Source organism: Microcaecilia unicolor, chromosome 1 (assembly GCF_901765095.1).
Source record: "Microcaecilia unicolor chromosome 1, aMicUni1.1, whole genome shotgun sequence".
NCBI lineage: Eukaryota > Metazoa > Chordata > Amphibia > Gymnophiona > Siphonopidae > Microcaecilia > Microcaecilia unicolor.
In genome coordinates this window covers 100,432,999-100,577,177 of record NC_044031.1, presented here as the reverse complement: position 1 = coordinate 100,577,177, position 144,179 = coordinate 100,432,999, and the positions used below count along the sequence as shown (strand labels likewise).

Here is a 144,179-nt window from a genome sequence, read left to right as displayed (position 1 = left end):
ACACACAATGCATTGCTCATATATCTTTGCAGTGAATAACTGCAGCAGTGAAAATCCTTAGAATTGAGAATAACAGTAAAGGCATTAAACCCATTTTAGGTCTACACTATAAAACTAGTATAAGGCTGCTGGGGGCAGAACAGCTGCCCAGTCTTAAAGTGGCCTAGTGGTTAGGGCAATGGATTAAGAAACAAGGAAACTAAGGTTCAGATCCTACTTCCTCCACTGACAGTCTCTCATATGAGGAACTTTGTCAAAATCTAGATACACTACTTCAACCTTTATCCACATGGTTATTCATGCCTTCAAAGAAATGAAGCAAATTGATGAGGCAAAATATTCCTTGGCTGACCATATGTTGACTCTATCCCATTAAAACATGTTTGTCTATGTTCAGTAATTTTATTCTTTATAATAGTTTCCACTATTTTGCCCAGCACTGAAATCAGGCTTACCAGTCTGTAGTTCCCCAGATCACTGCTGGATCCCTTTTTAAAAATCGGCATTACATTGGCCACTCTCCAATCTTCAGGTACTACGGATGATTTTAATGACAGGTCACAAATCTACTATTTACTTGCACATTTTTCCAATGTCTAAAATCTTCCTGCATGTCTCACAGTACTACAGTAATATAAGGCCTGACGTCTCTTGGAATCTAATTACACCTGTGACTGACCTTTAGACCTGTCAACATTGCAAATTTCCTTTACTAGTTCTTGGCTGAGCTCCTGTACAAAAAATTAAGAATCCAAAACTTTCCTCTTTGACCAATGTTTTTTTTTTAATGCAAGGGAAGTGTCCCAAATGCAGCATGGTCCATGGCCGTATTCACACCCCAGAGCCTCCACAGATTATTTATTTCTTCTCCGTCCATCCCCCACTTTGCTTTCTGTACACATACTCTTCTCCAAGGAAGCTGGCTTTTCCTGGGAGATAGGGTTTCCCTTCATTGCCCTGGTGTAGAAGTTCTACCAAAGATAACTCAGAAACAGATGTGGGGTGCCCCAACTCCTTTACTAATCTTAAGTGCAAAACAGTACAGTTCTGAGGTATACTTGTGAAGCAGGCAGTTGTACAATGTTGAACAAATATTATAAAGCTCCAATCTTCTCCTCTATCTGTGTCAGTGATCCCCTTTGTACAGTATAATCATTGATTTGGATAACAGGCATCCCAAGTTCAACACACACCATCTTTTCTTCCTGTATACAGACTCAAGAAGAATCATCATCTCCTATACTGTACATCCTCTGATGTCTCACTCATGAGTGGGGCTTCTTCATCCTTGGTCCTGTTGGATTGAGGGACAAGCAACTGCTCAGCTCCTCTATCGAATAGTAGGCAGAGGGGTGGGTATAAACCTCTGTTCCTTAGTGCCAGCAGCAGATGAATCCAGAAACTTGTGGGCTGTGACCATCTACCAGCAGGTGGAGATACTGCACTGTCTTATAGGATGGAATGCTCCTTGATGAGTTACTATTATCTATCTCCAGCAGGAGGATGGATGGTCTCTCACAAGCTCCTGGTCTCATCTGATGTTGGCTCCTGTTCTGGGTCTCTCAGTTCAGTAGAGCTTTGGGGTGTGTCGCTGAGTGATGTCGGCCTTAGGGGCTACACCTGGTGATACCAGGTCCCTCCCCCACCCTTCTCCCCTCTCCAGCCCTTCCTCCATTCTCCTTCCTCACTGAAAAAAAAATTTGGGTCATAATTCTTTAAAGCCTACAGGCTTGGGCCAGTATTAAGGGCTTAGTGATGAAGAGGATGCGAGTGTGCTTCCAGCAGCACAGACAGGACTCCCAATGGGTGGCTCTTTCACCTGTGGGTCAGTTGTAGTTTTACTTTTGTTTTCTTTGCAATAGCTGCTGAAGTTGTTAAAAGCTGCTTCCACTATGGGACAGTGTCCGGGTGGCTGTGCAGGGTCTCCTCTGGCAGAGGGGGCTGTGTTCGGGGAGGCCTCGTTAGTTTCCCACGTGGGAGAGATGCGAGCTCATTTTCCTCATGGGGATGAAAGTGATCCAGTAGCTTTTTTAAGTCACATTTCGCCAGCTACCTTTTAGAGGTAAACTTTTGTTTGGAGAAGATCTAGAGAAGTTGAGTAAAGACCTAGAGGATTCCAAGTCTCAGAGCTTGCCAGAGGACAAGTCTAAAGATTATTTTAAATCCTCTCTATCTCGTCTTAGGTTTCTTGAGGCCAGATGCTACAGGCCAGGAAAATCTAACTTTCAGGGTTCCCACGTCAACAAAGACAAGCCACCTTTCATGCTGACAGAAAGAACTTGGCTTCAAACTCCAGGTCTACCAATGCCTTCTGCATCTTCCAATGATGGGGTCTTGATTCACTCTTCTGGTTTTATAATAGCAGGTTCCAAGATGAGTGGACCAAAATTACCTCAGAACAATGTGTCTTGGAAATACTAAAGCAGGATTACAAACTGGAGTTCTTCCGCTCCATTGCAGATTTTTTTCTTGGAATCTCCATGCAAGTTCCAGCCCAAATATCAAGCAGTTCTAACCACCTTTTGAACACTACTTCATTTAGGTACAGTCGATGCAGGGCAGATGCAGGACATGTCCCCTGCATTTACCACACTGGCTTTGCACTTAGTGCACATTAATCTTTGCTGTTAATATGTGGTAAGTGCAAAACGTACTGCATTTTAACAAAAGAGCCCCTGAGTCATCTTCATTAACTCACTGTTAGTAGTGTATTAATGTACACATTTTGAGACCAATACAGAAATTTCAAACAGGAAAGTATCAGAGAGTCAAATAGTGGAACTGCAAAAAAAAAAAAAAAAAAAAAATAGGCGTGTGCTCTAGCTTCTGAATCACAAAATGCAACCAAAACTGGAAATCCCCCACTAAAGAAGGAGACTCTGGAAGATTCACATTAAGAGCTGAGATTATCTTGCTCACAGGATTAATCAAGTTTCAACCTTTCTTTCTGAGATGGATAGCATCCAAAAATCTTAAGATGCAGAAGCATGACAACAAATTTCAGAAATGGTAAATAGAGAGAGAGAGGCTGTGAAAGATGATATATCATTTTTTCTCGTTTTAATTTTTGCTCAGAAATTGGATGGCTCACAGTAAATTGGCCTAATTTAGAAACAGTAAATTTAGTAATTTAGTAAACACAAAGAAATCAATTTTCAAAATAATTTACTTGGGTAAAGCATGATATGCACACGTTAAATGATTACCTAAAATCTGCTCTCTCTCAATGCAGCTAAAGTTTGTGTGTTTGCTCCACATGAGATGCTTTCTCAGGAATATGTACACAGTAACATAGTAAATGACGGCAGATAAAGACCTGTACAGTCCATCCAGTCTGCACAACAAGATAAACTCATGTTGCATGGTACGTAATACTTTATATTGTGAGCACTCTGCAGTGCTGGGGTGAGAACAGGGAGGTAGCTGTTCCTTTAAACGTCAGCATCCCTTCTAGGCAAACTCCGGTGACGTCTCTAGTTCAGGGAAAGAACTACTCTCCCCAGAAGCCACTGTGGTTTCAGCAGGACTCTCAGGAAGGGGAGGGAGGGGTGAATGATTGGGAGATGAGTTCTGATCCAAGAGATGAGCAGCAGCTGGAAGAACTCAGGGAGGAGGAGGAGGACATGGAATACAATAAAGAGGAAGTGGAGGGTGGAGGGAGGAGAGAAGGAGGAGTGTATGGAGGTGGCTGGTTTTGCTCAAACTCCAGGGGAGAAGGTAAAAGCTTTTGTGGCCTCTGTATTCCCTAAACTGTGAATGGTGGGTGAGGCAAAAGTGAGCCAGTGGGGAAGAAATTGGTGGAGGCAACTAACCCAGAAATTGTCTGCTCATTGATGATAATGCTGAGGAGAGTTATGATAATATTGTAAGCAGGATTACAAGTGCTGATTAGAAATAGGACTGAACTAGGTGGAAACAGTGAATGTTAATGCTAAAATTGATCCTTCCTGTTGAAAAAGAGGGATCAAATGATGGCTAATGCCATGTTAGAAGTGCTTGAGCAATAAAGCCTTGTGGTTTTCTAAGAACTTTGAGTTGGCTGGAATCCTTGAAGTCGTGTGGGAAAGAGCAGGATGGGCTCTAACGGAGGGAGAGACCAGGTGGGAAAGAGCAGGTCTTGGCAGAGAGGTGAACTGATTTACACAGCCTGCAAGAGTTGATGAAAGCTAAGCAGGGACAGCCTCGGTCCCACCTGGAAGGGTGACCTGGTTACAATATGTATATCAGAGTTTGATTTGTCCCTGCCTTTCTCAGGGCACAGACCGTAGAAGTCTGCCCTGCACCAGTTTTATTCTCCAAATACCGGCGTCACCACCCAATGTCCGCTAAGATTCCATAGATCCATTCCTTCTAAACAGGATTCCTTTGTGTTTATCCCACGCATGTTGGAATTCCATTACCGTTTTCATCTCCCGCGGGAGGGCATTCTACGTATCCACCACCCTCTCCGTGAAAAAATACTTCCTGACATTACTTCTGAGTCTGCCCCCCTGCAACCTCAATTTATGTCCTCTAGTTCTTACACCTTCCCATCTCTGGAAAAGGTTCATATGCGGATTAATACCTTTCAAATAGTTGAACGTCTGTATCATGTCACCCCTGTTTGTCCTTTCCTCCAAGGTATACAAGTTCAGGTCAGCAAGTCTCTCCTCGTACGGTTTGCAACGCAAATCCCATACCATTTTCGTAGGTTTTCTTTGCACCGCTTCCAGTCTTTTTATATCTTTAGCCAGTTATGGCCTCCAAAACTGAACACAATACTCCAAGTGGGGCCTCACCAACGACTTGTAGAGGGGCATCAACACCTCCTTTCTTCTGCTGGTTATACCCCTCTCTATGCAGCCTAGCATCCTTCTGGTCATGGCCGTCACCTTGTCACATTGTTTCTTCACCTTCATATCGTGCGATACCAACACCCCAAGGTCTCTCTCCTGAGTCGAGCTTCCTTATCTCTCCCCTCCTATTTGGTATCTCTCTTTTGGGTTTCTACACCCCAAATGCATCACTCTGCATTTCTTGGCATTAAATTTTAACTTGAAACTCACAACACAGCCTCTCACCTGCTGCGTAGAAAAACAATGAATATTACAGCTGTAACCCCAGGCTTAACAAAACCATGCACTCAATAGTGGAGAAAAAGTTACCTGCTTGGTTTTGGATACAGAAGACGAGACACAGGATTGTAATCCTAGATGGAGCGTTGCAACCCCTGATGCAGCGGAAGCGAAACGGGGATTCCCTGTTGGGCTGAAGCCGGTGATACTTTGGACAGCGAAAAAACACTGCAGCAATTGGATTGAAGCTAAGTGATTTGAGGCTGTATCACCAGGACAGAAAAGTAGCAGTATTGATTTGATATTGAACTGATGTAAACTGCATGAATAGAACTGAAAATAATTGATTCTATTTACATTCAGTACTCTATGAAGTATGCATACACACTTGTCACCTTATTAGTAGTATTGAGAAAAGGGTTGCAATATATACCTTGAGACACTAAGGAATTGTGGAGTTTTTTTTGAGCCAGATGATGGTGCGCCGGGCCCACGCCTTATAGTCTGTAATTTCGGGCTGGCTGGGTGGTGTTACTGAGGCTTTTTTCTCCACTATTGAGTGCATGGTTATGTTAAGCTTGGGGTGACAGCTGTAATAGTCATTGTTTTTCTACGTTGCAGGTGTGAGGCTGTGTAGTGAGTTTCGGGATATTTTCAAAGCTTGAATCAGTTGGCATTAAATTTTAACTGATATACTGTTACAGAAACCAAAGTAAAGATATATTGATATCACAAAAGAAAAAAAATGTGTAAAATATATATAATATTAGTTTGTGCTCAGTTTTTTTGGTGTATTAACAGTGACCTGGAGGTTCAAAATGTGTATAAACACCGCACTTACATTGTTGCACACCTTGCCCCTCATTATAGAAAATGTAATAGTGAAACAGCACAACCCCCCCCCCCCCCCCCCCCCCACAGGCAAGGCTGTAACATAGTAACATAGTAGATGACGGCAGAAAAAGACCTGCATGGTTCATCCAGTCTGCCGAACAACATAAACTCACATGTGCTACTTTTGAGTATCTTACCTTGATTTGTACCTGTCCTTTTCAGGGCACAGACCGTATAAGTCTGCCCAGCACTATCCCCCCCCCCCCCCTCCCAACCACCAGCCCCGCTTCCCAGCACCGGTTCTGGCACAGACCGTATAACGTCTGCCCAGCACTATCCCCACCGGCTCTGCCACCCAATCTCGGCTAAGCTCCTTAGGATCCATTCCTTCTGAACAGGATTCCTTTATGCTTATCCCACGTGTGCTTGAATTCTGTTACCGTTTTCTCGAGTCTGCCCCCCTTCAATCTCATTTCATGTCCTCTCGTTCTACCTCCTTCGCATCTCCGGAAAAGGTTCGTTTGCAGATTAATACTTTTCAAATATTTTAACGTCTGTATCATATCACCCCTGTTTCTCCTTTCTTCCAGAGTATACATGTTCAGGTCATCAAGTCTCTCCTCATATGTCTTGTAACGCAAATCCCTTACCATTCTCGTAGCTTTTCTTTGCACCGCTTCAATTCTTTTTACATCCTTCGCAAGGTACGGCCTCCAAAACTGTAGGTGGAGGAGTCGAACATAGCTCAGAGGCAGTGGCGTAGGAAGGGTGGGGCGGTCCGCCCCGGGTGCACGCTCTGGGAGGGGGGGGGGGGTGTCGGCTCACTGGTTCTCTGCTCTTTCTGCCCCGGGGCAGAGAAAGCAGGGAAGCAGCAGAGCCGAAGCAGCTCCCAGTGACGTGCACTGGGGGCGGATCGGCCCTCCCACCTGCCCCCCGCTTCAAGGTAGGGTGCGCTCCGGAGGGGGTGGCGCAGCGGCGACCCGCCCCGGGTGTCAGGCACCCTCGCTACGGCACTGCTCAGAGGGACAGTTAATCTACCAGGTAAATCAGTTGTTAGGTGAGAAGAAGATCACTGTCAAACCTTTGGTGCTGTTTTTCTTAGTCTGTGTCCCTTCCATGAGTGTGTTTAAAACTTGCATGGCCAGACTTCCCTTGCATCACAAGATCAGCAAACAGGAAGTCTGTCTTCAGACAAGTACTGTATTAAATGTTTGTGGGAGGGACATATAGACAGGAAGCAGACAGCAGTGATCTTATATGTATAATGGTTCCCAGAGTCCATGGCTCAGTATGGAGCTCCTCCTTTCTCAACTGCCTCAGTTGCACTAGCCAAAGGCTGCCTGGAAATGGAAACACAGTACACAGAGTTGATTTCCCAAATCCCATTCAGCAAAGAATAGCTCTCTGCTTCCTGTTCCAGCCTGTCCAATACTAGGCAGTGTTCAAGAGACAGGAGGGAAGGCACAAGGCTGGAGCAGTGAAAACTTGGAATAGCTATTATGCTCCCTTTCCTGTTCTTTCAGGGGAGGGGTGAAGCTGAAAAACAGATCTAAGCAGAGAAAAGCTACACTGCTATCTAATCCAGCCCCTCCTCTGCTCTCATTTCCCAAAAGCTGATGCACAATTAATAAGATGCTGGTACCTAGTACTAGACTTTATCATATCATCAGATCTAAGTGGCTGTGTAGATCTTGCATGTATTGTTTTCTTAATTAGTCCTCATTTTTTTTAGTACTGTTTATTTTATGTGCACCATGAGCTATTACTACTACTTAACATTTCTAAAGTGCTACTAGGGTTACGCAGCACTGTACAGTTTAACAAAGAAGGGCAGTCCCTGCTCAAAGGAGCTTACAATCTCATGGACAAAATGTGCAGACAATCAAATTGGGGCAGTCTAGATTTCCTGAATAGAGGTATAATGGTTAGGTGCCGAAGGCGACATTGAAGAGGTGGGCTTTGAGCAACGATTTGAAGATGGGCAGGGAGGGGGCTTGGCGTATGGGCTCAGGAAGTTTATTCCACGCATAGGGAGAGGCGAGGCAGAAAGGGCTCATACCTCTATAGATACTGCAATCCCGCTTCCCTCGGTAGGTTAGTTTTATCCATGCCGAGAGGAGGAGGTGGTTATCATCTGGGAAAAACACAAGTCCTGGAAGAGTCATCTGCCCTGACACCCTCACTGGCTGACTGGTCCAATTCAAAACTCTTCATAAACTCTTACAACACTTAAGCATTTTCTTATAACACACAGGAACTGAAAAGGGTGGTCACAACAAATACAGCATCAGAAAGTTAAAAAAAAAAAAGGCACTACTCCTCAAACATCAGAGTTCCCTTAAGCAGGACCTTTTTGCCCCTCCCTGGGTTATTTTACTAGTTCTCTTTCCAGTCTAGGGCAGATTAGTTCACTAGCACCACACTTCCTGACCTTTTTATTTAGAACACAGACTCTTGGCTGTGATTCACTGCAAGGCACCAAGCCTCCAGTTTCGCCTGAAAGACACAACCTGATACTCTGAAACATTTTATTACATGGATATTTATGTTTATCAAATGCTCAAGTTTAAGGACATGGTTGAATACAGTAACCATTTATTTTTTCCATTCCGTGTGAGAAACTTGAATACTTAACAGCAATGTGGGGGAAGAATCTTTGGTATTAAAAGACAATTACGTAATTTTTCACATTCACATATATATTATTGAGACATGATTATAACCAAAGTAACTATAGTCTGGTTGTCCTCACTTATACAGTTATCTGTGAGCCACAGTCCCTTTGACAGTATGTGTTCCATGAATGTTTTTTTTTCACTTTCTCTCATTTGGATACTGTTTGGTTTGTGGAACTGGTCTTGTGCTTATGACTGGTTAACTGGACTCAGACAGGCAAGCACTCTGTGCAAGGCATTCAACAACAGAATAAAATGCAAGTGGTACTACAGTGAACAGATCGAAGCAGACAACAACATACTGAAATATTACTGGTTTTTATTATTCAACTGATTCAATAACGTAGTATATGCTACCTATGATATTCAGCAATGTCAGACTCTGGAAACAGCACTCTTAAACAAATGCTTTAACAGGCTTTTAAGGTACAAGCATACACAGTATGTCTCCTATGATACACAGCATATCAATGTAATATGCCATGTCTGTAGAGAAATGCTCAAAAGAACACGCGGTCCCAGGCATTCTCGCATTTTCTAGAATTTCACACACTCATCCCATGGGATGTACAAAACTGTGTACTTTACAGTCTCACGTCTGTGCCATTCCGAACACTACGCTTTTCACCTGCAAAAGGTGTAGCACACATGGCAGGAGTTACATTTCCATGGGAACTTTTTGGGATTTATGACATGTCAAGACTCACTAGGGTTCAGGGGCCTTGGGTTCATTGTGCAGCTGCCCTTGGGTCACACAAATTGTGTCCTAGTGATAGTGAACAACACAGCTAAGCTACTATAGCTTGATATTTGCAGAATCTCCTAAATCAGGAACATTCAAGGTAAATTTAAAAGATATTAGATACCATTAAAATGATTGCACAAAACTCCTGGTATATACAGAAATTGCGGAGTGGATAGATGAAGTCTAACATGACGAGAGATGTGCTCGTTTCTGCTTTTCCGTTCTCCTCCTTTTCCCCCAACTTCAACATGATGCAATGATTACTAATAATCATCTACTTTTAATTGCAAAATATTTGCATAGAATCCTCAGCACACACAGTGCTGCACAAGATAATGTATGAGTTCATCTCTGTTCACGAGAAAACACACTAACAGAAACATGAAGAAACGTGCTCAGAGCACCAGAGTAACTGGTGTACTGGAGCCTCCGAGTTCTCACAGCTTTGTGTTCTGCTAAGAGTTAAGCACTGGAAAAATACATTCTCCAAGTTAGCAGCACTTTCCATCATACGGTCTACACGTGCAACCTTCCATTCAGAGTTCAGATCTCGGACATGCTGTTGTTTCAGGGCTTGCTCTGCAGTCAGTTATACTGAACGGTGGGGGGTCCCTTCACAATGTTGAAATAACCAGCCAAAGCTCCGAGGTCCAGAGACAGTGAACGCTGTCTTCGCAACATCTCCGAGTCCTCACTCACCCACACAGAGGAGTCTGCAAGGAAAATGCATCACAGGGTTAAACCCTCTGGATTTCAGGAAAATGAACACATTCTGCTTATAACAGCATTGTTATAAAAAAAATGAGGCATTATTTATTTTTTTTAATACATTAGCTGGCAGTGCCAACAAACATAACCACTAATTTACCCTTTGAGATAAAATTGCTGTTTTAAGTTTCTGAATGCCCCCAGGTACATAACAAATTCCACCTCCCTACCTCACTGCTATTTTACATTGAAACACTTGATCAGTCTTCCTATTAAGAAAACTGGGTCTTCGGTCTTACTAAAACGGTCAGGAGTCTTCATCATTAAGCATATGGGGATTGACTTAATATCCAAATATGTATACTTTGAAAGAAAGGCAGAAGAGGGGAGGTATGAGAGACATTTAAATATTCCCACAAAATAAAAGCACAGGGGACAGGTTTCTCAATTGAAAGGAAGCTAAGGAAGGAGGGTCATAGGAGCAGGGTGAAACAGAATACATTCAGGAGTAATCTAAAGAAATATTTCTTTATGGAAAGAGTGCTGGATGTTTGGAACAGCCTCTCGGTGGAGAGGGTGACCAGGACAGTACCTGAATGCACAAAAGTATAGAGCACATAGACAGTATAGGAGGTGAAGTACTTGTGTCTTCTCTTAATGGAACATAGGCCCAGATAAAAGCACATTTCCCTTTGGTCTCAGAATAAAGTAAAATGCATTTCTAAACCAAGTATTTTAAAAACAACCTAATATTGTACCAATGATGTTCTCTGGAAGTTCCACTTCCTTTGTTTGCAGCTTCTTCTTCTCAAATAGGGCAGTGTCCAGGCTCTGGCAGCGTGGTTGCTCCTCTGGAGGGGGATGGAGAGCTTCGTGTCTCAGTAACTCTGCAGCAGACAGTCTGTTATTTGGGTTCCTTTCTAACGATGCCTCAATCAGTTCTCGCATAGCTGGGCTGCAGTCTTCAGCAATGTCTTCCAATGGTGGTGCCTGCTTGTGGATCTGTCAAAAACACACAACTGCTCTTAGCAGTGGGCCTGAAAATCATTTCTTCCTAATAAAAAGGCTGATTTCTGAATTGAGAAGATCACCTACCAGCCAGGTAACTCAACTGGAGTACTGCTGTTCTTAGTGTCCGTGTGTGGTGGGGTGGGGGGGGGGGGGGGAAGAGGGGTTATTTATTTTATTTTTTACAGCCATCAAGCCTGGATTGGTACTCTTCTAAGATTCTGGTAAAAGAAGGTTTCTCAACTAAAATTTTGGACCATAAAATACCAACACCCAGGACCCCAATTCAAAGATACCTAGTTTGAACAAATGATACACCTCTACTTCTAAGATCATTTGTACAGAAAAACTCTTCACAGTACAAATAAATACAAGAAATAAGTCTTGTGGTAGGCCAAGGACCCATCAGATAGGGCATCAACTTTTTGAAGATAAAGCTGTGCTTGTTCAGAACAGAACTTCAAGTCTGGGGGCAAACAAGTCCAACCTCTGAAGGTGAGAATAGCAAACAGAGGTTTATAGATGAGACTTAGAAGGACATAGCAGAGAAGTCCCACCTCTGGTTTGACAACCTCTGAAAGAGCAAAGGTCACCTGTAAGGACAGCATCACCTTGGTGTGGCAGAAAGTGATCCTGTGATGCAATATCCTCTCACACCAAGGAGATGTCTCAGGGATGTGTGCCCAGGACAGAAGGGTTACGGCTGCCATTGTAGTTGGCAATTTAATCATTATGAATATAGGTAGCCAGATGGCTGGTAGGCATGAGGATCAACTGATAACCTTCCTATCAGATGCAAAGGTGGCAGACCTCATGCATTGTAATACATGTGGATGACACAGGAAAGTGCAAGAGTGAAGTTATAGAAGCCAAATTTAGGCTTTAAGGTAGAAAGCTAAACTCCAGAAACCTCAGGGCCGCATTCTCAGACATGTTCCCTGTTCTGCACAAAGGACCTCAGGAGGCAGGCAGAGCTCCAGATTCTCAATGCATGGATGAGAGAATAGTGCAGAGAGGAGGAACTTAGATCTGTTAGGAACTGGGCAACATTTTGTGGGAGGTGGACCATATTCTGAAAGGAGATCTTGGGAGAACCTGGTAGAAGGAGCAAGATCAATAGGATACGATACCAGGTTACAAATTATGTCAAAATGGCAGGGTGAATCAAATTGGTGAAGGAGTGTTGGCACTATATGTTAAGGTGGCGTAGAGTCAAACAGGATGAGGCTAGAATCATCCAGTACTAACAGAACCAACTTTTCTAGATTAATCAGAAGTGCTTCTACCAGAACATCAGCGGACAAGCTAACAAAACTGTGAACAGCCTGACAAAGAAAAAACTTCAATTTTGGAAGAGCCAATGGGACAACAAGAAAGGTTACAGAAAGCTGCATGGTTAAAAGACGTGGAATCTGAAGTGATTGGAAAACCTATGCAAGAGCAAGTAATAACATCTGGACCACTTAAAAAAAAAAGTAACAAAAAGGTCAAGAACTAGATAGCTCCTGGACAAAAACTGAATGGTTTACAGCCTAAATTTCTGACCAGTTTACATCCAAAAATAGCTGAACAGTTCAACAGCACACTGCAAGGAGGCCAGATTGAAAACTGGGAAGAACTACCTCACATTAATACCACAAATAAAATTTAAACAGTTTACATAAAATAATAATTCAATAAAAAGTAGGAGAAATGAAGCATGAGGTGACCTAATCTCTAATAATAAAACATTAGGGAAGGAGATGTGATAAGAAGTAGACAAACTGGCGTGAAATGAAATCTTGCTGTGGAGGGAACACGGTAGGGAAGTGACCATAATTGATGTTATTGAGGTTTAGAGGGGAATGCTTTGAACATAGGATCTGAAATCATGCTAAAGGTCTACCCATTATACTCATTTTCTCCCATTGGTTCAGAAGACTGGCATGATTAACAAGGTCAAAAGCAGCTCTTAGATCTAGTGAAAGGTGGAGGACATCTGTGCCACCATCCAAAGTATAATGGACATAATCAGAAAGAGTTAAAGTACGTTCAATAGAAAACCATTAACAAAATCCTGTCTTCAACAACTAAGCTATTTATCTTCTCAAGAAAAGAAGTTCATTGTTGGGCAAAAACGAGAGCTGAGAAATAAGACATAATTCAATGGATCAGTAGAAATATAGTAGCAAGCTTTCATTTAGGGGAGAAGAAACTTATGGAAAGACTAGTAACAATCATGGCGTGCTAATAAGAGATGCAGGAGTCACAAATCTGCTGCAAAATGTAAATAGGGACAGATGAACTCAAACAGGAGATGACTTTGGAGTGGAGGAGTGGCCTAGTGGTTAGGGTGGTGGACTTTGGTCCTGGGGAACTGAGGAACTGAGTTTGATTCCCACTTCAGGCACAGGCAGCTCCGTGTGACTCTGGGCAAGTCACTTAACCCTCCATTGCCCCATGTAAGCCGCATTGAGCCTGCCGTGAGAGGGAAAGCGCGGGGTACAAATGTAACAAAAAAAAACATCAAGATGAGAAGGCATTTCAAATGCAAAGCTGCAGGAGACAGCATCACCTGGTTGTGAGAACACAGATGAATGTATAGGAGGAAGGCCAATAAAAACCTTAACATCTGAGATTTTCTTATGAAAAGAAAACACAAGATCGTTCATAGTCAGTGAGGAGGAAAGAGATTGATTCTGGGAAGAATTTGTAACTTGTCGAAGGATGTTGAAAAGGCGTGAAGGGTTTGGATCTCTTTGAAGGAGATGAAAAATAGTCTCTTTTGGGTGAAGCAGCCAATTTCCTATAGTGGAATGCTGCGTGTTTAAGCACTGATAAGTGTAAAGGGAGTCAAGATTTAAAGTGGTGTAATTTTACCATAAGAGTAAAGGCAACCATATCCAAAGCTGTTGATGTGATGGATTTCCAAGTCAAATCTTGATTGTCCAAGAGAAGTGATACAAAATGTTAAGGGATGTATTACAGTTAGAAATAAACCGGTCTAAAGTGAGGTGTCCTAATTTTCTAATCTGTTGATAGGGAGGTTGGTCATTCCAGGAGTTAGATGTTAACAAGGGATATACAAATGTGAGAAGGTGACAATCGGACCATGTAACTGGGAAATCAGAAATATTCAAAATTGTAGAAATGGAAGAGGTGATGAGATGATCTAGTGTACGTCCAGTTGAGCGAGTGAAGTTACATATTGTGTTCAATTAGAATCAGAGATAAGTCTGAAAATCAGAAGCAACTGGGTCATTCGGTTCAAAAAGGTGAATGTTGCCTAGCATAACTAGTGCAAAAAGACCCAGCAAAAGGGACGATCCCAAACTACAGGTAAATGCACTGAAAAAGTAAAAGTTATGTCTGTTTGTTTTAATGTACATTTAGCACATGCGCACTCTTATGTAGTTTTTGAAGGTGTCCTACTAGAGTACTACCTGTGTAGCTTCTGAAGTCGGAAACCAATATGATACTATCTGACATGACAATGTCAAAAAAGTGTATCCCTACGTCTCAGATTCCTCAAAGTTAATAATAGCAGGACCTCATGCAGAGACAAATTTGTACAGTTTAATGCTCTTCACACAGTTACAAAATACTATTCAGCCAGCCTATGGAATAATGTACTTGCCCTAAAGGATTTACACTTTAAATCTGAGCAGATAGATGGAGGTTCAGTCACCTACTGAAGACATTTAGGATAGCAGGACTATGGTGCTAGATTAACTGGTGTGATATGCTGTCTGTGTTGTTATACTTACTATGTAGAGGTAGGATGGATAAGAAGTGCGTGGGTACCGTTTCACCCAGGGAGGGCTCCCACTTTGCATGTGAATTATAGTAGCTCCAAGACTGTAGATGTCAGCTTTGGTTGAGTGACCTCTACAAAGAATCACCTCTGGACTCATATAGAGCTGTAAAGAATGTCAGAAAACACATTAGAGCAAGCAGTCAAAGGAACAGAAGGTGCAGGTCATGTTTACTGCTATGATCTCTGTGGCCTGAACTGAAGTAAAAATTTAAAACATTGTGCTAATTATTTCTAATTAGATATTAACAGCTAAGAATTGAGGTAGAGGCCAACTGAAACTGGGATTGGAAACTAAACCAGCAACTGAAATTAACCCCCTTCCCACCCCTCCGCATCCCACACCCCTTGTGATCACTCTTGGTGCTCCCCTCCATCTCTCCCACCACCCAAAGATCCTCCCAGGGCATAGGAACATAGTAACACAGTAGATAATGGCAGATAAAGACTTGTACAGTTCATCCAGTCATTGATGGAGGACCCACAAGGTGATACAACATATGTATACCTGAACTTGATTTGTCTATGCTATTTTCAGGGCAAAGTCTGTAGCAGTCTGCCTGGCACGGTCCTGGTTCAAAAACTTTTGAAGTTGTTATTGAAGCCCTTGATAAGCTCCATTCCAGCCCATCCAAATCTATCCAGCCACAATCAAGGCACAGATCGCAGAAGTCTGCCTAGTACTGGCTTTGCTTCCCAATTACCAATGTTGCCACCTAGTCTCTGCTAAGCTTCTTTGGATCAATTCCTTCTAAATAGGATTCCTACATGTTTAGCCCGAGCATTTTTTAATTCCATTATGGTTGTAGGGCATTCCAAGTATCCACCACCCTCTCGGTGAAAAAAATACTTCCTGACATTATTCCTGAGTCTTCCTCCCTTCAACCATAATTCATATCCTTTAGTTCTACCACCTTCCCATTTCTGGAAAAGTTTTGTTTGCGGATTAACTGCCGCCAATATTTGAATGTCTGTATCACATCACCCCTGGTTCTCCTTTCCTCCAGGGTATACACGTTTAGGTCATCAAGCTATGCAAAACGCATACCATTTTCATCACTTTTCTTTGAACCGCTTCCAGTCTTTTTACATCCTTAGCAAGATACGGCCTCCAAAACTGAACACAATACTCCAAGTAGGGCCTCACCAACGGCTTGTACAGGGGCATCAATGCCTCCTTTCTTCTATTGGTTATAGCCCTCTCTATGCAACCTAGCATCGTTCTGGCCATGGCATTGTTTTGTTGCCTTGAGATCCTCAGACACCATCATTCCAAGGTCCGTCTCCTGAATCGAGCTTATCAATCTCTCGCCTCCTATCTGTTACATCTCTTTTAGATTTTTGCACCCTAAGTATATCACTCTGCACTTCTTCGCATTAAATTTTAACTGCCAGACCCTTGACCATTCTTCCAGTGTTTGGAGATCCCTCCTCCTGTTTCTACACCCTGCAAAGTATCCACTCTATTGGCTATCTTCGTGTCACCCCCCACCCCCCAAAAGCAAATGTTTCCTTCTAATCCTCCAGCAACGTTTCTCACAAACATATTAAACAGAATCAGCCCCAGCACCAACCCCTGAGGCACTCCACTGCTCACTTTACTTTCCTCCAAGCGGGTTCCATTTACCACCACCCTTGTCACCCGTTGATCAACCAGTTTCCAATCCATTTTACTACTTTGGGCCTAAGTTCAGCCCTCTCAGCTTATTCACGAGCCTTCTGTAAGGGACCGTATCAAAGGCTTTGTTGAAATGGCTGAAATTTGCTGAAAGTGCCTACCTTTAAACCTCCTGGTGGTCTAGTGGGTTTTCAGAGCAAAAGCAATTCCCAGTTGCCTGTGGGTGAGTGGGTGGGGGAGGAGCAGAACGGATCACGGGAGGGGGTTCAGTTTCAGCAAAAAAATGCACTTGCATTTTTGGCCAAAACCCGAACCTGGACTTTGGGTCAGTTTCAGTGCAGAAACTGAAATTTGGTCAGGGTCTAAATAGAGGCACAAAAGTGATTCTGAAAGTCACCTCAGGGAATACTGCGACATTAACACAAAAGAACAAACTCTAGACAGCGGTAACTCCAGAGGATAATATAGTATATGGCTCATTAGGATCAACATAAAACATATCTAAAAGTCGCATTATAAGTGTCCAAAGCTCTTCCTCACAAGCCTGATATCAGAAGGGACCCGTGGAGCTCTCGAAAGCTCATATAGAATATCTCTGCCTAATACTTATAAATGGCCCAGCAACAGGTCCCTACACAAATACAGAAAAAATAATAATGGCATATGCATGCCTTTAAAATCCAGGAGAATCTAGTGGTAGGTATTCAGTCAGCAGTTTTGCTGACTGCCTATGGTTTTATGCCCAGATATTCAATGTGTGCCATTGAATATACCCATTAGCCCCAACAAGCGATTTAAATGGCCAGCAGCCATTTATCGGCTCCCTAGTGTCAGTAGGGGACATCCAGGCAAATGAATAGGTTTCCTTCCTGTACACACACCATGTTAGATCAGTACTGCTCTACACTTGAACTCACCGAGGTGAGGTTAGTATCTCAGACCACAAAACTCCTGGCTGCACCAGAGGATTTAATGACCGTACACATGTACAAAATGATATAAAAGGGGAAATAATACACATTCTATCATTATCATAATAAGCTGCAAGATTTCTAAGTCTAGCTAAACCCCTTGTTTACTAAGCTGCGCTAGAGGCTGCCACACAGCAATGCCGACACAGCCCATTGAAAGTGAATGGGCTGTGTCGGCATTAATGCACCGGCAGCTGCTAGCATGGCTTAGTAAATGGGGGAGGGGGAAGGGTAAATATTTTAAAAACTAAGGGCCCCTTTTACTAAGCCATGTAGGCACCTACGTGTGCCCAACGTGTGTCAAAACGGACTTACTGCCCAACTACCACGTAGCTCTTCATTTAAGCTCGTGTCCGATACGCACATCTGAAAAATATTTTTTTATTTACTGGCACACGTAGCGGATGCGCATTAAGTGGCATCTGATGCGCATAGGTCATTACCGCCCAAATTCTTTACCACTAGGTCTATGGCTGGTGGTAAAGTCTGAGACCCAAAATGGGCGCGCAGCAATTTTGATTTTGCCACACGTCCATTTACAGGGGAAAAAAGGCCTTTTTTACAGGTGCACTGAGAAACGATTCTGCGCATGCCCAAAACCCGCGCCTACACTACCGCAGGTCATTTTTCAGCGCACCTTTGTAAAAGGACCCCTAAATTTTAAAGGGAAAAATGTATTCATTTTATTTCCAATGTCTATTGGTTTTTAGTCTGTAAGAAAAGCCTTATACATATATCAAAAGGATAATTTCCCCATGAAGAAAATGGAATATTTTAAACAGAGAAGGTAGGCTAATTTTTAAACATTACTTCAGTAATTAGAGTTGTTTGAAAAAATTAAAAATAAGTTAAAATAAAAAGTTTGCTACTTGGTTCACAACAGATGTTATCATTGGAATTAAAATTACTAGGGACATATAAAAGAAAAAAATTTGGAGTTTGTTTTCAGTTCATATAGGGATTTTCCCTATTTTTCTACTTTTTTCAGTTGGTTTCACATATTAATTTTTTAAATGCATGTTAGAAAATTTTAGCCCACACTAATTGACAATGCACACTAATTCATAGTTAAATGTGTATTACACTGATTTAGCTTGCACTAATGAATGTACATCCCTAACAAAGTTGGTATCAATTATTACTTGAATCTAAGTTTATAATTTGCATTTTCTATACCACCTTTACTGACTGGCAGGTCAAAGCAGTTTACAATTCAAATAAAAACATCGGAAAATGAACTCCACCATAAAATGGAAAAGAAAACAAACTACATCATACACACACAAGAATAATACAGATCAAAAGACACACGTGTCATCTCGAACAGCCAGGTTTTGAGATGACACAGAAATGCTGTCCAATTAAGACAACCTCATGTGGGTGACTTCAATTTGATCCTCGGATCCAGCTTCTGACTTAGTCCAGCAGGGATTGGGGATGCTATGACAATAGCATTCATGTCTTTCAGGATTCCGGGCAGTTGTGTTAATTGCTCAATGATGACACCTAGTGGCTACTCCTAAATACCCTTGTATTAAGCTTTGGGGAGAAGGCAGAGTCTATTCAGTCTGAGAACCCTCACTGCAATTGGTTGAGGTAGATGAGGGGCACAAAACAGAATGAAAGCGCACACACACACAAAACCCTGAGGTGTGGTGACTGAAGTCTCAGGGTGCCAGCAACCTTAGTAGGGTAGATTCTAATTAGGCTGGAAGCATAATTGTCTATTAAGGAAGCTGTCAGCATAACAAACCACCATCACCACCTTCTTACAACAGATTTTTCTCATTTGTGAGATGCTACTAATTTATGGGTATATTTTTGAACACTGCACTATTATAAAGAGAAATATAGGTGGTTATTTTAGAAGCCCTATTCACAATTTGGATGTTTATATTGCATACACATTTAAATCCCAATTTTAGAAAGCCAGAATATACGCATTCAAATCATGAATACATGCATACGGCAAGAGATGTTCTCAGGGTTGGGGTTGGGCAGAACTGGGATGCAGCCAAAAATACATTTGATATTCACCATTTCAGAAGGGGAATATATATCTCTGAAACAGAGATCAATGCCACGATGTACACCTGCTTCACAGGATGTCTTAAGTTTCATAACGTGCTGGTTTCTGGCTGTCTTTCACAGGAGGGATTAGGGGAGATTGACCCCTTATACCCCCAAGTTTTTTTGGTCCTCCAATATAATTTGTCCCAAATGTTTGTAGGATCTGTCCTTAATTGGCAGTACATACATGTGTTATATTACCAAAATGGAATGCACAGATGTCTATATGTGTCAGAACATACATGTCTAAGTTCTGAAATAACCACATACATGTTAATGCCAACACACTGTTGTCTGTATTATCATTTCTGTGTTTTTTCCATTGGTGTTATCTATGTTCATCTTTGTAAAATGGATGCTCCTGTCACACAGCTTAGTAACACTTTTGAGAGGCATAAAACATGCTAATTGCAAAGGAATGAGCTGAAATGATCCATGCTACTCAACACAATCTAACACTTTAAAATGAATTTCTCTTTTAGATACCTAAAATATACATCTAACCATTAGAATCCAAGCCCAGGGCTGGTGATCTTTCAAAGTTTCTTTTATTTTTTTTCTTTAACGTTAGAAACATCACTTTGGTTTAGAGAGACACATTGCATACCATTGAACATTTCTGGGCTACTAAATTTTTAAGCTATTCCAAAACAAGCATGAGCTCAGAGATTCAGACATTACCTCTGTTCCCCGTAGTTCTTTGGGATAGTAGATGTCTTCGGTCATCTGAACACTTAATCCAAAATCCACCAAAACAGCTTTAGTAGACATGAACACGATATTGCTGGCTAAAAACAGACATAGGTTCCTTTTTAGCTCTATAAGAAGTATGCCTGCCATTCAGTATGCAGTGTGTATGCAAATGTATACAAAAAACAAGGTTCAATGACATGAAACAAAAAGGCAGAAGTAGCAATGAAAATGAAATGTCAAAAACTCTCTGTATGTGTCCGTGCATAGTTTAACTATCAGTAGACGTTTCTTAGTGTATAGTAAACATAATCCCATTTATGGAAGAGGTGATACTCAAAGTACTGACACAACTGAAAATAAACAGGTCCTGATGAGGAGCTTCACGGCTCTTATCAACAGCAATTGAAAATGGAAAGTTTGTTCAGAAACTGGAGAAGAGCAGACATACTACTGTTCCTCACATGTGGAGATAAGAAGTTTACATGAGTGGTGGCAAAGTAATCAAAGTCACAGGATCATTGACAACACAGTACACAGGGGAGACTTTGCCAAACTTGCTTTCTTTAACAGAGTGAGTAATGAAAGCAGAAGAAAAATATTTAAAAAGAAGATATATCACTTATGGAGTGAGCTGACGCTACAGCTGTAGCATATTCTACTCGGATAGCACCCAGCACTCCCGAGCTAAGTACCTGCTTATTGAACTTTTTTAGAACACTGAATTCAATCATTACTAACAGTGGTAGGTAGGGAGGGCATGCAGTGCTATGATGCAGGTAAAGGTGCCAATAGCTCAGCTCCTGCACCTAGTTCTGAGCACTGTTTAATCATTTAGCTATATTAGCTATATTGCTGATGTATAGTAGAAATGTTATTGTGATTAGTTAATATATCACATGGGGTTTCTGTTCTTCATTGGATTGTAAATAAATGAGGCCTATCTGGATTTCAGTGAAGACTTTGAGACTGTTCTACACAGAAGACTAGTGAGTAAGATAACCAGCCTGGGAGCAAAAAAAAATTATGAAGTGGGTAAGGAGTCAGTCAAACAAAAGGATTCAGTGCTAGTCAATGACGTCCATGCTGATGAATGGAAAATGGCCAACAGTGTCACTATCCTCTTCAATGTCTTCAGAACTGAAATTACCTAAGTGGATAAAGATGTGCTTGCTTGCAGACAATGTATAAAATGAACAACACAAACATGCCAGGGATGGCAGGTAAGATGACGAAAGCTTTAAAAACTTGGAACAAATGGTCAAAAGTATATATGCTTTACCCGTGCATTTGGGATGCAAAATTTGAAGGACCAATACCTTTCTGGATACAAAAAACAAGCAGTCACCAATTGAAAGATAGACCTCAGAGTCATCTCTGACGACCTCAAGGGAGCAAGCGGTGTGATAATAAGGTTGGGAAAGCTAAGAGTACACTTGAGTGAATAAAGGAGAGGCATCATTAGTTGAAAGAATGAAGTAATACTACCTCTCTCTATAAGTGCCCCGGGGGGGGGGGGGGGGGGTCCACCTTGATAGTTGTGTTGAGTTCTTAAGACTACATCTACATAAAGAAATTAAGCTGAGGGCAATCAAAATGGTGCATGGCCTGTACTAAAAGCCATACACAGACACACTGAAAGAAGAAAGAAGAGAAATGGGAGATACAATACAAGCATTCAAATAGCTGGGAGGCTTCAATAATCCACAAGACAGAATTTTTCATAGATTGACAAGCTCAAGGACAAGGAGTCGTCATACAAGGCTGAAGGAGCCCATATATCCAATAAAGCATGTGACAACCTAGTAGGCAGGTACAAATGGGCAGACTGGATAGACCAAGGGCGTTTTTCTTCAGTTATTTATTTATCTGTGGCATTTATACCCCGCTCTTTCCCGCTCAATAGCAGGTTCAGTGCGACTTACAAAGTATGGTACAAAGTATCACGGAGATAATACAAAGTATGGTACAAAGTATCACGGAGATAATACAAAGTATCATGGAGATAATACAGTTATAAAGAGTGGGACAAAAGTATGCAATGTGGGGAAAGGATAGAAGTGTGGGTATTGTTTGTAGTGTGGGTTAGGTTCGAGACATTGTAGGGTCGTTTGGGTAGGCTTGTTTGAATAGTTAAGTCTTCAGCAGCTTTCGGAAGGGTAGGTGTTCGCTGGTCTTTTGGATATGTCGAGGTATGGCGTTCCAGAGTTGGCTGCCTATAACAGAGTAGTTGGATGCGTAGTAGGTTTTGTATTTAAGGCCTTTACAGTTGGGAAGATGAAGATTAAGATATGTTCGAGAAGAGTTGGACCGGTTTATGGCTGGAAGATCGATCAGGTTGGACATGTAGCTTGGAGATTCGCCATTGAGAATCTTGTGGATCATAGTGTGGGCTTTGAAGTTTATTCGTTCCTTGATGGAGAGCCAATGTAGCTTTTCTCGAAGTGGTGTTGCGCTTTTGAAACGTGATTTGCCAAAAATGAGTCTTGCTGCTGTGTTTTGGGCAGTTTGGAGTTTTTTTCATGGTTTGGGCTTTGCAACCGATGAAGATGCTGTTGCAGTAGTCGGCATGGGTAAGTACTGTGGATTGTACTAGATTACGGAAAGTTTTCTGTGGGAGGAATGGTTTCACTCTTTTCAGTACCCACATCATGTTGAACATCTTCTTCATTGTGGCTTTTGCATGAGTGTCTAAAGTTAAGTGTTTGTCTAATGTTACTCCTAGGATTTTTAGATTGTCAGATACTGGGATTGTAACGTCTGGGGTGTTCAGGGTAGTTGGGAGCAGAGTAGAGTGTTGTGATGAAAGGATTAGACACTGAGTTTTTTCTTTGTTCATTTTCATCTTGAAAGCGTTGGCCCAGGATGTTAGGATGTTCATGGCAGTGGTTATTTTATCCGAGATTTCTGTGAGGTTGGATTGGAAGGGGATGAATATTGTGACGTCATCAGCGTAGATGAAGGGATTTAGGCCAGATTTAGATAGGGATTTGGCCAGAGGAATCATCATGAGGATGAAGAGGATTGGGGATAGGTGTGAGCCTTGGGGGACTCCACATTTTGATGGCCACGCAGGCGATATTGAAGATGTTGATTTGACCTGATAAGTTCTGGTGTGGATGAAACTTTTTATCCATTTAATGATGTTTCCGCCTATCTAGCTTGTCCAGTAGTTTTGTGAGAATTTCATGGCCTACCATGTCAAATGCCCTTGATAGGTCGAACTGCAGAAGAAGTATTTTGTTGCCAATTGAAATTTCTTGTTTGAACTTGGAAACCAGGGTAATACTGTTTCTGTGCAGGTCAAAATCCCGATTGTGATTCATGTAGTATGGAGAACTTTTGTATGAATTCGTTAAGTTGGGAGGTTACTCTATTTTCCATCAGTTTGGTTAGAAGAGGGATGGAGGCCACAGGTCGATAGTTGGTGATGTCATTCGCTGGTTTCTTGGGGTTTTTCGTTATTGGTGTGAGTAGAATATTGCCATATTCAGCAAGGAAGGAGCCTTGTAGGAGTAGGAGATTTAAGTGGGTGGTGAGTTCAGTAATGAATCGTTCTGGGGCCTTTCTCATAAGATAGTTTGGGCATGGATCCATATGGCAGTTAACATTTAACATTTTTCCTACCTATACAAGCACCTTTCTGACCTAATTTGCAACTTTCTTTAAACTAGTCCCTTATTTTTCTTAATCACGTTACTCTATTTTATCTATCTATATGTTCCATCTTTGGTTATACCCCATGCTGTCTATTAAAATATTTTATTGTTTATTGTATTAGCATTGTAATGTAGCATACTATGCCATACATTGTATTGTTGTTTGAATATTTTTACTGCTGTAATTGTCTATTGCTTATGTTTGAATTATTCTTGCTGTACACCACCTTGAGTGAATTCCTTCAAAAAGGTGGTAAATAAATCCTAGAAAATAAAAAAACAAAACACGGCAAGCAATCCACAAAATATAAAATGGTGATGTGAAAGAACTGATCACATGAGGAAAAGTGCAGTTTTGTCACTAGTTAATCTAGCTCCTGCCACAGCCCTTGCGTGGGCAAAACACGGCCAGTGTCGGGCTTATTTTAGTTTTAGACTTCACATGAATAAAGCATTTTTAAGGGGACTTTTCCTTTTGTAAAATATATTTAGGGCAAGCTTCCCAAACTGTAAGCTGCAGTCCCAAACGAGGCCACAAAACCTGGGCTTAAGGTTGACACCTCGGCAAGCTGTTCATAGAAATGTCATCAGTCCACACCTCTGTGGGGTCACATGGTTTCTGTGGCAATGATAATGAGATCACAGCCACAGAAAGTTTCAGACCGATTCATCTGTAAAGTAACAAAGTGTACTGGAACAGCTAACTGGAGATGTCAGAATCACCCTCACTCTTGCACATTACCCAACAATGGATAGGAGATGGAAATTTAACAAAACAAAACATGAACATACGTTTTATGTCATGATGGATCACTTGATTTGAGTGAAGGAAGTCGAGCCCTTTGAGGACATGTTTAGTCACCCAAATGATTTCAAACTCCCTCATAGGTCCACAGGTCTCCAGCTTCTCCATCACCGACCCGCCCTCTCCTGCTTCCATGAAGAGATGGATAGTCTCGTCCCACAGCAGTGCCCCATATAACTCGGCAATGTTCTCGTGGTGGAAGTGGACCTGGAATTCTACATCTGCGGGCTTAAACTGTTCCACAGGAATCTAGGAAATCATAGTGGAAAATGTCATTAATGAACCACATGGACTGCACTGCAAGTCTTACACTGAGAGGCTGAGGAATTTGAAGATACACACTCTGGAAGTAAGAAAAGAAAGAGAAGATACTTTTTTTTTTTTTTTTTTTTTTTTTTTTAATTTAGCTCACACTTTTTCAGTAGTAGCTCAAGGTGAGTTATATTCAGGTACGCTAGATATTTACCTGCCCTAAGAGGGCTTACAATTAAGGCCTAGAATTACTAACAGGCACTATCACATCTATATAAATAATTCTCACCGCCAACGTTCTGACCTCCAACGTTCTGAACCTCACTGTGTGGCAGGGAAACACTGAAGCCCTGTAGTCTTCTAGGCTGTCAGCACCACTCACTCTCACTCATAGACCCGCCCTCAGCCACGCCCCATCCACACATAATTCATAACCCCAACATTCTAAATGTAAATTTGTAGTTGCAAGATCCCATGAGTGTCTGCCCCGCCCTCGCGTCACAACGTGATGACGTGGAGGGCGGGGCTATGACACTCAGCCAATCGCCAGTTCCACCGCCCTCCGACGCTACCCCCCCCCCGACGCACTGCCAGAAACAATGGCCTACACAGGGCCTCCACCCCCCCGACGCACAGCGACAAACATCGAGCTACGCAGGGGGAGGAGTGCCGTCCGAACACCTGATCTGCCGAGACCCCGAAGCTGCCGCCCTCCAAAAAAAAAACACTTGCACCCTCCCGACGCTGCCTTCCTGCGCCCTCCCGATGCTGCCGCAGGTAAACCTTGCTAGCACCCGTTTCATTGCTCAGAGAAACGGGCCTTTTTTTACTAGTTACTCCATAAATAACAAGTTAACGTAAGTTATTTACTGCAGGTCCCATTTTATGCAACAGGCCCTGCCAATAAATGTGTGTTAATAGCAATGGTGTGCCCTAATACAATAGCGTTCTTTAGTAAATCCAAAAAATGTTCCAGTATCTACCTGCACTTACGAATCATGTTTTTTATACTTTGGACAGAAATGAATGCTTATTTTTTTAGAGCTTTCCTATGCATTTGATTTCTTTTTTTGGGGGTATATTCTGTCAAATATTTTTCATATTTGGGCTTAGGGAGAGTAATTCTTCAACGGCTTTGATCTTTTCTTAATTATCTAAGCTAGCTTTATGGTGTTGGTGAATCAGTTTATGAGTCCCTCAGGGTGCGTCACTTCCTTACTATTTAATATTTTATGGATATTAGAGAGGTTATTTTTTTTTATTTGTAGCTTATTGTTCCACAAATGATATATGAACATAGGTGTCGATGTCCCTCCAAAAAGCTGAATCAGCAGAACTGTCTGAGGGATTTTTTTGTTTGGTTTTGAACATTGACATTTAAATGCTACGTGGCATAAATGCATACAATATTAAATGGTGTGACACCTTGTAACTCCAAAATTCCACAATCGGGATCGTTTCTAATAAATCAACAAGGAACCTCAAACCTCCTCATAGGGAACACACTGCAACGTTAGCTTAGTCCACTATTTTAATGAAGGAGTAGAATACTATCACTGGTTCCAGTGAGGAGGAAGAAGAGAAAAAAAACAACCGCAAAAACTCATAACTAGTCAGTGAAGGAGAAGGAGAGTTTTTATGCCATCCGTTTTTCTCATGTAGTTATGAGTTTTTGCGGTTGGTTTTTTTCTCTTCTTCCTCCTCACTGGAACCAGTGATAGTATTCTACTCCTTCATTAAAATAGTGGACTAAGCTAATGTTGCAGTGTGTTCCCTATGAGGAGGTTTGAGGTTCCTTGTTGATTTATTAGAAACGATCCCGATTGTGGAATTTTGGAGTTACAAGGTGTCACACCATTTAATATTACTATTTCAAACTAATTTGGGTAATTAGAACTTAAATTAAGAAGGTTTGGAATTTCCCAGTTTTTTATATAGAGTAAATGCATACAAGACATTTCTTTCTTTTCATTTATTTTTTATTTTTAGAATTTCAACATAACATTTAAGCATACATTTGAAAAAGGAGACAAATCTCTTTCAATTTACAGTAAGCTCTGGTGAGGAGGCATAGGATGAAGGTGAAAGGGGATAGACTCAGAAGTAACCTGAGGAAATATTTCTTCATGAAAAGGGTGGTGAAATTGTGACACAGCTTCCCGGTGTATGTGGAGACGAAAACTGTATCTAATTGAAGAAAGCTTGGGACAAGTACATAGCAGGGGCGACCTGACCATTCGGGCAACTGGGCAGGGCCCAGGGGCCCAGAGGCTCTACCCGGATGCATGCTGCTCTCCCCACTCCCACACAATACCCTCCTACCATGGCCACCACTGCTGCTGCTGTTACAACAGGCAAAAACAGAAAAAGAAAATCATGGAGCTGCACTGTTCCTGCTCATGGCTGCCTGTCCCGCCTGCCTCTGACAATTTCCTGTTCCACGCCACAGCCAGTCAGCCACGAGCAGGAACAATGCAGCCTCGCCATCTTTTTTTTTCTATTTTTGTCACCACTGCTGAAGCAGCAGCAGGGCGGCAACAGTGCTGGCCGTGGCAGGGGGGTACTGGATGGGAATGGGCAGAGTCTGGTGCACCAGTGGTAGTGGGGGTGTCCGGTGGGGGGGGGGGGGGGGGTGTTAAAAAAAGACAACCACTGGATGGAGGGGGGAGAGGGACAGAAGCTGGATGGCGAATGGAGTGGGGAGGGGGAATAGATGCCAGATGGAAGGGAGAAGACCACTCTCAGTTTGCCCCTCGTACATAGGATCTCAAAGGAAAAAGAAGGGATAGAAGATGATATGTATGGGCAGATCAGATATCAGGCCATATTTTCAAAGCACTTAGCCTTCCAAAGTTCTATAGAAACCTATGGAACTTTGGAAGGCTAAGTGCTTTGAAAATGAGCCCACCCGGTCTTCATCTGCCTTCATTTTTCTATGTTTCTATGGAACATCAAAATGACTAAGTATTGGAGGTACAAATTAGCCTTCTTTGTGAAATGGATGATCCTTTTTTCCTCAGAACAACATAGCATGGGGATAAATATAGACTCTGATGATACTTTGGAATCACCTATTACTGTTTATTATGAATTGCAACTAGTACGTCAGTTAAAGCCTTTATGAGAGCCCTCAGCACTTCGTGTGCTTTTGCATTCTTTTGTAATCAGCAGTTTTAATTATGGAATTTACTGTGTATTGATCTTCCAGACAGGGTTTTAAGAGATTTACAATCACTACAGAATGCGACAGCATAGAAGCAGCTCACTGAGGGCCAGTGCACTTTCACTTTTAGTGTTACACATGAAATTCAAATTGCTGGTTTTGGCTTTTTGGATTTTTAGAACTGAAAGGCCATTGTTCTTAAATGGATAGGTTGTATTAGTACTACCCTATAAGAGAACTGCTGTGCTCTAGCCAGAGTCATCTGAGAGAAACTCCCACTGTTAAGGGTAATTTTATAAAGTCATGTGTATGTGATCATATACACATGTATAAAATATTGACCAGTGTATAAATATGCCCCATGACATTATGGCACATACTTTGCCAGTAGAAGTGTACAGGAGTAGGATGATGATGCGGAGAAACAAAGAAATCTAGGTGAATCTGAAAGATGTACACAGTCAAATCGACAATTTAAAGAGTAGTAAATCACCTTGACCGGATGGCAAGCACCCTAGAGTACTGAGAGAACTCAAACATGAAATTGCTGAACTGCTGTTAGTGACCTGTAACCTATCATTTATTCATCCATAGAACCTGAAGTTTGGAGGGTGGCCAATGTAACATCAATTTTTCAAAAGGATTCTGGGGAGATCCAGGAAATTACAGACTAGTAAAGCTTGACTTCAGAGCTGGGCAAAATAGTAGAAACTATTATAAAGAATATAATTACGCAACACATGGAGGCATATTTTCAACCACTTAGACTTACAAAGTTCCATAGGTTACTATGTAAGTCTAAGTGCTTTGAAAATGAGCCCCATAGACAAACATGGTTTAATGGGACAGAGTCAGCATGGATTCAGCCAAGGGAAGTCTTGCATCACCAACTTGCTTCATTTCTTTGAATGAATAAACATGTTGATAAAGATGAGCTGCTTGAAATAGTGTATTTACATTTTTTAGAAAGCGTCTGACAAAGTTCCTCATGAGAAACTCCCGAGAAAATTAAGACTCATGGGATAGGAGGCAATGTTCTTTTGTGGATTAGGAACTGGGTATTAGGCACAACACAGAGGGTAGGGTTACATGGCCATTTTTTTCAATGAAGGAAGGTGAATCGTGGAGTGCCGCAGGGATCTGTACTGGGACTGGTGCTATTTAACATCTGGAAATCGGAACTACAAGTGAAGTTATTAAATTTGCAGATGACACAAAACTATTCAAAACTGTTAAAACATATGTGGACTATAAAAAACTGCAAGAAGACCTTAGGAAACTGGAAAACTGAGCATCCAAAGGGCAGAAGAAATTTAATGTAGACAAATAAAAAGTGGTTTCCACTAGTCACCAAAAAAATCTCTTAAAATCCCACACTAGGCATGCTAATTATAGGCTGAGAGCACAAGATGAAATGCAAACGCTAGCTTAAGAGGTATTAACAGAATTTTGCCCGCCCCAAAGTGTTTGAACACCCCCAATATTGAGTAAACTCCTTGACTGTGTCTAGAGATTAAGTCATTTCCATTGGGTTTAGCACCCACAATCACTTTGAAAAGTTGGCTCCTATGGCCCTGATACAATACAAAATGCCATGTGGGATCAATTCTGCTCAGAGATCTGCTTTATTTTATGCTTTTTTTGTGTGTTTTTAGTATGTATTTTGTATTTTTATATATGTTCTAAATGCTCATAACTTTGATCAATTATTTTGTATATGCTGTATATAAAATTGTAAACAAACAAATATCTAACAGTCTTCAATGAAGCACAGGAAAGTAACTTTTTTTTTTTTTTTACTTATGGCCTGGAACAGACATCCATTTTATTAAACTTGATGATATAACGCCCAATCAAAAATGGCTGCATGGCTCATAATACCCAATAAAAATGGTGGTGGGGGGGAGGAGGCGTTCCAAGATGGCTGCTGCTCTGTTCCAATGCTGAGATCTGAGAAAATTCTCTCTTACTGATGGTAAAGAGGAAAAGGGAAGACGAGGGTCTTTTCCACAGAGTCCTCCACAACCTACCTTCCTCTTCAACGATGGACCGATATACCCAGCATTTGGTTACAGGAGAAGCCTTTTCCAGAGCAGTCTCCCTTATTATTTGCCATGGTTATGGAACGTTTGCCTCACGTGTGCGGGTAGACCCGGAAATCTCGGGAGCTCGAATAGCAGGTAGAACACATAAAATGGCCCTTTTCGAGGACGACGTCCTGTTGTTCGTGACTCACCCCTTGTCTAAGTTCCCATAGCTCATACGCATCATTGACAAGTACTCAGCAGTATCAGGGTTCAAAGTAAATATGACAAAGTCAGAGGCATTGAATGTAACGCTTTCTGTGGAAGTAGTGGAGTCTCAGAAGGCATCTTTCTCCTTCAGATGGGCCAATAAACAAATTGGACCCTATCGAAAGCTTTTCTGCGTCCAGACTAAGGAGACACAGAGGCCTCTGGTTTCTCTTCGCTAGATACATGAGGTCTAATGTACACCTTATACTGTCCATTGCCTTACGATGTGACAAAAAGCCCACTTGGTCAGGATGTATGACAGCCGGAAGCAAGGGTGCCAACCGGCTTACCAGGACCTTCGCCAGTATTTTAACATCTGCATTTAGGACAGAGATAGGCCTGTATGAGCTGCACTCAGTATGATCTTTATCTGGTTTGGGCAGCACCGCTATCCAAGCCTCCATCATTGATGGAGGCAGGGTCCCCCCAACCCCCACCTGATTAAACAAGTCCGCAAGAAGCGGCGCCAATTCAGGTGCAAACTTCTTATAGAACTCATTAGGAAACACATCCAGCCCAGGTGACTTATAAGAAGGCAAGCTTCGAATGGCCTCCTGTATTTCCAATGGGGTAACTGGTTTGTCTAACATTGCCTGTTGATAAGAAGTCAAAGAAAAGAGGTCACTCTCGGCCAGATATTTCTCAATAGAATCTAGAGAAGGGCTAATCTCCTGAGAATATAGTGCTTGGTAAAACTCTCCAAAGCATTTATGTATATGTGCTGAGTTACGTAACACTTCTACCCTGCCATCACGCACCTGTTTAACCATTCGGTCAACTTTTTGTCTATGCAACCGTATAGCAAGGAGGCGACCTGCCTTATGTGCAAACTCATAATTTCCCGCCCTATACCTCACCTACAATAGACTGAGCTGCTCCGAGTATATAGAATCTAGCAGCATTCTCTCCTTGCACAACTCTTGCCAGATCTGAGAGGACCTATTTACCTTATGCTGGTCCACCAGCAAGTGTATTCTCTCCAGACAGTTCACTATTTGTCCCTTACGTGTCCTTGATCGTTTACCGGCTAATTGCAAGAAATAACCCCTGGATACCGCATTCATAGCATCCCACACTGTATTTAGCGTGGGCCCCGAGTCAATATTAAACTCCAAATATTCTTTCAACATTTTTCTATAACATTAAACTAGCATTTAATGTCCATCTCTTTTCCTTTATTTCCGCCCTTATGTTTGGCAGGGAGACCCATAATGGGGCATGATCTGATATTGCCATACTGCCTATTCCCGCTTCAGGTCCCCTCTCTACCAAGGCAGTATCTAGAAAAATATAATCAATGCGTGAATAGGAGTCATGTACTGAGGAGTAGACGGTATAGTCCCTGTCCATCATATGTGTCAGTCTCCACAGGTCCAACGTGCCCAAGGAATAGGCCAAGGATTCCAGCGCTAATGCCTATTTTTTCCCTTCTGTTCTAGTGACCCCTGTTCGGTCCAGACCAGGATTCACCACAGCGTTAAAATCACCCCCCAATATTAGAGAACCCTGGACAAATGCTGCCAAGGAGTTCCTTAACCTCGCAAAGAACTCCACCTGACCACTATTGGGGGCATATATAGATGCAACCGTTAGGTCCACCTGGTCAATTTTAATGTGTAGGAATATGAAACGCCCTCTCGGGTCCCTCTTAACATTCACTACCTGTGCCGCCACCGAGGAATGTATCAATATCGCCACCCCACTTTTTCTTAAGGCCTCGGTAGAAGCAAAGTATGCCCCCGGGTAACCAGAATGAGAGAGAAATTTTTCATGCTTTCGGCGCAAGTGTGTCTCTTGCAAGAGGACCACGTGTGGTTGAAACTGCTGCAGTTCCTTACAGAACTTGTCTTTTCTGAGGCATATTCATGCCCTTAACGTTATAGGATAATATCTTTAAATCTGCACTCATTTCTTAGTACATGTACTACACGAAAAACCAATCATCCCATCTGTGAGTACCTCCTATCCTTAGTGTCAAGTCATTCCCCCAACCCCCTATCATACCCCGCTGTGACCCCCACTAACCCCGACAGTAACACCAATCAGAGGTCTCATTACCTCCAAGTGGAAAAAGAGGAAGTTACCCACCACACTCACAGCACCCAGCCCCACGCCCCCCCCCCCCCACCCCCCTCATTTTATCGCCAACATACTTCCATTCCTCCAGCCTTTGCTACATGCAAACTCTAGTCCCCCTTCTCAGGCCAATTCCCCATCTTTCCTTCGCTAAGTATGCCTATGCTCCTCTCCCCATTTCGCTTCCTCCATACAGTTCTCTTGCCCAACAAACCTTGAATCAAATGGTGAACCTTTCCCATTCAAACTCTTACCCCTGAAAACGAATTATGAAAGACTTCAACCAAGAGCGACTCCCCCATTAGCTCAGACCTTGTGCCCCCAGTCCAACTCTCTCCAGCCTTCTCATCTTTTCGGGTTATTTCACTTTGCAGTCCCGGGAACTAGCTGCCATCCTTGAAGCTTAGCCCTTGTTGTAGGCGCCACTGCCCCTGGTGGGACATTCGAGGTCACCAGCTCTGCTGTGTGTAAAGCTTCCCAAGCCTCCACTAATGACCTCACTCTGTATTTGCTGCCCTTCAAAGCAAAGTTCAGGGAGAACGGGAAGCCCCATCTATATTGCGTTTGGTTCTTAATTAAAATGTCCAGCGCTGGCTTCAGCTGGCACCTCTGTTGCAAGGTATACTGCGAAAGGTCCTGGTACACCAGAACCTTGACCCCTCCATACTCCAAGTTCTGTACCTTCCGCGCACAAGTCAGGATCTTTTCTTTAACTTCATACTTATGGAACCGCACTATGATGTCCCGCACCTGTTGCTCCTTCCGTGCGCCCAGTGCTCTGTGTGCTCTATCAAGCTCAAACGATACCTCTCCGGCCTCAGGGTCCATCAATGTAGCACACAAGGATTGCACTATCGCCAACACATCCTCAGTCTCTCCCCCTTCCGGGACCCCGCGGAACTGGAGTTTGTTACGTCGGCCCCTGTTTTCTAAGTCATCCAATTTGTATTCCAAGTCTGCATTCTTTCTTTCCAACTCCTGTAGCATTTTGGTTTGCTTGTTCAAAGTTTCTGCATGTTCGTCGAGCTTCAGTTCTGCCTCCTCCACCCTGCCCCCCAGCTCTCGGAGGTCCGAGCTCAGCGAATCCATTCGCTCCAAGATCTCTTCCTTTTGAGTGCTTTATCTCGTCCTAGATATTAGACAGGAATTTTTGGAGCTCACTGGAGATTCCTTTTTTTGAGGGTGGGAATCGTGTCTCAGCCAAAGAAAAGGCAGAGTCATAATCAGACGGCGAGGCCCGCTCTGGGGACTCGTGGCATTTAGCAGCCCTACCCGCCATGCTTCTCTCCGTCTTTCTTTCGGGCTGAGGCTTTGCTCATGGCAACTGCTGCTTGTGGGGATGTTCGGTCAGCCTTTACCACCTTCTTCCCCGCTAGCGATCTCTATTAAGCGCTAAAATCGGGTGCCGGGAGAAGGAGCTATGAAGCTAGGCTGCCATTTCGCCCGATGACATCACTTCCTCAGAGAATTTAATCTTAAAGCTAAGGTGGAAGCGCTGAAAAACATTGCAAGAAATTCTAATTTAAGAGTACTTAATTTTCCACGTTTAAGGTCGTCTTCTGCTAAAGAACTTTTTGTCAGATATCTCAAAGAAGTTTTGAATGCATCACCAGAGCTTTAATCGCTGATAGTAAAAATGTTATATTTTCCTGCTTTTAAATAAGCTGATGGCAGAACTCAGTTGGGACAGATTCAATCTATGGAATCTTTGAACATTTGTGCTTTGCTTGAGACTTCAGATACAAAGGTGGCCATTCTTTTAGTTACCTTTGCACTGGTTTTAAATAAAGATTGGGTTTTGCGTTTGTATTTTAAGAATCAGGATAAGAATTTCTTGAATTTTAAGATTCATATCTTTACAGACATTTCATGTAAAACGCAAAGGAAGAAGAAACAATTTCTGTTGAGACCTAAAGTTTTGCAGATGGGAGTGTTGTTTTTCCTTAAATTTCCATGCAAATGTGTGATCAAGCACAGATCACACAAATGTGTTTTTTTTGATTCTGTTCAACTCTCCACATTTATTTCCTCTAGAGGGATAATGGAGGGACCTGATAGGGTCTCTTCTCCCATATAAGAGGTAGAAGATCCACATTACGTTGAATTGTCTTCTGTATTTAGAGCTTGGTGTTAGTAGCTTTTTCCTTTTATTCTCTTTTGAGTTTTCTTATATTTTAAGAGCTTGAAGCGCTCCTCCCTTTATGGAGGACTAGAATTAATTGAAGGAGTGGAAGAGCAGCCTAGTGGTTAGTACAGCGGACTTTGATCCCGGGGAACTGAGTTCGATGCCCAATGCAGCTCCTTGTGACTCTGGGCAAGTCACTTAACCCTCCATTGCCCCAGGTACAAATAAGTACCTGTATATACTATGTAAACCGCTTTGCATGTTGTTGCAAAAACCACAGAAAGGCAGTATATCAAGTCCCATTCCCCTTCCCTTTCTACAAGGTTATAGTCTTTTGGAACTTTTCATTTTTCTATATGAGTGGATGCTTGGTTGATAAATTGTAAATTTCAATTAAAAAAAACATAATAAAAAGAAACACCGCAATTCCAAGAAAAGCAAAAACTATACTCCAAGAAACACACACACAGAAGTCCTCTCAGGGGTACGCTAGAAAGGAGCAACGTAGCTACAGTCCAAAAGCTTCCCCCACAAAAATAAATTTGATTTTAAAATTCCTACAAGAGTTCAAGAGCACATGGGAATAGACTTGAAAGGACCAATTCTCTGAAGTGCCAAAATTAAGGCACAAAATACATGTGTAAACAAGAATAGTTGCATATATGTGCATATGATCACACACAGGGGTCCTTTTAGAAAGGCACGGTAGTGATTTTAGTGAGTGCTAAAAATAAGCACGTGCTAAATATTAGACACACCCATATATTTCTATGGGCATCTCTAGCGTGCACTAAAACCGCTAGCGTGCCTTTGTAAAAAGGACCCCATATTTATTTATTTGGATTTTGCTCACACCTTTTTCAGTAGTAGCTCAAGGTAAGTTACATTCAGATACGCTGACAGAGAACTTGGTCTCAAGAGATGCTGAAAGTGGAGGAGTGGCCTAGAGGTTAGAGTACCCGTCTTAACATCCAGTGGTGCCTGGTTCAAATCCCGCTGCTCCTCCTTGTGATCTTAGGCAAGTCACTTAACCCTCCATTGCTTCAGGTACAAACTTAGATTGTGAGCCCTCCTTAAACAGGGAAAATACCCAGTGTACCTGAATGTAACTCACCTTGAGCTACTACTGAAAAAGGTGTGAGCAAAATCCAAAAATAAATAAAAATAAAGGGGCCAGAAGCAAGCATGCCAGCTCTCATTGAGCAATACATAGTGGAAAATAATACATTTTATTAAAACCATAGAGAGCAACAAAGCAGATATGTGCCACTATTAAATATGCTGAAACAGAAAAAAAAAGCAAACACTGGGCCTTCAGGATTGAGACAAATGTTATTCTTTTATTCTGAAAATGACCCAACACGGGCCACGTTTCAGCGTACAAACGCCTGTCTCAGGGGTCAGAAAGTTCCTATAGGTATGTTAATGGAAATATGAGATTAATCAAACAATCAGGATACATTTCCCAGAACGTGGCGATTGTCTGTATAAGCTGAGAAACGGCGTCAGTAAAAAAAAAAAAAAAACGCTTTTTTTTTTTTACTGACAGCGTTTCTCAGCTTGTACGGACAATCACCACATTCTGGGAAATATATCCTGATTGTTTGATTAATCTCATATTTCTGTAAACATACCTTTAGGAACTTTCCGACTCCGGAGGCAGGCGTTTGTATGCCGAAACACAGCCCGTGTCGGGTCATTTTCAGAATAAAAGGATAACATTTGTCTCAATCCTGAAGGCCCAGTGTTTGCTTTTTTTCTGTTTATATTTGTATGCTGTTTACCCTCTCTTCTGTGACACTATTAAATATGCTGTCTGCAGCTATTGCTATCACTGCTTAATGGCTTACAGTAAGTGATGGCAAATGCTTCATTCTCCGGTCCTTAGATGCTGTTACACCTAACTGCAACAAACAGCTGGATCTGTAAATCTAATCTGGGAAGTATTTTGAAATTTTTGAATACTGATTATTTAAACAATATGTGGATGAGAGCTCCTGCCACAGGTTAAGCATTTCATCAATATCTAGTTCACAAGCGTAGAGCAAAGGCACATGTTATATTTGCTTGTTCGCTTCATTTTTGAAGAAATTCACTCAAGACAGTATACAGTAAGTATAACCCAGATATAAGCAATAAACAATATGGGTCCTGTTTACTAAGCCGCGCTAGCGTTTTTAGCGCGATAAATGATAGAGTCGTCCATATGTTCCTATGGGCGACTTAGCATTTAGCACGTGCTAATCATAGCGCATGCTAAAAATGCTAACGCACCCTTAGTGCTGCTTATTAAACAGGGCCCTTTACATTTTTACACATTTATTTGTTACATTTGTATCCCACATTTTCCCACCCATTTGCAGGCTCAATGTGGCTTACATAGTACCTTAAAGGCGTTCGCCAATTCCGGTATAAACAGTTTCGCAGTGATGCTGTGGTAGAATGAGATTCATGTGGAACAGAGATATTAGGGAATCGTACAGAAGAAGAGTTACGTTACGTCCATTATGTTCTTTGGTTTCGAGGTGTCACAGGGTTCAGGCATTTAAGTTGGGTCAGTAGGATATGCCTTTTTGAACAGGTAAGTTTTTAGTGATTTCCGGAAGTTTAGGTGGTTATACGTTGTTTTTAGGGCTTTTGGTAGTGCGTTCCATAGTTGTGTGCTTATGTAGGAAAAGCTGGATGCATGTGTTGATTTGTATTTGAGTCCTTTGCAGTTTGGGTAGTGGAGGTTTAGATATGTTCGTGTCAAAACTCATTTCAGTGGCGAGCAACACTGGAAAGAAAATTGCATTAAGAGGCCCTTTTACTAAAGTGCGGTAAAAAGGGTCTGGCACTAGCAGCGGTGGCTGTTTTTGCCGCGCACCAGGGCCCCCTTTACCACAGCAGATAAAAAGGTAAAAAAAAAAAAGAAAATGGCCGTGTGGTCATTTCTGAGGGGAGCACTTACTGCCACCTACTGAGGTGACAGTAAGGGCTCCCCGTGCTAACCCGGTGGTAACTGAGGTAGTGTGCAGCACTGCCAGATTACTGCCAGGTAACCCCTGCGCTAGAAAATCAGGTCTGATTTTCTGTAGTGCCAGAATGGTGCACACTGAGGGTGGAACTGTCTCGCTGGGGATGGAACTGCGTGCTGGGGGTTGGGCATAGCAATCTGATAGCTTTCATAAATAGGAAACTATTCTCTGTATTCACTTATGCTACATCTTCCTGACATCTTTAAAATTTGCATTCTTTAGATTCTTGACAGTGTTTCAATAGTGCATTTGCCTACAAAAATGTGTTTTTGAAGACCTCATCGAAGAGACAGCTTTCACTGATTACATGGCAAAAAAACCCAAAAATGTACAAAGGCATTCCTTTGTGACCCTCATGTACAGCTCTGTAACGTTAACAGCAACCCCCAAGCACACCCAAATCTGCTGCAGGTTTCTCTTGTAACATGTTCTGAAAGCTTGTCTGTGAACTCATTTGGAAAGCTAAGCTCTCTCTTTCTCAACATACCAGTTTGCATGCCATTCGTTTTCTTGTTTCCTGGTCTTGTGCCAAATGTACTTTCCCAAAAGTTCCTCTGGGAATAAAATCTGAGCCAATATTCCTGTAAGTCAGCTTCCACGGAAATAAGAGTACGTCAGTGTCTATTTGATAGCGCCCGTGTTTCACAGCAATCACCTACAGAAGACAGACATTGGTAAACATTAAAGCAATCCGGAAACTGATAACACGAGAGCAATAAGGCACATATTTTACTAGGATCCTTGAGTATTCACTTCAACGGTAATAAGTGCAAACAAGGCTAAAAACAGGCAAATAGTACATGTTGCTGAAATCAGGCCAGCAGGCAGCTTTCACTAGGGTCTGTCAGATGTGCTTAGGGTTAAAATATGTCTGGTTTTACTTGAGCATGTCCTCTTTTTGAGGAAACTGTGGGACATTCGGGCAGGTTTTGCCAGCCTGCCCGTTTGTCTGGGTTTGTGGACGGGCCTCAGAGTGTTCTGTCCTCCCCTCCCCTCCCCTCCTGTACCTTATTGTTGTGCCCTGGTGGTCTAGTGGCCTCTTTGGGGCAGGAAAGAGACCCCTCTTTAATGTCCGGCGCAGCTGCAGACCTCTCACTCCTGGCACCGCTTCAAAATAGCTGCCAAGTGTTCAAACGGTGGCCTCGCAAGACTTCCGCAGAAGTCTTGCAAGGTCACTGCTAAAACTCTCAGCAGCCGTTTTGATGCAGCAACCGGGCAGGAAAGAGGGGACTCTTTCCTGCCCCAAAGAGGCCACTAGACCACCAGGGCACAACGATAAGGTACAGGAGGGGAGGCGATGTGAATAGAGTCATGTGGGTGAAGGGAGGGAGCTGTTAAAAAAAAAAAAAAAAAAAAAAAAAAAAAGATGGGTGGAAAATTCAGTAACGAGTATGAACTTGGAAGACCAGCGATGCAGCATAGGAATCATTACCAGCAGTTTTGCATGTGATATATCAAGATACATGCATATTCCCTGCTGTTGCTAAAAAAGATGAGTTAGTGACCACTGAAGTTGATGCTCCCGGTGTATCTAATTTACTTATTTCTGGTGCAATACTGCAAAGCCTACCTGATCTCAGGCTTCACTAGCGACACTGCTATAGGAATACAAGGGGTGGAAAAAGGCAGGCCAAATTCCTGGCTTCAGGTTGGGGTGGCCAGCTTAACAGAACTAATAGTGCTCTGTATTGCATGTTCCCCTGTCTGCAACAGGGCCTCTGAGTGAAAGCAGGACGTGTGCGGCTGCCTCTGCCATTCGTAATTGCTGGCCATTCTTTAAAACTTTTTACCTCATGGTCCACCGGCAACAATGAAGTCGAGCAGGCATGGAACGGCGCTTCAGACTACCTTCGCGTCTGTTTCAGCTGTGCCTCTGGTCCCGCCCTTCCGCAAACAGGAAATGAGGGCGGCACAAGAGGCACAGCTGAAACAGACGCGAAAGCGAAGGCAGTGTGAAGCGCCATGCCGTGCCTGCTCGACTTTGACTGTTGCTGGCGGACCAGGAGGGGTAAAAAGTTTTCAAGAACAGCCGGCACTCACGAAGCGGAGGGGCAGCCGCACACGTCCTGCTAGCACTCGGAGGCCACAGAAAGGGAGGGAGGCTCGGGGTGGTGGAACTCGGAGGAGAAGGAGGGGCATGGAACTTGGGGCGGTGGAACTCAGAGGACAGGGGGGCTGTGGAACTCGGACGCGAGTGGAAGGAAGGAGGGAGGGAGGGGTCATCAAACTGGGAGGGGCGATTCTGTACTCACCTCTGGTGGATGGCGCTGGGTTCCCTTCCCTCTCACTTCCCATTGGTCCGCCCTGTGATGTCATCCCCAGGGCGGACCAATGGGAACTGTGTTACGAACCCAGGCATCCAGACGGACGTGCAAATTATTATATAGGATATAATTATTATTTTATTACAGCAAAGGGCTCATTTTAGAAAAAATATATCCAACAAGTGGCACAAAGCAGCAGATGGACTGGTTTTTTTTTTCTTTGCCAAAACATTCTAACCCTATTTTCTTAACCCATTTTCAAGACAGTTTTCTATGCAGTTCATATGCAGTGCATCCAAATCACAAGCAGGAGTGCTGGGTGCAGGATTTGGGCATTCCCAAAACTTGGGACGTTTTTCTGCCATAATAGAACAAAGCAAAAACGTCCAGGGTTAAAAGTTAAACATTTTGGTCTAGACCTGTTTCAATGAAAACTAAGTCACAAAAAGGAGCCTTAAATGACCACTGGATGGATTAAAGGCATGAGCCCCCCCCCCCCCCCCCCTTACTCCTCCAGTGTTCACTGACCCCCTTCCATCCCCCAAAGATGTGAAAGAGGTTGGTAGGTACTGTTTCTATAACAGCTTAAGATGTTATGGTCAGTCCTATTAGAGCAGCAAGCAGGTCCCTGGAGTAGCCTAGTGACCGGTGCAGTGCAATGTAGAGAAGGGGACCCAGGCTCATATCCCATTCTAACTGATACACTTGTGGTGGAAAGTGTGAGCTGTTCAAAACCCACCAGAAACCTACTGTACCTACATATAGGTGACACCTGTAGGCATAAGGGCTATTGTAGTGCTGTACAATATGTTTTTAGTAGGCTTTGGGGGGCTCCCCATACAAGGTTAGGGGGTAACTGTGAGATGTGTACCTGGGACCTTTTATGTGAAGTCCACTGCAGTGCCCCCTAGGGTGCCCCACAGATATGCTGGGATGTGTGTGTGTGGCCAGTCTACTAAGAATGCTGGTCCCCGCACATCCCAGTGGCTTGTTTTTGTGCATTTTCCCCTTGAACCTTTTTCAAATATGGTCCAAAAAGACACACACACTGAGCACAAAACCATCTAGCAAATGGCCATTTTCACAATGAAAAAAGTTAGACTTTTTTTCTGGTTGAAAATGGCCATATTTGCTATTGGATTTTTGAACGTTTTCCGCAAAACGTCCAAAATCAGTTTTAGACATATCAAAATTGTCCCTCCACATATACTTGTTTTCATTTCTTATTGTTTTTACAATGAGGTCACAATGTTTTTAATGTGTTATATATATTATTATTCCTTATTTACTGTGATTTGTATGCTTTGTTCATGTGTAAGTATTACTTTATTAGAGTTATGTTGGTTACCGATATTTACATTGATGACAGTTTATATACTTAGTTTTATTTCTTTCTGTTCCTATGTTTTCAATGCAAATTCATATTTGGTTTAAAAGTTTTTTTTTATATTTACTTAAATATAGATATTTTTGTATTTTCTTGCTGTATTTATTATACTTGTGCATTTTGATTTCCTTATCTAGATTGCTTTGGACTGCTGATGCAGGCAAGAGTGCTGAAACACGGCCCGTGTCAAGTTCCGTATAAGAACTGTGGTTGGGCACTATTTTAAATAAAGGACCTTTAGCTAAAAAAAGAACCTTGGTTCCTCCACTATTTTAGTGATTGAAATGTTCATTTTGGGCATGTGCATATAGTCCAGTGGTGTCCTGGTAGATGTTTAACAATGGGTTCTAAAAAAAAAAAAAAAGGTGTTATATATGTACATGACTTTATTATACATTTTATTGGTACAAAAGTACAGTGTAGCAACCAATTTATAAATAATATTAAAAAATACAATTTTTTTTACTGTAAACTCCATATGGCCATGCAACCTCTCGAAACTCACCCCTGTGTGAGCAAATCTGCTCAAACTAGTTTGGTATTCTGAAATAAAATTGTATTAGAGTTGAAAAAGCACAAACCTTAGTTCTCCTGAACTCTGGAAGTTAATTATTTTAATAAAGGTCTCAGACAGAGCACAGTAAGGCACAAGTGCAGGACCAGCAGAAGCTCAACCCTTCCCAGTCGTCGGACATAACAGAGTTATGACGTGGATTTAGCGCTGTATACACCCAGAAGTGCTTTAGAAATAGTAAGTTGTAGTAGTAATAATTGTTGCCAGGATTCTCTAGAGCAGTGATTCTCAAACCTTTTTTCAGTCAGGACGTACCTGATGGATAATACTGCATATGTGACACACTACATACATGACCATCATGGCCCTTTGGTCCAATACAGTATGGCAGTTCTTATGAATTAAATATCAACATGCTCTGCATCCACAAATACCCTATCTCCCCCCAAACAATAGGTGCAGATCATAACTAGCACATTTTGGGCCATTTACTAAAGTGCGTTAGTGCTTTTAGTGCACCTACACCTACCGCGTGCTAACCATGCAGTCCCCATGTAGGGATACTGTAGGCATGTACATGGTTAATGTTCAATAAAAACGTTAACGTGCCTATAATGCTGATTAGTAAACAGGGCCACTTATCTATTAAAAAAATAAATTCTGATTCTTATGTCATCTGAGTAACAGTAATATAAATCTCTCCACTACCAGGCACACTGTGAAATAATACAAAACCTGGAAAAATAACACAACATGGATGCAGCAAACTGATTTAGCACTAATTCCTGTGACTCTTAACAACATAAACCCTACTTAAGAATAGGTACAGCTACAAATATTACACTCTAAAATACCAATACAACTACTACTACTACTAGTAAAACAGAATAGGTGGACTGCTACAAAGTTCTACACAGAAGCTACATGCAAACAGAATACCACACCTCGGTCACACACAAAGCAAAACCCTCACCAAATACAGAACAAGGGGATACAAATTATAAATATGAAGGCAAAAATTGAACTGGGAACCCCAAGAAGTCATACTAGGCAGGTAGGTACCACAACATGGGAGAAACTAAAACAGAAATGCATTTCCTCCTGTACTAAACAAAATACAAACACATCAGTGGTGCACATTTCCCAGTTAATAAATTCAAAATAAAACATTTTTCTACCTTTGTTTTATTTTTCCAAGCATGCTGGTCCCAGTTTCTCTCTTCTGCTGTCTTTCTAGTGTGTGCTGTTCATGGTCCTATCTCCTCACTACATTCATCTGTTGACACATTTCCGCTCTCTCTATTCTATCTGCCCACTCAAATTTTATCCTCTCACTCTTCAGTCCTCCACCTATATTTCACTTACTTATCAACGTTCCATCGCCTCCTCTCACTCCCTAGCTCTTTCTCACTCCTTCCCTGGCCTCTTTTATCCAACTCCCCATTACTCCTCTTGTACTCGCTATGCTCTTTTTATTCATCTCCTTGACAACACCCATGATCTCTCACACAAGATTCTTCTATGCCCAGTATCTCCTTTCCCCTCTCCCTTCTTACACCACTGTAGCCCAGTCTCTCCTTTCTTTTTCTCCACCCGCACATACGGCTCTACATCTCTCTCTCTCTTTCCTCTTCCCCTATGGTCCAGCAGTACCCTGCCCCCTCTCTCTCCCATTTTCCCCTTATGGTCCAACAGAACCATGTCCCTTCTTTCTCCTCTTTCCAGCAGCTTCTTGTCCCCCTTCTTTTTTCCTCCCCACTCCCCCTAAATAAACTGCAGCTTCAATGTTCAAGGCAGTGGCCCCAAGGGGAGAGAGTGGCTGCAGGAAACCCACCCCTTCAGCAAGAGAGGCTGCTACAGAAACTTTGATACAGTCTTCCTTCCATGTAGGCAGTAAACCCCACACTAGAAGAGAAAGCTTGCTAAATGTGGTTTACAGCCTACACAATTGAGAAAGGAGCACTTGTTTGGCTTTCTATAGTCACATCTCCTGTGGGCCCAGCATATCTCTTCCTCTCTTTCCTGCATCCCCAGCATATCTTTTTTTAATTATTCCTCCCCAACCCCCCCTGCCATAGTCTAGCATCTCCCGCTCTCTTCCTGGGTCTCTCACCTGCAGCAGGCCTTCGAGTACCTGCATGCGCTGAAGGCCAGCTTCATCTCACTTCTTCTTATAGGAACTTTGTATCAAAGGGGTGGGACTCAATGGAGGACTGAAGTGAACCCGACACATCACGTTTCCTGCTTGGGCCCAAGACGGAGGTAGAGTGGTGGTGACAGTGGCAGCAAGGGGAAAAAAAGGAGAGATACTGGACATGGTGGGGGGGGGGGGGGCAGGAAGGACAGATGCTGGACACAAAGTGGGGCATACATAGTTGGAGGTTTCCCTAGGGGGTTAGATACTCTTGTGCTAGCCCTGAAGCTCACGTGTAGAAGACTCATCCTTTAGCTCCAGACTGACTGGTCTGGAGCCACCACTGAAAGCTCTGGAGAAAGAGGATCACTTTGAGTGACAACCGATGAATGGTACGGAATGCCACAGTCCTATATCTGCTCAATCACAGGATGCTGCCGCTGCCATATCTGACCAAGTTTAAGATGGGATGTGGAAGGACAAAACAGGGAAAACGGCGCTAGAATCACAAGATAACAAAAAGGACCTCCTCAGCTGTCTATTCAAATACCATGGAACATACTTCAACTGTCACTCACTTCATCATTGGAGATGCGAGTTGGGTAGGAGACCTCACCTGGAGGCCAAAGGGAAGGATTCTGTGAATCAAGGATAAGAGAACAATATTCTGGAATACTCCATATAAAATGGACCACAATATACCTATTCAGTAGATAAATGGACTTCAGTTTCCAGTGCTGTTAATCCAGCACCACTGAAGACTTCATCATGCAGAATAAAAAAGTAAAATCTGGAAAAGATTCAGTGTACCTTGCTTAATATAATCCCGGATTCTTGCTGTAGGTATTTGTGCAAACTCTTTCCTGTGTTTGAGACCTGATTTGCAAAATTGAGTAAATCCTGGCAAGTCCCATATCTGACAGCTGACAGCAGCAAGGTCTCTTGGTCACCAAGCAAAAGGGACTCTGAACACTCCTCACTGATCATGCTGACATCATCAGTAACAGGCTTGCCATCAACGTATAGCTTCTCCATTATCTCCACCATGTCAGCCATGTTGAAATGTGCCAACATCAACTCAATCTCATCCTTGTTATCACTTGTGGTGCTCATATACTCCATTACGATCTATGTAGCTAAACTAGAAGTAGGAAAACAAACAAAACAAGATTGTGTCAGTTATAATTCCACTTAAAATACAGCTCACATCAAAATATTTGAAAGAAAAATGGTGCAACTATAAAAAAAAATCTACTTGAAACTAGATTAACTTGAATTGACTACTGTACATGCATACCTGCAGAAAGATGAATTGACTTTTCCATATAAAAAAGCAAAAGGAAGGATTAATATAAAATTAGAGAGCATTTTTTTCCAACAGGAGCAGCAAGAGACAGACCAGAGCAGAACTGTCTTCTTGTGGCAGCAAATGGCTCAATTGTGAGCACCTGCCCTCCCATCCTATTTTGCATGTAATTTGATTATATTAAATGTTGCCTTGAATTGGGTGGTTTGAAAGTCATATACATCATTGCGGATGCAGGGATGGTGAACCTGAACCAGTAGAGAACAGCAGGAAACAGGGAGGGGGAGGGCCAGAAGGAGGGCAAGAACATTGCTAGGCAGCTGGTGCTTGAGAAACACAAGTGCTGATAAAGAGTAAACAGCTTCCAGTCTAAAGGTGGTTTGTCACAGGAACCCTGCAGGGAAGTGGGGGGGGGGGGGGGGGGGGGGAGGAAGGGCTCCAGTTGAAAGCAAGGATGAGCACACTGGTAGAGGGGGGTAGCCAGTTACAGCCTGAGCTCTGGAAAGGGGACAGAGGCAAAAGTGTGGGGGGGGGGGGGGGGGGGGGGGGGGAGAAGGCATGAAATCTGATGGGTTTCATTTTGGAACTTGGCTTGGGTTTCATATAGCCACAAATAAAGCTGCGGTCTTATTTAACCCACAATGTTTGCTAAACATATTAGCAAGAGAGAAAGATGAGGAAGCATATAATTATGCCAAATTCATTCAGTTAGAGATATACTTGATGCTAAGGCTGGGTTTACTAAGCCAGTAGCGCAGCTGGCTGTGTGCTAGTGCTGACACAGACCATTCACTGTGAATGGGCTGTGTCGGCAATGAAGGGGTTAGTAAACAGACCCCCCCCTCCCAAGGCTCTGCGTGTTCTTGTGTATGCTGTATTTATATCTCATTTAGATTATTGCAATGCCTTATTTAGTATAGTTTATTAATTTATATTCTGCCTATTAACCTAAGGGTCTATGTAGGAAAGAATTTAGACGTCTACAACTTATGCAAAATATTGCCATCAAATTGATCAACGGCAGTACAACATTTGATCATGTAACCCCATTCCTGAAAGCACAGCACTAGCTACCCATTGAATTACATATAATGTATAAAACCTTGACATTAGTACATAAAATCCAGCACACTGGTCGGCCACTCCTTCTATCTCATTACCTAACTCCATATCCCAGCTCACTTCCTCTTTGTTCCTCAACCTTATGGTAGATCCATCATTTTGCCACATAAGAGCGTCGGGGTCCAATATTCAGCCCTTGGCAATCAGTGTTTTGCTGACCGCCACCGGTGTTAAACAGGGAATTTCAATGCCAGGCCATGTCCGAACACCAGCGTTGAATTTCCGGGTTTCCAGAGTCAGCTGACGCACAGCTGAATAAGTGCAATAACCAGCACTTAACTGGCTAGGGATTACCAAAGAAAGATAGGATTGATTTTTATGTGGTCCTATTTATGTGGTTAGCCTAGCCCCGTGATTCCCAAACTTTTTCGGTTCAAGGCACCCTTATTTTTTGTTGACCCCCCCCCCCCCCCCAGCCACACTGGTCTCCACCCCCCATCCCCAGATCATGTCCAATATTTCTCCCCCATGCACCATCTCTTCCTTCCTTCCACCCCTATGCCCAACATTTCTCCCTCTCTGGCCCCTCTTTCCTCTTCATGCAGCATCTCCCCCTCCCCTCATATACAAGATTTCACCCTTTTGCTGTATCTCTCCCTTCCTCCCCCTCCAACCCATGTCCAACACTTATGCCTCTCATTCCTCCTGCAGCATCTCTCCTTCCCTCCCCCACAATTCTCTCTCTGCTTGATTGGGTCCCAGCAGCGAGAGTGATTCCCACACGTTGACTGTCGCTAACCCAGAAGCCTCCCCCTTTGCTGTGTCCTGCCCCCAGATTAGCAGCAGGCAGCATGTGGGAATCGCTGCCTCGAGCCCACTGAAGCAGGAGCGGTGCTGTTAAGGGTGCAGTTGCCATACTTTTCTCAGCAGAAGCAGCGAGCAGGATTCACTACTCTTGCAGGGCCCAGGATTCATTGCGGCTTGTGCATGCCCTTATCCCATCTCCCTCCACGGCACCCCAGTGAGTTCGCCATGGTGCACAGTTTGGGAAATGCTTGCCTGACTGGTTAAATGAGTATAAGCACTTAACCGGCCAAGTGCCAACTCTGCCCCGTAACACCCCCCAAAGTAGCCAGTTTTCATTTCAGCAGTAACCAATTAAGTGCCACTGAAAATTAGCAGTTAGCCCTGGGTGATTTAACCAGCCAAGAACATTTCTGGCCAGTTAAATTGCTTTGAATATCGACTCCTCAGTATTTACTACCACTGGAACTACGCTTTCCAATGGCTTTCTATTGTTTCTGAGTGTGGAAATCTCACATGGGAGATTTAAAATTTCTAAAATCTATCTTAAAAAGTTGACCCAAAAAGTTCTTTCCCTCTCTCACTGGCTATCGTTTGGGGAGGGGGGAGCATATAGGGGCTGGGGGCTGATATGTCAGGGCCTGTGGATACAGCAGTGGAGTGTTCTCTCTCTCTCTTTTCTTATAGGTAGTCAACAGAAATAGGATAAAATAAAACATAGAAAAGAAAATAAGATGATACCTTTTTTATTGGACTAAATACATTTTTTGATTAGCTTTCGAAGGTAGCCCTTGTTCGTCAGATCAGAAATAAACTTATATAAATTAAATTGTAGTTCATTGATATTTCTACTTTCCTACTATATCTATTATAATTATTTTACTGTGAACTGCTTTGATAATCTATGAGGCGTGGATGAAACTTACAAGAAAGGGAGAGATTTTGAGCTATGAAGGAAGAGAAGGGGAAAGAAGGGATTTGGGAATACCAATGTTAATTGTGTGTAAAATGATTGTGACTGCATTCAGTATGTGATCAAACAGAAAACTCTTACCATGAACTCATTTGAAACAGAATGTGACTCAGTAATATAGCAAACAAGTTTCTACACAAAATCAAACTGATCTGTTTTCTTCAGAATTCCTAATCCTCATGACACAAACACAAGGAAATAATTAAGATGTGCCAACAGAGACAGACTGATCCAGCTTTTAGCATGCTTGGAATTAAAAAAAAAAAAAAGCACAATCAGTTCACATGCAAATAAATGACAAATACAGAATGATGGAAAAACAGGAAGGTTTTGTTAGGTAAGGGTGGACTACAGGTGCAAAACCAATTATGAGGCCAAAGATTTGTAAAAAACTAAACAGCTCATTTTGCAAAGGACAAATACTGCACTTGCTTTGTGAACATACAGGTCTGCAAAAGATTTATCAATGAAAAAACAAGGCTGTGGAGTCAGTACACCAAACCTTCAATACTGAATGATATTAGGCTTTAAATTATTTGTTCTGGATCTAAAGTACTGGTAAATATAAACTTTAGATCTAGGACAAAGCTATGTATATATAAGTATAAAATTATACATTTACCATATATTACAATGTTGTTGTTTTTTTTATTATTTTATTTTGAAATTGGAGGAGTGAAACTCCATAGCCTTGGACTCCCCCTCCCTCCAATATCCTGAAGACTAGTTAGAAGCCATTCAGCAGTATTGCCAGGGCTCCGGGTTTCCTGCCTGATTGGGCTCCTTTCCGCCACCCGCTGCGGCTTTTTTACACCGCGTGTGGGTTGCGGGATTTTGGGCGGCTTTTTTTGCCCTGCCGCGGTTTTTTCGCCGGCTGCAGTTTCTTCGCACGGCCGCAGGTTGCCTCATTTTCCCGCTGCCGCGGCCAATAGAAGCCCCACGGAGGTAGGCTTAATGATGCCATTTGTATGCAAATGGACTCATTAATATTTATTAAGTGGTTCTGAGGATTCCTGACCACAAGGACATACCAACAGCTAACTCGATTAGATCAGCCCCATGGACACCTGAACATGGAGTTCCCCAAGGATCCCCCCTCTCATCAACCCTCTTCAACCTAATGATGATACCCCTAGCTAAGTTATTAGCCAATCAAAACCTCAATCCATACATATATGCAATGTCACGATCTAAATCTCGTTTAAATATGATCTAAAGGAAATCACAAAGGAGATCATCCAAAGCTTCCAAATTATGCACACCTGGGCGGACGCATTTCAGCTAAAACAATGCAGAGAAAACACAATGTCTTATACTCATCTCACAACATAACACCAATAAGTTCACTACCATAACCACACCAAATGTTTCCCTCCCCGTCTCAAACACCTTGAAAATACTTGGAGTTACCATTGATCAAAATCTAACACTCGATTATCACGTGAAGAATACAAACGAAGAAGATGTTCCATTCCATGTGGAAGCTCAAAAGAGTAAAACCCTTCTTCCCAAGATTCATTTTTCGCAAACGGGTACAATCTATGGTACTATCAGGCATATTTTCAAAGCACTTAGCCTTCCAAAGTTCCATAGGTTTCTATGGCACTTTGGAAGGCTAAGTGCTTTGAAAATATGCCTCTTAAGACACCTAGACTATTGTAACGCACTCTATGCCGGCTGCAAAGAACAGACTGTCAAACTCCAAACAGCCCAGAATACCGCAGCCAGACTCATTTTTTGGAAAACAAAATATGAAAGTGCAAAACCCCTCAGAAAAAAACTACACTGGCTCCTACTTAAAGAATGTACCACGTTCAAGATCTGCACGATTGTTCATAAAATAATCTACGGAGATGCCCTGTCCTATATGCAAGACCTTGTAGACCTCCCTCCCAGAAACGCTAAAAAAGCAGCCCGCACATTTCTCAAACTACACTTCCCCAGCTACAAAGGAGTAACATACAATCTAACACATGCAACCAGCTTCTCCTACACGAGCACGCAGCTGTGGAATGCACTACCAACTAGCTTGAAAACAATTAACTAACAAACTTTCGCAAATCTCTGAAAACATACCTCTTCAACAAAGCCTGAGAATCCATATCGTAATTATAACCCGTCACCACTCCAACCATCCCTGAAACTCCTCTTTATATAATTGTTCGAGTAACTCTTTTTGTTATCCTTGATCCTCTGCAATACCAACTGTATCTGTGTTATCCTTGATTGTTGTAACACCAAATTTATTTATTGCATTTGTACCCCACATTTTCCCACCTATGTAAATGCTACCCTGGAACGGAAATGCCATAACAGGTTTACGTAAGCCATATTGAGCCTGCAAATAGGTGGGAAAATGTGGGATACAAGTGCAATAAATAATAAAAAATTAATGATGTAATTTGTATGCAAATGACTGTGCAGTTTTTGGGCTGGTTTTGGACGTGGGAAATTTTTTCCATCTGGCAACACTGGTATTCAGCTATGTGCAGAAATCATTGCTACTAACTGTTAAGAGTTCTCACAAATATCCTTCTGCATTTAGCTTCTATAAACACCTCAAATATAAAAGCAGAAGTGAAACAAAGCGCTCTGCTACTGCCTTCCCAGCTGATTTAATTTTAGTTTCTGCTCTCTGATGTACTTCCTCTGTTCCTCTACATCACCAGTAGGTAAGAACAGGGGTAATATCCACCAGACACACTTCAGCTCGTTACTGCGCTGGACTCACGTCTTCATGGTTTTTGCATTCATCTTTTCTGAGCCCCCTTTAGCACGTCCTACTTTCCAAAAACCCCAGTTCACTGAGTTGCCTTTCAGATAGTATACATTTCTCTGCCCCAGAGAGCTGATGGAAGGTGAAATAACTTGCTGAAGCTCTCAAAATACTGCCCAGGCAAGTGGGACTTTAGCTCTGCTTTCTCTGTGTAACCCGGGTCTCACCGCCAAAATCTCTCACTAGCTTAGTTCCAACACCTCTAGACCTGGGTCATAGGGAAACAGATTATTTTCTTTCTTTTTACTCTCCACGCCACACTCCACTCACTTCACATACTCCACTCAGCACCAGTGGCGTAGCCAGACAGTCAATTTTGGATGGGCCTGTGCCCAAAGTGGGTGGGCACAATATTTTCTATGCCCTGCCCTACTGCAAAATATAAATACATTAGCTAATAAGGATCCTCAAGCTCTGTCAGCTGAAGACTTTCTCTGAAGGTGGCCAGAACTCCCTTTTACCAAACTTGGCAGGCAGCAGCAACATCCGTAAGCCACTGATGCCACCACCCTATGCGTGCTTAGCTGTCGGTGACTCAAGCATGCTGTCACCGACTGCAGAGCTTGGTAGAAGGAAGTTCTGGCCGTCTTTGGAGGAAGTCCTCAGCTGGGGAGGCTTGGGATCCCTACCAGCTATACAGCAAGGTCAGAACTGGTGTTAGACATGCTAGGGCCTCCGCCCTGATCCCCTCTCCTCCCTCCCTTCCCTCTGATTTCCCAACCTGCCATTATGTCACACCAACAGACCCTCACCAAATACAGAACAATGGATCACGTATCAGAAATAAAAATATTTAGACAAAAATTGAACTCGGAACCCCAAAAAGTTAAACTTAGCATGTACTGCAACACTGGAGAAATAAAAATAGAAATGGATTTCCTCTCCTCAACACGATACAAACACATTTGCTACGTAGATTTCCCAAAGCCAACATATTCCATTTAAAACATTCAAAATACATTGTTTTTTTCTACCTTTGTGACCTGGACATTGTATTTTTCCATCATGTTGGTTGTAGTTTCTTTTCTGCTTCCTGTCTGTCGTCTTCTAATTCTCTTTCAAGTGGCTGCTGTCCATTTGTCTTCTATCTTCACTACACCTGCTTCTGACATATGACTGTTCTTATTTTTAGCTCTTTCCTCTCTTTTTTTCTTCTTTCTGCCTTGCTGTCAACTCAAATTTCACCCGCTCACTGTTCTCCTTTTTAGTTTACAGCTACCTATCAGATTTTCATCTTTTTCTCTCACCCACTAGCTTTTCCATTTCCCCATCTCACTCCTTCCTCAGCCCTCTATTCCCTTTCATTACCATATTTCTATCCTCTGTAATCACTTTTTATTTATTTATTTCTTTGCCACCCTCTTCCTCCTGGCCTCTCCCACATGGTTCCACCATCTTCCTTCCCTCCACCCTTCTAGCCTAGCATCTGCTCCCTCTTGCCCTCTCCCCCATGTTCCAACATTTCTCCCTCTCTCTTCCCTTATTCCCACTGTCCGGCATCTCTCCATCACCCTTCTGCTCCTGAATCCAACATCTCCTCCTTTCTCCCCGCTCCACCTCCTGTGTTTCTCTCTCCCTCTCATTCACCCCCAGGTCCAATATATCTCCCTCTCTCCCACTTTCTACCATTTCTCCCTCTCTTGTGCCATGGGTCCAACACTTCTCTTCCCCCCGTCCCCCCATGCAGCATTTTCTCTCTTCCTCCCTTCCACTGCCATGTCCAACATTTCTGCCTCTCCCCCTCCCTTGTGCCCCATCCAACATCTCTCGCTTCCCCCTACAACATCTCTTCCTGCCCTCCACCATCATGTCCAATTTTTCACCATCTATCTTCCCCTCCTCACCACCCCCTGTCCAACATTTACCATCTCTCCCTTCCCACTACCCCTATGTCCAACATTTCTCCCTCTCTTGTCCCTCTCCCCTCCCCATGCAAGATTTTTTTCCTTTCTTACCCCTCTCTACCCTATGTCCCACAATTCTCTCTCTCTTGCCCCTCTCCACCTCATGCCTCCCCATGCAGCATCTATCTTTTTGAAAGGAGACCTCCTCCCCAACTCTCCCTCTCTTCAATGGGGCACCACCCTTAACAGCCCCGGTATTGGAGGAAGCAGGCTGAGCTCTGATCCTGCATCTGCCTCCCTCTCTCTCTCACTGCGCTTCCCAGATGCTGCCTACCTACCGCCGCCACGATCCTGCATCTACCTCCCTTTGTCTCAGCAGCAGCGGACCAGCGGTAGCGATTCATGCTGCCTCCTGCTTCGTTCTAACCCGGAAGCGTCTCCTCTGCCACACGCCCGTGTCCTGCCCCAGCAAAAACAGGAAGTTGTAATAATGGGGGTGGGACGCGGCAGAGGAGACGCTTCCGGGTTAGAATGAAGCAGGAGGCAGCATGAATCGCTACCGCTGGTCCGCTGCTGCTGAGACAGAGGGAGGTAGATGCAGGATCATGGCGGCGGTAGGTAGGCAGCGTCTGGGAAGCGTTGCCGTGAGAGAGAGGGAGGCTGATGCAGGATCGGAGCTCAGCCTGCTCCCTCCGCTGCCGTTCTAATGAAGGTGCTCCACTGCTGGGTGGGCCTGAACCCAAAGGCCCACCCATGGCTACGCCCCTGCTTAGCACAGTCCATTCAGCTCGAGCTTGGGAGTGGGTCAAAGTCCGGAATAGAGGATCCAGGGATTGGGAAATTAAGTGAAAGCTTTGCAGTGTTACTTTACTAGTCCAGGGAGTAAGCATCCTCACTCCTGCTTCCAATAAATCACACAACACTCCAGTAGTGTCTTTTTGATGTAAACTCAACTTTACTAAACTTTCTGCAACCAGCAGGCAAACCAATATATTGTAACTCCATATTTACAATGCAACGCCTCCTGTCCATTCAAGACTCTATATTACAATCTCAGCCCTCTTTTCCAAACTTGACCTTCTTAGCAGTTTCAGTGTTTACACATTTACGCCACCTAGTGGCGTAGCTAAGTGGGGCCACGGGGGCGCCCCTTCAAATTTCCTGTGATGCTCAGTTTCACTAAAAGGAGCATGCAGGACGTGAGGGGAAGACTGAGCAGGGCAGGCATTGCTGCGGCGCAGCGTCAGAGACCGGCACTGGACAACACTTCAGCTGGCGGGGGTTGGGGACCCTCACCAGCCAAGGTATTTGCTGTGACTGTGGGTGGGAAGTGGCAGGGTGGCGGTGGCGACGGAGCAGCAGACCAATATGTGCTCTGGCCCCCTCCCACCGCGAAGTCTGGCTACGCCTGACATCACCTTCTGTCCTTTACCCATCTCTTTGGGGCAAACAATAATTCAAGGATGCTCCTGTATTTCTATGATCACAATCCACCTCTCTCAGGCACAGACCCTTTTGGCCATCCTCCTTTCAGCAATGCACTTCTTGAGCTGCACCTTGGCCTTTAACAGGCTTCCTCTGCTCTTGGACTAGGTTCCCTTTACCCACCCAGAGCACCATACTCCTTCACTGTTATCACAGTTGGGGCAGCAACTTCTCCTTAATTCAGCCCAGGTTTATTCTGCCATACCAGGACCCACCCTCTCCTCCAAGGATCAAGGTGGGGGTACTAAGGGCAACCAAAGACCACTTCTCCTCCCCAAACAGGAGCCTTCATTACATCCAGCTCCCCTGTCAATCAAACAAACCCACTTTCTTTCTGCAGTTTATTTCAAACACCATTCCCCTTGGGCTAAGCCATCCTCCCACCCAGGGACATCCCAGCTCACCCCCCCCCCCAGTGAACGTCCAGAACTGACACTACTCAGTCCCCAGAAGCAACTGCCCGCTATTTCCACCACGGTAAAAATTACAGAGGTGGAAATTGAAGGCGAGTCACGTTAAAAAAAAAAATCACATGCAAACAAGCAGCATGGACTTTACGAAGGGGAAGCGTCAGGGCATGTGCATAGCAGTCAATCATAAGCGTTGCCATGTGGCTCTGTACACGGATTACCACCGGGCAAGAAGGCTATATTAATAATGATGCTGGGAGCAGAGGTTATTGATCAGGAATCCCGGGCCGTTACACCTTTTTAAAAGACAAACACATTTATTGGAGCAGCACAAGAATGTCCTCCGATAAGTGAGGGCTGACACACAGAAGAATGCACTTCGAAAAGATTTGAAAGCTGTGTGTGTCCCGGGAAGGAAGCTAGCACTGCCTACAGAAAGGCACTTTCTTAATCTGCACCAGATCAGCAGAAGCAGAGCTCAAGGCAGGTCAGCTGGACCGGCACAGCCCTTCTTTCTTTCATGCCCCCTTGTCAATCATTTAACTAGCCTGACAGTGCCCCGGAGCTGAAAACCAGCAGCCGTTGCCTCTTTACCGGACATCAGCAGAGGACCTGGGCAAGAGGCATTTGTGTATGGAGGGTTTTTTCATTTATTTTGTACGTATATGAAAGCCGTGTGTAGCTTTTTTCCACATACATGCACAAAGTTACCCACCCCCCAGCCCTCGAGAAATGATGGAGCTGCGATGGAGGGTGAAGTGGACAGCAGCAGAGGCAAGAGAAGCTATTGTTATGCTACAGCTGCTCCAGACCTCCCGTAAAATTTAGATCGTAAAGGGTAGGTCCTTTCAATGCATCGCTCGCGAACAGCTGTGCATTCCTTGGAATGCTCATTTGAATAGTATTCAGCTCATTGTAATACATTAGCATATATGATTCCTGTTGGCTGCTACAGCGGATGGAAAACAGCCCGCAGAGCCCCTCTGTGCATTCATTGCTGGATTCCCTGCTCGCTAAACCGGTTTTAACCGGTCAGAAATGCACATTGCTGGCTCGGTAAGTTTTGTGCATTCATTGGGCCCTCAGTAATTCGCATATAATGGGGGGTTTCACCTGGTTTCTCAACCCCACTGCTCTAATCACTAGGCTACTGCTTTGAAAATGGCCTGTTTTAACTAAGCTTTCATAATACATGTCTGCACATAGAACCTGCACTCAGAAGATCATCCAATTTTGTGTGTACCATTTTCCATGCTCAAGTTGTTGTCCAGCAGGTGAAAGGGTCTACTGAAGGGATGATCCCAGACTGTGAAGAGAGCTTTCTTCTGGTAATTTAATTTGCATGCAACTAGGATAACAAGAGACTGTTTCAAGTTAAAGCCCTTCCCCCCCCCCCTCCCCCTCCCTTTAGAAAAGCACTGTACCACTATTCTGGGAATGTCCCAGCCCACTGCAGCTGGTTTGTTTGTGAACTGCAGAAGGAAACCTCTGGCCCTTTTCTGCTGAGGGAAGAGAGGTGAATCCCAATACCACTTCCATTGGCTAGTTTTCTCTTCAAAGTAGGGAAAGGGAATTCCCCTCCCTCTACAATACACATTAAAACAAATAGGGGTGGCAGTATGAGTTAATTACATCTCTTTCACATACATCAGAAGGGCAAGTCCACTGTGAACGTGACTAATAAAAAAAGTTACCCGCACTACTTTCTTCTGTCTTTTAATCAACGTATATTTTAATTATATTTTGACAATTAAAACAAGCAACATATTAACTCCCCCTGTTTATTTTTTTAAACGATATTTAAAAAGTTCCTCCTACATAAGCATTTACTCTCCTAAACCTAAGCCGGGATGTTCTTGGGCTGAACATTTGCAGAATCACGGGGGGGATACACACATAACAAAAGACCAAACTGATAAACAAACAACAGTATTCAAAGAGGAATAAATCCAGGAAACAAAGCATGAGCGCTATGAAATTGACACAAAACTGCGAGGCACCTCCTGCTGCTTTAAATGACATTTTTGCATTAACACTGTGTACAGAAGGCCTCTCTACATTATCCTGTCCCCTGCTGTACCTTAGCCAAGCAATGTTCTTAATATTTAATGCTGGAGCAACCGAACAGAACTTTCTAAACTCCTATCAGCTATGAATATATCGAGTACCTGCTCTACCGATTTACATACCTCAACCCCTAGGACCAACTCCTGGTTTTTAACTGATTTGGTATTAGTGCTTATATACTTAATGGTCAACTCTGCTTAGTTTAAAAAAAAAAAAAAAACATACAGTGCATTGGGATGATGACTACCATTACTAGACGTAGGCGGCGCAGTACACATTAAATGCAGGTACTTTATCTGCGTGCCTAGTGAGAGCTCACAATCTTTAAAGTTGTTGTTTGTACCTGGGGTAAATGAGGATTTAAGTCATTTGTCCAGAGTCACAAGGAGCTGCAGTGGGAATGGAACCCTCAGTTCGCTAGGATTCGAGCTCATCTTAGCCTAGGCTACTTCTCCACTGCAAACAAACACTCCTCCCTGATCGCGCAGCTTTCTACGGTGGATCTCACCTCTCCTTGGCCGACTTCTCCGTGCAGGTGCTGCTAGTCTGCAGTCAGTGGCTGTGCAGCCAAGTGCAGGGCAGAACGTGCCGCCGCTGATTCCCGGTACTCCAGGACATGCCCACGACCCGACCCCGCAGGCGACAGCTCACTAGTCGCTACTGCGGCGCATCCAAAGACCTCCAGCAGCCGAGGCAAAGCGCCGACCCCCCGGGAAAGCCCCGTCTGCCGCTCTGCCCTTTTGTGATTCTCTTCTTTCCGGGAAAGGAAACTGAACTCAGCGAGCAGGAGCAGAGCAACACAGCTGACCTCTGCCGCTGGCGTGAGAAGAACAGCATGTCCCACTTGCAAAAACTTTCGCCCCGCCCCCTGGAGCTAGAGACGCAGGGAAACTAGGGGAGGGGAACCAAGCACTTTATCCAGATTGCGGGGCCAGACGTGGAGATAAAGTTGCTTGGTTACGGTGTTAATCCTCTCCGAAACGAGTCGAAAGTACATATAAGGTGCTATCTTTTAACCTTTATTTCTGTATTTTCTTTTGCCTTTTTATGTAGTGAGTCCAGTTAAAAAAGCTGCATCTTTTAGTAAAGACGAGCAGGAAACGTAGAGCTTGTCTGGTGCTTTAACCTGAATATTTAAAGGGATACAGTCAAGAAAATTGCTAAAAGCCAGCACCAGTGCAGCTTGCAGAGAGGGCAGTAATTACGGTATACAGGATGAACCAGGAAAATTAGTAGGTCAACTGAAATTATCATGTATTGGTGCAACCACGAATTTCCAGAATCCACCTTTCATTTCTGTTTATTTTTTTACATAGCAGCTAGACTAGATTATATGTGCTTGAGAAACAAACAAGCAAAAAAAAAGTGCATTAGCAGATAGTACACTAAAATGCAGCTGATGCACACAAACTAAAGACATTTCTACCCTCTCCCTAGGTTTTAGCGATGCCACTAGAAAGCTAGTCATAAATGGGAGGGCCATTGTTGAGAAATCAGGGCCCCTAAGTGCTCTGGTCCAGTCCGTCTCCTTGGGTCCTGCTCAGCATTAAGGTAAGCCCCACCCACAGAACACAACTTGCTCTGTAGAGAGCCAGCGGCTTTCGTGCGTCATCAGGGGAGAAGCTCTTTTGCATTGGCGTAGCCACAGGTGGGCCGGGGCCCACTCACCTTGGACTCAGGCCCACCTAAAATTATGACACTCTTGCTGTGGCTGGTGGGGATCCCCAAATTTGCCGGCTGAAGATTTTCTGTCTTAGGCCAGTCCCCACTCTTCCAAATGTGAGCCAGCAGCACTTGCCTTGAACTGAGGCTGAGACTGGCCCTTCTGCACATGCTCAGTTTTCGCACATACAAAAGCAATGAGCATGCAAGGCCTGCCAGCAGCAGCATCAATTTGAAGCAAGTGCTGCTGGCTGCCATTTGGAAGAGTGCTGGCTGCAAGAGGAGGAGGAGGAAATCTTCAGCTGGCAGGGTTTGGGAACCCCTGCCAGCTCAAGTATTTCATATTTGGGGTTTGTGGGCAGGGAGGGGTGGAGAGAGGAGCAAACGGGGGGGGGGGGGGGAAGGGGATGAATTCCATGCCCACCCACAATTGAGATGGCTACGCCCCTGCTTCTGAGTGTCAGCCAGACTCTGCCCCATTGACCCCTGGAGCTGTACACGCCAGCTGTGAGGGCCGCTTGGCTCTTGGCTGTACAATCCAAATAAAACCATCATGGTACAATGGTACAACCAGTCTGAATAGTTGACGGCTGAGGTTGCCGTAACAGTAGTCCATACACATGCACAAAAGCATTGCAGGCTGAGCAAAATAAAGTCGAGCAGGAAACCTATTAGTCCACTGTAAAAGCAAACCAAAATTGGAAGGGATAACCCTTGTATTGGAGTATCTTACAGCTCTGATTGCTCTTCAGGAGTTGGACATTATGGGGCTCATTTTGAAAGCATTTAGACTTACAAAGTTATGTGGAGGCATATTTTCAAAGCACTTGGATTTCCATAGCAAAATGATTTCCCAGTGACGGGAAGAAAAATGTACAGAATTAGATCTGATATAAAAGTGTCTAGGGTAAGAGCAAAGCTGTCTTTAGACCCATTTGCAAATTTGAGGAGTTGGAGAGTGGAGGAAGTGCTACTTTGAGAGAACATTCAGATTTGCTGAGTACTGCGTTACTGCGTGTGTTTGCCCTAGTCTGAACCTTATCATCCTCACATTCCCTGACTTGCTTCCTCTATGTCTCAGCTCCTTGCCCCCCCCCCCCCCCCCACAACTGCCTCTGTAACTCCTCCCTCTTCCAATACACACTGCCTCCAAGCCTACACACCTCCCTTTATACCCCCTTACATGTTTGGCTTCTGTCTGTCCTTATTTCTCTGTTTGTCCTGTGTGCTGCTGCTGCTGCTGCTGCTGTGTGTGACTGCATTGTTTGTCAGTGGTGGGAGAGTGAGTGCTGGGTGGTATTTATTACTACACTAGTAAAAAAAGGCCCGTTTCTGGCAAGGGTTCCCCCCTCCCTTCGTTGCTGTCTCCCTCTCTCTCCTCCCACGCCCTCCTTTCCTCCCCTCTGAGTTCCAGGCCGTCCTCTCTCCCCTCTCTCACTCCCCTGTAACTCACAACTTTGTCCATAAGTGTCCTGGTGTTCTGCAGGGCCCTGCAGTCATCCACTGCCTACTTGTGGTGCTCCAGTGCCAAATGGCAGACGGAGATCCAGATTCACCATTGCAGAGTTTGTTTATGATGTTGGGTGTGTGTGTGAGTGAGTGAGAGACAGAGAGACTTTGTTTTTCCATGGTATAGTTTGTGTATTAAGGGGGGTGGGGGAGTGTGTGGGTGTGAGTGAGAGAGATGCTGTTTCTCCATGGAAGAGTGTGTGTATGATGGGGAAGGGAGTGTGTGGTTGTGAGTAAGAGATGCTGATTCACCATAGTAGAGCTTGTGTATTTATTTGGGGGGGGGGGGTTGTGATGTGTGAGGGAGTGGCGTGGTGCTTGGAGGGGGGTCTGCATAGATGGGTTGAGGTTGTGAAAGTGAGGAATCGTATATGTCATGTTTGTGTTGTCTCATTTGTTGTTGTGTTTTTGTTGTTGTGCTAGAGAGTGTGTGTGTGAATGTTTGTGGGGGGGGGGTGTGGATGTTGAAATGTGAGGGAGTGGCGAGGGGGTTTTGAAGGGGGGGGGGGTCTGCGTTCCTGTGGTGATGGGTTGAAAGTGAGGGATTCCTCTGGTCATGATTTTGGTGTGTGTTATTTTTTTTTTTTTGGTGCTACACAGTATGTGTTTGTGTGTGAATGTTTAGGGGGGGGGGGTGGCGGTTGTGGAAGTGTGAGGGAGTGGCTGCGGGCTTGGAGGGGTCCAAATGAAAGAGCTGTAGATGGACGAAGAATAAAGAACAGGTTTGGTTGCTTTATTTTGAGTGTGTAGAAATGACGGCTGGGCGGGATAGTGGAAACAGAGATCAACCAAATTGGCTTCCTTGCTTACAGGGAGCTAAATAGGCTCACGGTGTGTTGCAGCGGCGGTGAGGGCTTGGAGGGGGTTCTGGGGTTTTGAGGGGGGTCAGCGTTGGTTGGGGGGCGGGGCGGGCCCTCACAGCGCCTTTCACATGCGTGTGAAGGCGCTGCACCAGAGGTAACAGCTGATCGTTTCCTTTCGGGCCTCCCTCCTTCCCTCCATGTCCCACAGGGAGGGAAGGAGGGAGGGGCGAAGTGAAACGATCAGCTGTTGCGTGCTGCAGGGCCTTGACACGGAGGTCAGTGGCGTTGTGAGGAGCCGGCTGGCGTTCCGTTGGCAGATGGAAAGGGGTGAGTGGAGGGGGGGAGCGGCGTTGATGACGATGACCGCGATTGTGGCGGGGCCATTCGTCGAGGGGTGGTTGGAGGGTAGCTGGGCTGGAATCTTGGAATGTTGTAAGTCTGTGACGTCACTGTAGGGTTCGTAGGTTGAAGCCATCTCTCTCTGGCCATGTCTCTGCCCTCGACGTCATAACGTTTGACGCAAGGGCGGGCCAAGGAGACATGGGCAGAGAGAGATGGCTTCACCACCACGAACCCTTCAGGGAGTGACGTCAGATGTCTTCAGAACGTGTCTTCAGAACGTTGAGGGTGTGTTTTATTATAGTAGATAGGTAGGTAAAGGTGTACACAGTGGTATGTCTGGGGTTAGTGGGTTGTCTGGGGTTAGTGGGTTGGTGGGTTATGAATGCACTGAATGCAGTGGTGGCCTATGCCATGGTGGAGGGAGAGTTTGTAGGGAAGGCCTCGCAGGAGATACCCACATCCAGAGTTTTCAGGCCCTGTACCCTACTCCTCACTGGCTTCCCAATTTGCCACCTATCCCCCCTTCAGTCCATTCAAAACTCTGCTGCACGTCTTATCTTCCGCCTGAACCGGTACACTCATATCACCCCTCTCCTCAAGTCACTTCACTGGCTTCCGATCAGGTACCGCATACAGTTTAAGCTTCTCCTTTTAACCTACAAATGCACGCGATCTACAGCCCCTCCCTACCTCTCTACCCTCATCTCCCCTTACATTCCTACCCGTAACCTCCGTTCTCAACACAAATCCCTCCTGTCAGTACCCTTCTCCACCACCGCCAACTCCAGGCTCCGCCCTTTCTGCCTCGCCTCACCCCATGCCTGGAATAATCTCCGTGAGCCCATACGCCAGGCCCCCTCCCTGCCCATCTTCAAAGCCTTGCTCAAAACCCACCTCTTCAATGTTGCCTTTGGCACCTAACCATCATGGTAAAATTATGTATCATACCTGATAATTTTCTTTCCATTAATCATAGCTGATCAATCCATAGACTGGTGGGTTGTGTCCATCTACCAGCAGGTGGAGATAGAGAGCAATCCTTTTGCCTCCCTATATGTGGTCATGTGCTGCCGGAAACTCCTCAGTATGTCGATATCAAAGCTCCATCCGCAGGACTCAGCACTTAGAGAATTACACCCACAAAGGGACACTCTGCCCAGCTCACCACCGCCGAAACGGGGGAGGGGAATCAACCCAGCTCATCCCCACACAAGTGGGGGAGGGGAATCCATCCAGCTCATCCCCGCGGAGCGGGGGAGGGACACCACACCCGCCGATGCGGGGGGATCTGGCTTATCCTGCAACCGCAACTGCGGGAGGAGCTGACTGACCCCAATGCCGCCGAAGCGGGAGGGGTACAAAGCTGCCCTACAGCCGCACGAAGCGGGAGGGAGCGCCGGCAGAATTTAGGTCTCAATCCAGCCCCGTAAAACGGAGGGGAGAGGAATGCAGCAGCTCACTGTAACACAAAATCGTCTCAACTCCTGAAGAATTCAATCAAAAAAACTTGAACACGAAGATCCTCCTGATCAGGAACAGAGGACTAAACTTGAACCTGAAATGCAACCAGAATAAAAAACAGAACAGATATCTGGGAGGGGCTATGGATTGATCAGCTATGTTTAATGGAAAGAAAATTATCAGGTATGATACATAATTTTACCTAAAGCAAAAAACAAAAAGGAGGTAAAAACCCTCACGAAACCGTGAGATAGAAAGAAAAAAGTGAGGAGAGTGGATGAGGATACCAAAAAATATGTATTTATTCGCATAAAAAATCAAAATAAAAAATGAACAATGGTTGTATAAAATATAAACGGACCCGACACGGCCGTGTTTCGGCCCTAAGGCCTGCTTCAGGGGTCTTTGCAACCTCAGAAGGTGTATCTCAGGGTATGTACTCCAAGGCAAATATCTGAGCGGAAAATCTCTAAGATCTGTATACTCCTCTCTTCTAGAAAAACATGTATATAAAATGTGCTGAAAAGCACAACAATCGTGTGATGCTTCTCTCCAAAGAGATGTCTACGATTGTTGTGCTTTTCAGCACATTTTATATACATGTTTTTCTAGAAGAGAGGAGTATACAGATCTTAGAGATTTTCCGCTCAGATATTTGCCTTGGAGTACATACCCTGAGATACACCTTCTGAGGTTGCAAAGACCCCTGAAGCAGGCCTTAGGGCCGAAACACGGCCGTGTCGGGTCCGTTTATATTTTATACAACCATTGTTCATTTTTTATTTTGATTTTTTATGCGAATAAATACATATTTTTTGGTATCCTCATCCACTCTCCTCACTTTTTTCTTTCTATTCTTTCTAACATAATTTTACCTTCCATATCATCATGCTGATCAATCCATAGACTGGTGGGATGTACCGAAGCAGTACTCACCCAGGGCGGGACATAGAAATCCCTGACCGCAACACTGAAGCTCCAAACCGGGCCTCCGCCCGAGCAGCCACAGTCAAGCGGTAATGCCTGGAGAAGGTATGAGCCGATGCCCAAGTTGCCGCCTTACAAATCTCTTCCAAGGAGACGGACCCGGCCTCTGCCATCGAGGCCGCCTGTGCTCTAGTGGAGTGAGCCTTCAGCTGGATAGGCGGCATCTTTCCCGCGGCCACATAAGCCGCTGCAATGGTTTCCTTGACCCATCGTCTCATGCTGGGCCTCCCCCACAATGCAAACTGCATAGATCACTCCCACCAACATGCAGGATGTTTGTCCCAATAATTTATACAGTTTCTTCTCTGGAGGATTTTCAGATGTACGTTTCCTCCGTTATCTCACATATCTGGTAATGACCACATTTAAAATGGCCCACTCTCCCACCACTGGTCATCCACTGGATACCCTTCGGTGATTCATCAGTCCTATAAAAGGGCTCTCTATATAATCCTTGTGACTGTTTATTAGTGTACCAAAAGAAAGATGAGCAGTCTGATTTAATTGTTTGTGTTTTGCCACATACACAAAAAGCCTGACAATACACGAAAGTTGTTAAGAAGTACTGTCATGTTTTGAAAGTGCATCATTAATTTGAAAATGTGGAACTAATTACAGCTTTCTCTATAAATAGAAATGTTCAAGAAGTGTCCTACTAAAAAGATTTCTGTACCTACACCTAGGATTATCAGTAGTGGGGGTTGGGCCATTTTAAATATAGTCATTGCCAGATATGTGAGATAACGGAGGAAACATGTACATTTGAAAATCATCCAGAAAAGAAACTGTATAAATTATTGGAACAAACATCCTGCATGTTTGGTGCCTTTTCTTGGCGTTCCGCTCCATATCAGGAACTCTTTCCCCGATTTTGAGGGTGGACTTTCATTGTATGGAGTTATCTTTTGTGCAACAACTTGTGCACTAAATGTTGCTTGGATGTATTGACCCCTGAGGCAGGCGTTTGCATATGCCGAAACATTCCATGTCGGGTCACTGATAAAATGCAGTGATTCCATTCTTGATAGCCCTTTGTGCTTTTGTTTCTAACTGCTTTTGCTGTATACTCTGACCCCCTCTGTTGTACTTGTTCTCTATTGGACACACCCAGTTGTGGTCGCCTGCAAAAGGGGGGGGGGGGGGGGAGGCCCTGGGAATAGATCTGTGCACCATTTTCTCCCATGGACTCAGGGTCAAGGGATCCCCATCTGGTGGCTTTTCCCCAACTTTGCATCTCATGACTGTCCTCATTTGGCTCCATCTCTATTTCTTTGGTGACCCCCATTCCCAGGGTTCATGGGGGACCATTGTATATATTGATTGTCATTTCCAGAACAGTGAACTCACTCCTACAATCCTCCATATTCCTGCATATTTGAAAATTCTCTCTAGTCCTGCAACTCATATTCAGTAGGGCCAGATGTGGAGCCCCTCACCCTCGACAGGCCCTTCAGCATATTCTGAGGGGGAGGGCTTATTCAGTAACAGTTGTGTCTGTTCATCTGCTGCAGGCAGCTCTGGCCTGCTGCCTACACTATTCCCCTGGCCTGTGGCCTGCTGATCCCACAGTAAAGGCTAGTAGCTCCTATGGGCAAACTCCTTCTGTGTAGTACCTGACTGGTTGATATTGTGATAAAATTAACATGTGACAAATGGTTCCTTTGCCTCATCACTCATGTATATATTCCCCAAAGATGTTCATGGTCTATTTCCCTTTCTTCTTCACCAGTGTATACTATTGCTGTAAAAATGTAAAGGTATACATGCAAAACAGCTGTTGCCTGTGGGTAATGATGCATGCGGGACAGAGAGTACTATAGTCCCACCAGAAATTCTCCACAGAATTCAGAGAAAGAGTGCCCCAGCCTACACCCTCTCCCCCACAAGCATCTATCAACACAGCAATCCCCAAACTCATCTTGTCAACAGAAAACATCCTAGCCCAAATCATTGTATAGCACCATATGGCCCTCAAGAGATTGACATGCCCCTGAAATTCTGCAGGCCACAATTTGGTAATTGTTACATGTTCTTTGCTAAGGTTTCCATCAGAGCTCTTTCTTCAACAGCATTGAATTTCTGCAGTTTTGTGTTTCCCTTTCTGAAGTTTCTTGTTTTGAAATAGTGCAGTCTGTTAACAAGCTTCTCAAATAGAACTATCTCCATCACATGTATGATTATGATCTAGTAGGAAATCATGTGTTTTTGTTAAATAAAGCTGTGGCAGAAAAATATTTGCAAGTGCGATTTTATTATGCAGGCCAACAATACACTTACTACTACTACTACTACTTATCATTTCTATAGCGCTACAAGGCATATGCAGCGCTGTACACCATACACAAAAAAGATAGTCCCTGCTCAAAGAGCTTACAATCTAGATAAGACAGGTAAACAGACAGAACAATTAAGGGTAAGGGAATAAAAGGTGAGGTTAAAGGACAGGGCAAGTATGTACTACTACTCAGTGGTGTGCTGGAGCAGGCTCTCACAGGCTCGCAAGAGCCGGTTGTTAAGTTTTTAAGAATTTTGGGAGCCGGTTGTTAAAGTAGGGCCCTCCATGGCTACTTTAACAACTGGCTCCCAAAATTTGGGCTTGAGCCCCCTGCTGAATTATCTTTTACTTTGCTGGTGGGGATGCTGAGCCCTGCCAGCCAAGTAAATAGACTACTGCTGCTCCCCGCTCCTTGTTTCCAGCTCTGGGGAGCAGGCTGGGACTTCTTGAGCTTGTGAGAGAAGTTCCAGCATGCTGCTCAGAGCAAGACGTTGGAAGTGGTGGCAGTCCATTTATTGGCTGCCAGCAAAGGTATGCCTAGCGTGCCCGCACGAAGGGAGGGAGGAGAGAGAGGCAAGTGTTGCTCCCCACCCCACCCCCCCCCGGCCATCCCTGGCCCTTCCAACTGCAGAGCTGGCTACCTCCGGAGAAAGAGCCTGTTGTTAAAAATTTACCAGCACACCCCTGCTACTACTACTACAAATCATTTCTATAGTGCTACCAGTCGTACGCAGCGCTTCACAATTGAACATGAAGAAAAGACAGTCCCTGCTCAAAAGAGCTTACAATCTAAATCAGGACAGACAGGCAGGACAAACAAGTAGTGGTTAGGAGTCAAAAGCAGTGGTAAAGAGGTGGGCTTTAAGTTTGGACTTGAAAACGGCCAAAGACGGGGCTAGAGGCACAAGCTCGGGAAGTCTATTCCAGGCATGAGGTGCTGCAAGACAAAAGGAACGGAGTCTAGAATTAGCAGTAGAGGAGAAGGGGACGGATAAGAGAGGTTTATCCACAGAACGGAGTACCCGAGGGGGGGCGTAGGGAGAGACAAGAGTGGAGAGGTACTGGGGAGCGGCAGAGTGAATACACTTATAGGTCAATAAGAGAAGCTTGAACTGACTTTAGTAAAATGGGGGAATACCTGAGGAAGGAGCTGATGGGCTGGGAGGACATATAAGAAGTGGAAGGACAGTGGTCCAGGCTGAAAGAAGTAATAAATAGGGCCACAGACCTTTATGTAAGGAGAGTAAATAAAAGCAAGAGAAAAAGGAAACCGATATGGTTCTCCAAGAAAGTGGCTGAGAAAATAAAGGCTAAAGAGTTAGCGTTCCAGAAATATAGAAAATCTCAAGAAGAGGAACACGGGGATGAATACCGGGTGAAACTGAAAGAAGCCAAGAGAGAGATACGTCTGGCGAAGGCGCAAGCGGAAGAACAAATGGCTAGAAATGTAAGGAAGGGAGACAAAAATTTCTTCAGGTATATTAGTGAAAGGAGAATGATTAAAAAGGGAATTGTGAGACTAAAAGATACTGCGAAACGCTATGTAGATAATGATGAAGAAAAAGCCAATTTGCTAAATAGATACAGTGGGGGAAATAAGTATTTGATCCCTTGCTGATTTTGTAAGTTTGCCCACTGACAAAGACATGAGCAGCCCATAATTGAAGGGTAGGTTATTGGTAACAGTGAGAGATAGCACATCACAAATTAAATCCGGAAAATCACATTGTGGAAAGTATATGAATTTATTTGCATTCTGCAGAGGGAAATAAGTATTTGATCCCCCACCAACCAGTAAGAGATCTGGCCCCTACAGACCAGGTAGATGCTCCAAATCAACTCGTTACCTGCATGACAGACAGCTGTCGGCAATGGTCACCTGTATGAAAGACACCTGTCCACAGACTCAGTGAATCAGTCAGACTCTAACCTCTACAAAATGGCCAAGAGCAAGGAGCTGTCTAAGGATGTCAGGGACAAGATCATACACCTGCACAAGGCTGGAATGGGCTACAAAACCATCAGTAAGACGCTGGGCAAGAAGGAGACAACTGTTGGTGCCATAGTAAGAAAATGGAAGAAGTACAAAATGACTGTCAATCGACAAAGATCTGGGGCTCCACGCAAAATCTCACCTCGTGGGGTATCCTTGATCATGAGGAAGGTTAGAAATCAGCCTACAACTACAAGGGGGGAACTTGTCAATGATCTCAAGGCAGCTGGGACCACTGTCACCACGAAAACCATTGGTAACACATTACGACATAACGGATTGCAATCCTGCAGTGCCCGCAAGGTCCCCCTGCTCCGGAAGGCACATGTGATGGCCCGTCTGAAGTTTGCCAGTGAACACCTGGATGATGCCGAGAGTGATTGGGAGAAGGTGCTGTGGTCAGATGAGACAAAAATTGAGCTCTTTGGCATGAACTCAACTTGCCGTGTTTGGAGGAAGAGAAATGCTGCCTATGACCCAAAGAACACCGTCCCCACTGTCAAGCATGGAGGCGGAAATGTTATGTTTTGGGGGTGTTTCTCTGCTAAGGGCACAGGACTACTTCACCGCATCAATGGGAGAATGGATGGGGCCATGTACCGTACAATTCTGAGTGACAACCTCCTTCCCTCCGCCAGGGCCTTAAAAATGGGTCGTGGCTGGGTCTTCCAGCACGACAATGACCCAAAACATACAGCCAAGGCAACAAAGGAGTGGCTCAGGAAGAAGCACATTAGGGTCATGGAGTGGCCTAGCCAGTCACCAGACCTTAATCCCATTGAAAACTTATGGAGGGAGCTGAAGCTGCGAGTTGCCAAGCGACAGCCCAGAACTCTTAATGATTTAGAGATGATCTGCAAAGAGGAGTGGACCAAAATTCCTCCTGACATGTGTGCAAACCTCATCATCAACTACAGAAGACGTATGACCGCTGTGCTTGCCAACAAGGGTTTTGCCACCAAGTATTAGGTCTTGTTTGCCAGAGGGATCAAATACTTATTTCCCTCTGCAGAATGCAAATAAATTCATATACTTTCCACAATGTGATTTTCCGGATTTAATTTGTGATGTGCTATCTCTCACTGTTACCAATAACCTACCCTTCAATTATGGGCTGCTCATGTCTTTGTCAGTGGGCAAACTTACAAAATCAGCAAGGGATCAAATACTTATTTCCCCCACTGTACTTTTGTTCTGTTTTCACTGAAGAAAATCCTGGAGAAGGACCGAGAGGGACTGGCAAAAGTACACCTGAGAATGGAGTGGATAGAGCACCATTCACGGAAGAGAGTGTGTATCAACAACTTGGAAAGCTAAAGGTGGACAAAGGTGGACCGGACGGGATCCACCCCAGAATATTGAGGGAGCTCAGAGAGGTTCTGGCGGGTCCTCTTAAAGATTTGTTTAATAAATCCTTGGAGAAGGGAGAGGTTCCGAGGGATTGGAGAACGGTGGATGTGGTCCCTCTCCACAAAATTGGTGATAGGGAAGAAGCTGGAAACTACAGGCCGGTAAGCCTCACTTCGGTTATTGGAAAAGTAATGGAAGCCATGCTGAAGGAAAGGATAGTGAATTTCCTGGAAGCCAATAAGTTGCAAGATCCGAGACAACATGGTTTTACCAGAGGGAAATCGTGCCAAACGAATCTCATTGAATTCTTTGATTGGGTAACTGGAGAATTAAATCATCAACATGCTATAGACGTAATCTACTTAGATTTTAGCAAAGCTTTTGACACGGTTCCCCACAGGAGGCTCTTAAATAAACTCGATGGGCTGAAGATAGGTCCCGAAGTGGTGAACTGGATTAGGAACTGGTTGACGGACAGACGACAGAGGGTGGTGGTAAATGGAGTTTGCTCGGAGGAGGGAAAGGTGAGTAGTGGAGTGCCTCAGGGATCGGTGCTGGGGCCGATTCTGTTCAATATATTTGTGAGTGACATTGCCGTAGGGTTAGAAGGTAAAGTTTGCCTATTTGCGGATGATACTAAGATTTGCAACAGAGTGGACACCCGGGAGGGAGTGGAAAGCATGAAAAAGGATCTGAGGAAGCTAGAAGAATGGTCTAAGGTTTGGCAATTAAAATTCAATGCGAAGAAATGCAAAGTGATGCACTTAGGGAATAGAAACCAAAGAGAGACTTATATATTAGGCGGAGAGAGTCTGATAGGTACTGAGGGGGAGAGGGATCTTGGTGTGATAGTATCTGAGGATCTGAAGGCGACGAAACAGTGTGACAAGGCGGTGGCTGTAGCGAGAAGGTTGCTAGGCTGTATAGAGAGAGGTGTGATCAGCAGAAGAAAGGAAGTGTTGATGCCCCTGTACAAGTCATTGGTGAGGCCCCACCTGGAGTATTGTGTTCAGTTTTGGAGGCCGTACCTTGCGAAGGATGTTAAAAAAAAATGGAAGCGGTGCAAAGAAAAGCTACGAGAATGGTACGGGATTTGCGTTCCAAGACATATGAGGAGAGACTTGCTGACCTGAACATGTATACCCTGGAGGAAAGGAGGAACAGGGGTGATATGATACAGACGTTCAAATATTTGAAAGGTATTAATCCGCAAACAAATCTTTTCCGGAGATGGGAAGGCGGTAGAACGAGAGGACATGAAATGAAGTTGAAGGGAGGCAGCCTCAGGAAAGATGTGAGGAAGTATTTTTTCACAGAGAGGGTGGTGGATGCTTGGAATGCCCTCCCACAGGAGGTGGTGGAGATGAAAACGGTAACGGAATTCAAACATGCGTGGGATATGCATAAAGGAATCCTGTGCAGAAGGAATGGATCCTCAGAAGCTTAGCCGAAATTGGGTGGCGGAGCAGGTGGGGGGAAGAGGGGTTGGTGGTTGGGAGGCGAGGATAGTGGAGGGCAGACTTATACGGTCTGTGCCAGAGCCGGTGATGGGAGGCGGGACTGGTGGTTGGGAGGCGGGAAGTACTGCTGCGCAGACTTGAACGGTCTGTGCCCTGAATAAGGCAGGTACAAATCAAGGTAAGGTTTACACATATGTTTGTCTTGTTGGGCAGACTGGATGGACCGTGCAGGTCTTTTTCTGCCGTCATCTACTATGTTACTATGAATACGGAAACGGATAGGGAGCCAATGAAGTGATTTAAGGAGGGGGCTAATGTGAGCATAGCGACTTTGGCGGAAAATGAGTCGCGCAGCAGAGTTTTGGACTGATTGAAGAGGAGAGAAATGGCTGAGAGGGAGGCCGGTGAGAAGCAGGTTACAATAATCAAGACGAGAGGTGATAAGAGTGTGGATAAGGGTTCTGGTAGAGTGCTCAGAGATGAAGGGACGGATTTTGCTAATGTTATAGAGAAAGAAACGACAGGTTTTGGCAATCTGTTGAATATGAGCAGAGAAGGAGACAGAGAATGAGAGTGCCATAAATTACCACAGTATTAGCTGCCAAGTTCATACAAAGTTAATTATTTTCTGTGGAAAATAAATCTGTTGGCTGCCTGCTATGTGAATAGTCCATCACTGTTTCATTATTGCTACCAAGTATTACATATTTAGGGCATATGCCTTAAACATAGATTGTTTAAGTTTGTTTATCTACACCTTACATGCACATGGTATTTCTTGTTAAACCCAAAGGCAAAACCTAAGGGTGGTTAAACAATTTGGCATAAACTGTGTTATGACTTTGTTTTGTACTGCTTTGGGTCCTACTGATCTGTACATCTGTTGTGTTATTTTGGTGAGTGGAAACAGTCAGGTGGGCTTATAGGGAGGGAGGGGATGGGTTATTTGGATACGTTTTCTGTAAAAGTTTATATTGTGCCATGTTGGATGGTTCACTGGTTTTTCTGGATCTGTATGAAACTTATCAACCAATATTTATTATTATTTAGGTTTTGCTCACACCTTTTTCAGTAGTAGCTCTAGGTGAGTTATATTCAGGTACTCTGGATATTTCTCTGTCTCAGGAGGGCTCACAATCTAGGTTTGTACCTGAGGCAATGGAGGGTTAAGCGACTTGCTCAAGATCACAAGGAGCAGCAGTGGGATTTGAACTGGCTACCTCTGGATTGCAAGACCGGTGCTCTAACCATTAGGCCAGTTCTCCACTCCAATATGTTGTGCCTTTAATAAAATGATTAAAAACATAAAAAATAAGTTTTGGATGTTACTGAATTCTATTATTCTATCACTGCATTTCCACTTTTGGCACAGTGTAAGTCATCACAAGAACAAAATATAAGACAACCAATGGACTGCATAGGGCTTATAGCCCATTTAGTTATGTTTCAACAAATGAGATCTGTATGAAACAAAATATTTATTTTTATTATTTTGACTTATAAAACCACATGTCCCTGAAACATGTTCAAACAACAGTATAATTCATTTCTGTATCTAAAATGAAGATTCCTACAAAAGAGATGAGATGAAGATGTGATTCCATGTGCCCCAATGAAAGGACAGTTTAATTTTACTTCCATTTAATTTCAGTCTATTCCATCTTTATAACACCAGGCTTCCCAAGGCAGATTACAACAACAGTTAAGATGAACCCATCAGGAAACAAGGATATCCTCACTGAAATTTGGCCATCTGTATTGTGTAGAACATTGTAGAAAAATGAGCACAAAATACAGAGTTTATAACTGCTGTTCCTACCACCAGCTACAATGATTTTATAAGCTGTTTTAGTAATATTCAATTTTTATTTCATGATATTTATAGCTAGATATGGGATGCTGTCTAAGTAAAAAAAAAACCATTGTCTTCCACCTTTTAAAGACACTGCCTATCCAACTGGAACAGCTGAGCTTTAGACTTTCTACAGATGGACCACGCATAGGCAGTCCGTTATCATTTGTTACATTTGTACCCCACATTTTCCCACCTATTTGCAGGCTCAATGTGGCTTACATAGTACTATCAAGGCATTTGTCAGGTCGGTTGATAACAAATACATGGTTATATAGTGCTTGAATGAGGTAGTTATAGAGGGTTGAAGGTAATGAGGATTGTATATTGTCCGGTACAATCATTGGTCATGCTATGTTGCTGGGCGAAGGGTTTACGTTGGATCATTGGGTAGGCCTTTTTGAAGAGGTTATTTCTAATAATCTTTTGCTATTGTTTTGAATGAACTAAAACGGTGGCAAACTTCACCTATTGGCTTCAGCCTGAGCCAATATAATGGACTAGACAGGCTCACCCCGTCTTCAGTTTTAATCCAACCTCCTTGGCAGTGACAGCTACACTAAAACATCACTCACTGATCATCAGTACGCAATCTTATTCTTCCCCCACCTCTCCCAAACACATTATCCTGATCTAAGTAATGCCATTGGCTGAGGTGTCTGACATCACAATCGGTACCCTTCGCCATCATTGGTGAAGAAGACCAAGGGAGGTCTCCTTGATGAAGAAGTAACAGTAGACGTTCACTTTCCATGGCCCCTGTCTACAGCGCTGTGAGTTCGATCTTTTCACGTTCATATGAGATGCGCGTTTTGGGCCGCAGCGCGCCCCTTACTTGCTTTGAGCTTTACGTTGAGCATGCGCAGTGTAGCAGGAAGTGATCCATGGCATGCTGCTGTATGGCTGTGCTGCGGCCTTGGCCTCTCTTCCTGAGAGTGGCTCGTGCCGGGGCGCACGAAAAGCTGCGAAGCCTCGGCGCGAGTGCAGCAGCTACCAAGAAGTATCCTGAGCAAGAAGATGTCAGAGGTGAGAGAAGAAGAGGGATGGGGGCGCATGTTACCGGCCACCGGTGAGTGGTGACCCCTACCAGGAGGACGTGGGGCCACCTCTTTATGATCCCAAGTATACGCATTGATTTTTTTTGGGGTCAAAATAAAGCACTTTAGTTGAATACATAAGTCTTTGTGAGATTTTTGAGATGGAAATACACTTTTACATCTGGGACATTATAGATGTAAACCCCCTAGTGAGTTGGTCTAAGAGCAGTAGATGTTTAGAATTTTTTTTTTTTAATTATTTGATGAAATGCAGGCAAGTCAAAGACATCTATCTGACAATGGGGTTGTTACTTGCTTTGAGACAGATCTTCCTGCCAAAACATGTTGTTGAGACTAACTGGGATTTTTTTCCTGTAAGTTTGAACAATCTTACTGATTACTTTGAAATTTTCTTTTCAGCAAAACTAGGTCAAATTTAGTAACATGTTTAAGTTACTATGAAGGTACTGTCATGCTGTACTGTCATGTTCATGTACAAGTGAGAGGCTGAGCTAGTTGTTCTAGTTTAAAACCACTGTGAGCTTAATCTTTATTAAAAAAAAAAAATCTTACTTTCACCCTACTCATTCCATCTTTTTGCCGTTTCTGTTTAAGTTCTTGAAACGTACTGCCCACCAACAGCTAGCAAAAATCTCTTTATTCAGGTAACTTGCTTGACCACAATCAGTCTGCTTGAAGATACAATATTAAAATGAGACTGAACTTAGTTTGCAAGGGAGCGCATGTTAAGATTGGAGCAGAGTTCCTTATACCAGTAGATATCTGGATAAGTAGTATTCCCAATAAAATAATTGACGAGATGGAATAGAGGGGTGGGGCGGGGAGAAAATATGAAAAGATGGTTGACAGATTGTATCATTCAGTTTTAAAGATGTACATGTTTAGCTGAATATGTAAATGGATAATGTTGGACATGTGGTGTTTTACGTTTTGTCACCAATAAAAATGTTGAACTATATAAAATGAAACTGAACTTTAATGGATTAGTGGGGGGGGGGGGGGGTTATCGTTTGTATTCAGGATTACAGGAAGGCAAGGGGGAATTCTTGGGGGGGGATAAAGGGAGTTACAAAAAATGGGTTGGAAGACTAGCTAAGAGTTTGGGAATTATATCTTAATATCAGGAGGGTGGTTATTGAAGGGATATTTCGTAGTATTTTGGTGTTGCATATTTCTCCTGATGTAAAGTGTTACTATGTTTGTGATTTTCAATAAAAATTCAAAGTTAAAAAAATAAAAAATGAGACTGCCCTATTGGCAAAGATTTGGAAACCCACTTGCGTACTCACATGGGTGGTATTGACTTTCCCGGATGATGGGGAGACTCGTTACAGTGACATCTTAGCGGCCCTGAGAGTTGGTATCATTATCTTTGGACTCCAGTCATGTTGCGGTAGGGGGAAAAGGGGGCCTTTATGGGTTAGATTGGGACTTAGGAAGAAACAGCAGGGATGGGCAGAGAGGTGGCTTGGAACAGGGAGAGAGAACTGGCATAGGGAGGACTAAAAGAAGAGAGAGGAGTGGGGAGTGCATGCACCACAGAAAAAAATGCACTGTCCAAGTCCCCATGCACTCTTATTTCCTCTCTCCTCCTCCTCTTCCCAAAGTGGAGTATATGACTTATTTATACCACAAAATAGAGGTATATCAACTGCATAATCCTGCCAAATTTCATCCTCAGATATGGACTAATTACATCTTTAAAAAATGAGAAATGTTTATTAATAAAAAAAGTAATTAACCCCAGAAACCACATAAACTCCACTTTAGGTATCTGCAGCTTTTAAGGTGTAGAACATGAAAAACATCAAAGTTATGAAAAAAATTTGCGTAGTCTCATTTTGCTGATCCTATAGTACACAACTTTCAAAAATGAAAGTTGCCCCTCCAAACTTGCCTTTATCTCTGTTATTGTAACCCCACTTTCGGTACTTTTTTGCTTGGCAGGTCACAAGAACCTGGAAAGTAATTGTGAATCCATGTCTATTCGGTGTCTTATTATCTTCACACTCACAATGTCTAGTCCAGTATGTGTATTTATATTTTGCCAACTGCCTTTGATAAAGTCCAAAGCACATTACAAAAGTAGACGTCTAAACATAAAAATCATGCATCATATGCATTTTATATAAGAGATGACAAAAATGAATCAAATGATCTAAACTAAAGATTAATATTAAATCTGGTTTAACTATGCCAGAAAAATAGTAAAATTTTAAATAAAATGCTAAAAATTTGTTATACACGTTTGTCTTGTAGTAATCTCATCTTCCTCTGTCGCTTCACACTTTTTGTGATGTCCATATTTAAGCTGAATAGCTTTACAGTGTTGAGGTGGACCCTCCTAAGACTGAAGTCCTATGCTTCATTCTTCTGGCACCCCTTTTCCTTCAGGTGTTCTCTCAGGATCTCGGCTAACACAGAACTTTTGTGCCTTAAGGTATCAAAGTTCTTTTTATTTTCTTTAGCATTTCTACCCTTAAAATTTGTTTTTTTGTGGTTGTGGAGGATATTTTTATTTATCATGTATTTTTCCTACTTTTTGTGCTCTTCTTTTTCTGCATATATATTTATTTTCTTCTTCCTAACTGACCCCTGGAACATAAGCAACATTTGCTGTGACAAGCATATAATAATATTGACCTGGGGAGCTTCATAATACAGTCACATCCATGCAGGCAGTGCAATGAATGAAAGGTCCTTCTAACCATAGGACTCCTTTACAGTGTGTTTCAGCTTGCATAAAGAATAGAGAAACCACATTTCATCTCTTATTGAAGAATAACTCAGTGTGCATCTTTCAGCTGGTAACTACCCTGAGTCAAGGGCAATCATTTAATTCCTAAGGACTGAAGTAAGTGTATGTTCTCTTGTTTCCATGATAACATGCATCAACAAAATACACCTTTTCTGGGGTCAAAGTAGTCACCGCTGATCAGTGCGGGAACACATGCAATCACATGGCTTACATAGGATAAGGATTTGTTTGAGGTTTTTGACCTTCTAAGAAAATGCTGCTTTGCTGACTGGCAGTGATCCTGGAGAAAGATAAGACAATTGTTCTGACATTAGGACATTTTTTTTAATTTATTGGGTTTTAGGTCATACCTTTTCACTAGTAGTTGAAGGTGAGTTACATTCAGAGGTGTACATAGGTATTTCCCTATCCCCAGAGGGCTTGTAATCTAAATCCTGAGGTAATGGAATGGATGATTAAGGGCCCAATGCACAAAGCTTGCAACGTTTGCTTTAGACTGATTGAAACTGGTCTAAAGCAAATGTTATTTAGTGTTTAATGCACAAAGGGGTTCTGCGTGGCTTTAACCATTAACCATAGCAGCTACCAATAATCAAATGTGAATGTATTACCACAAGCTCATTAGTATTAAAATGAGCATGCCATAAATATAACATCAGGGCATGCTAGGGAGGTAAAATTCCTTGACGAAATCAAGGACTGCTTTGTGGACCAGCTGGTACAGGAGCCAACAAGAGGAGAAAAAATTGTAGACCTAGTGATAGTGAGGTTGCAAAAGAGACCATAGTAGATCAGGTGTTCTTAAATAAAAAAAAGACAAAAGATTGCAAATTAATACTGTCAAGTACTAAGCATGATGTGAATAGGAACAACAAACATAGTTTGAAATGTCTTTATGCGAATGCCAGGAGCCTAAGAAATAAGATGGGAGAGTTAGAATATATTGCACTAAATGAAAAATTAGATATAATAGGCATCTCTGAGACCTGGTGGAAGGAGGATAACCAGTGGGACACTGTCATACCGGGGTGCAAATTATATCGTAGTGATAGTGTGGATCGAATTGGTGGAAGGGGTAGCATTGTATATTAACGAGAGCCTTGAATCAAATAGATTGAAAATTCTGCAGGAAACAAAACAATTCTTGGAATCACTGTGGATTGAAATTCCATGTGTAAAGGGGAAAAGGATAGTGTTAGCAGTGTACTACCGTCCGCCTGGCCAGAATGAACAGACGAATGCAGAAATGTTAAAGGAAATTAGGGACGCAAACAATCTGGGCAACAGAATAATAATGGGTGATTTCAATTACCCTGATATTGACTGGGTAAATGTAATATCGGGGCACACTAGGGAGTTAAAATTCCTTGATGATATCAGGGACAGCTTTATGGAGCAGCTGGTACAGGAGCTGATGAGAGAAGGAAAAATTGTAGACCTAGTCCTTAGTGGAGCGCATGATCTGCTGTGGGAGGTAATATTGCTGGGGCCGCTTGATAACAGTGATCATAATATGATCGGATTTGATATTAGCTTTGAAATAAGTATACATAGGAAATCAAATACGTTAGCGTTTAACTTTAAAAAAGGAGACTATGATAAAATGAGGAGAACGGTGAAAAAAAATTTACATCATTCATGGATGCTGTTCAAAAACACCATCCTGGAAGCCCAGGCCAAATATATTCCGCGTATTAAAAAAGGAGGATGGAAGACCAAATGACAGCCGGCGTGGTTAAAAAATGAGGTGAAGGAAGCTATTACAGCTAAAAGAAAATCCTTCAGAAAATGGAAGAAGGATCTGACTGAAAATAATAAGAAACAGCATAAGGAATGGCAAATGAAATGCAAAGCGCTGATAAGAAAGGCAAAGAGGGACTTTGAACAGAAGTTTGTGTTGGCAGGCAAAAACACATAGTAAATTTTTTTTTAGGTCTATTAAAAGTAAGAAGCTGGCAAAAGAATCAGTTGGACCGCTAGATGACCGAGGGGTAAAAGGGGCACTCAGAGAAGACAAAGCCATACCGGAGAGATTAAATGAATTCTTTGCTTCGATCTTCACCGAGGAAGATGTGGTGGAGATACTGGTGACAGAAATGGTATTCAAAACTGACAAGTCAGAGAAACTGAATGAAGTCTCTATAAACTTGGAAGGTGTAATGGGGCAATTTGACAAACTGAAGAGTAGCAAATCGCCTGGACCGGATGGTATTTATCCCAGAGTACTAATAGAATTGAAAAATGAACTTGCAGAACTATTGTTACTAATCTTTAAAATCAAATGGTACCAGAAGATTGGAGGGTGGCCAATGGAATACCAATTTTTTTAAAAAGGTTCCAGAAGTGATCCTGGAAATTATAGACCGGTGAGCCTGACATCGGTGCCGGGCAAAATGGTAGAGACTATTATAAAGAACAAAATTACAGAGATTAAAAGCATAGATTAATGAGACAAAGCCAACATGGATTTAGTGAAGGGAAATCTTGCCTCACCAATCTATGACATTTCTTTGAAGGGTTGAGCAAACGTGGGTAAAGGTGAGCCAGTCGATATTGTGTATCTCATGAAAGACTCCAGAGGAAATTGGAGAGGCATGGGATAGGAGGTGGTATACTACTGTGGATTAAAAACTGGTTAAAAAAAACAAAAGAGTAGGGTTAAATGGTCAGTATTCTCAATGGAGAAGGGTAGATAGTGGGGTTCCCAGGGGTCTGTGCTGGGACCGTTGCTTTTTAACATATTTATAAATTATCTAGAGATGGGAGTAACTAGTGAGGTAATTTAAATTTGCTGACTACACAAAGTTATTCAAAGTTGTTAATCGCAAGAGGATTGTGAAAAATTACAAGAGGACCTTACAAGAATGGGAAACTTGGCATTCAAATGGCAGAAGACGTTTAGTGTAAGCAAGTGCAGAGTCAAGGAGAACGTAATCCACCAAAGGTGGATGAACACTGACGGCCACGCAAATATATGAAGAATAGAGAGAGTGGGAAGTGGACCAATGACTCCAGGGAAACGGGATACAGATCGGACAGATCATACTGGAACGTCACGCGATACTGGATTTTTACAAAGGTCTTTTTTAAGACCAATCGACTACGAGAGTGCAAGTGAGTTTGAATATCAAGGATCATTTGAGACTCCTGAGGCAGGCCTGTGGCCGAAACACAGTACTGTGTTGAGTCATCGAATAAAGTGGTACCTTGTAGACCTGTATCCCGTTTCCCTGGAGTCATTGGTCCACTTCCCACTCTCTCTATTCCAAGTGCAGAGTCATGCATGTGGGAAAGAGGAACCCCATCTATAGCTACATAATGCAAGGTTCCACTTTAGGAGTTACCAACCAGGAAATGGATCTAGTTGTCATCATTGATGATACTTTGAAACCCTCTGCTCAGTGTGCTGCGGCGGCTGAGAAAGCAAATAGAATGTTAGGTATTATTAGGGAAGAAATGGAAAACAAAAATGAGAATGTTGTAATGCCTTTGTATCACTCCATGGTATGACCGCACCTCGAATATTGTGTGCAAGTTTTGTTCACCATATATCAAAAAAGATATAGTGGAATTAGAAAAGGTGCAGAGAAGGATGGCGAAAATGATAAAGGGGATGGGACACCTTCCCTATGAGGAAAGGCTAAAGCGGCATACGATAGATGTCTATAAAATAATGAGTGGAATGGAACGAGTAGACATAAATCGCTTGTTTACTCTTTCCAAAATTACTAGGACTAGGGGGCACACAATGAAGCTACAGAGTAGTAAATTTAAAATGAACCGGAGAAAATATTTCTTCACTCAATGTGTAATTAAGCTCTGAAATTCGTTGCCAGAGAATATAGTAAAAACAGTTAGCTTCCTAAAAGAAAAGTCCATAAGCCATTATTAAAATAACTTGGGGAAAATCCACTCTTATTCCTAGGATAAGCAGCATAAAATGTGTTGTACTAATTTGGGTTTTTACCAGGTACTTGTAACCTGGATTGGCCACTGCTGGAAAAAAGATGCTGGGCTTGATGGACCTTGGATCTGTCCCAGTATGGCAATACTTATGTACTTAGGCACCTTTTAACATGCAAAGTTTTCCAGCAGGTCTGGAGCTGTTATTGCTTGAGAGTGATTTCTCAGAGGAGCAGTCTGCTTTAATTTCTTAATGGTATCTGCATGTGTGTAGCATTGGAATAGAGGGAGAAGCAAAACAGCTGATCAGCCAGTGTCAGAGAGCAGAGAACAGCTCCTGAAGGTTTTCAAACCCTGAACTGGGGATCTGTCTGTCTTGTCTATCTATCCCGGATTCTCCGATGACCAGTGTCTTCATTACCCAAACAAGAGCATCAGTCTCTAGAGTAGTACATATATTTGTATCCTTAGGTCTTTTACCCAGGATCCATTCAAATGTTGTTGGAATTGGTAGATGCAGGGAATCCCACAAACAGCCTGATGGAAAACAAAAACAAACATCCAATTGGCTGGGAAAGCCCCTATGATGTCAGAAATCCTTCCCGCAAGGGGCAGAGAAATAAAAGCAAACAGTCAGCTGGGGAAAGCCCCTATGATATCGGCCTATTTCAAGACATTAGCAAAGAGGCAGGGAAAAAAATATTATCAAGCACAGGGCAGAATCAAACATGGGACAGAGCAGCTAAGCCATGTCGGGGGAGTATCTAGAGGTTATCAGCGCGAGGGAGCTGCAGTGTAAACACCAGTGCATCCGGGTGAGAGGAGAGTCAACAGAAGAGAGGAATCCTATGAGCAGGCATGTGAAGAACATGGATGCTTAATGAGAGACTGTTCTGCGCTTGTGCTATGCTCTTTCCCTACTGTGCCACATTCAGAATTTCTGTGTATCTCATTTGCATTCGATTTCTTTTGAGCATCGGTCGCTGTTTGGAAATCGGTAAGTTGAACCGCAGCTATAAACGCAGTGGCATTTAACGGTGACTTTTGAGCATCTGCTCCTAACTGACTAGCACAAAGTCACAAGGAGCAGCAATGGTATCTGAACTAGGTTTCCCTGGTTGTCAGCCCAGTGCTCTAACCACTAGGCTACTACTTTGCTGTACTCCTGATTTGTTTCCTTGATACAGCCTGAAATATGCATATTTAAACATCCAGTGCAAATTGAATTTATTATGCAGATTCATCATTTAGATAAAATAGGCAGGTGCCTAGGTTGGCTGTTTCGGGGGGGGGGGGGGGGGGGGGAGCTGCGGCATCAAACAGCAAATGCAGTTAAGTGTAAAACAATAGGTCTTGATGCCACATTAAGTCAAAAGAACCAACAGCACTTTCACCTGTAGGGCTGTTGAGCAACTTTCAAATAGCACATTTATTGGCATGAATAGCTTTTGAAAATTGCCCTCATATGTGTGTACGTATCTATATTTATTTATTTAACTATATATTTATAACCATAATCTCTATGGGCCTCTTTTCTCAAGCCATGTGGCAATGCTTATGGAGCCCATTGGAAGTGAATGGGCTTTATTAGCATAATTGTATTGGGTGCTGCTAGCGTGGCTTGAGTAAAGAGGTCCTGTGTGTGGAAATTAGTTGGTTTTGCATCTATGTATATATATACACACTTAATATTAACATGTCGATGTCCAAGTAGGGTGTGTATGTGTTTGTTCAAGGTTGTTCAGTTTAATTAACAAGTTCTCAGGGGAAGAGAACTTGGGGACCTGAAAGTTAATTGAAGGGGTGCAAATCTGAAGGTTTACTTAGGATGCTTAATAATAATTGTATCAGCCATGCTTGATTAACTGCTAATCTAAAAAAAGAAATCAAGTGGTTTACAATATACAGTAGTGGCTTGGTCCCTGTATGCCTGAATTTCCTCAAAATGTTAGTATTGCTGCTCACTCTTAGATTTGAATCTAGTTCCAAAATTCTAGGTGTGGAAGTCAATAGTTGGTTGACCACCTCCGGGCATATTAAAACCCAAACTCAGAAATCTTTTTATCAAATAAATTAAGAAAGATTTGTACATTTTTTGACCCTCTTGCATTTTAGTGTGTTAGTTCAAGCTTTGCTTTTATCTAGAATAGATTACTGTAATGTTATTTCCATATCATCAAGCTGATCAATCCATAGACTGGTGGGTTGTGTCCATCTACCAGCAGGTGGAGATAGAGAGCAAACTTTTGCCTCCCTATATGTGGTCATGTGCTGCCGGAAACTCCCCAGTATGTTCTCTATCTCAGCAGGTGGTGGTCACACACAGCAGCAGCTCTGGCTAGGCCTCCAAGCCTAATCCTTAGGTTTTGTTGAGGCCTGGGGTTGAGGGCTCTTTTGAGCAAGTGCAAACCTGGTGGTGCCAGGTCCCTCCTTTTCTCCCCCCTCCCGCTGGCTCCGTTTAAAAAAAAAAAAAAAAAAAAAAAAAAAAAAAAAAAAATATTTTTAAACGTCTTTAAAGGCGTTTAATTCGACGTTTCTTTAAACGTTCATTGCAGCTACTCACTGGGACACCAGTTCGTTACAGCTCGGAGCGGCAAGCAGGTAATTTTACCTTTTTATAGCGGGCAGGGGGTTCCCCGATTCTTCTCCTCGTGGCAATGGCGTCGGAGGGCGAGGGCGCAAAGGGTCGCTCCCCGGATCGCTGGAGCGCTTCTAGAGGGGATGCGGGGGTTTTACAACCTGATTCGCCCTTGATGGGTGATAGTTTAGTGACCGATGAATGTCCCGGTCGTTCCTCCGGCGTGGCGGTTTTTTCCCGCCGTAAACGCCCATCCCCCGCTCCTCGCCTCCGCCATCTTGGCCGGCCACGCGGCTCGGACGGCTTCTTCGGGGCCGCCCTTGAGGTTGGAGACATTAATGCCATGAACGCCCTTAATTTGGGCGACGGCACAAAGCGGCTAAAGTTAAGCGCCGTTCTTCCCGCGCGGCTCCTTCACGGAGTTTCGCGCCGGACGCCATTTTGGATGCGCAGCATGTCTCTCCCCCGCTATTGCGAGCGCCGGTTGAGAGTGCGTCTAGGGCTGTTGCCCAGGCTGCGGAAGTGCACAGTCTGGGGGGTTTCTCCCCCGAGTTTGTTTTGCTGCTGCATCAGGCTTTCCTCATGCTAAACGCTGCCCCTGCTCCCTCTTCTGATAAAGAGGTTGAGGTTCCCAGAGGTAAACGCCCTCGGGTTGATTTCCAGGCCTTGGAGGACTTTTGTCTCCTCCGATGTAGATGAGGGCAGCGTGTCTGAGGTCTCCCAACGATCCTTTGCGGATTCCTTGGAGGAGATAGATCCCCGCTCGGATGGAGCGGATGACCCCTCTGCAGCGCGGCTTTTTAGCCCAGAGGATTTGCCCAACCTGTTGTTACAGGCCATGGACACTTTGAAGATTTCCTCTCCGGAGGACGTCTCTCCCTCAGCCCCTGTTGGCTCTGCCATTATGCTGGGGACGAAGCGCCCGCCTAGAACCTTCCACGTGCATGATGCCATGCACACCTTAATTGCGGCTCAATGGGATGTCCCGGAAACGAGCCTTAAAGTGGCTAGGGCTATGTCCCGCCTCTATCCTTTGGCTGTGAGTGAACGTGAGGCCTATCTGTGGCCTACCGTGGATTCTTTAATCACTGCGGTGACTAAGAAAACGGCGTTGCCGGTGGAAGGTGGCACGGCCCTAAAGGACGCCCAAGACAGAAGATTGGAGGCGGCCTTAAGGTCGTTCTTGGAGGCAGCTGCTTTAAGTTTGCAGGCCTCAGTTTGCGGCTCCTATGTGGCCAGGGCGTGCCGGACTATGGTGCAGCGGGCTTCCCCCTCGGATCATTCCTTGAGGGCTGATTGGCCGGCCCTGCAATCGGGCTTAGCCTATTTGGCAGACTTGCTGTATGATGTCTGGAGAGCCTCAGCTAAAGGCATGGCTCAGACAGTCTCTGCGCGGCGGTGGCTTTGGCTGAAACATTGGTCTGCTGACCACGCCTCTAAATCCCGCCTGGCTAGATTGCCTTTTAAAGGCAAGCTGCTCTTTGGGGTCGAGCTGGACAAAATCGTGACCGATCTCGGCACGTCTAAGGGCAAGAAATTACCAGAGGTCAGGGCTCGGGTTAGTACTCGTCCCGATACCTCCATACCGCCCGGGCAAGTCGGGTTCCTCTGCCCCCTCTTCCTTCAAGAGGAATTTCTCCCCCAAGCAGCATTCCTTTCGCAGAGACCGCCGTCCCGGAGGTGCTCCCTCCGGTCCTCCCCCAGGGTCTTGTACCCAATGACGGGGCCTTGGTCCACGCCCCAGTGCAGATTGGAGGACGGCTGTCCTCGTTTCTGGGCGAGTGGACCACTATAACTTCAGACGCGTGGGTGCTGGAAGTCATCAGAGACGGCTACAAGCTAGAGTTCTGCCAACCCTTAAGAGACGGGTTTGTACTCTCTCCCTGCAAGTCTCCGGTCAAGCTGTGGTAGTGCAGCAGACCTTGGACAACCTGATCCGCCTGGGTGCGGTCGTTCCGGTGCCAAAAAATCAGATTGGCAAGGGACGTTACTCCATTTACTTTGTGGTTCCAAAGAAAGGAGGTTCTGTCCGGCCTATCCTCGACCTCAAAGGGGTCAATCGGGCCTGGAAAGTGAGGCACTTTCGCATGGAGACTCTCCGCTCTGTTATAGCGGCAGTGAAGGCAGGAGAGTTCTTGGCTTCCTTGAACATCAAGGAAGCGTACCTGCATATTCCCATCTGGCCTCCTCTCCAACGCTTTCTGCGTTTTACAGTCCTGAGACGACACTTCCAGTTCAGAGCCCTCCCTTTCGGGTTGGCTACTGCTCCGCGGACCTTTTCCAAAGTAATGGGGGTCATAGCGGCCTTCCTGCTAAAGGAAGGAGTACAAGTCCATCCTTATCTGGACGACTGGTTGATCCGAGCCCCCTCTTATGCAGAGTGCGGCAAAGCTATGGACCGGGTAGTTGCTCTTTTGAGCTCCCTGGGATGGATCATCAACTGGAAGAAGAGCCAGCTGCGCCCGACTCAGTCCCTGGTGTATCTGGGAGTTCGATTCGACACCCAAGTGGGCAGAGTGTTCCTGCCAGACAATCGGATTGTCAAGCTTCAGGCTCAGGTGGACTAGTTCCTAGTAGCCTCTCCTATTCGGGCGTGGGACTACGTGCAGCTGTTGGGCTCTATGACGGCCACGATGGAAGTAGTGCCCTGGGCCAGGGCTCATATGAGACCACTACAGCTTTCTCTGCTGCTGCGCTGGACTCCGATGTCGGAGGATTATGCTGTGCGCCTTCCCGTGGACCCAGCAGTGCGCAAGGCGCTGAGCTGGTGGACGCAGACAGACAAGTTGTCTGCAGGATTGCCTCTGGTGACCCCGGAGTGGATTGTCGTCACGACAGACGCCTCTTTGATGGGCTGGGAGCCCACTGCTTGGGAAGGACAGCACAGGGGCTCTAGTCTCCTGCAGAGGCAAGTGGTCTATCAACCTCCTGGAACTCAGAGCCATTCGCTTGGTGTTATTGGAGTTCATCCCGGTACTCGTGTTGAAGCCTGTACGGGTCCTGTCGGACAATGCCACGGCTGTGGCCTATATCAACCGCCAGGGAGGTACCAGAGCGCCCCTCTAGCCAAGGAGGCTATGAGTCTTTGCCAGTGGGCGGAAGCGAACCTGGAGCAGCTTTCAGCGGCCCACATTGCCGGAGTCATGAATGTCAAGGTGGACTTTCTCAGTCGCCATACCTTGGAGCCCGGAGAGTGGCAACTATCTGCTCAGGCGTTCTTGGACATCACGAAGCGCTGGGGCCAGCCGAGCCTAGATCTGATGGCGTCATCGGCCAATGGCCAAGTGCCGCGCTTTTTCAGCAGAGGACGGGACCCTCGATCCCTGGGAGTAGATGCTCTTCTCCAACAGTGGCCGACACAAGAGCTCCTCTATGTGTTCCCGCCCTGGCCCATGTTGGGCAGGGTGCTAGACCGGGTGGCAAAGCATCCCGGCAGGGTAATCCTGGTGGGTCCGGATTGGCCCAGACGTCCCTGGTATGCGGTCTTGTTCAGGCTCTCAGTCGACGATCCTCTGCGGCTGTCAGTGGAGCAGGGCCTGTTACATCAGGGTCCCGTGGTGATGGAGGATCCCTCTCCCTTTGGTCTTACGGCCTGGCTATTGAGCGGCAGCGTCTGAGGAAGAAGGGCTTCTCAGACAAGGTCATCGCCACTATGCTGAGAGCGAGGAAGCGCTCTACTTCTACTGCTTACGCCAGGGTTTGGCGTATCTTTGCAGCATGGTGTGAAGCAGGCTCACTTTCTCCCTTCACTGCTCCAATTTCTTCAGTGTTGGCGTTCCTGCAAGAAGGTCTGGAGAAAGGCCTGTCGCTCAGTTCCCTTAAAGTCCAGGTAGCGGCTCTGGCTTGCTTCAGGGGCCGCCTGAAGGGTGCTTCCCTGGCTTCGCAGCCAGATGTGGTGCGCTTTCTCAAGGGAGTTAATCACCTGCGCCCTCCTCTGCACTCAGTGGTGCCTGCGTGGAATCTCAACCTGGTGCTAAGAGCATTGCAGAAGCCGCCTTTGGAACCCTTGTCGAGGGCATCTCTGAAAGACCTGACGTTGAAAGCAGTCTTTTTGGTGGCTATCACTTCAGACAGAAGAGTTTCCGAGCTCCAGGCGCTCTCATGTCGAGAGCCTTTTCTGCAGTGCACTGAGGCAGGAGTGACTATTCGCACAGTGCCTTCCTTCCTGCCCAAGATTGTTTCTCGCTTCCATGTGAATCAGCAGCTCTGTCTCCCTTCCTTTCGTAGGGAGGACTACCCAGAGGAGTACTCCGCTCTTGAATATCTGGATGTGAGACGAGTCATCATCAGATACTTGGAAGTGACCAATGATTTCCGGAAATCGGATCATCTGTTTGTCCTGTTTGCAGGTCCTCGTAAGGGTCTGCAGGCTGCTAAGCCTACAGTGGCAAGATGGGTCCAGGAAGCCATTGCAGCGGCTTATGTGGCCGCGGGGAAGGTGCCGCCTATCCAGCTGAAGGCTCACTCCACGAGAGCTCAGGCGGCCTCGATGGCAGAGGCTGGATCCGTCTCCTTGGAAGAGATATGCAAGGCGGCAACGTGGGCTTCGGCTCATACATTCTCCAAGCATTACCGTTTGACTGTGGCTGCACGGGCGGAGGCCCGGTTTGGAGCTTCAGTGTTGAGGTCAGGGATTTCTATGTCCCGCCCTGGGTGAGTACTGCTTCGGTACATCCCACCAGTCTATGGATTGATCAGCTTGATGATATGGAAGGTAAAATTATGTATAATCATACCTGATAATTTTCTTTCCATTAATCATAGCTGATCAATCCATAGCCCCTCCCAGATATCTGTACTGTTTATATTCTGGTTGAATTTTAGGTTCAAGTTTAGCCTTCAGTTACTTCAGGAGGACTTCGTGTTCAAGTTCTTCTTTCACTTGGATTCTTCAAGAGTTGAGACGACTTTGTGTTACAGTGAGCTGCTGCATTCCTCTCCCCTCCGTTTTACGGGGCTGGATTGAGACATAAATTCTGCCGGCACTCCCTCCCGCTTCGTGCGGCTGTAGGGCAGCTTTGTACCCCTCCCGCTTCGGCGGTGTTAGGGTCAGTCAGCTCCTCCCGCGGTTGCGGTTGCAGGATAAGCCAGATCCCCCCGCATCGGCGGGTGTGGTGTCCCTCCCCCGCTCCGCGGGGATGAGCTGGACGGATTCCCCTCCCCCACTTGTGTGGGGATGAGCTGGGTTAATTCCCCTCCCCCGTTTCGGCGGTGGTGAGCTGGGCAGAGTGTCCCTTCGTGGGTGTAATTCTCTAAGTGCTGAGTCCTGCGGATGGAGCTTTGATATCGACATACTGAGGAGTTTCCGGCAGCACATGACCACATATAGGGAGGCAAAAGTTTGCTCTCTATCTCCACCTGCTGGTAGATGGACACAACCCACCAGTCTATGGATTGATCAGCTATGATTAATGGAAAGAAAATTATCAGGTATGATTATACATAATTTTACCTTATATAGGATGTTCAAACACCTTGCTTTAAAAAGTGCAGTTAATTCAGAATGCAGCAACTAGACTAATTTTTGCTTTTGGTAAGTTTGAATCGATAACCCCATTGTTTACTCTGCGTTGGTTTGCCAGCAGAAGCCAGGGTTCAGTTTATGCATTCTTATCTTTAAGATTCTGAACGGTTTAGCTGCTTTATATATGTGTGACTGGCTTATTCTTCTCATTAACAGTTTGATAAATAAAACTCATAATCGCATGCTTCTACTTTTTCCATCTATTACGGGGTGTAAATTATGGAGAAGTTTTCATTCTTCAATATACTACCAAGCTTCCAATATCGATTCGAATAATTATTGATTATATAATATTTTGCAATTGTCTAAAAACTTGATTGTTTAACAAATATTTGATGCTAACAACATGAAGATGTAAATACTTAAATTGTAATTTTGGATTTGTTTTTGATTTTTATGATTTTATTTTCTGTATTATTTGAACTGTAATTCTTGAATTTATTATATTCCTTCTCTTGAACTTTGCAGTCCACCTAGAACATTATAGGTTATTGTAGAATATAAACAAAGTGTAATACAAAATAACAGTTCAAAATGCAATATCATTGTTAAACTCATGTTTGTGCAAATTTTCATAAATTATTCTAATAGATCAGTAGATTGTGGAGCACACTGCAGGACAAATTGCTGATGATGAGGCTGTCTGGTTTGCATAATGGTAGTTGGTCAGCCTGGAAAAGAATCTCTTGACCCATTTAACCCCTCAGTCTGAGCAGCGCATACTGATGAAGGTGTGCTTAGTGCAGTCCTTGCATTTTATGGCGGCTTTGGTATTATACACTCCCTATATTTTTCCCACAGGTTCTGAAAGTAATACCACAAGAAAGACGTTCCAGGAACTGCAAAAAGAAAGACAAAAACAGGCACAACATACAGTGCTGATAAACTGCCCCTCCAAGATTAATGAGAAGAAGTTTCTTAAGTATTTATCGCAGTATGGAAAGATTAACAGCCACTTCTTCTATGAAAGTTATGTAAGTAGCATCCATGTGAGCTCAGTTCCTGAAAATGTTCACTCTGTAGGTAGTCTTTCTTTTCTGCAGGAAATGGCTGTGTGGCAAGTAAAGCATTTGCCACGCGGCCATTTCAATGGTGGGGGGGAGCCCTCAATGGGTGGCGGTAACTGGCAGCACTGCCCGATTACTGCCGGGTACACCCCGGTGCTATAAAAATAAATATATTTTTGTAGCACCGGATATGACGGTGCACTGGGGGTGGGAAACACCGCCGGGCTGCTGCGGTAGCCCAGCCGTACTTCCTGTTAGAGAACGGTAAGCTCGCGTTGGGCTTACCACCTCTTTTATAAAAGGGGCCCATAGTTTCTTTATTTTAAGGGCTGCATTTCGATTGAAATTTGTAATCACAGTTAATGGTATGTTTATTTAATTTCCCCTCTGCAGCTCCTTCTAATTCTAGTGACTTGCCTAGAGTTGCAAGGAGCTGGGGTGTGTGTGTGTGTGTACTTTTTAATCATGTGATAACGATTACAAATTTTAATCGAACTGCAGCCCTAAAAAAATTAAAGAATAAAAAGTGATGAAAAGATGATAAATGCAAAATACAAATTGAAAAATTACAAATTAGATTCTAAAACAGCCTTACAGTTTTCACAACCTACTTCAGAAAAGCAAGCCTATTTTTGTACACAAATATAGAGCTGCAATAAAACATTTATTTAAATTATACCTCTTTAGTAATGACAGGCATGAAAGAATGCTTTTAAAAAATTGTGAAAATTTTACAAAACTTAGCTACAAAAAAACAAAATAGGAGAAACTGAAAGGAAAGTGCAAAAACATTGTGTAGGATATTGAAGTTTCTCCAAGGACCAGGAGGATAACAAGAATTCACCAGCGAGTGACGTTGACTGAGCCTGATGCAGAAAAGCCGCTCTAACTGAGATGCATACCTAAGCTTTTGAGAAGCTTCATTTGCCTCCTGCCACTGTCATGTGGACAGCTGCCTTAGGGCCCCTTTTACAAAGGCATGCTAGCGTTTTGAGCGAGCACTAAATGCTAAGACACCCATTATATTCTTATGGGTGTCTTAGTGTTTAGCACTTGCTAAAAACGCTAGCATGCCTTTGTAAAAGATCCCTTTTGTCTTTGTCTTTCCAAGTAACCAGTTGGATGTGTTACTGTGGTTCCTATTGGAATATTTTACTTTTTATTTTATTTATTTCTATGATTTATAATGCACACGTTCCATAGCGTCCAACAGATCAATCCAGAGACTTGTGGGTTATGTCCCTCTACCAGCAGGAGAAGATAGAGAGAACTTCTGAGGTTCGTTATATGTGGTCATGTGCAGCCACCTTAACCTCAATATTCTATCTAGCAGGTGGAGGGACATACCTGTACAACTCTGCATTGATAGGCTCCTGGCCCGTCACCGCGTCGAATTGAGCCTTTCTGAGGTTTGAGGCCTCCTTTCCTTGGAGATAGGGTACACCTAGTGGTGCCAGGTCCCTCCCTATGCCAGCCCCCCTGTGTGCCCTGAGCGTCTAGCTTCAACTTCTCTCTCCTACCTCAAAAAAAAAAAAAAAAAAAAAGAGAAGTGAAGGTAAGCCCTTTTGCCGGTTAAAAATAAAAAAGCAGCACAGGATTGGCGCACAGCTGCCACTGCTAGTGCGGGAAAGGGGTTTGGTTCTGCAGCGGTGTTTAACCGTGGTTTGTATGGTGACATCGTCCGAGACTGCTAAGTACTGCTTCTGGTGTTGGAGCCGAAGAGCTGGGGCGGGGAGACTGCACTGAGGCATCGGAGCCTGCTTTGGTGGGCGTCTCCGGCCTTTCATCTTTGTGCCCTCCTGTGGGCACCATTTTTTCTTTCTCCCCACATGCAGCGGCGGCTTCTGAGGCACTGGCTTCTGAGGCACTGGCGGGGGTGAATCAGCTGGAGCTGTCTCCTGCCTTTGGACCCCCTGATATTGATTTTTCAGGGGACGCTGACAGGGGCTTGGGAGTGGAAAATGGCCCTTTCTCCACAGAATTTGTGCTTTTAATGCACAAAGCCTTTTTGCTTAAGAGGCCAGGCGGTTCCAGGTTCCTCCGCTTCTCCCCTGACCCTCAAGGGTCACTTAGTCTTCCACTGCCGCTTTTGCCTAAGCAGCCATGTTTTGAGCCCATGCGAGACCTAGAAGGGGCCTCCATGGCTTCAGATGTAGATGACAGCCAGTTCTGTGGTGGGTTCTTGCCGGCAGTTTCTGACTCGCTTGAGGAGGGCGAGTTTCTGCCAGAGGAGGAACCCACGGGGGCACGTTTTTTTTTCGGAAGAAAGAGTTTTTATGCCTCATTGTCCGGTCGCTTGGGCATTTCTTCTCCGGAGTTGTCTTCTGTGGTTTTTTCTTTCCCATCAATTATGTTGGGGAATAAGAAGCCCCCCAGATCCTTTCATATTCATGAGGCTATGAAGGTCCTCATCTTGGCATAGTGGGATATGCCTGACTCCGGTTTGCGGGTGGCGCGGGCTGTGCTGTGCCTTTATCCACTTCCAGCAGGGGAATTGGAATCCTTGCGGTTAACCATGGTGGATTTCTTAATCACGGTAGTCACTAAGAAGACAACTTTGCCCGTGGAGGGCGGCACGTCCCTTAAGGATCCCCAGGATGGTAATTGGAGTCTTCCCTTAAAATGTCTTTCGAAGTGGCGCATTGTGCTTCCAGGCATCTTGTTTGCGGTTCTTATGTGGCCCAAGCGTGTCTCTCTTGGGTGCATAAGACTGTCGGCGGAAGAGCTGGTTAGCTCCCTGCCCTCCCTTGAGGCTAGTCTGGCGTATTTGACGAACCTTCTTTTTGATCTCCAAGCATCAGCCAAATTGATTTCCTTGGCGGTCACAGCTCATTGTTGGCTTTTGGCTGCGGCATTGGGCTGCTGATACAGCCTCCAAGTCTTGCCTGGCGCGGTTCCCTTTTAAGGGTAAGCTGTTTTTTGGGGAGAAGAGCTGGAAAAGATTTTGAAGGAACTTGGTGAATCTAAGCGGCAGCACCTGCCCGAGGATAGGCCTAAGGCCAGTTTTCGCGTGGGTCCGTCCCAATCCTTGGAGGTGAAGCATTATTGGCCAGGCCGTTCCGGCTCCTTTCAGCGACCTCGTTTTCAACAGAAGCAGAAGCCCTTTCAGGGGAAGCATCATGCGGACGCCACTGCCTCTCGAGCGGCGCCCACAGCAAGATCCCAGTGATGGGGCCCTGGTCCGTCCCCTGCCAACGATAGGGGGTTGGCTGTCCTGGTTTCTGGGGGAATGGGCCAGGGTTACTTCAGACAAATGGGTCTTGAAGGTCATCTGGGACGGTTACAAACTTGAGTTTGCTCATCCTCTGGCAGACATTTTCTTGGAGTCACCTTGTAAAGCTGCCGCCAAGGTGGCAGTGGTCCTACCTCCAGGCCTTAGGCCAAATCGTGGCAGTTGTGCCAGTGCCGATGTTGGAGCGCAGTCTAGGTGTCTACTCCATTTACTTCATAGTGCCCAAAAAGGACGGGGCCTTTCGCTCCGTTCTCGACCTCAAGGGCGCGAACAAAGCTCTGCGGGTTTTTGAATGGAAACTTTGCATTCCGTCATCGTAGCGGTTCAGCTGGGGGAATTCTCTTGACCTCAAGGAGGTCTATTTGCATATCCCCATTTTGCCTTCTCACCAGTGTTTTCTCCGCTTTGCAGTTCTGGCTTAGCATTTTCAGTTTCAGACCATGCCCTTCAGTCTTGCGATGGTGCCCAGGACCTTTTCCAAGGCCATGGTGGTGGTTGCGGCCTTCCTGCAGAAGGAGGGCATGCAGGTCCATCCCTACCTGGACGAATGACTGATTCGGGTGTCATCCTACAAGGAAAGCTTGCGGGCAACAGAGAAGGTAGCGGGGCTCCTTCCCTGTGATTATTCTGGTGGTTCCGGATTGGCCCAAGTGCCCATGGTATGCAGATCTAATCCGTCTGCAGGACGACAGCCCTCTGTGGCTGGCTGTCAGCCTGTCGCGGCTTTCTGATGCAGGGGCCGATCGCCATAAACGATTCTTCTCCCTTTGGTCTTAAGACTTGGTTCTTGAGAGGGTGTGGTTTAGGAAGAGGGGGGAGGGGTAGGACTTTCGGTGTTCTCAGCCTCGGTGACATCCTTTCTTGCATTTCACCAACATCTGGCATCTGTACTAAAAGCACATTGAAACAAATATGTTTTTCAAAGATTTTTTTTTAAACAGATTCAAATTTCTCAGTGATCTCAAAAAGGCAGGCAAAGCATTCCAGAGTTTTGGTCCACTTATGTAAAAGAGTGAAGCTCTGTAATCCTCTAAACGAACTAACTGAAAGGAGGGTACATCAGTAAATTTAATGTGTTGTCTCACACTTCTCACAGCGTCTGCTGTGTGTTTCATTTTTGAGCTTTTTTTTTCTGACTTCCGTTCGGGGGTTTTCTCTAATTTTTCTTTTATTTTCTTAGGAAAATTTCCTCTCCCTTCCTTTGTCTTTAGTTCATTTTCCCCCACGTTTAAGTTTTATTTTATGTTTTTTTTCCACGCTCGGTAAGCCTTCTCAGGCCTGAGCTCCAGTCAGGCATTTATCACTCTTTTTCTGGTGCTTGCCCCTTTTTTCAGTCACTATCGAGCTGTTTAATTTGGCCATGGCCGTTTTCCCTTCCATGTCCTTAAAGGTTCCCAGTAGCTTTAAGCGCTGTAGCCAGTGCAATAGGACCATCTCTTGCAAAGACACTCATTCTTGGTGTCTTCAGTGTTTGGGGCCCGAACATACCCCTTCCTGCTGTGTTCTTTGTCTTCGTATGAAGAAAAGAACCCAACTGACCAGAGAGGCTCAAAGATAAAACATTTTTGGAGCCCGGCCCGGAACCTTGACGTATGCATCTACGTCCAGAGTTGCATCAGTGCATTCGTCCATATGGCTGATATGCCTGCTTTAGACACTGGGAGTGGACGTGGATCGAGTGGATCTCCACCTGCCTAGATGCCGTCTGCTGTGCAGGGCCCTCGGGACCAGTCAGCATTGGACCTAAACCCCAAGGAGACGTGGGTATTCAACATCGTCCTCGTCAGCACAGAGGAGCATCAATGACCGGCATCCTGTGAAGGCTAAAAAGTATTTGCATTGATCTCCCTCAATGCACGGTGCTGGGAGCTCCAGGCTACCGAGGGATTCGGTCACTGAGAGTCTTTATTTTTTTTATGTATTTATATGAATTATATTTTTCATTTAAACAAAACTTTAAAAATGTATTTCTCCAAGGACAAGCAGGCTTATTAATTCTCACAAGTGGGTGACACCGACCTGTGTCGCCCGGTCCGAGATTTACAAAAGTATAAACAGAGTTTTGTGGAGCGTGAGACACGCTCCTCCGTGCATGCACGAGTATCTTCCTGCCTGCTGTGATAACGCAGTCTCCTCAGTTTTCTACCGCAGTGAGGAGAGGATGTGCTTTTCCTGTCTCCTCATATTGCTCTGTTCTAAAGAGATTTCTTTGGTGCTTTTTTGCTATTTTTTTTGTACATTGTTCTCTCCCATTATTGTGTTCCTGTTGTGGAACCTCCTTTCTTTGTTTTCCCTTATGTGTTTTTTGTTTTTTTTTTTAGTATTTTTTTTTTCCTCGGGTTTGTTTCCTTTATTTTTCGTTGTCATGAGGCTGCTTTTAGGCCTTGACTTCAGCCGGGAACTTTCCCTTTCTTTTTTGTTGTGCCTTGCCCCTTTTTCAGGCACCATTGATTTGTTTAATTTAGCCAAGGAAGTTTTTCCTTCCATGTCCACGAAAGTTCCCAATGGCTTTAAGTGCTGTATCTGATGCAATTGGACAGTCTCTGGGAAAGACACCCATTCTTGGTGTCTACAGTGTCTTGGGCCCAACCATAGCCCCACTAACTGTGTTCTCTGTCTTCACATGAAGAAGAGGACCCAGATTTCCAGAGAGACTCAGCATGCGAACATTTTTTGAGCCAAGTCCGGTTCCTCAGCATCGAGGTTGGAAGCGTTGTCATCGACGTCGAGTGTGGCACCAGGAGCTTCGGTAAGCATGGCTGCTGCTAGACCCTTAGACACTGGGAGCAGTGAAGCATCGAGTGGTTCTCCACCTGCCTCAAGGCCTCCTGCTGTGGGCCCCTGGGACCACCTGTCGTTGGACCCAACTCTAAGGTGACATGTGGATTATGACGTCCTCGTTGGCACTGAGGAGCCTCGGTGAGACGCTTCGGGTGTAGGCCAAACACATTACTCGGAGTGTCAAAGGGTTTGGCATCTGAGAATTGTTAGCGCCAGGAGGACCGCTCCCCGTCCATACAGGAGGTGCCAATGCACTGGTCTCCCAGCAGCCAAGATCCAGCTCCCGTATCGACACCAGCAGTTCTGCAACTTGCGCCTAAGCTGGTACCCCAGCCTTTCCCAGTGTCAGCCCTCGATGGACATATCTGGGCCTTGCTCCCTGAGCTGCTGGATGACCTCATGCTATGGGTTGCATCGGTATCAGAGGTGCTTATGCCTACCTTGCCCATCATTGCGGCCCTGCTTGGCCATCAGACCTCCAACAACAGTGCCGCATGTGGCTCCAGTGTCGACTGCCACCCAAGCCGGCACTCTACGTCAGTGGAGAAAGCTTTGCTGGAGTCGAGGCGGTAACCGACTTAACGTCGTTCTTGAGGACGTGGTTCCTTCATATTGAAACAGGTTTGGTCTCGACACTTCCATCAGGAGGTATTGTCTGACACTGAAGAGGAGCTCTCATGGGATTCAGAGAAGGATCCAAGGTACTTTTCCTCTGATGAGTCCTATGGAATTCTTTCTGAACCCTTCCCTCCACCTGAAAGGAGAATGTCTCCTCTGGAGATCCTTTCATTCCCTTCTTTTGTTAAGGAATTAACTGATGCTGTTCCCTTTCCTTTGGAAATAGAGGATGAGCCCAGGGCCAAGATGCTGGAGGTCCTTGATTACACGTCACCTCCTCTCCACAAAGTACTCCAGGAAAAGGCGGCTGAAGGGAGATATGATAGAGGTCTATAAAATAATGAGTGGAGTGGAACAGGTAGATGTGAAGCATCTGTTACGCTTTCCAAAAATACTAGGACTAGGGGGCATGCGATGAAGCTACAATGTAGTAAATTTAAAACGAATCGGAGAAAATATTTCTGCACTCAACGTGTAATTAAACTCTGGAATTTGTTAGCTTAGCGGAGTTTAAGAAAGGTTTGGACGGCTTCCTAAAGAAAAGGTCCATAGATCATTATTAAATGGACTTGGGGAGAATCCACTATTTCTGGGATTAGCAGTATAGAATGTTTTGTACTTTTTTGGGATCTTGCCAGGTATTTGTGACCTGGATTGACCACTGTTGGAAACAAGATGCTGGGCTTGATGGACCTTTGGTCTCTTCCAGTATGGCAATATTTATGTACTTATGTAAGTAGTCGTTAGGAACTGGGAGTCCCCTTTGTTGGTCCCGGTCATGCCCAAGAAGGTCAACATTCAGTATTGGATTCATAGCGCACCTGTTTTTGATAAGCCTCAGTTGACTCACAATTCCATGGTGGTGGAGTCCGCTCTCAAAAGGGCCAGGAGTTCCAGGGACTATGCCTCGACTCCCCCAGGTAGAGAAGCTAGAGCCCTGGATTCTTTTGGAAAAAAGATGTTCTAGGCTTCAGTGCTTTTCTCCCGAATACAATCATACCAGCTCTTCACAAGCATCCACTTACGAAACTCGGTTCGCAAGTTGTTGGACCTGGCTGAGACGCAGTCTCCCGAGCAGGCCGAGTCACTTCGCCGGTTGGTCAAGCAGCAGAAGGCATGTTGAATGTTCTTGGCCAGGGGCACTTAAGACACTTTTGATCTGGCATCCAGGATCTCTACTCAGGGTATAGCAATGCGCAGACTTTCATGGCTGCGTGTTTCTGCCTTGGAACATTCTGTTCAGCAGAGGTTGCCGGATGCCCCATGCCGGGGGGATAACCTTTTTGTAGAGAAGGTAACTGACCAAATCAAAAAACATACTGATACCATCTCTTCTCTCTCCCACCGGGTACCTTCTGCATCTGCCTCCTCAGCTAGGAGGACTTTTGGCAAACCAAGGAGGAGTACTTACTACTATCAGAGGCGTAGTTACAGAGGTGGAGGAGTGGCCTTGTGGTTAGGGTGGTGAACTTTGGTCCTGGGGAACTGAGGAACTGAGTTCGATTCCCACTTCAGGCACAGGCAGCTCCCTGTGACTCTGGGCAAGTCACTTAACCCTCCATTGCCCCATGTAAGCCGCATTGAGCCTGCCATGAGTGGGAAAGCGTGGGGTACAAATGTAACAAAAATAAATAAAATTAAAACTCCTCGGTTCGCCAGCCTGTTTATGCTCAGCCCCAGCACGCTTGTTCATGTCAACAGCATGCGCCTAAGGCCCCTGCTGCTCACCAGTAAAAGCAAGGAACAAGCTTTTGACTGGCTGCAGCAGAACATAGCTGCAATAAAAGTGTCTGTCCCAGACGTCTTGCCAGTCGGGGGGAGGCTGAAGTTTTTCCACGAAAGATGGCCTCTTATTACCTCCGACCGGTGGGTTCTTCAAATAGTCCGTCTCAGATACGTACTCAGTTGGTATCAAAAACCTCCAAATTGCCCACCAAGAGCTCATTCATTCAGCTCTCAGCACATGCAGGTACTTTCAGAGGAGTTCTCCACTCTTCTGAAGGCCCATATGGTCAAACCTGTTCGCCCAGGGGAAGAAGGGCAGGGATTCTATTCCAGGTAATTCTTGTGCAGAAGAAAACAGGGAGATGCGTCCCATCCTAGACCTAAGGGCCCTGAACAAATTCCTAGTCCTTGCGTGAAAAGTTCAGAATGGTTTCCCTGGGCACTCTTCTCCCAATGATTCAGAAAGACGATTGGCTATGCTCATCACAACAGAGTAGTCCTCCGCACTCGCCCTAAGTTCCTGCTGAAAGTGGTATCTGATTTCCATCCAACCCAGTCGATTTCTCTTGCCAACATGCTTTCCCCGACCTCATGCCCATCCTAGCTAAAGCAGCTTGCACACTTTGAAATTGCAAGGGAGCATTGACTTAATGCATGGAGCAGACCAGGCCCCACAGATAGTCCCCTCAACTTTTTGTTTCTTTTGATCCCAATAGGATGGGGGTCGCATCGGGAAACGCACCATTTCTAATTGTCTGACAGATTGCATTTCCTCACTTATGCCCAGGCTGGGCTGGCCGTAGAGGATCATGTCATGGCTCATAATGTCAGAGTAATGGCTGCGTCGGTAGCTCACTTTAAGTCAGCCTCCATTGAAGAAATTTGCAAGGATACCCGACGTGACAGTTGGTTTGGGCAGACAGTGTTGCAGAATCTGGGGTCTAGAATCCAACTCCACCCTTCTAGGCTCGTTTTATTCTGTTTCAGGCTGCACTCTCATTCAGATTGTATATAGTTTCAGGGTAATCTGTGTTATGTCCTCATCGTTGTGAGGCCCAGTTGACCAATGTTTGTTGTTTTTGGTGAGCCTGGATGCTAGGGATTCCCCACTTGTGAGAATTAATAAGCCTGCTTGTCCTCAGAGAAAGCAAAGGTACTTACCTGTAGTAGGTGTTCTCTGAGGACTGTAGGCTTTATAGTCTCGCAATCCCTCCCACCTTGCCTTGGAGTTGTCTCCTTTTTGCTGTTGTATAAAACTGAAGAGACCACATTCGTGTGGTCGGTGGGAAGGCACTCACGCATGTGCAGTGGAGTGTGTCTCGCGCTCCACAAAGCTCTGTTTATACTTTTGTAAATCCCGGACCAGGCAGCATGGGTCGGCGTTACCCACTTGTGAGAATATAAAGCCTTCTGTCCTCAGAGAACATCTGCTACAGGTAAGTAAGTACCTTAGCTTTGCTTAACTTTCAGAGAGAGACCCGCAACCAATATAATTCATGTTTTGCCAGTTCAGAAATAGACTAGGCGTCACTAATCTCTTTTTGATGTCGGTCATCTCTAATTGGATATAGAGGGGGTGAGGTAGTATTCCAAAGCTAGCTAGCTAGCTATTTATTTATTTATTGGGATTTATTTACCGTCTTTTTGAAGGAATTCGCTCAAGGCGATGTACAGTAAGAATCAATCAAACATGAGCATTAGACAATCAGAGCAGTAAATATATTCAAATAACAATACAAAGGGCCCTTTTACTAAGCCGCGAACATGCATCCTACATGTGTCAGTTTGAGTTACTGCCTGGCTACTGCGTGGCCCACATAGTAATTTTGTTTTTTACCCCTGTCTGCTATGTACTTGTGATAGGAGAGAGTCCTGCAGCCTAAGTAGAGGAGGATGTAGACTGAGGCATAGTACTCCACAGAGGTGAGCTACTGATATTCAGAGCAAAGGCCTAGAGAAAGAATAGGCTAGATCTGTACGTCTCCTGGTAGTACAGAGTTTTCTACTTGTTTTCTGTAGTGACACTGAATTATTTCTTTACTCCTTTGTATAATTTCTGCTTTTTTTAAATTACTCTGAGCTTTATACTATGCATATTTTTCCATTAGAGGCTTGCTGAAATTTGGTTTTGGCATCAAAATTAGCCTAAAATCCATTTTCAGCTTGTTTTCAGTTTCAGCTGAAAATGTTCTTGTATTTTTGGCAGAAGCTGAAACTTTGAGCTTTGTCCAGTAGCCCCCCCCCCTCCTCCCTCCACCACCCCTGAATGGGAGCTGCCCCCAGTTCATCAATTCGTTCCCACTAGTTGAATTGTTATTCTGGGTTTGACACTACACTCGTGGATGGTATCTGCATATTACTTTGCAGATAGGTCCTGTTTGAATGACTGAGATATCTATATAAATAATTCTCACCTCCAACGTTCTGAAGCTCACTGTGTGGCAGGGAAACACTGAAGCCCTGTACTGTTCATAGGCTAGGCTGTCAGCACCACTCACTCTCACTGATAGACCCGCCCTCAGCCACGCCCCATCCAGACATAATTCACAACCCCAACGTTCTAATGAAGCCGGAAGCTGCAAAATCTCCAACTTCCGTGGTGGTGTAGATTGCTGTTCCCCCATGAGTGTGTGCCCCGCTCTTGCGTCACAAAATTATGACGTCGAGGGCAGAGCACTGACACCCAATGGGCTGTAGTGTACCTCCACCCTCGCGTCAAAACGCCATGACGTCGACGGCGGGGCGAGGAAGGCACAAGGCACGAAAACCACAGAAAACCGTGATCCACCTGCTTCTGCCTCTCCCTGTGCACCAGGAGAACGACACCAGGTTGAACTCCCTTTCCTTTGCTTGTACCCCCCTTACTTTCTCAAGGCCGCAGCCTTTAAGAAAGGCAGTTTGCATTTGAAGGCAACCGCGCGCCATGCCGTTCACTTCGCCCGACGGTTCTGTTGCCCTGGCAATGGGGCGCAGTGCGCTTTCAACCCGATTAGTTCATGGTAGACACCCCCCGCGCGTGCACCTATCACGCCACACCATTCAGTTCGCCCGACGGTTCTGTTGCCCTGCCAACGGGGTGCAGTGCGCTTCCAACCCGATTCACAGTTAATGGCAGAATCCCCACGCGCGCACCTATCACGCCACTCCGTTCAGTTCGCCCAACGGTTCTGTTGCCCTGCCAGCGGGGCGCAGTGCACTTCCAACCCGATTCGCAGTTCATGGCAGAATCCCCACGCACGCACATATCATGCTGGACTGCAGCCAAAGAAAAGTGACAGCTCGCTACAGTACAGGGGAGGCAAACTTTACACTGTACAACCGACTACAGGTTACGAGAACTTTGCGGGTTTCGTGCAACACGGAGAAAATTTAATTCTGGTACAGTGACTGTGGACAAGTTTGGGGAAGCAGTGTTGACTTCAAAAACCTAAGGGAATGGAGAAAGACCATGCACCAGACTGAAGGAGATGTTCAAATATATAGCCAATTATTATCAATACGTGTTTTTTGTTCTGGAGGGTGGGAATCTAGATGTCCTGCCCCCCCCCCCCCCCCCAACAAAAAAAAGGTCAAATACATTGAACTGGACTGTCTTCTTCCTCCCCCCGCCCCCTTCTTTTTACAAGAACAAAAAACAAATTTTGCTATAAAGGAGGACAGGCTGAGTTCCAATGGCAGACCCCACAGTGAAAGCACACAAGTTACCCAGCTCCACCAGACTCCCTCCCTCCCGCCCAAAAGCATCTATCTCACTCACACACACACAAACACACACTGTGCCATGCACAGACAGCATGTCTCTCACTCACACACACACACCTATGTACCTCAATCACCCACACACACCCTCTGACCCCCCAACCCCTCCACAAACAACAGAAACACATACAATTATGTGGAATAACGGTACCCTCCCCCAGACAAACCCGCAACACCAAAATGGCAGCACTGATTGCTCATGCAACGCACACACTCCCCAACAAAACAATAACTAAGCCATGCTCAAAATCCACCTTCTGCTACACAGGGGAGGAGGCGGTCCTCAGACCTGACAGAGGGGAGGAGATCCTGAGACCACAGGACACTCTCTCTCACACACACACTCGCACCCAGAGTCACTCTCTCACTGTCACCCACACACTCTCGCACATTCACTCTCTCTCTCACACACTCACTCTCACACACACTCTCTCAAACATACATACTCCGAGGAAAACTTTGCTAGCACCCGTTTCATTTCTCTCAGAAACGGGTCTTTTTTTACTAGTGATATAATAAAGTGAAAGTAAATTTTTTTTGTTTATTTTTTTAAAGACTCTGGACATTGTGGTACATTGGACCTATGATGAAATGGGGTGTCTAAGGAGCCATTAAACTCTATTGTACGATATAGAAGGGTTCCTGATCCCCTATGAAGTCCTTAATTTATTCATCTATTTTTTTTAGCTTTTGAGTTTCATATGAATCTTATTGAATTTTCATTCAATGTACTAAATTATTAACGTATCATAGTTCAGTTTTGTGTTTTATATAGCATACCTTAGAAGTGGAGCTGTGCAACCTTACCTGTACCACTTGTAGGTTTCAGCTCGGCATTGAGCAAGTGCGCTCAGATTTGGGTTGTAAAATAGAATTTGTTGCAGCATGCCATGTACATTGTTTACTCGTATAATAGTCACTAATGTTGTGCAATGCCCTTGCTAGACTAAGATTTCATATGTAAAGTTGAGTTTGTGCTGCTTTTTTGTTCCAGGGCACTCATGCAGTGGTTGAATTTTCAGAAAAGGAAAGCATTGAATCACTTCAAGCCCAAGCCAGCATCCCCAGTAGTGATGACGAAAGTGCAGTTCCATTTAAGTCGAGACTGTTTGCTTTAAAGTTGGCCAGTGCACTGGAAGTGTCTGGCAACCAGCCGTCCATTCAGTTACAGAAGCAGTTAACCATACCCATCAACAAGCTGATCCAGAAGCTCTGCCTTGCTGAAAGCGTAAGTGCAATCACTGCTTGCTCACTTTTATACCCTGTCTCCTGGTTTTGGTGTGTTTTACTTTCAGTTGCAAGAAGATCTTGCTCTATTCTTTCCTACCCAAGACTCACTAGAGAGCAAGAATATACACAGTCTTTCTGTATTTCCAGTTTGTCTCAGGAGTTGAGCCAGCAATACAAGCAGGTGCTTAAATCAGGGGCATCGCCAGACCTCATGGTGGGAGGGGGCAGAACCCAAGATGGGGGGCACATTTTGGTCTGTCACCCCCCCCCCCACCGCCCTGCCGCTCCCAACCCACTACCACAGCAAATACCTTGGCTAGCGGGGGTCCCCAACCCTTGCCAGTTGAAGTGTTGTCCAACGCCGGTCTCCGGCGCTGCCGCCTTGCCTGCCCTGCTCTGTCTTCCCCTCATGTCCTGCAAGCTCCTTTTAGTGAAATTGAGCATGCTCAGTTTCACTAAAAGGAGCGTGCCGGATGTGAGGGAAAGACAGAACAGGGCAGGCAATGCGGCGGCGCTGGACAAAGCTTCAACTGGCAGGGTTGGAGACCCCCGCCAACAAAACCAGTGGTCCAGAGGAAATTGGGGGGGGGGGGGGGGCGGCCCCCTATGGCCCCACCTAGCTATGCCACTGGCTTAAATATCCTGTAAATTTAAAGTCCATTGTTAAGCATCACCTTTGAAAGATTTACTTGTATTAGGATACCACATGAATACAGTTCTATGCAATAGTCTCCACCATGTCAGAGCCATGAGGCTATGACAAACCTCAGGCTGCCAAAGTAGAGAAGTCTAACGAAAACATATTAGCTTTTGTTCTTGTGGTTACATTACACATATTCCAAGAGCACTGTTGGAAGTAGTTCTCTTTGGTTTTTATATTTATCGCACAGTATTGCTGCAGTAAAAGGTCACTGCATTGAAGTAAGCGTGGCAGAAAATGGAGCAATTGAAAAGCACGATGAATCTTAAGCCATCATTTGTGCCTTGGAGAAGTCAAAACATGATGATCAGCTGGAGTAGTAGCAATTACTATGTGCTAACCTATAGTAACATCTTAACTACAAGTAGAATTAGTGTCGGGCAGATCTCTACGGTTCTCTGTCTCTCCCTCAAAATTGGCAGGGAGAGACAGAGATTAAATATACCAGTGTTTAATCATGAAGAAGTGGGACCTGTGCAGGGTGCCAGATACAACTCTGGCCACCATGTTGCGCAGACTGGATGGACCATGTCTTTATCTGCTGACATTTACTATCTAACAGTAATAACATTTCAACAGGATGGAAAGGAATAGATGACAGGTATTTCATCTGAATTATGTTTGAAAGTGATTAAGGATAAATCTGTTGATTATTGGTAATTGTTTAGAAAGTAACAGACTGGTTTTTTTTTTTTAACCCTACTTTTCAGCATTAAACTTTCAGTGGACTCTTGACATTTTGTTTACTAGATAGAGCAGCAGCTGTACATCCTGACGGAGGAGCACCAGCTGACGGACGAAAACCTGAGGCTCCGTTTTCTTGTCTGTTCTTTGATTAGGGATGTTGCCACAGCATACTTTCCAGAGTCGGCAGTGATACCATTTGGCTCTTCAGTGAACACCTTTGGAAAGTTGGGGTGTGATTTAGACATGTTTTTGGATCTTGATGCTGTTGAAAGAGGCCGTATGAAGAAGGTAAGAGGAAAGAATTGTTCATATATAGTTTCCCCAGTGTTTTGTGGTAGAGAAGTCCATAAGGACCAGTGTTGCACATGTACATAGGAGCAGGATATAGTTTCCATAAAATATAAATTGGTACTTCCAACAGGGCACTTTGTGCATGGGTCAGTGCTTGGAGTAGTTCTTTATATCCTGCTGCACACTGCTCTGCATCTTGATTAGTGGTGGCAGTTGGGATAACCTGCACTTGCACAGTTCCTTGCACAGCACCTTTTTTTCATTTTCTGTTCCAGCTAGTCTCCTCTATGCAGATTATTATGGGAACTAGAGAAGACAGATTGCATCTGTCCAGTTGCTGCCTCTTGCTTTAGGCTGTAATGAGTAAGCCCATTGAGGGTAAACAGCATGTAAATGGTACAGGTCATCAGAATGAAAAACAGGAACGCATGGACAACACTTAATGCTGCTTCTCACTCATGTGAGCATTCATTTGTCTTAGTTAAGAGCAGTGGTGTGCTGGAGCAGGCTCTCACAGGCTCGCAAGAGCTGGTTGTTAAGTTTTTAAGAATTTTGGGAGCAGGTTGTTAAAGTAGGGCCCTCCATGGCGACTTTAACAACTGGCTCCCAAAATGTGGGCTTGGGCCCCCTGCTGCATTCTCTTTTACTTTGCTGGTGGGGATGCTGAGCCCTGCCAGCCAAGTAAATAGACTGCTGCTGCTCCCCACTCCTTGTTTCCAGCTCTGAGCAGCAGGCTGGGACTTCTGGAGCATGTGAGAGAAGTTCCAGCATGCTGCTCAGAGCAAGACGTTGGGAGTGGTGGCAGTCCGTTTATTGGCTGCCAGCAAAGGTATGCCTAGCGTGCCTGCACGAAGGGAGGGAGGAGAGAGAGGCAAGTGTTGCTCCCCCCTGGCCACCCCTGGCCCTTCCAACTGCAGAGCTGGCTACGTCCGGAGAAAGAGCCTGTTGTTAAAAATTTACCAGCACACCCCTGGTTAAGAGTGAATATATGTAACAGTCTATAAGCAGGGGATTGATAGCAGAAAAAAATAAACCCATATCCAGGAGACTGTACTCCCATCAGTTAAAAAGAAAAATTGAACCTTAATAACTAACCCAAACTTAGACGGAATCCATTAAAAACACTTGGCACCCTTAATGAGTGAACATATTTGTGATTAACCTAACCGTAAAGCTGAAGTTTACCTTTCCATTATGAATCTTTGCTAGTGAACAGGACCTAAGATTGTGCCATTAAAATTAAGAATCTATTGAAGGTTGTCTTTTCTGCCTGCTTTTTTAGCCTTAAAAGTTATACTGGTGTACTCTGAACACTTCCAATTCAAAACCTGACCTAGACAGTTGTAAGAAGAAAAAAGCAGATGTTTGTAGCATGGGGGCCACTGGTTCCTCTTTGTTGCATGCTCCTGAGGCTGATCCTGATAAAAGACCATTAAATACTGCTAGCTGGAAAGTCATCTTTTAATGAACATACTGCTCCAGTGTTGGGGCTTGTTTAGCAATATCAGAAGTTTAAAAAGTTTGGACAAGATGTAGTGAAGGTGAAGTTCGAGGGTAAGCTGTGCGGTATTGCAGGAAGAAGGAAAGTGGACAGACTGGATGGATGAGTTTATTCCTCTTTTGCTGTCGCACTGCGTGTTTGTGTTGTCGTAAAGGACGACTTACCTTGACGTTAAAAGACAGAGCAACAGTTGCAGTTCTGTTACAGGGACCATGATTTTTAGGTGCTCATGTTTTTACACATGGTTAAAAAGTGAACTAGACAAGGAACTGCTCTTAGCTTTTATCACAAAAATGTAACACTGATACCAGAGCTCTTACATGAGGGAACATATAGTTGACAGACCATAATATGGTTTCTTTGGAATTGTGACAGATTGAATGGCCAGACAGTAAAAGCAAAGTACCAGTTTGAAATAGTTGAAGAATCTCCATGCTGGAAGGGTCTAAAGCAGGGGTTCATAATCGGTTGGGGGTATGGGAAGAGCTCAAACAGGGTGCAGAGAAGGGTCTTGAAATCCGAAGCAATTTATTGAAAATTTCTATACAGAGCGAAGAGTTATTAGGGCCGTTTTCAAATGAATTTGCCTAGAACTGCCTTACAAAATCCCAAAAGATCATTAATAGATCTCACAGAGGTAGGAACCTTTTTCCACAACCAGGTCATAAAACATGTGTGTTGTGCTGTAAAAAATTGAACCAGTTTTGAGCATTGGTCGAGGGTAAACAGCATCAATGCTTTCACTAAAGTTGATGAAACTTAAGGTTTTTTTTTTTTCAATTTGCACACTTAACTTCCAGGTTGTAAAATCATATTTTCATGACAAAGGCTGCAACATAATGACTGAAATTACAAAACTATTGCAGTATTTACGAACATATTTGTAAACTGTCATTCTATTCAAGAACATATGCACAATTTATGTAGCATTGCAGCTTTGTGTGCCTTCTTTGGTAAAATAATTTGTACTACTGTAATTTTAGTGATGCTAGCAGTTAGCACTGTTAGCACTAACAGCAACATATGTAGCTGTTGGGAGTCACTAGTGGTCACTTGGTTTAGGAAGGGGGCGTGAAGTTTTCATTGATTAGTTACAGGGTTGTGGGAACCAAAAAAGGTTATGAATCCATGGACAAGAGTAATGGTATTGCAGGCAAATGAAGGATTTGAGGTGATACAGCAGGAAGTAAAAGCCAAATCTAGACTTGCACTGGAAAAAGAGTTCAATATGGCTAGTAACCGGATTTAGTGAAGAGATACCAGCAAAAAGTAGAATATTCAAATTATATATACACAGTGGGCCATGGAACTGCTGTAACAAAAATATGCTATTCTGGAGGGCACAGCCTGCCTTTATCAGAGAAAGAAGTTATCTATCAAAATGTTCCTGCTTGCTGTTTGTGTCTTTCATGCTTCAGCTCTTGCACACTGCAATGTATGCACTCTCCTTGAATGTTAAGACGAGTTAAGGATGGGAGGGATCAGGTCACAGTGCTGCAAGAGCACAGTTGTTCACCAAGTTATATTATACAGTGCTGTATCAGTACTTATTTTGCAGGATAATTTGAGAGATGTTTAAGAGAGTCGCTGAAAGTGCCTGTCGCAAAGTATGCTGTTTGCTCTTTTATAAAATTTCTAAAGGGAAACTAACAAGCATTCTTCTTTCCTTTCATAAGAGAAGACTTTTTTACATTGAAAAAGAAGAAAAAAAAAAAAGATGTTGGCCTTTAAAATGTTTCATGGTGTGGCAGAGCACCAAGATATGTTTCCGATAAGTCACCAATTTATACGTCTAAATGATCAGTATATTCTCAAAGTGAGAAGTGTTTTCTTTTACCTCCTGCCAGATCCTTTCAGTTGGTGTTCTCGCATTCAAGTTCCCTCTTATTTTATGACCTGGTTGTGGAACAAGGTTTCTTCCTCTGTGAGCTCTATTTATAATCTTTTGGGGATTTCGTAAAGCTGTTAAACTTGTTTTAATGTAGCAATTTGATGAATTGAAATGGAAATTGTTAGGTTGATTTTTTTTTTTGTTATATGATGTACTGTTTTATTAAGCTATGAATGTAACATAGTAGATGACGGCAGAAAAAGACCTGCACAGTCCATCCAGTCTGCCCAACAAGATAAACTCATATGTGCTACTTTTTGTGTATACCTTACCTTGATTTGTATCTGTCATTTTCAGGGCACAGACCGTATAAGTCTGCCCAGCGTAATTCTGTAACCCGTTCTGGGTGCTGTCAGGAGGGCGGGCTAAATAATAGAGTGAACGAATAAATAACATAGGAAATAGTCAGTCGTAGGAAATAAAGTTTTTACAAAGTATACTGTTTGCTTTTGACTGGTAGAGACCCAACCATTAGAAAAAGTAAAGATCTGCACACCTGCATTCAAAACAATAAGATGGAGTTTGACCCTCTCTAATGCACAGGTCAGCGCCCGAGTGAGGTAAGGTGAGAAGGCATTCACAAAACAAGTAGACTGAGACTGGCTGCTAACATCTACTTTGATCATTTCCAAATTCAAACACAGAAATTGATCTGAAACACACACACACAAAAAAGACAAAGCATGGGAAGGCTGTTCCCAGTCCTTGAGTTACTCCTCCCTGACCTGTTGTTAGGTAGACATATCAATCAGCCTTTTTGTCTGAGGCAGGCAAGAGTTCAAGTTAATTGGCTGTTGGCCAGGTTCTCACATGCACCGAGTTTTATTTGTTTGTTTTTGTATTTTTTCTCCTTGCTAAAACTGGAATTAGCCTCCTAGTGCAGTAGATTTGAGCTGAAATCTTCCATCTGGTGTGGTTTGGGCACTTGTAATATACTCTGGACCCAGAATGAGAGAAAAGGCAATGGCTCCAACAACAGATCTCTGCTGGTTAAAAAAGAAAAAAAAAAAGAGAGAGTGAGGGTACCGTGGGGTTGTCTTGAAGACTTTTCTCCAGTCCTTGGTCATTGAGAGATTAGTTAGGGCCAGGTTTAAGATTTTGTTGGTGATAGACAGAAGAAGGCAGGGAAGTCTGTGTAGGGAGGGGGGAGGTGGGATTAGAATGTCATCAGTGCCCCCTTTAAGGTAGCATAGTTATGCATCCATAAAGTTAGGAGGAACAGGCTTCTCTTCAGCCTTCATGGTCTGGTGCCCCAGGTAGCTGCCTATGTCTAAACTCAGCAGTTGTTTAGTTGTGTTATTTAGGGAGATGTTTAAGGGAAGGTGAAAATGGAAGTAATGCAGCTGTGTTCCCTGCAGATCTCTTCCATGCACCCATTCATGAACCGCTCATGTTACTTAACTCTCCATTGCCTCAGGTAGAAAAAAGATCACGTTCTCTGGGGACAAGGAAATACCTGCTGTACATGAATGTAATCATATCTTGTACTCTGCTTTGTACTGCAGTGAATTAATTTAGGGACTCTGTAAAATGGACTGGCATCTCTGATTTCCAGTTATCGCCCTCGTCCCCCCAGCATGCTCTTAGTTCTGGCTTTCTGAATAATTAGACTGGCCTCCATTTTAAGAGAAAAGATCAGTGGAGTTAACTTCTAAAAGGGAACAGATGTAATGTAGTGCTGAATGTTTGGTATTTCCCAGACACTTGGCTTGTTGACTTTTCTTTCTTGCTTGAGGAAGTAACTCCATCATTATCAGTGAACCAAACATCAGCACCTTGCTCTGAAATGAGGGAAGTGGGAGCATGCTTTCAATCAGTTTTGCTTCTCATTCTCTTTTTTTTATTATTAGTTTAGGCTATTCTGAGAGCATTTGCAGTACAGAGTGGATCTATGGAACACATTAACAGCTAAATTCTTAGTTCATGAATATCTAAAAACAGATAACTAAAACAATATTAACGTAAATGCAAGTTGCATATGAAAAGAAAGAATAAATGTTCTTAAGGAGGCTTTTTATGCCAATCATTGAATGTGAAAAAGCACATTTGAAGTGCTTGAAAGTGCTGGCGTTTTCCTCATAAGGGTAAAGGTTGGGGTCATGCACCCAGTAAGCGCCACGAGTTAAGTCTGGTGTTGGTTGAAGAAAAGTAATATGAGCACTTAGTCCCCTGAAGAAGCTTAATCGAAAGTGAAACGGAGAGCCCCGTTGGACACAAGAATTAAACTAAGTGCTTTATATGCTTTAAAATGCAAGATTTTATGAATAACTAATCACCCAAAGCCTCTGTAGCGTTCTGCTTCCTCTGACAGAACTTACTGTTTCCCGGCATGACACTACAGAGAGAGGCTTCATGCGGCTGAAAGGAGCAGGATGCCTTCAGTGCTGAAGGCACTATCAGAGAGCCAAGAGGAGCAGGAATAAGGGAGGAGAGAATAATCACACCCCACCTCTTCTGGGCCCCAGCAGTGCTGCTGCTTAGAACCCCTCTGACCTTGCCCCGGACCTGAAGTGCCACGGACTTATACCTTCGCGGTTGCTTCTGGGTCATGGGTGTTGATCTACCTTCCCCACATCACTTGGGAATAGCACAGCAGCAGCAGGGCCGACCCAGCAGCTGGTCTCTGCAGCCTAGGTATGCCCACAAAGGGAGCAGTGGATAAGGTAGCCAGACCTGGCGTTAACGTGCATTACAATTTTTAACGCTTGTTAAACATTTAACATGCTAATTGTGTTATTAATGTGTTAAATGTGTTGCCCTAATATATGTACCCTTTTAATTTCAAAAGTAACTGCAATCAGAAATTATTTCCTCTCAAAACTGGCTGCAGTTTAGATAGTTAATTGAAGGAGATAGGCAGTGGAATAGGCAGACTATATAGGAAATATCACCCTTGGAGCCTGGCTGAAGAGTGGCATGGGTGAGCCTAAACAACCAAAGATCTGTGGACTGTGTTAGCTATGAAAACAATCTCCAATACTGTATTAAAATACCTCGCTACACCTATGCTTTGCAACAAACCCTGCCTACCAAACCAGGTGACTGCTTTAGCAATGGGTAGAGAAAATGTTGGGGAGGGGGCAGGAGGGCTAGTACAAAATACTTTAAAAGTTAAGTAGGAAAGCCACAGATATCTAATTTCTGCCAAGACTAGTGGTAAACAATCAAATATCATAAATTTTAACAGTTTTTAAGATAGTAAAAGCAGTGCACAAGATTTTACTGGGGTTCTGATAAAGCAAGCCTTCGTTAGAGGATGACCAAAACCAATTTTTTTTGGTGTGGGGAGGGGGGGGGGGGGGGGTAGCCAAAATCAAACCTGTGACTGAATTTCACTTGGCTTCAGCCAAAACTGGAACTAGCCTCCCCTAATCATTGCTCCTCCCCCCCCCCCCCCCCCCCCCCCGGAAAGAACAGGAGCAACTCCTCTCCCCAGAGCCTGCTTTTCAACTGTTGGTGATCCAGTGGTACAGTCAAGGCAGGAGTGATCTCCACTGGCTCTGGCTCTTTCCCCTGCTGACTCCATTATCAAAATGGCTGCTGTAACTTCAAGCAGCAGTCTTGGGAGCCATTTTGAAATTGGAGGCAGGATGAATAATCAGTCTTTCCTAACCATAGAAATATAGAAAAATTAAGACAGATAAAGACCATATAGGCTATCCAGCCCGCCCATCTATGCCATCTACCATCCCTTCCTTTCCCCTAGAGATCCTATATACTTGTCCCAAGCTTTCTTGAATTCAGATATTTAGTCTTCCTTTCTGCTACCTTCACCGGGAAACCATTCCACAAATTCATCACCCTTTCCATGAAGAAGTATTTCCTCATGTTAATTCTGAGTCTGTCTCCTTTCATCTTCAACCTATGCCCCCTCATTCCAGAGCTTCCTTTCAATTGAAAGAAGACTCACCTCTTGTGCATGTATTCCATGGAGGCATTTAAACATTGGTATCATATCTTTCCTTTCCTTCCTTTCTTCCAAAGTATACATATTGAGTTCTTAAGTCTGTTCCCATACGCTTTATGACGAAGACCACTAGTTGCTGCCATCTGAACAGTGTCCATCCTGTTTATATCTATTTAAAAGTGCGGTCTCCAGAATTGTACACTATATTCTAAATGAGGTCTTACCAGAGTCTTATACAGAGGCTTCATCACCTCCTTTTTTTCCTACTGGCCATTCTTCTCCCTATGCACCCAAGCATCCTTCTAGCCTTTGCGCAGCCATTTTGACGACAAAGCTAGCGGAGGCAGAAGCCAGTGGGGATCTCTCCTGCCCCTGACTGCACCACTGGACCATCAACGCTTGTAAGGTAAGCTTCGGGGGGAGGGGAGGGGGTGGGCTGCTCCTGTTCAGAGGGAGAGGGGGTGGGGACTGCACTAATTTCAGGGATACCGTACAGTTTCAATTTCAGCCGAAAACACACACACCTGCTTTTTCAGCCCAAACCGAACAAGATTGAATTTGGATTTCTGGTCTGTTTTGGCACCAAATCTGAAATTTGTTCAACCTCTAGCCTTCGTTCAGAGCTGCCCGAGGATTTTTTCCCTTCTTTTATATCATCTCTCTTCATTGTAGCGAGTGTGGTTATTGGAATGATGGTCCTGTGTCTTTGAGCCCTACCTCCAGATGTCACCTTTAAGTGATAACTATAACTTCCTCCTTCCCGGACTGTGGATGCTATCTCCACAACATCCCCAGCATCTACATGGAGGATAAAACCCGACTTGGGAGCCAGTCCTAACCACCTTTTTTATTTTTAAGCGTTTTCCAAATGAAGTGTGGCACAACCTTGTTTTTAAAAAATCTCATAAATATGCTCTTCAAATGTTTGCGCTTTTTTTTCATTTTGCATACATCTGTACAGTGGCTCCATGCAGTTTTATATATACACCGACGATATCACAGTGTTAATACCTTTTACTTCAGGTAATTCGTTTCATGGGGCTAATGTGTTTCTCTGTTTACAGGCGGTGGACACTTGGGTACGTTCTTTCAGGTTGAATTTAAATAAAGAAAAAACTAAGTTTTCTTTGGATTGGTCCCCTGACTTTCTTGAGAGATAACTCCACTATTAAGTTAGGTAATTTTGATCTAACCCTTGATGCAGTCTTTTAGGCATGGCATTGGATAGCCAACTCTCAACATTCAGGTTAATAAGGTAGTTAGTAAATCTTTCTTTCTACTCAAGCTTTAGGTCATTTGTAAATATTTTGAACCATTGACTTTTCACCTAGTAGTGCAGTCATTAATATTACTACTATTGGACTATTGCAACTCCATTTGTATTGGCTGTACTAAATTTTTAATAATGAAATTGCAGAGAATACAGATTGCTGCAGTTAGTCATCTTTTTGACAAATAAATATGATTCTATCTCTCTCCTTTAATGTTACAGTTACACTGGTTGCCAGTGGAAGCCAGATTACAATTTAAAGTCCTGGTTCTAACCTTTAAGGCTTTTCGTGGGGATTCCCCAGGCTATCTGATTGACCATTTTTGCATTTTTAACTAGGAATCATGATAGAGCCATTAGAAATCTTTTTTGTTGGATTTTCCCTTGTTCGTAAAGTGAAGGCTTTTCATTTTCTCCAGTCCTCACTGACTTATCAAGCAGCTTCCAGCTGTAATTCTCTCCCTTCTTCTTTAAGGCATATTTTTTTTTTGTTACATTTGTACCCCGCGCTTTCCCACTCATGGCAGGCTCAATGCGGCTTACATGGGGCAATGGAGGGTTAAGTGACTTGCCCAGAGTCACAAGGAGCTGCCTGTGCCTGAAGTGGGAGTCGAACTCAGTTCTCAGTTCCCCAGGACCAAAGTCCACCACCCTAACCACTAGGATTACCATCTTGAGTTTAGGAAATTGTTGAAGACTTTTCTTTTTAGAAAATATGTCTCCTAACCTATAGATGTTGCTCTCAAATTTTAGACGGATTATTCTGCATAATTATCTGGAGTATACTCTTTCTCTTGTGATATCCGCTTAGAACTTGTTGGTTGTAGTAGGTTATAAGATCATAATGTAATAAAAGTACCCGAATCCACCTAAAATCCATAGAGTGGGAATGGCTAAATTAGAGCTCTTTTTAAAACCTTTGACACTCACTGTTCCTCATACATGAAATGTAATCAAAAAGGAAGTCTGATGGCTGGATATACTGAGCATTTTTCACATTGACGCAAAATGAGAAAAGCTTTATAGTAGATGTGGTCTTTCATTTTCTTCTAGCTCACAGGTGTGTGAATGTTTTAATGTCACTAGTTTAAATAAAATTATTCTAGGGAAGCATAAGACTTTCGTGTAGGAAAGCATTCCTTCTGCTGTTTTTCACTGCTGTCTGATCACTCAAAGATCTTACCTTATGCCTCTTTGCCTGTCTTTCTCTGCACTAGGCTTCAGGCACCTTTTCCATAGAGTATCAGATGAAGTGTGTCCCTTCAGGAAGAGTGGCAACCCAGAGAATCCTCTCTGTAATTAGTGAATGCCTCGACAGCTTTGGGCCGGGTTGCATCAGTGTGCAGAAGATCCTCAATGCCCGCTGCCCCTTGGTGCGGTTTTCCCACCAGCCTGCGGGGTTTCAGTGTGATCTAACAGCAAATAACAGGTAAGAAGGCTAGTATGGTGTTTTTGTCTTGCTTTGTTTACTAGGAGTCTTTACACAGGTCACTATACAATGTTTACTCCCCACTGTAAGCTGGTATTTATTTGTTGCATTTGTATCCCACATTTTCCCACCTATTTGCGGGCTCAGTGTGGCTTACAATAAGACTTGAATAATGGAAATACATTTGTTACGACTAGGTTATAGAATACATTGAACAGAGTTGTGCGAGACATTCGAATATCCTTAGTAGTATAGCAGTGGGACAACAACATAGGGACATTAGAAGGAGACAATGAGAGAAAAAAGGGCATTAATAGGCACCTAGACATATAGTGTACATACTGTAGTTCCATGGTTGAATGTGTGATTGACTGGATAAAGGGATGATGGATCAGATGTGGATGTGTATTGCATTATGTACCCCCTGGTACATATTTGATGCATGGCAGCAACTTCATCATGGTGTATTCAGCTGCAAAAGACATGATTTCAGCCTGAGTTACCTTGCAGGTACTCTGTCACAGGTATCTTAGTAAAGTCTATTTTATTTAAGATTTCTTAACTGCCTTCTCAATTTCAAGAGATCATCCAAGGTAATTTCCAATTTAAAAAAAAAAAAATGAAAGACAGAACAAGACAAAAAAAACAATTTGGCAGCAAAAGGTGTTCCTAACTGTACTGCAATGGTGGGAGAGATGCCAGTCTACCATGATCTGAAACGTGATGCCTAGAAAAATGGACATTGAATTGTCGACATTCAGTTTGTGGAGTATTTTAGAAAAGGCTCCCTGAAATATGGAGTTTTTTTTTTTTTTTAAATACCTCTAAGGCTGTGGGAAGTACAAATATAGTTTGCAGCACATAAAGCAGGAGCATCCCTTTTGCAAAGAAACACATTAAAAAAAAAAGTGTCATCACTCAATGTTTTGATCATGTAAGTGGTGACTTCCTTATAGTCCCACCAGACCAGTCCAGAGATCTGGGTTATGCCCCTCTTCCAGTAGGTGGAGACTGAGAAGTAATGAGCTATGATATTATCAATTTAGAATCCTGTGCAGCCCCCCTGATTAGCCAGTGTTTCTTGGTCTCCAGCATGTGGTAATCCTTCCCGTGCAACCTCTTTTGGTCTGGTAGGATATTATCTCATGGGGCAACTTTTCAGTCTGTAAATTGGTGGTTTGACAATAGATGAATTGGCTTGGGTTGCTGACTGATGTATCTGGAATTTTTATTTGGCCAAGATAGGGGTGTAACACCTGTCTGTGGAGCGGCCAAAACCTCTCTACATATTGTAATTTGCATCGTGGCTTTTTTGTAAGGTTTGGTGCCTTTCTCCTCCTGGCAAATCTGTTATAAGCTTGCGTCTCAGCAGTTTGTTTTAGATTAGGTAGATTAGGCATGTTGGAGCAGGAGATAAACATGAAACTGGATGGGTAGAAAATATTTATCCTTATATCATCCATTTAATAGTGGTTGTAGATTTTTTGTGATTTATTTTTCATAGTAACATATCAGTCATATATATAAAAACTATTTTAGCTACACTTCTTCCATTTGTATTTTGGCAAGACCTTGCTGGGCATTCTACTTAATGCTTGGACTAATACGACAGCCATATTTCCTTATTTATGGAGAGGAGAGGTCTTTGTATTCTGTAGAATTGATGAAGTATTTAATGACTTCCATTTTTTTTCTTTTTTTTTGGCTTTGTTAGTGACATTATTCCCTGCCTTGGCTCTTATAATAGGAATCGCCCTGAATTGTACACTTGTTATCTTTTAGCACTGGGATACCTAATTGTTAATAGTGGCAACTCCCAAATTTGATTTAGCAATACATTTTGAAGCAACAGAATTGTGTTATCTACTGAGCTCCACTATCAGTCTCCTCCACTGTATGCATATGTAAAAAAAAAAAAAAGCTGGTACAGTAGTATTCCAAGTGAAATACCAAATACAGTGCAGAGCATTACTAAACTGATAGAGCAGCAGCTCTCAACCCATTCCTCAGGATACTCCCAGCCAGTCAGGTTTTATTTATAATGATGAATATGCCTGAGATAAATTTGCATACACTAGCTCTTGTATGCAAACCTATCATGTGCATATTCATTGTGGGCATCCTAAAAACCCAGCTGGTTAGGTGTGTCCGAAGGACTAGGATGAGAACAATGTGATAGACTTAGAACATTAGAATTCCAAAGTCCAGTATGTAGGAGGAAGTATCGCAAAGCACTTGCCATAAGTTATATCCTCTTGTATTAACCATCTGCATGTTTGCAAAAAAAAGCATCTAGCTGGGCTGTAGGAAAGCAGACATGTGAAGCAGTGTTGTCTGGTTTATCTTTGTAACTGAGTCATTGGATTAGTAAATGGGGAATTTTTGTGATGTTTCCTCTTGTTCATTTGATATCATGGAAAAGAGGCATTTTGAAGAGGAGGCTGTCCTGATATCCTTATATCAGTGTATTCCCCAGAGGCATCTCAGTATCTGGCATTTATTGTGGATGCACAGGTAGAGTTTGTGATCATAAGTGAATGCATCAATTTCTTTACTTTGTTAGGTCGTCGAATCAATTTCTATCTAGCCTTTGGTAATCATAAGAGCATAAATGTTGCCATACTGGGACAGACAGAAGGTCTAGCAAGCCCAGCATCCTGTTTACAACAGTGGCCAATCCAGGTCACAAGAACCTGGCAAGATCCCAAAGAGTAAAACAGATTTTATGCTGCTTATCCTAGAAATAATCGGTGGATTTTTCCATCTTAATAATAGCTTATGGACTTTTCTTATTCTAATAAAAATATTTCACATTAAACCCTGGTAAGCTAACTGCTTTTACCACATTCTCTGGCAGTGAATTCCAGAGTTTAGTTGCACATCAAATGAGGAAATATTTTCTCTGATTTGTTTTAAATTTACTACTCAGCGTCATTGCTTGCCCCCTAGTACTTGTATTTTTAGTTGCCCCCTAGTGCTTATATTTTTGGAAAGAGTAAACAAGTGATTCACATCTATCTATTCCACTCATTATTTTATAGACCTCTATCATATATCCCCTGGGCTGTCTCTCCTCCAAGCTGAGGAGCTCTAACCGCTTTAGCCTTTCCTCATAGGAAAGTCGTCCCATCCCCTTTATAATTTTTGTTGCCCTTCTCTGTACCTTTTCTTAGTCTGTTATATCTTTTTTTAGATGCGGTAACCAGAATTGCGCACGGTATTTGAAGTGCAGTTGCACCATGGAGTGATACAAGGGCATTATAATAGTCTCATTTTTATTTTCCATTCCTTTCCTAATAATTCCTAACATTCTATTTGCTTTCTTAGCCACCACTGCACACAGAGCAGAGGGTTTCAACATATCATCAACGATGACACCTAGATCCTTTTTTTGGGTGCTGACCCCCAATGGGGAACCTTGCATCATGTAGCTATAGTTTGGGTTCCTCTTTCCTACATGCTTCATTTTGCACTTACTCACATAAAATGTCATCTGCTATTTGGATGCCCAGTCTCATAAGGTCCCCTTACAATTTTTTCACAACCCGCTTTAGCTACTTTGAATAACTTTGTGTCATCAGCAAACTTATATTAACCTCACTGGTTAGTCCCATGTACTTCACAGCGCCCTGTGAGTTTGAGCCATGCGGTGCAGGAACTCTTGGTCTTGAGTCTTAATTCTTGCTAGGCTAGCATGAGTTCTGTGTCACATGGTTCAAACTCACAGAGAGCCACATGGTGCAGTGAGAAAAGAGCTTTTCTGTTGGTAACTGAAAGAGGAAAAATGTTTTTTTTTAAATTCTTATTTATTTATTTATTTTTTAAAGGGCCACAAAAATCTCAAGAAGAAAGTTTCTAGTTAGAATGGCAATCTGGCACCCAGGATGTGTCAAGCCCTGATATGACTGGGTTGTTTTTGTTTTTTTAGAGGTCAGTGTTTGTTCTCTTACCCCTTCCTCCCAAGATTGTGAGTCTCCTGGGGATAGAGAAATACCTCTTGTACTTGAATGTAATGGATCTTGAACTACTAATGAAAAGTAGGGGTATGCTTTCATGTATGCAAATCGCTTACATAAAATGTGCACCTAAAAAAGAAAATAGGTTAAATGATCTAAAACATTGCCTGACAATTAGGGAAAAAATCATTTTAAACAAGCACAAACCAATTTTTTTTTTTTTGGTGGGGGGGGGGGGGGGGTTGGTTGTGCACTCCTTAATGAAAAGGTGTGAGCTGCTGCTGAGAGAAAAATAGGACAAAATATTTGAATATCTGCCAGGTGCTTGGCAGCACTTCAGCCTGCATTACAGAAAACATTTACTTTTAAGTTCAGAAAATACTGAGCAGTGTGGAGCCTGCAAATGGCATCACACTGAGACTGCAGGCTTTAAATGTGCCACCCAGTGTTCAGTCTGATGATAAACAGTTGTAGGAAAAAGTCTAGTATGAGATCCCAAGCACAGAAACTGGGGTGGGGCGTACACCAGAAGACTGGGCAAACCTTATCCTTTATTCAGTTCCTGCCACTGAGGGAGGTGTGATGTATTATTTATTTATTTATTTATTGCGTTTGTATCCCACATTTTCCCACCTTTTTGCGGGTTCAGTGTGGCTTACAATATGAGTTGAATGTTGGAAATACAATTTGTTACAGATAGTTATGGACCCTAGGCTAGCATGGAACTATATATGTAATATACATTAATGTTTAAAACAAAGATTAACCTTTGCTCCAAACAATGTGATATCTATCAAATTGAACAAAAGAATTTTCTATGGTAGGTTCATAAACATCAATCTATTATGTGACGGATATGACCTTGGAAGCCTCTTACAATCTCCTTTTATATAATTTTGACATTTTTATTTTTTACTGCTTTAGTTTACTTGATCATTTTTTCAAAGAAACATTAAATGAAACTTGTAACCCGGTGGCGGCCTGCCATTTCTCTCTCAGGGGTGTACCTTCAAAATTCTCTCTAAAATATAAAAGGAGAAATCAATATCTGCAAGCAAACAGAAATCTTTGTCTGCACTTATTTATTTTTTGCATTTGTATCCCACAGCACGGACAACCCCACAACTATCAACGCTGTGTTGGGATGAGAGGACGAGACAATGTGTGTTTTCTTTGTTGAGTTTTAGCTGAAATTCATTTGCCCATGAGTCCATGATGTTTAAGCTGAGTTTGATTTCGTTGGTGATTTCAGTCAATTTGGATTTGTATGGGATGTATATTATGACATTGTCTGCATATATGAGTGGGTTAAGGCCTAGGGTGGATAAGTGGATAAGGATTTGGCTAGCGGGGGTCATTAGGTTGAAGAGGATTGGTGATAGCGGTGATCCTTGTCAAACTCCACAGTCTGCTTTCCACGGTGATGATATGCTAGAGTTTGATTTTACTTGGTAGGTTCTTGTAGTTAGGAAGTCCTTGATCCAATTAAGTATGTTTCCACCAATCCTGAAGTTGTCTAATAATCTTATTAATATATTGTGATTTACCATGTCGAATGCACTAGACATGTCGAATTGGAGGAGAAGGATGTTTTTGCCTGTTGCTATTTCTTAGTGTCTTTTGGTATCGGGGTGAGTAGGCTATTTCCATTTTCCTTGGTGAAGAGACCTTTCTGAAGCATGTAATTTTGGTGGGATGTAAGGTCTTCTATGAAGCAGTCAGGGGCAGATTTCATTAGGTACTTGGAGAACCTGCTAATCGCCTGGTTAACTGTTTCGACGGTAAGGAGGGCGAAGTTTAGCCAAATCCGGTCAGCCGGGTATGCTCCAGCAGTGGGGTCCAACTCATCAAGGAAGTGATTGATGTCAATGGTGGCTTGAGGTAGTGTATTGCATAGGTTTATGATTTTTTCATTGAAATACTTGGCAAGTTCATCTGCCGATGGGATGTCTGTGTTTGTTGTAGTGACCGGGTTGGTGTCAAGGAGTTTTGTTCACGAGTTGGTATAATTTCTTTGTCTTTTTGTAATCTGTCCCTATTTTAGTTTTATAGTAAGATCTTTTGGTTTGCCTTATATCATATTTGTATTTTCCTTGTATTTGTTTCCATGTGTTGAGTGTGTGTTCATCTTTGGGGGGTTTTCCATGCTCGTTCAAGTTTCCTTGAGTGTGTTTTTAGTTTTTTCAGTTCGTCGTTGAACCATGGTATTGAGTTGTGCCTGCGTGAGGTTCTTGTTTGTAAGGGTGCTATTTTATCTAGTATGTTTTTGAATGTATTGTCCCATTCTATGAGGTAGTCTGTGGATTCTGTTTGTGCTGACCATTCGTTATTGTACATCATTTGCCGGAATGTTTTTGTGTCAACTTGACCTCTTGTGCTGTTAGATGTATGTTCTTGTGTTCATTGTGAACCCTTCTTCCTCCAATGTAGGGACAAGTTGAGTTTGTAGTGGTCAGTCCAGGGTGTTTATGTCCATTTGACATCTGTTATTTTGAAATTCTGGTCTGTTGAGAGCTTGTGTGAGATGAGGTCAAGTGTGTGCCCTTTGATGTGGGTTGCTTGCAATTATGGCCATTTAAGATCCCATAAGCAGAGGAATTCCTTACAGTCTCGTGCGTGCGCTGTTAGAGTTTGGATCTTCTAAGTGGAGGTTAATGTCTCCTAGTACTAGTATGTTGGAGTTGATTTCACATGTGTTTGAAACTTACAATGCCCCTTTTCCATACTCAGCTACTTTGAACATGTTTATGACTCAACATGGCGGCCTTTCTTTAACTACTACTACTACTAGACACCTTCATTCGAATCGGGGCAATCAAAACCTTCCAATGCTGATCACATGATTTTCAGTGTTTCTTCACTCCCGCTATTGAACTTCTATGCTTCTCTTCGTCTCTGTTATTGTGATCGCTATTTGTGGTGGCTTTCTCTATTATCCATGTACTCACTACGACTGCTATAGCATTCCCTTCTGGGATGGCTAATTGGTTCTGCCCACTCTTTATGTATAAACCAGAGACCTGTAGGATGTGCTTGGTGAATTATATGTGAATTTTTGTTGATAGATTTGTCTGAATTCGGTGATTCAAGCAGTGTGCTTAAGGCTCAGCCTTTTGGTCTGTTTAGTTTATATCCATTATGAAGCCTCCCTTGAGTGTTGATATTGTGTGAAGTGTGTGTAAAAAAAAAAATGGAGGTTTTTCCCATCCCTCTTGTCTTTTGTTGAATTAAGGAGTTGCAGCGTCACCCTCAGATTTGAAGGGATAAGTAGATAGAAGCCCCACTCAGGAGCTGGACTATTGGAATTGTGTGCAAGACAATTCTTATTTGGAAACATCTATGTGGAAGAGGATCCCTAAAAAAAAAAAAAAAAAAGACTGAAATATCTGTCCAGAAGGGAAAAGGTTTATGTAACTTAGGAAACCCCTACCTTCCAAAGAGACAGAGAAGGTAGGCAGAAGGGAATAGTTTTGCCCAGCAACAAGATTGATATTTAATGAAAGGGATCACAGACACAGATTAGAGTATGAGTGTTTACTTAATGCTGTACAACCTCAGGACAGACTGTCTTAAAATAGCATTTGATTTGCACTGATCTTCGTTAAGGTGAGCTTCAGAACTCCATATCTGTCTTTGCTTGTTTTAAAGAACCTCTATGCCAGGACCTTGAAGGGAAATCTTCTCCCCCCCCTCCAAAAAAAAAAAAGTTGCTCCCTTGGATACAAATGTGCATCCCCTGAGAGAACTGGGAGCAGAACATTGTTCTGTGAGGGCCCTGGGTGTGAATCTGTTGATTAACCACCACAAAACCAAGACCCCCTCTCCCACATACACACACATACCGCTTAAGTGTTCCTTGTTAAAGTTGTTTGAAATCCTTCAGGCATTTCTTACCCTTCCTGAGTGCCAGCAAATCAAGTGTAGCACGGATTGCAACACTTACAGTGGGATGTGACTGGGCCATTGAGCATACTCAGTAACATTCATGGCATCCTTGGTATCGCCTATTCTCAGTCATTGTCTGATGCTGTTTTTTTGACTTGCTTCCTTTCAGGCAATTAAAGGAAAGCTTGTTTGAGTTAATGAAAGCATGAATGAACCATTTCTTTATGTCCAGCCCAGTGTGTTGCTGAAAGAATCCAAAGTGGGTGTGTGTAGGGTTTGTTTGTTTTTCTTTTCAGCTGCTGCTTAAACTCGTGTAGAGTAGGGAACATTTTGTATCATATATATCCTGAATAATTAACTGAATATCTCACTGAAGGTGTGCAGTCTATTGTGTGGCAAGAACATGATTAAAAGAATCTGCAAACAGTCCAATATTTATTTGTTCATATGATGTATTTATCAGTAGGGCAGTCTCCTTCAGTTCTTTGCACTATATTCCCAACAAGAGATTTTTAAAAAGAGGGCAGGACCATAATGAAAGGTATTTATCAGAAGGGGGCAATTTTCAAAAGACTTTCCACTGGGTAATAGATGTTGAAAAACACTCCTTATGGAATTGTCCTCACCCCCCTCCTCCAGATGTGGGAAAATTACATGGGATTAGGGAAAGGTGAGCATGCGAGGATTTCATTTTGTAATCTGCATACATGATTTCCTCTGTGTACTGTACACTAGCAAATTACATGGTGTAAAGCATCCCCATGGTACTGGCTCTTGCAGGATTTTCAAACAGGAATGCAACTGATAGTTTCTCTTTGAAAATTGGCTTTCAAGTTCATAGGTACGAAGCCAACATTGTGAGGACCATAAAAATTGGCCTCTTAAGTCTAAAAATCTAATAAAATTAATGAGAACAAAGAATTCAAGAAACAAAAATGCTATTGAACTTCTTATACTTCCCCACTCTCCATAGGGTTGCAATGAGGAGCTCGGAGCTGCTGTACATCTATGGTAGCCTTGATCCACGTGTGAGGGCGCTTGTGTTCAGTATACGCTGCTGGGCCCGTGTGCATGGAATCACAAGCACTATTCCTGGATCTTGGATTACTAACTTCTCACTCACCATGATGGTCTTGTTTTTCTTGCAAAAAAGGAACCCTCCTATTATTCCAACACTAGACCAGCTAAAGAATCTTGCAGGTAAGGTGGTTCTGTGTATTACCCAGTAGAGGCCAACTAAATTTCGATTTCGGTTTTAAAATCCATGTTTGGCCTTAATATTTCAGTTTCATTCAAAAATGTTTGTGCATTTTTACCTGGAACCAAAAACATGTGCGAGCCCCCCCCCCGGTGGCAGCCCTCCTTGAACTCACCCCACGGTGGTAACTAGAGGCCAACAAAACTAGTGGTTTTGGTTTCAACCGAATCCACAGCCAGAATTCACCACTCTGTTTTGGCTGGAAGTGAAACCAAAAATATTGTGCCTGGCCAGACACGCACACCCTATCCCGGCAGAAGATATACACCCACCCGCTGCAGAAAATGAGTCCCCTTCTGTTGGAGACCTGGTCCCTTGGGCCACCTGACACCCCCAGACACACCCTGTAGGACCTCTCCAGGTCTACCTTAACAAGCCGTGATGGTCTAGTGGCCTCTTCCCAGTATTTCTGCTCAGTGGAAATGGCCACCGAGACTTCTTGCAGTAGGCTCACAAGACAGGTGTGGGAGGTTCTGGCAGCTATTTTGAGATTGGCACTGACATAAGCAGGAGCGACTTGAGATTGGCACCAGCGTAAGCAAGAGCAATTTCAAAATGACTGCAAGAATCTCCCGTGGCAGTCTTGGTATCCATTTCCATTGAGCTTTGGCAGTGGGAAGAGGCCATTAGAACCCCAGCGCTTGTTAAGGTAAGGAGGAGCACAGAGGGACTTCTTTTCTGCAGGGGGGGGGGGGAGACATGTCTTCTACTGTTGGGTGGCCCGAGGAGAGGTGGAAAGTGAAGGGCGGGGGGGGGGGGGAGTTTCAGTTTCTGGCAAAAATGCATTGGGGGCTGTTGGGGAAGGACAGTTTGTTTTTGGCTTCAACTTTTGCTGAAACCAGACACAGATTTACCAGTTTTGGACACGGATTCAATTTTAGCAGAAATCGAAGATCCTGTTTTTGGTCAGGCTCAACAAAATATTTTGCTTCTCTTTTGATAAACTTTTTTGTTTTTCCAGATGTGTAATTGTAACTGTGTATTCAGCGAGGAGTGACTTAACTAAGGCCAACACAGAGCCAACATCTTTGCTAGACAAAATGAGGCCCCTTTGATGAAGTATAGTTTTAAGAAAATGATGTTCTCCGAGGAAAAGCGGGCCATATTCTCACATGTGGGTAACATCATCTACATTGCCCTGTGTGGAGCTTATACAGATAAAAATAGCTTTTTTGAGTACATGCAGCATCCCAACTGCGCATGCATGAGTGCCTTCCTGCCCACCACTACAGTGCGGGACCATCAATCTCCTCATCCGCTGTGATGAGAGGAAACAATGGTCCCATGCTCCTCACAGCATCTGGTGCGCACGCGTCTTTTTTTCAGGTTTTGTGCTTTCCCTTCTGATTTTTCTGCCGTGATTTTTTTTTTTTCTTTCTTTGGAAAGGTCCCTCTCCCTTCTCTTATACTTTTAGTTTATTTTTCCCCACTTTTAGGTTTCCCTTATTTTTTACGTACTCAGTGGGCCCTCTTAGGCCTGAGCTCTGTTTGGGTACTTCTACTTCGATTTGTCTGGTGTGTGCCCCTTTTTTAGTCACCATCGAGCCATTTGATTTGGCCGCGGCTGTTTTCCCTTCCATGTCATTGAAGGTCCCCAGTGGCTATAGGACTATCATTCTTGGTATCTTCACTGTTTGGAGCCTGAACATACTCCATCCAGCTGTGTTCTTTGTTTTCATATAAAGAAAAAAAACCCAGCTGGCCAGAGAGGGAGGCTCAAAGGGAAAAGATTTTTGGAGCCAGTCCGAAATCTCAGCGTTGGTATTGGCATTGACGGGAGTTGTATCAGCATCTGGTGCATCAGTCTGTATGGCTGTTTCAGGCACTGAGAGTGGATGCACATCGAGTGGGTCTGCCTCAACCCTAACGTCTGTGCAGGACTTTAGGGGCCAGTCACAATCTGACCTGACACAGAGGCGACGTGGGGATTAGATGACCGGCATCGATCTCCCTCAACAAATGGTGCCAGGAGCTCCAGGGCACCGAGGGATTCAGTCCCCGACAAGCATTAGCACCGGGTGGACCACCTCCTCTCTATACAGGTGGTGCTGATGCATGGGTTTTCATACAGCCAGGAACAGGCACCCGCCTCAAACCTGGCAGTTCAGCAGTCTGTCTCTGAGCTGGCACTCCAGCCTTTCTCGATGGCTTCTCTCAATGAGTGCATCCGGGCCATGCTTCCTGAGCTCTTGTTGGGGTTTTTACAGCAGTGTGCGTCAGTATCGGGGGTGCTTTCACCAACAGTGGATTTCCCTCTTTTTTTAAACCCTGCTAAGCTAACTGCTTTTACCATGTTCTCTGGCAACGCATTTCAGAGTTTAATTGCACGTTGAGTGAAGAAATATTTTCTCCAGTTTGTTTTAAATTTACTACTTTGCAGCTTCATTGTGTGCCCCCTAGTTGTAGTTTTTTTGGAATGAGTAAACAAGTAATTCACATAGACTTGGGAAAATCCACTGCTTTTTTCTAGGATAAGCAGCATAAAATCTGTTCTACTGTTCTGGGATCTTGCCAGGTACTTGTGATCTGGATTGGCCACTGTTGGAAACAGGATATTGGGCTTGATTCAGTCTGTTCCAGTATGGCAACACTTATGTTCTTATCCTCACCTTCACTGCTCACTACTGTCCGGAGCAACATTCTAGGCAGGTCCCTACAGGTCCTGCAGATTCTGTTCACTACTTAAAAGTCAACTCCGCCCTCCGGCCCTTTTTTTTCCACCAGGCTTACTATCTACTTAGTTACAAAATTGATTTTTATTGTGAGTCTGGTAGCTAGCAACATATGAGAATGTTATGACTACTTGTCCTCAGAGAAAGCTAAGATACTTACCTGTAACAGGTGTTCTCCAAGGACTGCAGGCATATATTCACATCCCTCCTGCCTCCCCTTGGAATTGTTTTCTTAGCCTTAGAACTGTACGGCTGGTCCTATGCTCGAGGATTGGGCACGAAGGCACCCATGCATGCGTGGTGGGGCACTGCCTCAAAGATTTAAAGTGACAGTGCGCTTGGCAAGGGTCTGCGCCGGCAAGGGCTCTGTGGATGATGTCAGACACATGTGAGAATATATATCTGCTGTCCTTAGAGAACACCTGCTACAGTTAAGTATCTTAGCTTTTCAGAGATTACAGGGGTTTTATTCATAACTAATTGTGCCTTAATTAGAGACACTTCAAATGAAACATGCTCCCATACTCATTAAATAATGGCAGACTTTAATCTTTATAATGACACTAGTATTGGAGGACCACAATAATAGTAACATTATGAACTGGATTTGAGTCACCATAATGACCCTTTTCCAAAAGTACCCGAGTTTGCTGATGGGCTGTTTCCTCATGGGGGATTGGGGTGGGGTGGTTTACATCCACTGATCAGTATTACTACTTAGGTTTAACAAAAGTGTGCTTATACTAGAAAATCCTGGAAAAACCATGTTGCACAAAAGGGCACATAATGGAATCTTAATTGTGTTCCTCCTCTAATCCTACTATAGAATTGAACAGTGACCGACGTGCTGCGCATGCGTCACTATGCCGCCGCTACCACCCCCCCAACCCCATGAGGTCGACGCCGCAAGGTCTGACCAACGTGCCTTGAAACGTGGTTGCAGTGAAATCTGGATTGGCCCCCCCTCCAGCCACCCAGCGATTCTCTTCACTCCCCTGATTACCTCCGTTGAAGCGGCCGTGTCATTGAAAGCCCTGCCCGTCTCTAGCCTGCCCTTCGAGTTCGTTCCCTCAGAGTCCCACCTTCTGACGTTATTTCCTCTTTCCGTGAGGGCGGAACTCTGAGGGACTGAGGGAACGAACTCGAAGGGAAGGCTAGAGAGGGCAGGGCTTCCAATAATGCGGCTGCTTCGACGGAGGTATCAGGGGAGCGAGGAGAATCGCTGGGTGGCTGGAGGGGGGGGGGCAGGGGAGCGAGGAGAATCGCTGGGTGGCTGGAGGAGGGCAGGGGAGAGAGGAGAATCGCTGGGTATGGGTGGCTGGACGGGAGCAGGGGAGCGAGGAGAATCGCTGGGTGGCTGGAGGGGGGGCAGGGGAGAGGAGAATCGTTGGGTGGCTGGAGCGGGGGCAGGGGAGCGAGGAGAATCGCTGTGTATGGGTGGCTGGAGGGAGGGCAGGGGAGAGAGGAGAATCGCTGGGTGGCTGGAGGGGGGGGGGGCAGGGAAGCAAGGAGAATTGCTGGGCGGCACAGGCAAACGAAGGCAGTGGTGGGAAGTAAACGGGGTACGCACGGCTACGCCACACACACATATTCTCTCTCTCTCTCTCTCTCACACTCTCAGACAGACGGACACACACACACTTTCTCTCTCTCTCTGTCACACACATACACAAAATATTACAACAATAAGGGACATCGAAAATCACATAAGTGTACTATAGACATCAACTCACATTACGTTCATCAACTTTTAAATTACATTTCAGAAATAAAAAATCTTGCCCGTTTTAATGGGCTTTAACGACTTGTATATATTCAGTGTAGAAAATATGACGGTTGCAGCAAGCCAAAGTCCAGAATCAATTCCTATAGACATACATTGTTCCAGTCACAAATGTAATGAAATTCAGTTTTAGTAACTGAGAGTATTGTAAGTCTCTAGATCAGGATAGCTGAGAAATGTAAATATATTCACTATACAAGGTCCCTAACTCAGGCCTGATCTGTTTCATGACTCTATTTAATAGCATCTATCTAATATAAGACTCATGCTTTCTACTTAACTGTATTTCCTTTTTAGGTGCTGCCGATAAACACATAGTTGAAGGCAACGACTGTACATTTGTTAGTGATTTGAGCCAAATTAAGCTTTCTGAAAATACAGAGACGTTAGGTAAGTAAAGACTGTTTAGTCCTCTTTGATCAGTAACTTCTGATAATTGGGGTATTTAGTATTTTTTGACTTGTGGCTTTTGACAGTCATTAGCTCTCAGGAGGAGAGATTGAAATAATCTATAATGTTAGCCTTCATACATTATGAATAGTTAATTCCCTAAAAATACCCCGATTCATTAACTTTAATTCAGTGTTCTGACTAATTGGACTGCTTGGCCTCAGAATTAATCATCCTGTTTAGGCTTATAATTCAGCAGTAATAATTTATCAAGGACATTTCATAGAGGTTAGATGAGATGCAATGAGGTGGCATCCATGCAAGAGAGAGCCAGGATCCTTTATTAGGGTGTTAAAACAGGAAGCATCTACTTTGGAAGTCATCAATAGTGTTGCACTGTAAATTGTTACATGAAAGCTGAAATTATCATTCTAGTTCTAGTTTGAAAAGCTGACTTTGAATGGTCATGTTGAACACCAGAGAGGTAGTGATGTAAACAGTATGCGGATATTGGCTTTGTAGGTCCCTCCCATGTAGTTTATTGTAGTAAATGTCGAGTACCGTTCTGCTCTATTTTCATGGCATATGGAAGAAAAGAGAGAAAATTACCTTAATTAACAACTGAGTTATGTCAGACTGGATGCTCCCATTATACCCTTGGAGGTAGCAGTGGTACTTTAAAGCCTTGACATCCAGTAAATCTCTGGAATTGGATTGCTTCTCTAATAGTTTTTATAAGGGCTTTGGTGCCCAATTATCACCTAGTATGGTCAAAATATGTAATTCATTACGAGATACCCAGAAAATACCAGATTTAATGAACATAGTGGATATTAATATCCTTTGCAAACAAGGAAGGGACAGAACCTGCAGCGGCTCTTATCGCCTTGTCTCGTTAATTAATATTGACCTTGAAATTCTGGCAAAGCTGCCAACCAACAGATTGACACCATTACCCTGGCCTTATAAACTCAGTTCAAGTAAGATTCATGCCAGGTCAACAGATTCTGGACAATATAAAGAGAATAATTAATATTCTCCGTGGACAAGCAGGCTGCTTGTTCTCACTGATGAGTGACGTCCACGGCAGCCCCCTCCAACCGGAAACTTCACTAGCAAAGGCCTTTGCTAGTCCTCACGCACCGATGCGCACCGCACATGCGCGGCCGTCTTCCCGCCCGAATCGGCTCGTGTTCGTCAGTCTTCTTTTGTCCGCGCTCGGGACGGTCGTATTTTACCGCCGTTTCGTGCCCCTAAAGTTGACCCTTGTGCGTCTTTGCGATTTTCGCTACAAAAAAAAAAAAAGAGAGACCAATAGGTCTTTACCCTTTTCCCGTGTTTCCAGCTTTTTCCAGAGTAAGTTTCCTTTCGCTTTCGGGACCGGCCTATTTGGCCTCGATCCGTGTTTTTCTCCCTTCTTTTTGGTGCCCTTCGTCGTCATCGCGAATTTTGATTTCGTCAGCGTGATTTTTCCGCCCATGTCATCGAAGTCTTCCAGCGGCTTCAAGAAGTGCACCCAGTGCGCCCGGGTAATCTCGCTCACTGATAGGCACACTTCGTGTCTTCAGTGTCTGTGGGCTGGGCACCGCCCGCAGGCCTGCAGTCTTTGTGCTCTTTTAAAAAAGAGGACTCAGGTAGCGAGATTGGCCCAGTGGAACGTGTTGTTCTCGGGCTCTTCGACGACAACAGCACGGGCATCGAGTGCATCGACGTCGACAGCATTGAAGTCTTCGGCATCGGCATCGACTGCATCGAGGCCTCTACCTTCGGCATCGACTGCATCGAGGCCCCTACCTTCGGCATCGTCGGTACCGAGGTATCGAAAGGTTGCGTCTATGTCGGTGGTACCGGGACCTCCGCTGTTGCTGATGTCGTCGGACGGTGGTGCTTCGTCTGGAGTGCAGGTGAGGGCTGTCCATTCCCCTGCTGGTGGTGGTGAGCCTTCGGGTGGGTCTCCCCCTGCCCTGAGGGCTCCTGTGGTACAGCCCCCCCCGAGATCGACCTTCTTCGGCCTCGGCCCCGAGGAAGCGACGGCTGGATTCTACGTCCTCCTCGTCGGTACCGGGAAGCTCCGGTGACATGCTTCGCTTGAAGAAGTCTAAGAAGCATCGTCACCGGTCTCCTTCCCGTCTCGGTACCGAGAGCTCTGGGTCACCGAGGCAGTCGGCACCCAGTAGGCATCGGCACCGGGAGGACCGCTCACCCTCTGTTCAGGAGGTGTCGATGCGCTCCCCCTTGGACAGCCCGGGACAGCTTCCACGCCCGGAACAGACTGTGACATCGACGCCTCCATCGGCTTCTCAGTCTTTCTCCACAGCCGCTCTGCACGAGAGTCTCCGGGCCGTTCTTCCAGAGATTCTGGGAGAGCTGTTGCGCCCTTCCCCTCCGGTACCGGGGGTGCTTGCGCCTCCGGTACCGTCGAGTGAGGCGCCGGCTGGCCCCTTGCCCGAGGTGAGGTCTCCGGTACCGGCTACGGCCACCTCCCAGGCAGACTCCCCGACGACGTCGGCGGAGTGAGCTTTGCCGATGCTGGCGAGGGAGTCTACCTCTCGACGCTCCTACCGTGGCCGTGTTTCCATGGAGTCGAGTCGGGCACGGCTTCAGATGCAGGTTCGTGAACTTGTGTCTGATACCGATGGTGAGGCCTCGTGGGAGGAGGAGGAGGACATCAGATATTTCTTTGACGAGGAGTCTGATGGCCTTCCTTCTGATCCCACTCCCTCCCCTGAAAGGCAGCTTTCTGCTCCCGAGAGTCTGTCTTTTGCGGCCTTTGTCCGGGAGATGTCTACGGCCATCCCCTTCCCGGTGGTTGTGGAGGATGAGCCCAGGGCTGAAATGTTTGAGCTCTTGGACTATCCTTCTCCACCTAAGGAAGCGTCCACAGTACCCATGCATCATGTCCTAAAAAAGACATTGCTGGCGAACTGGACCAAGCCACTAACTAATCCCCACATTCCCAAGAAGATCGAATCCCAGTATCGGATCCATGGGGACCCAGAGCTGATGCGCACTCAGTTGCCTCACGACTCTGGTGTGGTGGATCTGGCCCTAAAGAAGGTTAAGAGTTCTAGAGAGCATGCTTCGGCGCCCCCAGGCAAAGACTCCAGAACCTTAGACTCCTTTGGGAGGAAGGCCTATCATTCCTCTATGCTCGTGGCCAAGATTCAGTCCTAACAGCTCTACACGAGCATCCATATGCGGAACAATGTGCGGCAGTTGGCGGGCTTGGTGGACAAGCTCCCTCCTGAGCAAGCCAAGCCGTTTCAGGAGGTGGTCAGGCAGCTGAAGGCGTGCAGAAAATTCCTGGCCAGAGGGGTATATGATACCTTTGATGTTGCGTCCAGGGCCGCTGCTCAAGGTGTGGTGATGCGCAGACTCTCATGGCTGCGTGCCTCCGACCTGGAGAATAGGATCCAGCAGCGGATTGCGGACTCCCCTTGCTGAGCGGACAACATTTTTGGAGAAAAAGTCGAAGAGGTGGTAGAACACCTCCACCAGCGGGATAACGCTTTCGACAAATTCTCCCGCCGGCAGCCTTCAGCATCTACCTCCTCAGGTAGACGTTTTTATGGGGGAAGGAGGACTGTTCCCTACTCTTCTGGTAAGCGTAGGTACAATCCTCCCTCTCGACAGCCTGCGGCACAGGATAAGCCCCAACGCGCTCGCTCTCGTCAGCAGCGTGCGCCTCAGCAAGGCCCCTCAGCTCCCCAGCAAAAGCAGGGGGCGAGCTTTTGACTGGCTCCAGCAGAGCATAGCCGACATCAACGTGTCCGTGCCGGGCGATCTGCTGGTCGGGGGGAGGTTGAAAGTTTTTCACCAAAGGTGGCCGCTTGTAACCTCCGACCGTTGGGTTCTTCAAATAGTCCGGCAAGGATACACCCTCAATTTGGCCTCGAAGCCTCCAAATTGCCCACCAGGAGCTCAGTCCTACAGCTTCCAGCACAAGCAGGTACTTGCAGAGGAACTCTCCGCCCTTTTCAGCGCCAATGCGGTCGAGCCCGTGCCATCCGGGCAAGAAGGGCTGGGATTCTATTCCAGGTACTTCCTTGTGGAAAAGAAAACAGGGGGGCTGCGTCCCATCCTAGACCTAAGGGCCCTGAACATATATCTAGTCAAAGAAAAGTTCAGGATGCTTTCCCTGGGCACCCTTCTTCCCATGATTCAGGAAAACGATTGGCTATGCTCTCTGGACTTGAAGTGCGCCTACACGTATATCCCGATATTGCCAGCTCACAGGCAGTATCTGCGATTTCAGCTGGGCACACGTCACTTCCAGTACTGTGTGCTACCCTTTGGGCTCGCCTCTGCGCCCAGGGTGTTCACGAAGTGTCTGGCTGTAGTAGCAGCAGCGCTTCGCAGGCTGGGAGTGCATGTGTTCCCTTATCTTAACGATTGGCTGGTGAAGAACACATCCGAGGCAGGAGCTCTACAGTCCATGCAGATGACTATTCGACTCCTGGAGCTACTGGGGTTTGTGATAAATTATCCAAAGTCCCATCTTCTCCCAGTACAGAGACTCGAATTCATAGGAGCTCTGCTGGATTCTCGGACGGCTCGTGCCTATCTTCCGGAGACAAGGGCCAACAATCTGTTGTCCCTCGTCTCCCGGGTACAAGCGTCCCAGCAGATCACAGCTCGGCAGATGTTGAGATTGCTTGGCCACATGGCCTCCACAGTTCATGTAACTCCCATGGCTCGTCTTCACATGCGATCTGCTCAATGGACCCTAGCTTCCCAGTGGTTTCAAGCTGCTGGGGATCTAGAAGACGTGATCCACCTGTCCACGAGTTTTCTCAAATCCCTGTATTGGTGGACGATTTGGTCCAATTTGACTCTGGGACACCCTTTCCAAATTCCTCAGCCACAAAAAGTGCTGACTACGGATGCGTCTCTCCTGGGGTTGGGAGCTCATGTCGATGGGCTTCACACCCAGGGAAGCTGGTCCCTCAAGGAACGCGATCTGCAGATCAATCTCCTGGAGTCACGAGCGGTCTGGAACGCTCTGAAGGCTTTCAGAGATCGGCTGTCCCACCAAATTATCCAAATTCAGACAGACAACCAGGTTGCCATGTATTACATCAACAAGCAGGGGGGCACCGGATCTCGCCCCCTGTGTCAGGAGGCCGTCAGCATGTGGCTGTGGGCTCGCCGTTACGGCATGTTGCTCCAAGCCACATATCTGGCAGGCGTAAACAACAGTCTGGCCGACAGATTGAGCAGGATTATGCAACCTCACGAGTGGTCGCTCAACTCCAGAGTAGTGCGCCAGATCTTCCAGGTGTGGGGCACCCCCTTGGTAGATCTCTTTGCATCTTGAGCCAACCACAAGGTCCCTCAGTTCTGTTCCAGACTTCAGGCCCACGGCAGACTGGCATCGGATGCCTTCCTCCTGGATTGGGGGGACGGCCTGCTGTATGCTTATCCTCCCATACCTCTGGTGGGGAAGACTTTGTTGAAACTCAAGCAAGACCGAGGCACCATGATCCTGATTGCTCCTTTTTGGCCGCGTCAGATCTGGTTCCCTCTCCTTCTGGAGTTGTCCTCCGAAGAACCGTGGAGATTGGAGTGTTTTCCGACCCTCATCACACAGAACGAAGGGGCGCTTCTACATCCCAACCTCCAGTCTCTGGCTCTCACGGCCTGGATGTTGAGAGCGTAGACTTTTCCTCTTTGGGTCTGTCGGAGGGTGTCTCCCGTGTCTTGCTTGCTTCCAGAAAAGATTCCACTAAGAGGAGTTACTTCTTTTTATGGAGGTTTGCCGTCTGGTGTGACAGCAAGGCCTTAGGTCCTCGCTCCTGTCCTACACAGACCCTGCTTGAATACCTTCTGCACTTGTCTGAGTCTGGTCTCAAGACCAACTCTGTAAGGGTTCACCTTAGTGCAATCAGTGCATACCATTACCGTGTGGAAGGTAAGCCGATCTCAGGACAGCCTTTAGTTGTTTGCTTCATGAGAGGTTTGCTTTTGTCAAAGCCCACCGTCAAGCCTCCTACAGTGTCATGGGATCTCAATGTCATTCTCACCCAGCTGATGAAACCTCCTTTTGAGCCACTGAATTCATGCCATCTGAAGTAGTTGACCTGGAAGGTCATTTTCTTGGTGGCAGTTACTTCAGCTCGTAGAGTCAGTGAGCTTCAAGCCCTAGTAGCTCATGCTCCTTATACCAAATTTCATCATAATAGAGTAGTCCTCCGCACTCATCCTAAGTTCTTGCCAAAGGTGGTGTCGGAGTTCCATCTGAACCAGTCAATTGTCTTGCCAACATTCTTTCCCCGTCCTCATTCCTGCCCTGCTGAACGTCAGCTGCACACATTGGACTGCAAAAGAGCATTGGCCTTCTATCTGGAGCGGACACATTCCAACAGACAGTCCGCCCAAATGTTTGTTTCTTTTGATCCCAACAGGAGGGGAGTGGCTGTGGGGAAATGCACCATATCCAGTTGGCTAGCAGATTGCATTTCCTTCGCTTACGCCCAGGCTGGGCTGGCTCTTGAGGGTCATGTCACGGCTCACAATGTTAGAGCCATGGCAGCGTCAGTGGCCCACTTGAAGTCAGCCACTATTGAAGAGATCTGCAAAGCTGCGACGTGGTCATCTGTCCACACATTCACATCTCATTACTGCCTGCAGCAGGATACCCGACGCGACAGTCGGCTCGGGCAGTCAGTGCTTCAGAATCTGTTCGGGGTTTAGAATCCAACTCCACCCCCCTAGGCCCATGTTTATTCTGTTCCAGGCTACACTCTGTTAGTTGGATAAATTGTTAGGTCAATCTCAGTTATGTCCTCGCCATTGCGAGGCCCAATTGACCATGTTTGTTGTTTTGAGTGAGCCTGGGGCCTCGGGATACCCCATCAGTGAGAACAAGCAGCCTGCTTGTCCTCGGCGAAAGCGAATGCTACATACCTGTAGAAGGTATTCTCCGAGGACAGCAGGCTGATTGTTCTCACAAACCCGGCCGCCTCCCCTTTGGAGTTGTGTCTTCCCTTGTCTTTGTCTTGCTACATATGGGACTGACGAACGTGAGCCGGTTCGGGCGGGAAGACGGCCGCGCATGCGCGGTGCGCATCGGCTCGCGAGGACTAGCAAAGGCCTTTGCTAGTGAAGTTTCCGGTTGGAGGGGGCTGCCGTGGACGTCAGCCATCAGTGAGAACAATCAGCCTGCTGTCCTCGGAGAATACCTTCTACAGGTATGTAGCATTCGCTTAGTGTGAGTGGCCCAGCATGAGAGAATCCCAATGATTCTTTTAGCTGTAGACATTGAAAAAGCGTTCCGGGTCCATTTGGATTTTATGCGTACAGTATTGGGAAAAGTGGGGGTAGGGTAAGTCTGTAAGCCTTGGATTGCCTTTCTTTATGTGGCTCTGATAAAATGAAACATATATGTGCAGCTTCCCTCTAGGTAGTCATTAGGCAGGGGTGTCCCTTATTGCTGCTCCTTTTCGCCCTCAAAATGGAACCATTCGCCTAAACAATAAGGTGGTGTGTAGATATTACTGGTGTTTTGGTAGATGTGCCACATAAATTTTCACTCTTTGCAGACAATCTAGGAAAGTACTTAATTACTGATTACAGTTATCAGTTCTAAGTAGCTGATTACTTTACTTTTTAACACAATGTGGATGCAAATAGAAATATGAAGATGGGGAGGAGATGACCTCATCAACAAAGGTAGCCGCTTGAGATTCCAACTCTTCACGCCCCGTTTCTTATCATCTATGAGTCTAAGCCATCAGTTGAGCAAAAGAACCCTCTATTAGTGACCAAAGACTTCTATTTTGCCAGTGTGGGAGTATGTCCTGTATGGCGAAAGGAGTGGATCTTAAGTAATCCTATGCCTCGGTAGTGCAGGCCCCGCAACCAGAGGTAGATTTCATGGTAATGGCGCAAGACAGGCCTTCCCAGCACGTGCTCCCTACCAGCACACACACCACAGCTCCATTGCTGGTTCCAGTGAGTGAATTGCGCCTTTGGTTTCAGGGGTAGCATTGTATGTTAAGGAGGGCCTTGAATCAAATAGACTAAAAATTCTACAGGACATGAAACACATATTGGAATCCCTATGGATTGAAATTCCATGTGTAAAGGGGAAAAGGATAGTGATAGAAGTGTACTACCGTCCACCTGTCCAGGATGAAGAGACAGATGTAGAAATGTTATCAGAAACTAGGGAGGCTAACAAACTGGGGAACACGATAATAATGGGTGATTTGAATTACCCCGATATTGACTGGATAAATGTAATATCAGTGCATGCTAGAGAAGTGAAATTCCTTGATGGAATTAAGGACTGCTTTATGGAGCAGCTGGTTCAGGAGCCAACAAGAGGAGGAACAATTCAAGATCTAGTCCTTTAGTGGAGCAAATGATCTGGTGCAGGAGGTAATGGTGTTAGGGCCTCTTGATAACAATGATTATAACATGATCAGATTTGATATAAGCTCTGGAGTAGATACACACAGGAAGAAGAACGGTTCAGCAAGGTTCACACTGACACATGAGCCAGTAACATCAGAGGTCACCTGATCTACTTGCTGTCAGCACATGCACACTTTGCTGGTAGGTCTGGTGACCTTTGATGTCACTGGCCCTTGTGTGTGTCAATCAGGCTTATTTTCGAAAGAGGACGCCCATCTTTCGACAAAAATCGGAAGATGGGCGTCCTCACAGGGCCGCCCAAATTGGCATAATCGAAAGCCGATTTTGGGCGTCCCCAACTGCTTTCCGTCACGGGGACGACCAAAGTTCACGGGGGCATGTCGGAGGCGTAGTGAAGGTGGGATTTGGGCATGCCTAACACATGGGCTTCCTCGACCCATAATGGGGAAAAAAGGGCATCCCTGACGAGCATTTGGACGACTTTACCTGGTCCTGTTTTTCTTACGACCACGGCACAAAAAGGTGCCCGAACTGACCAGATGACCACCGGAGAGAATCGGGGATCACCTCCCCTTATTCCCCAGTGGTCACTAACCCCTTCCCACCCTCAAAAAACAACTTCAAAAATATTTTGTGCCAGTTTGTGTGCCAGCCTCAAATGTCATACTCGGGTCCATCGCAGAAGTATAGAATATATGTATGAGAAATATAGAATGCCCCAATCTATCCACCCTATCAGATTAACTGTTCACTAGATTGTCCTCTAGATTGTACACTTGTCTTTAGATTGTTCTCTTGTCTTTTAGATTGTAAGCTCTTTGAGCAGGGACTGTCCTTCTATGTTTAAATTGTACAGCGCTGCGTAACCCTAGTAGCACTTTAGAAATGTTAGTAGTTAGTTAGAAGTATGCAGGTCCCTGGAGCAGTTTTAGTGGGTGCAGTGCACTTCAGGCAGGCTGACCCAGGCCCATCCCCCCCCCACCTGTTACACTTGTGGTGGTAAATGTGAGCCCTCCAAAACCCACCAGAAACCCACTGTACCCACATCTAGGTGCCCCCTTTCACCTGTAAGTGTTCTGGTAGTGGTGTACAGTTGTGGGTAGTGGGTTTTGGGGGGCTCAGCACACACGGTAAGGAAGCTATGTACCTGGGAGCAATTTCTGAAGTCCACTGCAGTGCCCCCTAGGGTGCCCGGTTGGTGTCCTGGCATGTCAGGGGGATCAGTGCAATATGAATGCTGGCTCCTTCTACGACCAAAGGGCTTGCATTTGGTTGTTTCTGAGATGGGCGTCCTTAGTTTCCATTATCGCTGAAAATCAGAAACGACCAAGTCTAGGAATGACCTAAATGTCAGGATTTGGGCGTCCCCGACAGTATTATCGAAACAAGAGATGGACACCCATCTTGTTTCGATAATACGGGTTTCCCCGCCCCTTTGCCGGGACATTTGGCAAAGACGTCCTCAGCAAAACTTGGGTGTCCCTTTCGATTATGCCCCTCAATGTGAGCCTTGCTGAGTCTGCCTGGGCAGAGAACAAGTGTGACTGCGCTGAATTATTAAAGGGAGGAGGAGGTGGTACTTGGATATGTTGGAGGACCCTGGGTAAGCAGTCACAGAAACCATGCAGACTCAGTTTGAAGGGAAGATGCTGGCAGTCACCAGTAACGTGAAGTAATCACCACATTATCAATCAAAATTAATTAACTATAGTAAAGCTGTTACTATAGTTAATATAGTAGTTTACAGAGTAATTGATTACTTGAAAAAAGTCATCAGTTACAGTAACACATTACTAGTAATGTGAAGCACACAACACTGTGAATGTTATATTGAAAGATGCCGTCCAGTCATTCCCTCATTTAAGCTTGCTTGGTAGAGGGTACATTTCAAAAGGACTATTCTGCCTAAATGATAATGGGAAATTGCTTGACACTGTCAAAGTGGGTCATAGCCATGGAATGGGAGAGTCTGAATTCTCTATCGGTTAATTAAGGGCCTCTTTTATCAAGCCGTGCTAGTAGCTCCTGGTGTGGTAATGCTGACGAGTCCCATTCACTTTTAATGGGCTCCATCGGCATTGCCACAGGGGAATTTCGAGTGTGGCTTGATAAGAGGCCCTAAGATATGTGCTACTTATAGAAGAACTTGCTGCATTAAGAGATAACACTGTATGCAAAAAGTTGGGATTGCTTACAACAGTATTTAATAACAACACATTTGAGAATACTTATGTGATATCTACTTGAGATTGGGAGTGGGGAGGCACGGGGTTATGTTTGACCTTTGACTTAAAGCTTAACAGAGTTTTTGTATTAGGACCAATACCATTTATTACTGTTCGTGTGTATCGAGAGGTTTGTTATCTTTCAGAAACCTAAAAATAATATAAGTAAAAAAAAAATCTTTCATTTTTTTTTTTTAGATGTACTTCTGAGTGAGTTTCTTGAATTTTATGGAAATTTTGCCTTCAACAAGAACTCTATAAATATTCGAAAGGTAAGTGTGTGTTACATGTTCTCCCTGCTCATTGTTCAAACAGCTTTAATATTTAGCAGTTTTATTATATTTAATCTGTGACTCACAGCCCCTAAATGGTCAGATTTCTAGTTAAAAATCACTTGTTGCACATTCAATTTCTGTAGTGAGGATGCATTGGTTGATTCTTGTAGGATGGGAAATCATTAAACAGTAACTTAAAGTAGAAAACATACAGATCCTGTTCACAGAAGCTCTGAAATGTGCTCAAGACCAGCACAAAATTGTGAACAGTCACTCCAAACTACATAAATAAGTAATGGAGGAAAAGGCCTCAGACCACTGGGATATGCACGATGTTTCAATGTTAGCAACCAGCAGGTAAAAAGTAATAATTGGCTCAAATACCACCAACCACCAAAGTGGGTCTGTACAAGCAAAATGTGTCACTAATCCAAAACACACAGGAACAATTTCAATCTTCAATTGTTGTATAGCCATAAAAATACACTTTTCTTCTCTGTCGAGTCTCAACGGGGACCTGTTTTGCCCACAGCTTCATTGAAGACAGGGACCACTTTATTTTGAGCCAAACATTTTATTTTTGCTGACTCACCAAATTAACCTATGCAAGAAAAGCAGGGAGAAAAGAGGTGTGCAAGAGGGAAGGATAGAGACAGCAGTATCCTTTTAAAACTGGTAAATTCTAAAGTGATTCTCTTACTTTCATTTTCTAACTCCCACCCTACTTAGATTTGCAGATCAAAATGATCTTTGCCACCCAAACGCACATCACCATGCTTAGAGAATATTTTAGCTTTTTTAAAATTAAGATTCTTAATTAAGAGCAGATATTATGGAGAAAATAATTTAGTTTTCTAATTTTTTTAACTGTAAAATGATATTCAGCAACAAAATGTATTACTATTCTGCATAATTGAGATATACTGTTATCCAGATGTTTGTCAGGTAGAATTAGTGGCTTGTATTCTGAGGTCATGGATGTATGATCAGAGACCTCATTTATACTGTTATGTTTTAGGATCATAACTTTGATTGCAAGCCACCAATCCTCCTTGAGAAAAAAAGACTATGTACAAGGGTTTGCATCATTTTTATTTGTAACTGCTTTTAAACAACCTTAATGATTCAGTAACCCAAATTGGTACGCAAACTAACAAATTAAAATCACAAACAAAATATAAAAATTACATTAATATAAAATGGAGGTTCTTAACCTGGTCCTCGGGGCACATCTTGCCAATCAGGTTTTTCAGGGTATCCACAATGTGTGAGAGAGATTTGCATACAATGAGGGCAGTAAGTACAAACGTATCTCATGGATGTTCATTGTGGATATCCTGAAAACACAACTGGCTCGGTGTGTCCTGAGGACTGAGTTGAGAACCACTGATCTAAAATTTAAAAAAAAAAAAATCTTAAATACAGGAAACCAAATTTACTGTACTCAGCAATCCATCTAGACTCTGAGCACTATGGAATAAACAAGCTTGAATTACCGTTCTATGATTTCAGTGAAAGCATGCTACTGTTGAAAATTCCCTTGCTGTAATTCTTGCATACACAAGTTCTCAACAAGAAGGAAGCTCTAGTAAAGTCTGCTGACTGCAAATGCTTAAGGCCCATATTCTTAAGAGCTCTGAAACAAGAGTCAAAATCTCAATCTGTACTCTTTGCTGAACAAGTAACCAGACAATGCGTCAAAGCAAAGCTTTCAATGGCTTACACTGAACAACCATTTGCCATTGACAGACACATATATTTTGTAAAGCCTAAAGTATGCTTCAGCCTCAGAACAAGGCCCACATGTAAGCTGTTAGAGTAATCAAGTTGAGGACTAATCAGGGCCTGTCTCACCAATTGAAGGAACCTATCCAAAAATAGACAAAGTTTGTGAATTTAAAAATCTTTACTATCCACACTTTTTATGATTCCAAATAAATGCGTCAAAAAGCGTCTAAATTCTTCAGATTCCTGTGGGGATACATACACTGTCTCAGCTTTGAATGAAATATGACAGGGTTGCAGTTTTGGATCTGGGAAGATAAGAATCTCCGTTTTGCCATTCAATACCAATCTATTGTCAGCCAACCACTGAAAAACATAAGTCAAACCATAATTAAGGTAAGGTAGCAAATACACCTTAGCTTCTTTCCAAGAAAACACCCTTTTTTATGTCATTTTACATCTCTAGCTTTAATCATCTGAGTGAAATCTCTTATAAGCATTTCACTTTTTTTTGTTAGAGATACCAGAATTTACAAATTGTTTTTCCCATTTCCAGGGTAAGGAGCAAAATAAACCTGCAGTTTCTCCATTATATATCCAGAATCCCTTCGAACAAACCCTCAACATAAGCAAGAATGTTAATCAGGCCCAGCTGGAGAGGTTTGTAGCTCTAGCCAGAGACAGTTCTTGGATACTACAGCAAGAAAATATGGGGCATCCCTCAATAGGAAGTACTCAGCCCTGGGGAATGGCAGCACTGCTGCTACCATCTGCGGCGCTTAGTGCAAACAAGGACAAGAAAAAAAGACAACGGGGACCTGCAAGTGAAAGAATTAAAAGCCTGTTGGAATCTTTGAAGACCAATCATCTAAGTGGAAATTCCACAGCTGATAATGGAAAAAGGACCTTCAGTACTCGAGCATGGTAACATTTATTGCACTACAAGAACTGCTACCAAATTGAAAAGAGCATCCTTGAGCATTCTTTCTACTAGAAATGAGATGGAGATGCTGTCTTTACCCTTCATTGCGCTAGAACTGGAAAGAGCGCTTAGCTTTCCATTCATAGTACCTCCCACTTGTCTTTCTCGTTAAAACAGCTTCTCCAATGAGTTGGAAGGCATTGCATTTTGGAGGATTTGTCTTTACAACAGATGTGGGTTGGGTAAAGCATATAAAACATGAAAACTGAGGAGAAACATTGCAGGAACACTCCTGAACAGATAAAAAACTGTGTTTTGGTAAGTGCCTGTTCAGCAATGTAGTTCCGCAAATGGGTCAGTATTTTAATAAACTATTTGAATGACACCCCACCACCACAGCTTGATTTAGTGGACATTATTTTAAATAAGACACTCTGTTGTCACAGTTTTCATTATTGTGTATGGTACAGATTGTAATAAAACAAACTGAACTGTTATGTCTTTTTATTTTTCTCATGTGTCCTGCATAAGGAATGAGTCCACAGGCCCAGCAATTGTACTGTACTATGGACAGGAATAATCGGCCAGACTGGATGGGCCAGTTGGAGTAATCTACTATGTTGCCATTAGCATTATTAAACTCAATTTACTATATTAAGTAAAAATTGTGAGGCTTACCACCAACATTTACTTCAGTTTGTAGATTTCATTCTTTCATCTTATACAGTAGTTTGGGGTGAAGGAAATATAAAATAGACAAAAGAATCCCTGGGTGGTGCGAATGAAGTTCACAGCACCAGATCCCAGGCTGGTTCTAATTGAGTTGGAGTGAAAAAGAGCACACAAGAATTTACAAGTCAAAAGGGGGAGAAAAAAAAATGTAAACCTTACCTCTGATTCAGATCCCACTGACAGTTCAGTAGAATTCATGCTATTTGAAGGGGTAATAAAATTTAAGGATTTGCTTTGACCACTGATTCATACCCTGATCAGCTTGATGAATATTTAATTCGGTGTCTTAATTGCTGCTGTTGCCATTATGTGCAGTGAGGCAGATCATTAAAACGCACTGTAACCTGTTGTAGAAGAGATAATGTACTCTGTAAGGGGGAAAGCCATCACTTTACAGAGAGTCAACTAGAGCAGTGATTTTCTTTTATTTTAATCATTTGAAAGGCAGTATACTAAATGACACTAAATAAAATCTATTAAAGCTTCAAACAACCAAACTGGGCAAAGATCAGGATGGCAGGGGGGGTAGTAGGCATTCCTTGCATAACTTTCAACAAATCACTGGCATTTGAAATATAGAATCTACCAATCAGGACACTAATGCAGTGTAATCGTATTTGCTTAGATCCTTGAATACCTGCTACCTTCAACTCTCTAAGAAATTTGCCAGCTGTTAAGGATCAACAGTAAGTAGGTAGCTGTCAGGTGGAAGTTGGTGAGGAGAGGGGCAGGATTATCTGAAATAATTCATGAGGTTGATTTCAAGTAAACCTGCAACTTATATGTAAAATAATGTGACAGGTTGGCATATGTATAGCTACAATGTAGTTATAAGGGTTTTTTTCTGGACCTATCTGGTGATAATTGAGTCTTCTACTAATGATTGATTGATTTCATAGGATTTATTTACCACCTTTTTGAAAGAATTCACTCAAGGTAGTGTACAGTAAGAATACGCTGCCATTACACAGCTTTTGCTTAGCTGTTACCACACCAAGGTTATATATATCTTCGATTATTTAATGATCAGAGGATGGTCCTGCCCAGCCCATCGAAGGAGTGGGAATCTACACAAAGAGGTGCTTTTTACTTTACTGCCCCATTTTTATGAAAAGCATTGTCTGTTTCCTTTCAATCTGAGACCTCTTTCCAGCAGTTTAAGGTCTGACTCAAAACTTTTTATATTTGGTTTTCAAAGATTTTCTAAATAACGGATCCTAGATTTTGAATGTCTGTTCACGCGAGGTTCTCTGTGTTAGGGACATGCTTGCAGTCAGCAGTTGCAGAACGTAGTATGGCTGTGGAAATCTTGTATGCTTGTTAACTGTCCTATGTGATTTTGGTGTTCCTTTCTATTTGAGTAGTTTTATTGTATCCTGCCTTGATTTGCTTTTGCGGAAGACAGAAACAAGAGGCAGGCCTTATAAGAAACAGTTTTTATTGCCATTCAAAGACTCCCAGGGATTGAAACATATCTGCCCGACATGGCTATGTTCGCATGAAAAAATGGCTGGGGGCAGAGTTACTGGAAGATCAAACACACACAAATGTACTTAAAACAAAGGTTCATTGCTGAGAGAGTCACATTCAAGTATAATATGAAACTTATTTAACCAAAAATACTCCACAGCAATATCATTGAATAAGCATACAAATAAATGAAAGGACTAAAAACTACATATAGTTAAAAGTGTCTGTTAAAGAAAGCATATAACTAAAAGTGTTGGTCTAAAACAGCTTTAAAAAAAAAAAAAAGAATGGCTTAATCCAACTGGTATAAAATCACAGACTTCACCATGATTGGTCCAACAGATAAAAAGGTAGTAGGCATTCTACTGATGTCATCAATGT

The 144,179-nt window shown here is 44.1% G+C and overlaps 2 protein-coding genes across 4 annotated transcripts; one reads left to right on the top strand and one right to left on the bottom strand.

Moving 5' to 3' along the window:
* Positions 1-8,863: 8,863 nt before the first annotated feature.
* Positions 8,864-57,476, bottom strand: MAP3K8 (mitogen-activated protein kinase kinase kinase 8). Of its 3 annotated transcripts, none has more exons than XM_030199268.1 (8): positions 57,092-57,476; positions 44,667-44,997; positions 38,045-38,212; positions 24,618-24,879; positions 20,158-20,264; positions 14,771-14,923; positions 10,763-11,018; positions 8,864-10,021 (listed from the first exon to the last, which is right to left on the bottom strand). In XM_030199268.1, exons 2-8 carry the CDS (start codon positions 44,976-44,978, stop codon positions 9,894-9,896), a joined length of 1,386 nt encoding a protein of 461 aa, XP_030055128.1. In that variant the 5' UTR covers positions 44,979-44,997; positions 57,092-57,476; the 3' UTR covers positions 8,864-9,893. The 3 variants fall into 3 exon arrangements, with proteins under 3 accessions (XP_030055128.1, XP_030055130.1, XP_030055129.1); XM_030199270.1 differs by having other exon boundaries at positions 10,775-11,018; positions 57,092-57,475; XM_030199269.1 differs by lacking the exon at positions 57,092-57,476 and adding an exon at positions 56,927-57,075.
* Positions 57,477-73,028: 15,552 nt separating this feature from the next.
* On the top strand, positions 73,029-142,093 carry MTPAP (mitochondrial poly(A) polymerase). Its single transcript, XM_030199267.1, has 9 exons — positions 73,029-73,303; positions 88,900-89,072; positions 102,215-102,448; positions 103,901-104,125; positions 113,915-114,126; positions 122,941-123,167; positions 127,978-128,070; positions 138,873-138,946; positions 141,231-142,093. The coding sequence occupies exons 1-9, from the start codon at positions 73,162-73,164 to the stop codon at positions 141,600-141,602; spliced, it is 1,752 nt and encodes a 583-aa protein (XP_030055127.1). The 5' UTR covers positions 73,029-73,161; the 3' UTR covers positions 141,603-142,093.
* Positions 142,094-144,179: the final 2,086 nt, after the last annotated feature.

Coding starts and splice junctions, on each gene's coding strand:
- MTPAP (XM_030199267.1), top strand. CDS start 73,162: ATGGCATGCTGCTGTATGGCTGTGCTGCGGCCTTGGCCTCTCTTCCTG. Junction 73,304..88,899: donor TGAGCAAGAAGATGTCAGAG/GTGAGAGAAGAA, acceptor TTTTTCCCACAG/GTTCTGAAAGTAATACCACA. Junction 104,126..113,914: donor AAAGAGGCCGTATGAAGAAG/GTAAGAGGAAAG, acceptor TCTCTGCACTAG/GCTTCAGGCACCTTTTCCAT.
- MAP3K8 (XM_030199268.1), bottom strand. CDS start 44,978: ATGGAGTATATGAGCACCACAAGTGATAACAAGGATGAGATTGAGTTG. Junction 20,265..24,617: donor GATCCATCATGACATAAAAC/GTATGTTCATGT, acceptor GTCTGTTTTTAG/CCAGCAATATCGTGTTCATG. Junction 14,924..20,157: donor AAGAACTACGGGGAACAGAG/GTAATGTCTGAA, acceptor CATTCTTTACAG/CTCTATATGAGTCCAGAGGT.